Here is a 141127-nt window from a genome sequence, read left to right on the forward strand (position 1 = left end):
TTTCATTGAGATGATTCTAACTAGTTCTTAGAAGACGTCCAAAAGAGATCGTAACTAATCTCAAATTAACCTCAACAAAACTCGTAATCAATTACAATTTTATTTGATGGTCTTTTAATGAGTGGTTAAAACATATTTGTAAAACATATTTAATCATCTGTTTGGGGTTGCTCCTTGCTGCACCTCCTAGAGCTTTTTCTTTGTCTGTGTGCTCATGCAAACAACAATTGTTAATTTTGATTTGGAATCTTTTTTAAAAATTAACACATTGTGGTAAAAATCTTGAATGACACAAGTTGATAAAGTATTTGAGAAATAACATGTTTTAAACATAACCATGTTTCTGAATATAGTTTGTTTAGTCATGTTTCAAAATACATGATCAAAGAATGATCAAAGAAAGAGGAGAAATGAGATTCAAGATCCAATAGCAGTGAAAGAAAGAGGAGATAAAGTGATGTGGTTGATAAGAGAAACGGGAGAAGAAAAAAATGGAAAGAAAGAATGAGTCACTGAAAACTCACCGGAGCTTTGTTTTCAGCACTCCTAGTACCATTAGAAAGATTTTATTGAGATGATTCTAACTAGTTCTTAGAAGACATCCAAACGAGATCGTAACTAATCTCAAATTAACCTCAACAAAACTCGTAATCAATTACAATCTTATTTGATGGTCTTTTAATGAGTGGTTAGTTACATCTCGTTGAGATTTTTTAATGGTATCATGTGTATCGAAAACGGAACCCCAATGTATTCTTGGTGACTTATTCTTTCTTTCCTTCTTTTCCTGTCTCGTTCTCTCTCATGTTACATCAGCTTATCTCCCTTTGTTTTCTTAGCCATTGGACCTTGAATCTCATTTATTGGTCATTGGATCTTTATGAAATTATGGGTCGACTTTTGTATATGTTAATTAATTTGAATGAGACATGGATTTTGAAACAATCATGAGCTATTTTCAATAGAGAAAATACCGGGTTATACGTTAGAAAAGTATTAATGAAATAGTATAATTTAAACACAGTTGTTATAATTTGAACACAATTGTGATAGCAGTTATGTTTAAATTGCACTACTTTTGTAATTTTTCCAAAACTTTATTAAATTGTGTTAGAAAGGTAAATTACGCTTTCGATCTGCTTCAAACTCCCATTGTGTAATGAACACGTTAGGACGTCCACCAGAATTATTACTGCACTCCTCTCCCCCCCATCTCACTCAAACTCACTCATATTCCAAAGTTGATAAAGAGTAGATAGCCTGCGAACATTCATGATGGAATAAAGGTTCTCAGAGATCAATGTACTGGCCACAGGCTGCTGTGTTCCTTGTTTGTTGCACTTTCTTGTAAGCATTTACGTGGATCCTGTTTTTCACTGTGTGCGCAATAACGATGGAGAATTAGTGGCGCCGATGATAACTTCCCCAAAGGATTGATAGGCATCTATTATTTCCTTGATTTGTAATTTTGCACACAGTTCTTGTTCGATGATATGGGTGGTGGAAAAGGCTTTTAGAGAATCCTTGCTCGAAATATATTGCGTTCGACTGTTCATAATTCAGTCAAGCAAGATCTCCATTGCTTGACTCATTAATTGTCAAATGGTTTATATCCCAGTTCTTGCTGGGACTGGCATGGCAGCTCCATCACTTATTGATTAGTGAAGGGAAACTTGTCGTTTAGCCAACAACCAGTATATTGGACTCAAGTCTTCTAAGATCATTTACATGTTCGTCGTCCGTTGTCATTTTCCAAAAATACTTTGGTGATGATGCTAGTAAAATAAATCTAGCGGGGGTTAGCTGAGAAATGCTCAAAATACTTGGGTGGAGCTAGGATAAATAGTGACGAAATGGAGTGGTTATGATTTTGTGTACATGATGGAATAAATATAAAGGGGGGAATGCTTAAATTGTGTATATGAACAACTTTACTTTGATCTTTGCATTTGTGGGCTGAGCTTTGCTGCTCCGGCGAGGCTACCGTTTGTTTTCTATAGATTGTAAGATGGAATCAGATCCACCGTTGAAATAGAAAGGAGAGTCAAGAGTGAACAGCAGGGGAAAGAAAAAGAAAAGAAACACTTGGGGATCCTGTATAACATATGACATCAACTTCTATGATTTTACTTGGTGGTCCTCGAAGAAGCATCAAATGTCCAAATGGCTACAACAATTAATGGATTAACTTCATAAGCGCACATCTTTGCCCATTCACCTCATCCACCACCTAAACAGAGGTGATCATCAGTTTTATCCATCTTTTAAACCTTAGTTTTTCACGTTTAGTAGTGGGCAACTGTTAGCCATGAGATCATTCCATAAGCCCGGCCCATTTGCGTATATAGCAGTTTATCAGCAACAACAGAAACTCTGACTAATTGTGTAGCTAAAGATCATAATCATCACATTTCTCGAATTAATCATTGCCGCTGCTCACAGTTCTAGAGTGCTCTCTAACCATGCAAGGAAAATACGATAATTATGCATAATACCATTATCCTAAACAGGCCTCCTCGTAATCTAAGTAGATTAACAAAGTTAGATAACAAAGTCACTGAGAAACAAACAGTGTATCTGGAGTGAGGAGGCTTTCACTATTCTCCTACTTCACTTCTTCCTCTTCTTTGGGGGCTGGAGGGCTTCCTCATCTTCATCTTCTTCTTCCTCTTCGTTCTCTACCTCCTCAACTTCTTCCTCAGCCTCTTCCCCGCCGTCATCGTCATCATCGTCGTCGTCGTCGTCGTCGTCGTCTTCTTCATCATCGTCATCTTGACCTTCGCCATCATCTTCATCATCTTCTTGTTCCTCTTCTCCATTCTCATCTGCCCCGCCTGCTCCACCACCTGGACCCTTCTTTGAGTTACTCTTGTCGTCGTTGTTGGGGTTGTTGGCCAAGTCCTCTCCATCTTCAGATGACAAATCTTCATCACCTTCTCCGAAGCCACCTTCCCCTTCATCATCATCCCCGTCGTCCTCATCATTATCATCATCTCCTTCTGCATCAACTGGGTTAATATCATGGCCTTGTGACTCATCTCCCTTCATTCTAGGTTTAGCAGTCAGCAGCAACCCGCAGGGATCCTGAAACCATTTTTATGAAATAGCATTTCATAGTGGGTCTAACAGAGACTATATATCTTAGGCAATTGATAATTGCACGGCACAAGGTCTCCAAAATAGTACAATAAATAGCAGAGCTGTACAATACAGTCTTCGATAAACAAAAAGGCAGCATCATGTGTGCTTAAAAAATAAACAGAAAAGCATCAAGAAGATCATAGCTACAGGGTATCTTTCCTTGCAAAACCCATTGCTTTTGACATTATAGACGTTTATTGAATGCAAACGTGTATATATATTCAGGTAAAGGAATTGTCTTCATTCTGTTTAAGTTTCTAACCTCTGAAGTAAAATTTCCAAATCCCACACTACTCTCCCTCTCTTTCCGCCTTAAAGAAACTTTTCAACTTCTAGCTACATCTATTTAGAACACTTGTTGAATTCCATGAAACAATAAGCCTGTGCGAAAAGAGTGTAAATTAAAAGAAATAAGTGAATTAACAAGAATGGAATTCTCAGCTGGTTGATGGGATAGTATCAAAAGTGCTGGAGACCAAATAACTGAGACCATCCAAGGCCATAAACTATTTCCATTTGAAGAGGAATTCAGTAAAGCGTCTTACTAAGGAGCATGAAAGCGAGAACCAGGTTCTTCTCCTTTTTTTTTTTTTTTTCAGAATCTATTTCTTTGTTCCCTATTTTGAAAAGAAAGTGAGATATGGCCATGGTGCCTCTGGAATATATGTGGCAACCACAACCGGAAAGGGAAAGGAGGTTTTCTTTACAGATAAGAGAAACATCCCTTCACTAGTCACACTCAACTCACTGTTTGGGACACTTCTTTTTCTTCAAGAAATTTAAGGCATCCGTACAGAGATTCCATTATGATCAGAAAGCAAATTGTGAAAATAGTGGCTTCGCCTTCTACGAACGTGTTTGCATCTGCTATCGTGTTAGAAAGTATATTTGTTTTTTTTTTTTTAAGTGATTTTTAAAATATAAAAATAAACATTACCGTACCTCACAGGGGCTCAATAAAACTTGTTACCGACCACAACAACTCCACTTGTTAGAAAGTATATTTATTTTTTTTAAGTGATTTTTATTTAAAAATATATTAAAATAATTTTTTTATTTTTAAAAAATTATTTTTAAAATCTGCACTTTAAAATAATAAAAAATAATATTAATTTAAAATAAAAAATAATAATTTTTTTTAAAAAATGTTTTTAAAATATAAAAATAAACATGACCTAACCTCACAGGGGCTCAATAAAACTTGTTACCGACCACAACAACTCCACTTTTTTTTTTTTAATGGGTCTGACTCTACCATCAACTGTTGAATCTTCGTAGGTTTAAAATTTAAATTGATCAATGAAGACCTAAAAAATAAAATAAAGCAAGTTGTTGATGCGAGGGGGCTCGTCAAAACGTACAAGCAAGGGTGGGAAATAAAATATGCCAAAAATTGGAGACCCTTTCATGCATCGGCAGATTTATCGTCTTGAAATAATCAAGATATATCATTAAATGATAACACGTATCAACTAGGAATAGTCTATCTCCTATGACATAAGAAATGACAAACAAGGCATCCTAAGAGAATATTCTAACACGGCCTTAACAACATCAAAAGATGCTTTCCCATTTTACATGACTTTTCCTATTACAACATGACATAAAATAAAAAGTTACCCTTCAGAGATTTTTTTTTATTTTTATATACCCGTCCCCACGGGCCCACGAGGGCAAACAAAACCGGAACTCAAACCGTGTCCTAAACCGTCTATACCCCAAATATTTCTTCAAATCCACGGCGCTTTTTAATCACAAAAAAAGCCCCATGCGCAATTTAGCCTACAGCGCGCTTCTACGGCGACAAAGCAAGATAAGGCCGAATAAAAAAACAAAAAGGTTAGTCGCACGCAAGAGGCCAATCCTAAGAAAATGTCCAAACCCACCACCTAAAGAAAGCCACTATGGCGCATGTTAGCAGCATAGAGAGCATATAACACGACCAGGGTCCATAAAAACTAGCTAGAATCAGCGCAGGTTAGCAGGAAATGAAACGTGAAACACGCTAACCTAAAAGGAACTACAAACACAAACAGAAGCCAAATAAAGGCAGAAACACATCAATTAACAACTTGAAGGACAAGAAGCTTAGCAAAATGAAAGAAAAACACTTACCTGGGCCAAAAGTTGGGCCTTGAAGAAAGCAGAAACTAGTAAAGTAGTCAGAACCTCGCAGGCGCACATTAGCAAGCCGTTAGTAAGGGTAACTGTCACTGATCCGTATCGAGCCTCCATTTGCTGGCGTCAAAAAAAGGAAAAAAAAGAGAAATAAAAAGCACCTGCGCAAACAGGATCCATGACCGTTAGATCTGTTCCAAAACCGTATCAGCTGTCAGATCTCGCACCGCGCAAAAGACAAAAAAATCCAAAAAAATAAAAATAAAAATAAATGAAACTCATAATTATATAAACAAAAACAAATAAAATTCTTGTTTTCAAGAATGTTCGTTTAGCAGTGAAAAAAAAGTTATACAGAGAGATGAGAACGTATTTTAAAGAAAAAGTGTTTTTTTCAACACAGAACTAGACAAAAAACAGCTTTCTGCGAAGATAAACCCTTGCCGGCGACGGTCTTCGACAGAGATATTCAAAATTGAAAAACCAGCACAAAGTCAAGTTAAACTATATCGGAAATCGTAACAGAAGCAGACAAAGTCCTGAAGTTTGAAGCAAAACAAGCAAATTCTCATGGAGAAAGCATTAAAATTCAACGGAAACAGAGAATTTGAAGCAAAAACGAGCAAAGCTTCACAAAAGGGCGAATAAAACACGATGAATTACTCTGTTTTCACTGCAAACAAGAAAATTGGGGCAAAGAGAGCTAAATTTGACTCAAAGCGCTCACAAAAGCTCAAAACGGCAAGTAAACAAGAAATCAACAGAAGAAAACTTTCATTCTCAGAGGAAAAGTACAGAACCGAGCTCAAAAGGAAGCGAACCGAGCAGAGAAGTGACCAAAACAGAGAAATTAAAACACAAGGAAGAGAATTAGAGAGGTGAAGCGTACCAGGAATGAAGATCTGAGCACAGAGAGAGCAGATCTGGAGGTTTCAGGCTCTAAAACCTGAAGAAACAAGCGTTAAGAGCTCCCTGCATTTTGGACCGTTGGATCTTGATCGTAGAGACAGAAGAGAGACTCCAGAAGATATAGAAAAAAATAAATATCATCACAAAAAGAAAGAGAGCAGAGAATACTGGTGTGGCATGGTGACTGATTGACTAACTGCCCGTAGTTTCTCATTCAGGTTTAGGGCAGGTCGGGCAGGGTTCTTCTCGATGTAAATTTTGAAAAGATCGTGAGTTCGGGCTGCCCATGGAGAGTAAGAAAGGACAAGTGTGGGTATTATTAAAAAGATTTTAATAATTGTTAATTATTGTTTTTTCTTTTTACATAATTATCTCTTGCTTCTTTTTATTAAATTTTAATTTATTAAACTATGAGGCTTATTGTTGAAGTCTCTCTGTCGTGTTTTTACTGTATTGGCTTGTCTCTCAGTAATCATGGTTTGGTTAATAAACCAGTTTAAATAAGGTTAACTAACCACTGCTAAGATACAAAGAGTAAGTTTTACTAGATTCTCGGTCACTTTACAGTGGGGATCAGTTCATTGGATTTTAACCGCGAAAAAAAAAGTGTAAAGACGGTGCCCTTGTGTTCCCCACCGGAAAAAATCAACGTATTGTTGAAGAAAAAAATAAAAATAATTTTTTTAAAATATAATAATCTGAATTAATTTATGAGTCAGGTTATAAAATTAAAATAATTTTATAAAAAATATCTAATTTTTTTTTCTAAAAGAAAGATTTTGTTGAAAATAAGATACTTAAAAAAAACCCCTCCAAAACACTCTAAAATTTTAAATAAGCTCATGCAGTAGACAAAAAAAAAAATAAAAAAATAGTTTAAAAAATAAAAACAACTTGAAACCAAAAACCATCTCAAGCTCAATTTTACCATCTCAAATAAGATAAAGGGAAAATGTCAATCTCTTCTCATCAAATGAAACTTTTTAATAGTAAAATTAATTTTTTTATGGTCAAAATTGACACCAATTGAATTTATTTATTTTTTTATTAAAATTTAATGATTTTTTCTCTCATCTTTTAAATCTAGAGACTAAAAAAATAAAAGAAATTTTTTTTCATTGAGAGTGAATTCTAGAAAAAAAAAATAGAGACTAAAAACATATTCATTGTCAAGTAGGTGAATCAAAGCTAATTTTTTGACACCAATGCCAAAAGCACCACATAAATTATTGTTTTTTTTACTTTAATCCCTTTTTTAAAAAATTTATCTTTACATAACAAATCAAATCATAAGAACCTCGCAACTAATTCTACAATAAAAAAATCAAATTAAAGAGAAGAAAAAAGTTTGATGAATAAAATAATAATAAAAAAGACCCGAACTATTATGAATTGTGTAGTAGTCCACATTGTTCTAAAACATCAAGTATTTTAGTTTTTTCGGTAATGTAATGTAATTGTTGGTTTGGTTGGATGTATGCCCCCAGCATGGTCGGGGAGCATTTACAGTCTTGATTCTAAAAGCTTGTTACAGGGGTCCTACAATTATAGTAAACGAGAGGAAATTATATATAAAAAATACTCGATAATTTAATTCACGAGGCAGCCATGTTTTTCAAACAATGAATTTACTAAATTTTGTAATTGATTTTGCCCCTTGTAGTTTAGGGTTTTGTTTGTATTTGATTTGCATGGCCATGATCAATTTGGATATTGTTGATCGGTCCAACTTCAAAACATTCATGTTCGTTGATTTTTTATTTTTTTTTCCTTTTCAGACATTGAAGTAAGGTTGAGCAGATTATGTGGTCCAAACACGCGTGCATTTATGGCCATAAGCGTGCAGTAGCATGGCCATGAGCGTGAGCGCCATTAAACAATTGTTGAAAGAGTTACTTCTGACGAAGGATGGGTTGGTGAGTCTGAGAACTCAGTTAGAGGGCCAAGTTGTCTCACAATAGTTTGATAGGTATAGTTAAATTACGTTGTCATGTCCGAGAGAATCACAATAAGAATTATAAATATAAAAACTAAAGTTACATCTAAATTTTTTTTTGGGAAATTACTATTCACTCAGTCACAAAATTACTGTAATAGTGTCAATTTTTTTTTGTCAATCAAGTTTAGTAGCTCTTCATTTTATCCTTTAAAATTAGATTAAATTAATGTCTATTTTGCTTTAGTTGGCTTCGAGTAGGTTTCTCGTGATGTTAGGGGGGGAAATGACACTTGATTGATATTCAGTTTGGCAAAATTAAATAAAATCGTATTGATTTAAAATAATTGAAGTTAAGGGGATTGAATATGAACAATAAATAAATATTCAATCTTTTTTTCTTGAAAGAACCAGGGAGTAAAGTGCATAAGCAAGGAAGAGATCAAACCCAAAAACAAATTTAGTCACTCCATTTTTATTTTAATTTGATCCTTTTAAAATGTAAAATAAATCTTAGTTTTATTTATCTCAAATAGTTAAGGCTTGAGGGACTAAATTTGAGACTGGAAACAATTGGAGGGACTGAGGTTGACAAACAATGAAAAATATGTTATTGTGTGTGTTGCATATACCAATGTGTAAAGGAAGATGACACACGTGCAATTGCCTCCGGTGTTAGAATGCATTTATCTTTAGTGGTGTTTAATGCATCTCAACAAGACCTTTTTGAATGCACAATGTGTGCGATGGTGGATGCACATTAAGGGTCTCTCTCTCTCTCTTTTACCCTTCTCTTCCCTTTTTTTTTTATCTTCTATCCTCAAGCTTTACGTTATTTTATAACAAAACTCAAAGTATAATTAGTAGGCTTGCAATTTACATTGTAAACCTATAGGCTTGTAGTTTTCATTATAAAAACTCTAGAAAATACTAAAAACATATATCAGTTCACGTTTTTTTGTCAAGGAATTCCCTTGTGTGTTTATAATCAATTGAAGAATCATTTAATGAATGCAAGTTCTTTGATCATGAGTTATTAATTTATTTCTTGCATTCAATACATTCAAGTTATTTGATTACTTTTCAAGTTTAAATTTTCTTTCTACATATATAAAAAGACCATAAAAGCTCAAACTCATATTTGAGAGACATTGTTAGAAGTCTAGAATTGTAGAAACAAAGTTTGGAATTTATATCATTAACATTTAACTTTGAAATTAAAATTAATCTTTATTGAGGTAAGCACAAAAAAACCCAAAACAATAAGGTTATCTTCGAGTTTTTTTTTTTTTTTTTTTCCTTCGATATTAGGTTGCCTGAAAACAGAGCTTTATATTTTTTTTTTTTAGCAAACATTTGTTTTTGTGCAAGTTATCACGATTATTTTTTTAAAATTTGGTTCATTTACTTCATTGTCTTGGTTTTTTATCATATAATTAAATAAAATCAGCTTATTAAAATTAGACAAAGTTTATGGCCAGAATCACGAATTTTTATTTACTTATTTAAATTAAAAATAATACAATAATTACATCTAAATATTTTTTATATTACTGTTTTAGATCACCCAACACAGGCACCAACAACAATACTAATCTATTTCATTGCTAAAAAAAAGTATTGTTAGATTCTTCTATCCTTGCTATCGTATGAAATGGTTTTATGGTGATGAAATTGTTTTTTTTGTTGATGTGTGTGTGTGTGTGTGTGTGTGTGTGTGTGAGAGAGAGAGAGAGAGAGAGAGAGAGAGAGAGAGTTGTTGATCCATGAAGAAGTGTATCATTCCTGTATGATTAAATTTAAGGAGGGAGGGGGCTGTGGTTTTACTAAAGTTTTAAAAATCTTCAAAATACCCCAAAAAATTGCAAGCCGTACAAATAAGTTTTATGAAATAAACCACTTTAACTTAAAAATTACACAATCTTACCCCAAACGCCACATCTTGGATTCGTCACTGTTGCTCCTTGCGGTCTTTCTAAGCATGAGTGTTATTTGTCTTATTGATTCCTTGTTTATATGCTTTTTTTTTTCTCAGAATTCTATAACTTTTCTTTTTCTTAAGATTACTGTAGTATGTATTTTGATTAATTATATAAATTTTAAAGTTAACAATTATATAAATTTTTAATGGCTTTAAAATTTATAAAACTCGAACTAATAATCTCAGGAGAGTAAACTCAAAACCTAATCAATTAAAACTACACCCCTCAAAATTTATAACTTTATATCATGTTTGCCTAATCATTAGTTTGGACTAAGATTTGGAGAGTAAATAGGGAAAGGAAAGATAACATATGGTTTCTCATTTTTTTTATTTCTTATTTTATGAAAATATAAAACAAAGCATTTCTTAAGGTGCCTTTATATATATATATATATATATATATATTCTTACAAAAATAAAAGCGAAAAAAAAAGACAAGTTCAATAACTTCACTTGCTAGTCAATGGTCGGAGCTTAGGCTTGTGATATCAGTTCAGTATGTATTCTGGCCCGCAAGTCTACGTTATTTTTTTGGCCTCGTTATGATAACAAGGCATTCATGGGTCGTTCACTTCTTGATTCCCTAATGCTAGCACTTGAAAATTCACTTTGAAAAACAAATAATGTAAAAAATCTGGGACGATAATATTTCAATTTTCTGAAAAATTAGGATAATAATGGGTCATTACAAACATTCAATTTTAATATATTTATAATTTCTAATCATAATTTATTTCAACAGCAATTTCTTGTGGAAACACTCAAGCATCTTTCCTTTCATCCAATTATTCTCGACTTCTAGCTTAGTAGTTTCTATTTTAACATGCACAAGAGAGTTTGAAATTGAAACTCTGTTTTGACATTACAGTTTAACCGTGTTCTTGAATTTTTTTTTAATTAAATATTTAATAATTTTAGATTATTTTGATGTTTTCATGTTAAAAATAAATTTAAAAAAAACAAAAAAAACATAGTTATAACACATTTTTATCACTAAAACTTAAAGCTGGTGAGGGACTGAGGGCCCACTGTGCTCGTATTCCAGGCCCAGAAAGCGTGATCCCAACCTCACCTGAATTTAATTAATTGATTTTTGAAGGGCAGCAAATACTGGGTAAAAAGAAGAAGCTCATGGATCCAATTCATCATCGCAGCCGTCAAGATCCAGCCATTCAGAGCAGTATATTTATCGGGTTTCGTCTCTCTGTGTGTGTACTGACATTGCATCTGGCAAATGGACAATGCTCAGCAGCAAAGTTAAAAAAACATCGAGAAGAAAGTTGAAGGATGCAAATAATTTATATTTAAATCACTGGAAAGGCATTTTAAGCATCCAAAAAGTTTTCGAAGTGGATAAAGATAAAAAAGGATCTATATCATCAAGGTCTCGAGGCGTGAACTATGAGAAGAAAATTACTTTATTAGATGTTAGCAAAAACCTAAATGTGCTCAGACGTGAGAGAAAACATTGTTTATTCTGATAGTGTTTTCCTCTCTTTTTTACCCCTTGGATTTTTTACATTTTGGTCCCTTCATTCTTGTTACTTATTATTCAGTCCAACTTTATTTTAATTTATTTGAATTTGAAGCTTAAAAAATGTTCAACCCCCCTTTTTTGGTGAGATTTATGGACTCATTTGAATGTTAAGGGGGGATTTCATGCCAATTTTTTTTTTTTTTAATTTTGATTCTTTAACTTTTTTTTCCTAATTTGATTTTTTCATATTGGTTTGATTTGGGATTTGACATGGTTGTTTTTTTTTTCCTTATAAAAGGATTTTGCAATATCAAGAAAAATTTCTAAGGCTTGATTAATGCTCAGTTTTGCAAAGTAAAATAAAATTTGGCTAATTTAAAACAATTAAGAGTTAAGAGATCAAAACTAAAACTTAAACAAATATGGAGATATGGTAAATAGAAAAGTCAAATAAGTTGGCGCTGCAACGTAAGCGCCAATAGGTGGGAGACACCTATTGTGTTTAGACGATGCATGTGGAGTCTCCTGGTAGACAAAAGCCACTTTTTTTCTGTGTTGTTGGAAGCAATATACCGAGAGCTTTTATTTAGTATGATATGTTGCGACAATGACTTTTTGATTTGGTGTTGACGACCATTTTTCTTTCTCACCCCTTTTTCATTTTCATCTCCTTAGAGTTGGCGTTTGGTTATCAAAATCTAAAGGCATCATATCATTTTGTTTTTGTATTAGACTTGGTTCTCAATTATTTGACTGCTATTTGTTTTATTTTGAATTTATTTTTGAATTGATTTTGTTTTTCAATTTTGTCCCTCAGAATTTTAATTTATTTAATTTTTATATTAAATTTGATCCTTATTCTTTTGAATACTATTTGTTTCGTTTCAAATCCTTTTTCTTAATGGAATTTTACTTTTAATTTCATCCATTTGTATTTGATTTTATTTTTTTATGTCCAATTTGATCCTCATTTTTTTAATTTTTATTTGTTTTTTTATCCTTTTTATTGATTTTGTTTCTCAATCTCATCCCTCAATATTTTTTTTATTGAGAATATGGCTTCGTGATTTTTTTGGATTTGCCTTTTATAGGGTAATTTCAATCTTATGAGTCCGGTTGAATTTGGTTTTTTTAGGTCTTCTTTTTACAATTAATTTGTTTCAATTTTATCCTTAAATATTAAGTTTGTTGGGGTTTGAGCTTTGTGATTTTTTTTTTCATTTTCATAGTTCTATATGGTTATCATGATCTCATGTCCTAGGTCACGAGCTTGACGAATTAACCCAAGTTGACTTTGAGTGTTTTTTTTCATTACCTTTTTTTTTTAAAATTGATTTTTTAAAAAAGTTTTACTCTTTAATATTGTATTTGTTTGAGAATTGAGCTTCGTAATTTTATTCAGTTTGTTTTTTGCAAGCTTATCATGGTCTTGCAACCAGGTCACAAATTTGACAAGCTGACTCAGGTGGACCCGAGATGAGTTTTTTTTTTTGTCAATTTATAAAATTAATTTTTTTTAATTTAATCATTTGACATTTTATTTAATGATAATTGAGTTTCAACTTCTTTTTTTTTCATTTTATTTTCTACGGGGTTATGGCATTCTCATTAATTTTACCTTTCTTATCAAATTAATAAGATAATGAAGATCATTTTAAGAATATTAAAAGGGTGCATTTCCATGATATTGACAAGAGTTTAATTTTTTGTAGTTAATCATTGTTGTTTTTTTTTTTTCCTTTTCCAATTGTTGTCTTTTTTATAATATTATGAAATTAATCAAATTTAGTTAACTCGGTCGCTTGAGTCATTAACCTTAATCTAAAAAACTTTGGTTTGGCCTACATTTTTTTTTTTTTTACATTAGGAAAACTTTGATCTGGCCTATAATATAACACGAGTCACCAATCTAGTGCTTATCTAAAAATTAATTAATATTCTAAGGTGATAGAGGTATAAAATTTAAGGAAATAGTTCCCAACTTCAATAATGAAACACTCCATCTATTTGATTTTCCTCTAAGAACAAGTTTTGCTAAAACTATTGCACTCAGTAACTTTTAGCACATTCACGGTCTCACATGAAGAAATCCACAGATGCTAAAAGTACAATTGTATGATATCCATTGAATTTACACAAATTTAATATGTATTTTTGGGTTCCCTCCTAGCTAAGAAGGTCATCATCATTATCTTTTAGGAAAATCATTTGGTCTTGTTTGGTTTTTCTAGCATGTGGAAACCTTCAATTCATTGACATTAGGGCGTCCCTTTAGGACACATGTGTTGGAAAAACCCTAATTTTGACTGATATAATTGTGAGCCTCTTATTTTACCAAGTGTTACGCTATGTCAGCACAAGTTTCGCCTAAAAATAATAATAATAATAATAAAAGACAGCATCCATGCAACTTCCTTCCTTGACAAGTGACTCATCCCAATTCAGTCAAGTTGATTATATGTATTTCAATCTTCAAATTATTTGTTCCGAGTAAAAGCATAGACCAGAAGCGAGGATCGGGACATTCATGGATAAGTATTCTTGAAAATGGTGTGCATGGTGGGGCTTGATTTGTCGATGGGCATAGATTCTTAGCTTGGCAAAGAGTTTGTTATATATTAAAAATGCGAGGCTTAATTAGGGAAATATACTGTTATCCCATAGTTTCAGACCTACGTCCTCCTTTTTCATCAACCTTTTAAGAAGATTCGAAAGGCTAGGATTCTCTGAAATTATGATTCCAAGTTCTAGGATTTACAATTCTAAAAAATACCCCTAATTTTTTTTGTTATTATTATTAATAATATAGATATCCAGACCAATTTATTTATATTTCAATTAATTTTATAAGTTGTAAATTTAACTATCATATAAGTTTTTAATAACTCTGAAATTTGTAGGATATAAATTAATAATTTCTGTTAGAGAATAATATAAATCATATCCTGGGACCTCACCTAACAACTTAAGCTTTTAGGTTGAGATGGTTCTTTAACATGGTATCAGAGATTTGATGATTAAGTGGTCACGAGTTTGAATCTCACCAGCCCTATTTATTTGATAAAAATTAAGCACAAGGTAATGTGGACCTGTGCAAGTTTCAAGTCCAAATGGCTTTCACTTGAGGGGGTGTGTTAGAGAATAATATAAATCATATCCTGGAACCTCACCTAATAGCTTAAGCTTTTAGGTTGAGATAGTTCTTTAACAATTTCTAAAAGATAAATTTAAAATCTGATCAGTTAAACTTCACTCATTGTTAATTAAATGCCCCTAACTCTTGCTTGCTAGGTAAAAATAAATAAATAAATAAAATACAGATAATGTCTAGCTCGACATGATAATAATGGTGGAAAGATTTGCGCCAACAATGCTAAAATAATGAATGATGTTATCATGAGTTGTAGGCAGTGGCCATTAAAGTCAGCATATATATATCATTCAAGATTTTCCATGCTTGAATATATACCACTGAAAACTTTTGAAAAAAACATTGAAGAGAAAATAAAGCTTGATTAATCATTGGATGTCCACTGTATTTTTCTACCACAGTTACAATTGATGATATTATATTGTTTTTGAATTATTTTTTCTAAATGAAAACTGTTTAATTATAACACGGCGTGAATAAATAAAGTGCGTGATTTATAAAAAATCAAAAGTATTATTGGATAGATTTTAAATTTATTTTAGGAGAAACTAATAATATTTACTCCATGAATCCATTTAAGGATAAAAACACGTCTAGTCTCATTAAAGTGATAATAATGTATTCAATTAGATTAAAAAATAAAATTTTTTAGAATATGGGAGAAACTAAGATCGTTAGTACACCTCTCTCTCTCTCTCTCTCTCTCTCTCTCTCTCTCTCTCTCTCTCTCTCTCTCTCTCTCTCTCTCACACACACACTACCCAAGGCAAGCTAATCTTAATTTCAAGTTCAACATGTTTGCCATTTCAAGTAACAGGGAGTGTAGTTATAATTGAAAAATAAAAACCCTAATTAAAAAAGAAGCTATAATTTCTTTCTTATAGTCAAAACATTGTGGCTGGTGATCCAAAAACATTTACATGAGCAAATACGTATGCTCCCCACGTACGAGCATGCATATGCATCCATGCGAAAGAATATAGTTTGGTATCAAATAGCGAAGAATTTAATTTGTGTCAACAAAAGTGAAAGGGCATCCAAATATGTGTGGAAAGAGATTATTCCATGTCGACTGTCCATGATTTATTTTATTTTTGAAGAACTAACAAGATTTGTGACGACACATTAACCATTCTTGGTGGCGAGCCACTTTAGATTGCACTGGAGAGCGAGACCACAAGTGGGGAGAAAGAAGAAGAAGCTAGCCCGCCATGACAAGTGTTTGCGTGACGTTTCTGTTTCTTGATTCAAAACAAATAAATGGAGAATGTGAAAAGGAAAATCACTAAGGAATCATGCATCCAACCAAATATACAGTCGACACCACCACCACGACCGTAGTTGCAGCTTTACACACGTCATTACCACCATGACCTAATTTATATAATTATTATTCTTGAAACTTATCCTTTCTTGGTTTTTCCATTAATTTTCTCTCCTACTAGACAATCCACGCACACTCTATATATATATATTCTGAATTACTTTTCTGTGTGTAGTGATGTGCAATTGCAGCCCTCAAGCTAGCTAGTGTTTCCAATTATAAAGTTAAATCAAATCAGTGGAGCTTCATATAAATATATATTTTAATTAACATGGGACTAGCTTTTATATATTTTGATTAATCTTGCAGACCCTGAAATTAACGACCAAGTAAATCTTTAATAATCTTAAAATTTATAAACTTCAAACTGGTGATCTCTAAAAAAATAAACTCAAAACATAATTAGTTGAGCTACACCTTTTATAATTAATATCTTTATCTCATGGCTTGTTTAGTTTTTCATGATTGAGCGAAAAAAACTAGGCTTAAGTTTTGGATTCCATACTTGTGCTAAGGAGGAGGATTTGTGTTTGAATGCGATGGAATCATATGTCAAGAGGAGAATATCCCCGTGTAAGTGGTAAATAAATATATATTCCATGTTGAAAAGGAATGAGAAAAGTAAGGTGTTTATAAATAAAATAGATAAATAACCCATTAATTTAGGTTTTTTTCGGTTGAAGATGATGTCTACCCATTACATATAAATCCTTGTACATACAATCATGCTAATAACCTAATACAAACATAGAAACTCATGCATCTCTCCTAGCATATGTAGTTGCCTAGCAACTAATAATTTAGCTTTTGTGGAGTCTTCATAATTCCTTCCTTGAATTTATGGCAATCATTTTACTAGTACTTACTGACTCTATTAAATTTAGATGAATTGATAAGGTAACTAGTAACTTAGTTAATTTGACCAAGTCAAATCAACTTTTTTTTAAAAAAAGTAATATAGTTTTAATTTCTTAATTTTTTAGTCCAAATAAATTAAATCATTTCATTTTAAAAAATAAAATAATAATTGTTTTAAGATAAACTTGGATTAACATGTGTGACACATAAGTTTACCCAATTAATTCGTGATCTGAAACTTTTATCAGGTAAGAGACTAGAGATAATTAAATAGAATTGATCTCAAGTTTGTTAACAACAAAAAACAAAAAAATAAAAGAAAGAAAGAAAAGAAGAGTGCCCTGTAAACCCATTGCATGGAAAGCATACCCAATTACAGTTTATTTAGTATTATAGTAATAATTACTTTTAAAAAATATTTTTTATTTAGAAATACAATAAAATTATTATATTTATTTTTAAAACCAATATATCAATCTTAAAAAAAAAATTACTTTTTTTAAAAGTACTTTTACATGGAAAAACAATTGATGCCAAAACATGAAAGAATTAAATAACCAAAAAGGTAAGCTATTTTTTTATGAAAAAAGAAAGTATATATACCACAAGGGTTGAAATTGTGGGTTTTTAAAGAATGGAGGCCTAAATGCTTAAAGTCGTAGATATGGAGAAAAGCAAAGGTGATATGGTGAAGTTTCTAATTCTAAAGTGACTAGATGTGACGCCTCATGAAAACTTGCCTCCTATGGGTCATGTTGATGAGTTCATCGGCAGCCATACCTATCAAACTGGTCACTGGAGGACTATCTCTCACACTTGTTTCCGTTTTGTTTCAACCATCCTTCTTTCCTTTTCGTCCTTTATTTTTTTTAAAAAAATAAAAAATAAAAAATATTAGCATAGTAGATTGAAAATTTTGACATAATAATATTATTTAAAATTCTTTTATGAAATATTATACTTTTGTCTTGTTATGTTTATAAAGTCCGGCTCAGTCGGTTAGCTGATTGAGACAATTATATAAACTAGTGTTTCATACATAAATTATAATTTATTATTTACATGGTAGTTGTTTTTTATTTTTTAATATTAATGATAAGTTAAACTTGTGATAACGAGTGATTCGTTGTGGTTCTAACACAATTAAATAAAGATTTATCTCTAAATAAATAATATAAATGGTCTAACAAATATATTTTATAGACCAATAAAACAGGTCTAGGTACAAAAAAAAAAAATCTAGTCATGGTATGCCATAATAATAGCTAAAATTTTACAAGAATTTCTGAAATATTTTTTTCTTAAATTTATAAAATTGCTAATTTTACTGTAAAATCTTAAGATTTCAAAAATTTAGTCTTGATAACTTGATTTTGATAATTTTATGATTTGTTTTACTAAACAGTTGTCTTATTTAATTAATGTATAACCGCTATATTTAAAAATATATTATATTATCAAAACTTTTTCACAGATGTGCTGATTCGACATCTCTAATCGCCAAATTTATCCCCTCCCTCTCTCTGCACTGCCCTCACAAGGTCAAATTAATGAGAATCACGCCTGCTTTGTCTACGTTATTAACACGCACTTATCTTAGAGTGATGTTTTTCAACGCACCTGTTCAAAATCTACGTTCTTAACACGCATTTATCTCTCAGGTGAACAATTTGTTTTTTTTTAATAGCGAGGATATCACACGGTCATCTTATCTTTTTTGTACTGATTTTTTTTTTATTATTATTATTATATCTTAAATATAATTTATATATGAATTGGTGTATCAAGGGAAAAAAGTTTCTCACATTTTTTTTTGGGAATTTTTGTGATAATAATAATGATTATTTTTTATTTAAAAATATATTAAAATAATATTTTTTTTAATTTTAATAATAATAATATATTTTAATAGTTAATAATTAATCTTAAAAAATTTTAAAACTAAAATAAAATTTATCCTATTTGTTTTTGTGTTTTAAATATTTTTAAAAAAATTTAAAGTTTTTTTTTATTTTTTTTATTTCAAATTAATATATTTTTTAGTATTTTTAGATTATTTTAATGTGCTAATATTAAAAATATTTTTTTAAAAAATAAAAATTATTATTTTAATACTTTTCTAACTAAAAAATTTTTTTTAAAAAAACAACTACATTTTAAATCTTGAATCCAGAAAAATATCATAAAGAACATGTATCAGTGAGATAATGAGTGACATTATATTGGCAAATCTATGTATAAAACAAAATAAACATTAGAAATTTAATGCGTGTGCATCAACTGTCCATGGTATTTATATTATCAAGAAAATGCATGGGATCCAAAGATTATTAAAATTTTGAAGATACGAAGAATCATGCAACAATTTTTTTTCTTTAATATATTTATGCACCAAATCTTAATAACTTAAAATGTGGCTCTCATGTGCAATTAGACAAGAAATTAGTTTACAGGAATACGCTACGACGAACAATTTTTTTAACATAAAAAAATAAAAAAAAATTAGATCATTAAAAATTATTTAATATTTTTATTAAATTCAATCTTGTAAATCAACTTTAAAATCTTTAAAATCTTATTCTTGTATAGTTTGAGTTCAAAATTAAATCATACAAAAATTATTCTAACATGATTTAGTTAATTTGATTAATCAAAAAATAATTTGATTCATTAGTAAAAAGAATATGATGATTAAATTAAAAAAAATAAAAAAAAAGAAAAAAAAATAGAAGTTAAATTAAAAAAATAACGTTGAAAGAACTTTACTGTTTATATTTACATGTTTTTTTTTTTTTTTGGAAGAAATTTCAAAGTTACATAACATTATTTTAAGTACAATCTTCGCTCAAGTAAAGCCAAATGAGCACGATAACCAGAGAAATGAGACAGATAACAGATAACAAAGTTAAAGTGTCAGACTGTCAGTGGGTCGGCCGTGGAGAAAACGAGTGAAAAATAAATCACTTTTATTATTATTATTATTCCACCGCTTTCTTTCCTTCTCATCTTGCTTCCAAATATGGGTGCTGATAATCTTATTTTAGATCCTTGTCAGTGCCATTTAACAGGTGGATCACTTGCTTCGATGTTGACAGGAAAAATTATTTATTGTTTTATTATTTTTGTGTTGTAAAAATATTTTTAAAAATTTTTTTAAAATTTTTAAATATTTTTATTAATTTTAAATTAATATATTTTTAGTATTTTTAAATTATTTTGATGTGCTGATATCAAAAATGATTTTTAAAAAATAAAAAATATAATTAATATGCATTTTAGCACGAAAAATTATTTGAAAAGTAACCATAACCACATTACCGAATAAACTCTTTAATGATAAGAAGTTGAGAGTAAAAGATTTATTTTTCTTGTGATTTTAGGTTTAAGTTTTGTAGTTGTTAATATAATAGCCATTAAAAATTTATATTGTTATTAATTTCAAGCTCATGGAATTTATTGAAATATATACAAACTCGGAAATCTATATTAAAAAAAAAAAGAATAAGAATATCGGAAGAACCAAATTTCCCTCTATTTGAAAACAAAAAAGAAGGTAGAAGGTTAGTAAATATAGTTAAATTCTCAATAGGGTTGTTGAAATTATATTTTCTTTAATTTTAAAATTGCACCAACTACCTTATTGAGAATTTCACTATATTTAAACTTAAGTAATAAAAAAGGGAAAGGCGAAAGGCCGAAGACGAAGACAGTGGTCTCAAGCCTCCTTCTAACACCTAAAACCTTTTCCCTTCTTATATAGTTTACAAAATTAGATAAATGGCTAGCGTTATGTTTTCAGCCAAGTTAATTCTTTACCAGTATAAAAAAAATATTAATGCAATGTCAATGTTTGTTTTAAAAAGAATAAGAGAAATCTAAGAATTTAATAACAAAAAAAGAGTCGCGCTAGCAGAGCATTGGCTAAAAAAAACAAAGCACAATGAATTCAGCATCTTATACTTAGTCCAATGTAATTAATTTAATTTGATTAAAAAATAAATTTTCTTTTTAAAAAAGTTAGATCTAACAAAAATTGAGAAGAAAAAGTCCGAGCTAACTCTTGTTATTTTTAAAACCATAAAAAAATATCATAGAAAACAAATAAAAAAAAACAAAATATTGGTAGATGAAAAAAAAAAAAGCTTAAAAAAAAAAAGAAAAAAATCAAACAAGTTTGGCCAAACTTTGTAAATTCAAGTTAATCTTTCCAAACTCATAATCTATTAAATTATAGACTTTAGTTAAATTAAAAAGCTCAACACTTATAAAATTACATATTAAATTATAAAATGAATAAATTTAATTTGAAAATAGAAAATAAAATTATATCACCAGCTATGTATAACGGATAAAATATCTATCATTGTCTCTGTAATTCGTACCTGTAGTAGCATTCATCTTGCCTTTCGAAAAAGCTATGCCAATTTGGTGGTGTCGATTTAACATCGATTTTCTTAATTATATATAGAGCATCGATCGGCATTCCTCTTTATTAATTTCTATGATTCCTTTCTCTGGTGTGAATGCGATTAGATCTTGAACTGGCCTCTGGCTTGGCTTCCTTGATGGATATATATAATTAAATTATTGGTGCAAATAAGCCAAGAAAATTATGGTTTTCCTATGTACAAAGTGTAATTCATAATATATGATAGTGGACAGCAGGCAGGAAACCTAAGAATATTTTAGGAGCAACTTGTGTATATTATATATATATATATATATATATATATATATATATATATATATGTTGAGGCCACTCTTGTAGACCCTGAAGGGCATGAAGAGCCAGCCATATGGTTGAGATTACCCTCTCGGATGAAATTCCAAGATAGTTTTATTTAAAGATTAAAATATTCTGATATTTGAATTAGTTTCTAGACTTATTTCTCCAAACATTTCCTAACGTCTAACCATGCATAATGCTAGTTTTGCTTTAAAATATTCCCCAAATCATTGTTTTTCCAAAAATCTAACATGATTCAATGGAATTAATTATTTAATAAATGAAAATTCTCAAGAGACAGTTACGTAATAATATTTGGTAAAATTAGCCTGAATGCTACTCAATTGCCCATCGTTATTATTTTTCCTTTTATGCTTTGAATGCGTGATTTTTACGTGCTTTTCACTAGAATTCAGTGTTGGTATTAAATCTTGATTGAAAATATTTTTTATTTTTATACCAGCCTATTAAAAATATAAATAAAATACTAAAAAAATTAATTTAATATTTTTTAAATTAAATCTATTTTTTACATAAAAAAATAAAAATTACTTTACTCCCTAACACTAGCTGACTTTCAGCGACAGAAATATAGCATCGAATCCAATAGTGGCCGTTGGTATGCCGTTCTAGGCAAAAAACTTCCAACTCGCCAGAAATCAATGAGTGATCCCACGCTGTAACAATACAGATACCGTCCGGCTATAGCAATCTCTCTGACATCCCTGGCTCACGCTCCTTATATGCGCGTGTAAAACCGCTTCAAATCAAATCTCAAAATTTAAAGTCCCCGGTACATCATAACTTCTCTTGAAAGATCAATAAATTTGCTGGACTCACTTGAAAGCCTCGCCGGGAAGTGACGTAATGTACAAACTCGGTGGAGGTGCGCAGGTTAAGCATGGAGGGGGAGTGGTGACAGATCATCTGGTGCGCATATTAGCGTTAGTGGAAACGTACGTGTAAACTTTGACTCTCTGTAGCCCATGATGTTATCAAAAGACATAAAATAATGCTAACAGGAAAATAATTAACCACATTCTATTCTTTACTGCTATTCAATATTCAGATTATAAAATTCTCAATAAAACAAAGAATAGCAAGATAAATAAATAAAAAAGTCTATTTAATGGTTTAGAAATTGTCCAAGTTAAAATTATTTAATTTGACCTGTATATATATATATATATATATATTATTGTAATCCCATGGATTGAATAGTATTTTCTTCTTTTCTCAGGATAATAATATTTACTAAATTGAAATTGGATTATCCCATCAGCAAATAGCACAATTATAAAGTAATGGTTAATTTAAGTATTGAATAAATAACTTTGTAAATAGAATAAGTAAAAGTAAAGACACTTAATAATTGTTCATCAATTCAAATTTTATAAACTTTAGGGTCATTAAAAATTTATATAATCATTAATTTTCAAAACATGTTTTAAATTGAATATAAAATCATCATTATATATAATACTTTACTCTTTGTAGCCCATGATGTTATCAAAATTGAACATAAAATCATTATTATACTTTGATTCTCTGTAGCCCATGATGTTATCAAAATACATAAAATAATGCTAACAAGTCAATAATTAACAACATCTATTCTTTACTGTTATTCAATATTCAAATTACAAAATTCTCAATAAAACAAAGAATAGCAAGATAAAAAATAAAAAAAAGTCTATTTAATGGTTTAGAAATTGTCCAAGTTAAAATTATTTAATTTGACCTATATATATAATTATCTAATAATATTATTGTAATCCCATGGATTGAATAGTAGTTCCTTCTTTTCTCATGATAATAATATTTACTAAATTGAAATTGTACTTCAACAAATAGCACAATTATAAAGTAATGGTTAATTTAAGTATTGATTAAATAACTTTGTCCATAGAATAAGTAAAAGTAAAGATATTTAATAATTATTTACTGGTTCGAGTCTCACAAACTTTAAAATCAAAAAGCTTATATGATTGTTAATTTAAAAGCCCGTGGGATTAGTTGAGATACACGCAAGCTAACATAAACACCCATATTAATAATAAAAAAAAAGAGGTACTTGACAATCAACACCAAAAAACTTCACACAAGATTATATTCATTTTTTCTTATAATCGTATGGTAAGAAGTTGAAGGAATTTGAACCAATACTCTAGTCAACTAGCTTGTTCACAATAATAATATAAGGGGGCTATGATTTGACTATTGCGTTACTAGAAGAAAAACATGGACCAATGTTTAACTTCATTAAAAATTTAGGTATTTAGAATAGAATTATGTTAGACCGAAAGTTGGAGAGTATATCTTATCTTTAAAATTTAAATACAATATATTTAATTTCAGACGTATAAAAAATATAAAAAGAAAGAAAATAAACAAATGAATATAGAACAGTATTGAAGAGGAGAGTCTCTTTTAAGATGTCTTGTTGGCATTTCGATTCTTGCTGCAAATGATGATGGGAATAGTGGTTTTGAGAGAATTACTGCAACAAATTATATTACTTCTTCTCTTTGGTTTTCAGTTCAGAAAATTCCCAAAAACTGCCTCTACCTTTACCTCTTGCAGTTTCAGAGGCGGGAAAGTTTCTCTCTTGTTGCTTTGATTTGAAAAAAGGCCTGTTTTTTTTTTTTTGCCTTCTTCTTGTTTGTTTTTGAGAGAGTTTGTTTGGTTGTTGAGAAAGTTGAAAAGGGCTAGAGAAAGATAAGGAAATCAAATCCTTTTCAAGCTGCTCTGCTCTGTTCAAGTCCAAGCTTAGCTAGGAGAACTCAACTGTACTTGTCTAAAGCTGATACTATATTATTATACGTTTGTATGTATGCATGTATTTTTTTATTAATTTATTGTTTTTTCTTTTTGCTGTGTTTTCTTATGGCCAAAAAGTCTTGCTTGTGTGATGATTGTATGTTTGACTTGATATGGTTTTGGATTATTTGTTGCCTACAAGATGTTGGATAGTTGAGTTAAGCTTATGGTGATGAAAGCTAAGAATCATTGATTAATTGGAAGAAGAGTTCTTTTTGATGTCCTAATTTTTTTCGAGTTTTTGAATATGTTCTGCCATTCTTTTTTATTTCAACATGTTTCTTTAGAGTTTCTGGGCTAGCTGGAAGCAAAAATTGATGTATGATTGCTACTCTTTTGAGGCAAACAGGTGTTTTACTTCCAGCCTTCCCTTTAAAGACAGCAGATGTTCTGCTTCGGTCTAGTAACCGAAACTCCAAAATAGTTGTGGAATTAGGATAATTCTCTACTGTTTTTGGCCTTTCGGAGTTGCAATTCTCGTCTGCACCGAAGATTAATCTTGTGCTTTTGTGATAACTCTCAAAGTTGACGGTGGAAAAAGCAACAGGATGTGTTTTGGGTCACCCACTTTCTCTAGTTGCCGAGACTTCCTCTGTTTTCACAGGCCTTGTTGTTGTAACTTCATAAGCATGTTCCATCATTGACTTTCATTTGTGTGTTATCCTTTTCAAAACGCATGATTTTGCCGGTTTGGAGTTGTGCCTTCGACCTAGATCATCATTTGTCTCAAACAATTAGAGAGCTTGGTTGCTCTCAGTTGTGTGCAGTCCATTTATCACTACTGTCAACAATGATACAACAGTCTGGTTGACTTGCTTCTTCATTCTCTACTCTGTTCCCTTTCCATCAGTTTTTATGCATGATGTCTTTTTTCCGAGTATTTTTGGGAAGTTCTGACTTGCTAAAAGTGGTGGTAGTGGTTAAAGATACCACATGTTTGGAGATTTCCTCCCTAAATAGTAAACCATGCATGTAGGACCAGGTCCACCATAAGCATGTCAAGGGAGACAAGTACACGGTAGATCCAAAAATGGTGGGTTAGGAATGGCCGAGACACAACAAAAAATGGAAAGAAAGGGTCCATGCTTGGTAATCTTTTTCTCCGTATGAATGTTATGTGAGTGTTTTGATAGAACACATTCACAGAGACCTTTCCTGGCTGCAGAATGCCAATCAGTGAGCTATTAGTGGTTTTAAACTTCCATGAACCTAAGATTCTTCTTTATCTGCTATAAATCTGCGTTTACTTTTGCCTCCCAAGGTTTCAAAAAGTCATGAATAGTGATGTGCGTTAAGATATCAGTCTCTGATACCAGACTGGTATAGTTGGGATCTCATGTACTTCCTTCGCCATTTTTGCCCTTCTAAGCTTGTCAATTCAGTTTATATTTTGCCAGTCTCTGTCTTACCGTGTTTTTCCTTACTCAGATCTCTTTCACAGGCTTGTGGTGACTTCCCGTCCCAGCTACAGAAACTCTTCTGCCGTCAATTGAACCCCAGCACCTTGTATTATTTTCGCCTCTGCATATATGCCAGAAGCTCATTGATCTGCTTCCATCACAAGTCCAGGGAGAATGAATTCTGCATCCACTCAGTTTGTAACCTCCGGAAGGACGGGCATTTATGACCCTATGCACCAGATTGGTATGTGGGGAGAAAACTTCAAGAGTAATAGAAATACAAGTACTTCAACTATGTTTATAGCAGATAATCCAAATCCGTCTGCATCGATAATTATAGCACCAGACTCAAAGTTAGACGATCAGGTGAAAATTGCTGGAAGCTCGTCCTCAGTTCTTGTATTTGGCTATGCTTTTGGATTTACAAGCTGAAACATATTTGTTATTTACTTGTCTTTAGTCAGAGGATACTTCACACGGTACGCTTGGAGCTTCTAACAAGTATGATCAAGAAGCATCTAAGCCTTCTGATAAGGTAAAGTCTGTGCCGGTGTCCTTGGCTGTGGATCTCTCTCTCTCTCTCTCGTCTCCGACAATAAATACCTTATCATATATAGCCATGGTCTCAAGTTCTACTAAACGTACTTCCTCCCATGATATGAGCTACCACCCCTTGATCGGCAGGTTGTCTTGTATCTTTTGATTTTCGTGTCTTCTTTCTCCAACGAGGTCTTGACTTTAGTTTCAATCACCATTTATTTGAGTTCTTATGTCAAGATTTAAACCCTGAAATAGTTTCATGTTCTTTCTGATGATGATAAAAATCTGATTTGTTTGAACGTTTGAATATTATCCATATTTATACTGTTTTCATTCATAAATTTTGGGATCTGTTGTTTGCTATATATACTGATAGAAATATCCTCATTTTCCAATTCTTTCAGATGTCAAAAAATTAACTCTGAGAGTTCTTTCTGGAATAATATAAATACTTGCTTCATAATTAGCTCACACATGACTTCCTACAGGTACAAAGACGTCTTGCACAAAATCGCGAGGCTGCTCGTAAAAGCCGTTTACGGAAGAAGGTAGGAAGGACCATGAATTAAAAACCACTGGCCTAAAAGCAAAGAGTGGTTTAGTGTTACTAAATTTGATTTTAATTTTTCTTTACAGGCTTATGTTCAGCAGTTAGAATCAAGTCGTACGAAGCTCGTTCAGTTGGAGCAGGAGCTTGACAGAGCTAGACAACAGGGCCTGTATATAGGTGGCGGAGTAGATACCAGTCAGCTAGGCTTTGGTGGAGCTACAAACTCAGGTATATGTTTGCCTAAGTACTTCATTACCGTTTGTTCTGCTGTCTCACTCTCTGTCTAGCTGAAACTTCGTCTCTCTCACTTTGCAGTAGGCATTGTCAAATGTTTTATGTCATAAACCTTTTAAGATATTGTCGATCTTTAATGTTCGGCTTTATTTTTAGCTTCCCTTCTTCTTCTTCTTCTTCTGTAATGCCTACAAGTTGGTATTTTACACTCTTGTTGATTCTTGCTGGACAATAACAATATTATAAAAAGAAGGGACGGGAGATAGTTGTTAGGATGTTTGTAAAATTATTTTGGTTGAAAATTTGTCAGTTTGTTTGACTCACATGAACAAAGGAGACCATTCAAAGTAGAAGTAATTTGCTACATTATTTAATTTATATATTATGTTAAAAGAACGAGTTCAATGGCGAATAAAAAGTAAAATGCTTTCCTATAGTAACAAGATACATGTTGTAAATGTTGTTTTTTAAAGTTTTTTTCACTTAAAAATACATGAAAATATATATATTTTTATTTTTGACATTAAAACGATCAAAAAAAGTTCAAGTTTTTTTTAAAACGTGATATGCCAAACACCCCCTTGATATATTGTCCACAGCTGCTGCTTGCTATCAACGTAAAATCTTTATTGGTGACATGCTCATCATTCACTTATGCCCCAAGTTAGCACTTAAAATATGGTCTTGAGAGGTTGCTGTTGTACACGAATCTGTCCTGAAAAATGTCAGCACTTTCTCTTAGTGCTCAAACTGATTATTTTTGCCCTTAAATTTCTGAAGGACATTTTGTTTCTTGTAGTTCATCTCTAATTTTGTTCTTTCTATCAACCATATGCTGACTCTGAGGATTCTTCAGGGATCCCACCTTTTGAGATGGAGTATGGGCACTGGTTGGAGGAGCAAAATAGACATATTTGTGACATGAAAATAGCTTTAGATGCTCATATCAGTGACGCAGAGCTCCACAGACTTGTAGAAAGCGACATGAGCCACTATTCTGAACTTTTTCGCATAAAAGCAACTGCAGCAGAAGCTGATGTTTTTTATGTGATGTCTGGCTTGTGGAAATCATCGGCAGAAAGGTTTTTATTGTGGATTGGAGGGTTTCGCCCTTCAGAACTTCTTAAGGTGCTGGATTTATTATTTAAAATTATCAATTGAAGGTTTTCATATGTTAATTATACGGGGGTGCTTTTGAGCTTCTCAGTGTGACTTATTGGCAGTCTGGTTAATTAATTTTACAGTTGGTTTTTGGCCACTGCCCCTTTTGCTGCAAGTATTTCATTTATTCCAAGTTAGAGATTATTGGAGCTGAAAATGTTGTGGTTGGAGTAAAAATGGCTGTGGCCCTTGTTACTCCAAAATCCTGCTCTGGATATGCTAAGGCAGAATTCATGCCTGAAGTGCCAGCAAGCTGTGTAATATTTTATATTGCTTTTTTGTTGATTACAGATTCTCTTGCCTCACATTGAGCCCTTGTCAGAACAGCAAGTTATGAACGCTCTTAATCTTAGACAATCATGCCAGCAAGCTGAAGATGCTCTTTCACAAGGAATGGAGAAACTCCAACAAACCCTAGCAGAGACCGTGGCAGCTGGTCACTTGGGTGAAGCCAGTTACTCGCATCACAAGGAAACTGCAATGGCGAAGCTAAAAGATCTGGTCCGCTTTGTCCTGCAGGTCTTCTTTTGCATCTTCTCCTGCACTCACAACACACACGCGCAATCCATGATTTATGTTCTTGCCAATCAACTGGGTTTCATAAAGCGATCACTTCAATTTCAGAGAAAAAGGCATTCTCAAATTTCATCAAGGAATAAATTTGTTATGATAGCATTTAGGTCAAAATTGGCTGTGCTTGAAGTAATGCTTCCCAGCTTTCTGAATGAAGTCAAGCAACTGGGCTTGCTGGCACATCTAACATCAACCATCTGTTTTAACAGGCGGACCATCTACGCCAGGAGACGTTGCAGCAGATGTCTCGGATCTTAACAACACGCCAGGCAGCTCGAGGCCTTCTTGCTTTAGGGGAATACTTCCAACGACTCAGGTATCTGAGTTCACTTTGGGCAACTCGCCCTTGCGAGCCTGCCTAGATTCGTATTAGAAGGACCCTATAGGTGGTCAAGATCTCGAGGAGATAATCATCACCAGAGCCATGCTCGGAAAGGAAAAAGGTGCGCCTTTCGGTAATGTTGTTGTCTTATATATAGAAGATTCAAGCTTCTGGCATTTTTCAAGCAGCATCCCATAATTGGAAAGATGTAGATATAAATAGCCATCCTATCAAAGGTAGTTTGTGGTGAAATCAATTTTCAATGCTGTTACTGTCTTGCCGTCGAATCATATATTACGTTTTGAGTTTGCAGGTGAAACTCCGTCGTGTAAATTGGTCTTTGTATTTTTTGTTTTCATCTGCCTTGTACATAATTGGTGACTATTGCTACTTATTTGTCGTCTCCCATCTCCATTGCTTATGCAAAACCCTACTTGACTTTGAGTTTTAGGTCTGAAAACGAGAATCTTCTGATAATGAGAAGGTGTTCTTGGGTAAAATGCTAAAGAGTGAAACCTTCTTGATTTTGATTTCTTATCAGATAACAGCTAATTTGTCTGAAGCCTAGCTCGCTAATCACTTACAAACTCCAGTCGTTGAAGTTCATCTTTACCAACTCCAAAGAGAATAGTTGAACATGATTGGTCTCTGATTCTTTTATCTGGGGTGATTTTAATTTTCATTTATTTTCTGTATTAGCAACTCTTCCCGTCCCCCTTTTCTGGTATGCTAATTACGAGAAATAGAAAGAAGAGAGTATCGCCGGTTGAGTTCAATCAACATTTTAATCATCGGAGCCAACATTTACAGATAGGTGCTTCCGCCCTGAGTAACCAGAAACTACAGGGCCATTATTGATCCTGCAAAGTTGGGACACAACCGTCACTGGAATACAAGTTTTTTTCTGGGGCATTCCTGCTCCTTAATTACATCACTTACAAAACAAAACAAAAAAAAAATGATGCCTTGCCAACATCGACCTGTTGCACATACTGAAATCGCTGAAGCCTCTCTGGGATATAGTTCCTTGCATGCGTTTTCAAGTAATCGATCAATTGGCTCACGCTATTGACGTCTACATTCTTTGGACATAAGAAAAAAAGTTTGATTTTTTCAGGTTAGGATTGGTTAGATATTTGCTCGTTATTATTGAATGCAACCTATCAGAAGAGATCGATGCCAAAAAAATTGAATAATTACATGTTCATCTCAGCTAATGGCAGGTAGTTCCTCACAACTTCAACATTGAGTATTCCAATGCTCCGACAAGAAAGTCTGCATGTACCAAAACGAAATCCATGACATTAGATCATTCTGTTAAAAAGAGCATATAAGCAAAATCAACAACTAATCATCACGCAGGCAAATTGGATTTTTTTTTTCATGGGTACTGAGTTCTTCAAAGCTCTCAGAATCTCTCCTGAAAGCTATCTTATTGCTCATCTAAAAATCACAAGGCTTTAATTTATCTAAGCACTTGAAGAGACGTTGACATCAAGTGTACCTGCATCGTCTTTGGTGAAACATATTGGCGGTTTGATACGGAACACATTTCAATGGATTCCAGCTTTGCCGACTAGGATGCCAAGCTCTGCACTCAGGAAACAGTGATGATAAATACACATTAGAAATCGATGAAAAAACCAGATGGTAGTCAAAGGCTTATCTTTTCCATGTTTATGGGGTTGGGAGGCTGTCGTTGTTGCCTCTAAGTTTCTCAAATAAGATTGCAGTTTCGGCTTTGGCAGGCGTCTTTTCCTTCCTGTCAGTCACAAGTTCTACCCTCAACATTAAGCTGCTGCCCCTTACATCTCCAATGACTGGAACAACAATTAAAAATTTCTGAGCAACTTAAAATATCATTACTAAAAGCACATTGTATTGCATTAGAACATTAGTAGTGATTCAGAAGTTACATATCATCAGAAACATCTAAATTCATATAATCATTGAATGTCTGCGGAAAAAATCAATAGAATTTGGACTTCTGTTTGGCTTGTTGATTTCTATTATACACAAGGCTACAGAAGCAACAAAACTAATTATTCCTACATGAGGCTGTTAAAGAAACTAGCTTTGCTCATGGCTCGTACAAAAACATTCATATATGATATGTGCACACATTCACAAGCAGCTCAATTTGAGACACTGTGCAAGCACATGCATAAAAAGAAAAATCATCAGCAAACGCTTAAAGGAATGAATAGAGTATTAATACAAATCTGGTTAGATAATTGAGAAGACTTTACCCCAGTAAATGTTGGTAACTTGGTATATGAACAGAAACATACCCAAAAGTATGGCTTAAAATAGCGAGTTAAGAATAGTTAGTTCACTAGGTTTGCTTTCAGAGGGTGCAAACAGACAGCCTATATAACAAGGCTCGAAGCCTAGGCCAATAGAATACTAAATATAGAGACAAATGGAAAATGTCATGTACATCACACAGGCAAAATTCGCAACAAAGTATTTAGAACCAAGTTCAAGAGAAATTACTGTCATGTCTCAAACGTCATGTTTGCAGCTCTCTTGGTCAAACTTCATGTCACACAGGGTTTGCATTGAATTGAATTTTCTGTGCCATTTCTTGTGCTATTTCTGGTGTTGTTACTACAGCTCCCAATGGCAAACCATTGCCAATACCCTCATAAATGCTAATTGTGTTATTTGTGACATGGTCAAACAGGTTTCAAAAGACAGTAAAGGTAACATATGAAGCAAGAACTATATAAAACATAAAACTATCTTTTGTAGCGCTAAGGAACAAATCTGAAGAGGTGTGATTTTAAATACCTTTGCCATGGTAACAATGTCAGGGGTGACACCTTGAGTCTCAAATCCCCAATAGTGGCTTCCTGTGTGGCCAAACCCCGATTGCACTTCGTCAGCTATGCAAACTCCCCCTGCCTTACGCACAATGTCATAAACCATTGTCAAGTATCCAGGGGCTAATTCAACTGCTCCTCCAACTCCCTATATTCACCAAAAATATAAAAGAATGAAGTTCTTTTACAATTTCACATTCCAAGGTTGTCAAAACAGCCATATGCTGCTTATGGAAACAATACTTAAAGTCAAAGTCACCAAACTGAATAGTTTCGGATATAAATCCAACAACTTTTCCAGAAGAACCATAATCGATGTGATCCTGCACACCTTTCGCATAACCAGTAGGGTCAGAGCCAAAGATTCCTCGGTATGGATTTGGATTAATAACATGATGAATTTCGCCCTGCAGTATTCTTCGGTCAGAACCACTGGCATCAATCAAATTACAATAATGTGATCATATTTCCTTTCCATGCAGCAATTGTAGATAAACAAACCTGTGGAATTGAGTGTTTCCATGTGTTCCTATTGTACCAGAACTTTATGCATTTTTAACGAAATCATTTCAAGATTACCAGTGTATAGTCTAGCCATCAGCATCGCTAATTCATTTGCTTCTGACCCAGAATTTACAAAATATACAACCTGCAGACGAAAACAAGTTTAAGATGTAGATAGTGTTTTCTGATCAGTATGAGAAGCAGCAACCCATAATTTACTCCAATAATGTTGTGTACCTTTGAAACAAATAAAGATGAATTAAATAATGATTACCCACAAAACTCATGTTTTAAAATGTTAAATAATTACTTTGAGCAGGAAGCAACAAACCACTTAGACAAACGATCATCATTCCAATACAGAATAAAAGAAAATAACCAAAACCCTAATTACTTCATCATTGTATCCCATTGACAAGAATGATGTTTTACCGAAAGGTATCAAGAATAGCAGAAACCTTGAGGTTTCCAGGCATCTTAGCAGCTAAGGCCTCAGCAAAATCAGCAATAGTGTGGCTCAAGTAAATGGTAGTAGCATGTTGGTGCAGCTTGCTTTGCTCCATAATTGCATTTAAAATTTGAGGATGGCAGTGGCCGCAAGAGACAGTCACTTATGAATATTTATTTATTTATTTTAATAAGTAATAAGTAGAATATAAATATATAAAAAAATCCAAACTTATATCCATTTCTATTTTTAATTGAGTTATCAATATTATTTTTACTAAAATATTATTTTTACTAAAATGATATTATTGTAGATTTAAAAAAATCAAAGATTAATTTTAGATCAATCCCCTAGTTCATGACTCGGTTTTTAAGCTGGATAAATTCCTAACCAAGTTTAATAACTATTAGTTATATGACCTGCGTGATGTTGTGAGTTTTTTTTTTTTTTGCATAAAAAATATCAAAAAAAAATAAGATTTAAAAATATTAGATTTTTCTACAAAGCTCTATCCAAGAATCTTGAGTTTGGCTGTAACGCCTGACTTAAGAGTAATATTTATAATATTAATAATAACATTAAACTTGCATAACCCAAGTTTAAGTAAGTTTGGCTGCAACACCAGACTCAAGAATATTGGATGTGGGTCTGGCTATAAGGTCGTGTCATAAAAGTATAATAATTAAATAGATTAATTAAAAAAAATCAACAAGAAAAAAAAAACTAATGAAGAAAAAAAATTGAATTAATTGGGTTAACCCTTTAAACTAAATTATCCCGTAAAACCTGGGATTCGCGTCATAAAAGTTTGATAACTAAATGGAAAAAAAAAATAACGGGTTTATCCATAATTAACTAGGTTAATTAATCAAACCAAGCTAACCCGTCAAGTCCAGGATACGTGTTATGAAAGTCTGATAATTAAATATAAAGAAAATTAACCTTAACAAAATAAACTAAATAAAAAAAAAGTAAAAAAAAATCAAGGTTAACTCATTAAATCAGGTTAACCCATCAAACCTCAGAATCCGTGTCATGAAAATCTGATGACTAAATAAAAAAAAATTAACATTAACAAACTAAATTAAACAAAAAAAATTATTAAAAAAAGAAAAAAATAGTTATATAATATAATATAATAATAATAATTATAATGATATGGTATAACAGGTTTAATAAGTTAATTCGAATTTTTATTTTAATTAAATTTTTTTTAAGCTGGATAAATTGCTAACCAAGTTTAATAAGTATGCAACAGTTAAAAGATGTGGAGGCATAATATTTATCCGAGTTGGACTTATGAGCCAATCCGATTTGAGGATAGAGGTTGTTTGTGCAATGGATCCGATAAGAATCGGCATCGCATTAGTGAAAAAATCAGGATGTATCGGTTCAAGATCAATCCATCACATCACGTGTCATTTGATTTAAAAAAAAAAAAAAAGAGTTGAAAAAAAGGGCTTGCTGAACTCAGACTTATTAAAACAATGAATAAGTGAATTGACACCTTTTTTTTTCGAATTTCGGTTCAGTATAAAACACATAACTATGTCTTTGACTTTTTTTAGAGGGAATAGATCGGTAGCCCGTGACTTGTCCAGAATAGGACCCCTTTTTTTTTTTAACGCGTTTAAAAAATATTTAGTTAAAGTAGCACTTAAAAAAAACTATTGGTTTGATAATAAAGGAGTTTGATTTTAAATCCATTTTGTTGCGTTATATTTCTTTTTGTGGTGACTGAATTACGCTATTTTCGTTAAAAAAAAATAGTTTTGTTATGATATAGAGTTTTATTTTTAGGAGTTTGTAAAAACTATATAAGATTAGAAAGGTGCTGTGTATTAAATAAAATAAAATAAATTTAATTATCAGGTTTAAATTTACATGGCATATTTCCCTCTCCCCTCCAAAAAAAAAAAAAAATAATTAAAACAACATAAAAAACAAAACAAAATGAGAACACATGCAAATGGATAAATATGAAAACTTAGAGATTATTTAAAAATGCGGGTGAAATTTGTATTTTAAAAAAAATTAATTTTTTTATATTTTAAATTGTTTTGATTTTGTAATCTTAAAAATATTTTTTTTTTAAAAAAAAAATCATGTTAATATATTTTAACATAAAAAATATTTTAAAAAACAATCATAATCACAACTATATTTTTAAACAAAATAATATATATATAAAAGAAGCTTGGACGTAGAAGTGAAAAAAAGAGAGGAAGCTAAAAAAAATATTTGCGTTTTTGCAAGGTTTCAAGCCGTTTGGCTCAACGATTACGGCTATATTTTTCTTTAACAATTATAATATATTGTTTGGTTACAAAATGAACCGTAACTTTCATACATATATATTTATCATTATCTTTATTCAAAATTCAGTTTTGTTGAAACAGAAACTATATGCTTTGCACCATATTTTTTATTTATTGCAATTATTTTTTAAATAACAATTACAATATCTATTACAATGCCAAATATACTCTTAATCAGCCAATGATATTCCTTCGTGAGGTTTTGGCTGATAATTAAATGGTGGAAGCTATGGAGAAGAATCAACAGATGAAGGAACTGTAGAGAGAGAACTGCAGAGAGAGAGAGAGAGAGTTCCCACAAAATTTGGTTTTGGCTTCTCTTACACTGCTTTTCAACATTTGTCTCTAAAAAGCCAGGACCAGACAGCAGATGATTTTTAGAGGTGAAAAAACAGGGGTTGGTGGTGCCTGCCCTGGTGGTCAGTGTCAAGAGTTGACTATGTGGGTGTGATCAATAGTTTTTTATATATTAAACGCGATGCAAACGGTTCTATTGAAATTCACTTTTTTTATTAAAAAATATTTTTTATATATTTTAAATTATTTTAATATACTAATCTCATTAATAATTTTTTAAAAATAAAAAAATATCATTTTAATGTATTTTATCATAAAAATCATTTTAAAAAACAATCATAATTATATTTTTAAACAGACATAAGACAAAACCTAGTTTAAACTAATTAATTTTAATTTAGTTTGATTTAGTTTTTTTAAAAAAAAAAGGGGTTTTTAGTTTTAAGTTTTTATTGGTTTTTCATGATCTGGTTAATTTTTTACAATATAAAAGTAAAGCCAAAATAAATTTATAAAATAGATGAAATAATTGCAAATACTCAAAAACATATATAAATATAGTTATAAAAATAAAATAGAAGATATGAACTTATCCAATCAGAATTTTACTGCAAGTAAAACTTATCCAGATAGTTAGACATGTGTTTTTTATATATTAGGAACAATATAAACTCCATGTTTTAACGAGAGAAAAAAAATACAAATCTCAAGGGTTTGGTGTCATTCTAAACAACAAACTTTTTAAAAAATGGGACATATTTTATATGCATACATATTACAAGCATTATTTTTTATATTTATTCTTAAAAGTCCGGTTCATTTCGGTTAAATAAATTTAAAAATCTTAAACTGAAATCAAACCATACCTAATTTTTTATGGTTTTTAATCTGGTTTTTTTTTTAATGTTTTTTGGTTCTACCTACAATTTTTTTTATTTTTTTCAATTTAATTTTTATTTTTTACTCACTTCTAGATATCACACTATTTTTTTTTTATTCATTTGATAATTAAGATTGAAGCTCCAGTTATTACATGAAAAATAAGATTTTCATGAATCTTGGAAACGTTGAAGTTGATACGAAATTAAAAGGATAAAATTAATATCAATATGCAAAGCTAACTAAAGAAAAAAGAATCTAGAAAATGTATTGAGTTTTTGTTCCAAACAGGATCGACCCGTGTGATATAAGTCAACACGTCATTTCTGTCTATAATACTCCAAATATAACTCTTCTAAAAAGTAGCTAACATCACCGTAATAAAATCCGGTATAGAATTTCTAAAGTGAGTAGACATCTTTGGAGATGCCATTTGTTGATTGAATGACTCAAATGAAATACAACAAGTCCATCCAAACTTTAATTTAAAATTTTAAGATCTGGTAAGATGATTTAGATATTTATATTAATTAAAAAATAAAAAATAATAATTTCAAGGAATAACTTAACTAATTAAATTTTAGGTTTATTTTTTAATAGTCATGAGTTCGAGTCTTTTTAGGGCTACTAGAGACTTACATAGTCATTAATTCTAAAGGCTCGCGAGATTAATCAAAGTGTTTGCAAATTAACTCAAATATCCATATAATAATTATAAAAAAATTAACTTTGAGAGGTGTAGTAGCTAGTCAGGCTTTGAGTTTATTATTCAGAAGTCACTAGTTTGAATGTTACAAATCTTAAGATCACTGAAAACTATAATTATTAACTTCAAAGCCTCAAGAAATCAGTTTAAATACACATAAACTAATCCGAATATTTAAAGTTAAATTTTCCAAACACAACTACCATAAATGCAATGCAATGCAATGCAATAAAATATAAAAACAAATAATATTTTATCTTAAACTAGTGTTTTTAAACCAGCTGTGCCAATGAATTGATAAGGTAACTTGTTGATTTGGGACCTAGACACATATCAATCAAGTAAGTTTATTTATACTATAGCTGGGTTAGATTTTATATTTAATAAAAACAAAAATAATTAACTTAATTAAAACCAGTTAACTTAGCAGTCAAGCATTGATTTAGTCACATCATTTAAAATTTAAGTGATGTCCAGTTTAACCTTTTTATTTTCTTTTAAATACGCTGTTTGAAATTGCTCTATAATTATGATTTAAAATATATATTTTTATTTATTTTTAAATTAATTTTCAAGATCACCATATTAAAATGATTAGAAAATATAAAAAATATTAATTTTTAATAATTAAAAAAAATAAATTATTTAAAAACATGAATTAGTTTCAAACTACACCTAACTCTATTTAAATCAAGCCATCTAATTCTAATTCATGAACAGAGCCTTGAATCGGTTTATTATTGAACACACCAAGTTTTGTAACTATGGTAATAAAAAAACAAATGTAAAAAAAAAATCCCCGCACCAGCCACCAACCGGTACAAATTTTTATCCGTGCGAACCGTACCCTCTTACAGTAGCTACCTAGCTGGTAGAGCCCCACTTTACAGCCTCGATCTCTCTGACAATGACACCTGGATTCTTCTCTCATTATTTTAGTCAGAAACAAAAGCTAGAATCAAATTCTCTCTTCCCTGGTGGCCCCCACCAAAAAAAAAAAAAAAAAAAAAAACAGCAGAGCCAGCCCATCCCTTCTCTTCAATTTCCTCTCCTCTATCCTGCTCTCTTTCCCTTTCCGTTACGGCCTCCCTAGCAACAACCTTCACGGTCAGTTTTCACGGTCTCCTTTCCTTTCTCTTCTTTTCCCTTTCCCTTCCCCTTTACTCTCTTTTCCGGCAGCATTCACAGCCGGAAACATCGGCGTTGTTGCCACCCATCTTTCTCACCAGGCTTCCTCCTCGTCCGATCTCCACCTCTCCACGGTTTTTCTCTCACCAACGAACTCTGCCACAGAAACGCCTGGAAACAACAGGAACCGGCAGCCACGAGTAGCAGCAATGAAAGTCTTCCACGCCGCCTACTCTTCTTCTTCTTCGATCTCTCTTTAGATAGCGGTTGGCTACAACGCCGGCAGAATAAATAAGAAGACAACGCCCTGATCCAGTATCAGCCAGCACGCGCCTACAAGTAGAACGTCGCGTGGTACCCACGCGCCATCGCCACAATCGGAGCAGAATTTTCAACAGGTATCTCCATCTCTTTTTCAGTTTCTGCATTTACAATCAAGAAAAGTAAAAGAAAAATCACATGAAAACTGGCAGATTTGCCGCGGATTGTTTTGATGCTATGCGTAGGCCCGGGGACTGGTTGATAATTTTGGTAGGTCCTGAAAAGAGGCTGAGAGGAAGGCAAACTGAGGAATGGTTGTTTAGGGCCCCTAGAAAGGGTCCTGATTTAGTTTAGTTATGTTTTGTGTTGATTGCTGATGTTTACGGATCCCCGGAAACATTTTGTTGAGTGTCATGTTAAAAACTTGGTTTTTGCTGGGATGGATATTTTCTATTTGCTGGGGTTTGCTTGTGTCATCTCGATTATGCTGCATGGATATGTTTTAGTGTTATTTGCTGCTGTTGTATGTGTTATGATGTGCTTAACTTTGTTTTTATCGCTTCCAGTTCAAGTTTCAGGTGTGTGAGTTCGTGTGCTTCGATTGTTTTGGTTATCATCGTAACTGTGTCCATTCTCATCGTTTTCTCTGCTGCTCGCTCTTCTTTGCTTTAAAATGCTTATAGAATTATTGTTTTTAACATGATGATTTGTTTTTATGGACATGAACACTAGTGTTGTTGTTTTTTTTAATATTTTTTTATTTATATAATAGGTTTTTAAGAAAAAAACACGTTTTTTTTTTCTATTTAATTTAGGAGATTAAATATTATACTTAATAGTTTTATTTTTTCTAGTTTATTTAAAAAATTTTATTGCTTTTTCTTTATTTCCAGTATTCCTAGTTTATTTATGGTTTTTTTTAAAAAAATTTATTTAAAGAGTTATAAACCTTTTACTGAAGTAATGAAATTACTGTTTAAGGTTCTATGTGACAACTTTATTTGCTTTAATTTTGAATTTTTAGCTTGTTGTCTTTGTATTTGTGTTTGATTCTATGTCACTTAGAATTAGAGTTTAACGATTCCTATGTGGTTAGTTGTTGTATGCTATTAAATAATCATAGATGAAAAAAGTGTTCGCAAAATAGGATGTGCTCGTGTAGCACGAGATGATAATGTTTTTTCTTGTAAAAAAGATGTTCAAGAACTGGTGATGGAAGATATGCAGAGATAAGATTAACCCATGAATTGGAGATAAGAAACACACAAAGGCAAGTTGAAAATTACCTTGTCGATTAGCGAAGATGAAGAAAATAAAACTGGAGGCTCTTAAGAAGAGTAATTGCGGATCCATGACTAGTTTTGAAAACTCATTTCAGTGGCATGAAAAGAGAGGCAACCTCTTGATTGAGATGGATATGGTATTGAAACTAGAATATTTGATGATTCTAGTTATTTTGTGGGTTAAAATCAACCACCAATTTATGATGTTTATTTTGATGATGATTATGTTGATATTGATAGAACAATGACAATAATGGTAGTGATGTTATCAATGGTGTTATTATTGATAAGTTAGAAGTTGAGTACAAAGAAACTAAATTCGGTAATAAAATTATGAATTGAGATTCTATGTGATAATTCTATTCGGTTTTAATTGTCTTTCTAGCTTGCTGCTTTTTATGTGTTTTCGTTTGCTTCGGTATTGATGTAGAGCTTTGATACCAGCTAGTGCTGATGAAAACTACACAAGAAAGCCAATAAGTACAAACCATGAATTCTGCTGAAAAGGGTTACCATACAAAATTCTAATTCAAGATTTTATTATTGAATTTCCTTTTTTCAAGTAATCTACATCTCTAAAATACTTACAACTCCTTAAATAAACTAAAACATTAGACTAAACAAACTAATAAACTCGAAAATGAAGTAAAAATAATAGAAGTCCTAAACAAATTAGGAAAAATAAAATTATTAAGCATATTATTTAATTTTCTAAACTAAATAGGAAAAAATAAAAATAATTAAGTAAAAATATATTTATTTTAAATCTCTAGCGTCAGTCTCACCAGGTTGAAAAATATTCATCTTTTAAGTTCAAATTACTCTTATCTCGATCTTGTAGATCTCTAATAAAAAATCCGTAACTTTTTTTTCCTTCGCTTCAGGTGTATAGCAATTTCAAATATCAATTCCAATCCTTTCATCATAAAATTTGTATAAAAAACAACAATTAACAAATTATTTTGCTTTCATTGACTTTTAGAGTAATAAATTAAAAACCTCAAACTTACCTTATCAACATGCCTTTATCCACATAACTCTTAAATACATCTACCTTTGTGATAACAATAAACTTATAATCAAAAGTATCAACATGGTTTAATAATAATAAAAAAAATTTTTTTATTGAGCACCTTCCATGTTTTCTTTACACCCAACCTTTAAATTATCACTGAGGAAACAATTAATCATAGCACCATTATTGTCATTGCATATGATATTATTATCAACATAATCATTATCAAAATAAACATCGTGAATTGATGGAGAATACCAATCCATATTTATCTCATCACAAATAAGATCATCAAAATCTTCACGATGCTCATCCTGATCAAGAAGCTGTCCACCATGCCCATGGCTTTGAAACGAGTTCTCAAAACTGGTTATGGATCTGTGGTCAATCTTTTCATGTTCCTCTAGTTTTCTCTTCTTCATCTCCATTACTTGACGAGACAATTCCTTAACTTGCCTCTGCAGCTTTATATTTGTTAGATAACGAGTTAATTTTGCAATTGCTCTTTGCATGTCTTTTCTCACCAATTTTTGAATTTTTCGAAAGAGAAACACCCCATTCCCTCCTATACGAACATGTCTTGTACCGTGACCACATCTTCCATCCCATGGTTATTTAATAACACACAACAATCAACCACTAGGAATTGGTAGAATCTGATACTAACTTATGTAGACCTTTGATACCAATTGATGCAAATGAAAACTACATAAGAAAAAAAAACAAAACACAAACAACACATAATTCTATTGAATATGGTCATCACAAAAAAATTCTAATTTGAAATTTTATTACTGAATATTTCTTTGCAAGTAGTCTGCCTTTCTAAGAGGCTTAAAACTCCTTAATTAAACTCAAAAACTAACATAAACAAACTAGAAAACTTGAAAATAAAGTAAGTAATAGAAGCCCCGAATAAATTAGAAAAAATAAAATAAAATTATTAAGTGTTTTATTTAATTTTCTAAATGAAAAAAATAAAAATACTTAAGAAAAAGTAATTTTTCTTAAAAACCTCCTGCATCAGTTTGTTTATTTTTCAATCATAATTGAGTGTACTTCGTTTTTTTTGCTACCAATGATTATATTTTTTAAATTATATTTGTTTATTGGGATTTTCCAGGCTTCTACAGTAAGTGCTGTTTGACTTTGAAGCTAAAACAAGAAAGGAAAAAGAGGGTCAGTTGAAGAGGTGAAAGAGGTTTTCTTTTGGTAGTGGATTGTCAAGACTTTGATGGTTAAAGTCTATTTGGCGGGTTTTGGTTATGATACGGATAAGATTGAAGTCTGCATATAACATAGCATATTTCTTGTTCTGTCTTAATGGGTTTGAATGATTTCTTGATTTTAGAGGTTTCAACTATTGGATTGTTGAGATAGAGGAGGAAAAACAAAAAGTAATGGGGGAGGAGGCTAACTCTTGGATAAGGAGGACTAAGTTCTCTCACACAATTTATCACCGTTTCGATCATTCAAGATTGGCCTCTTTTCCTATCAGTATCCAGGCAGAAAGAATTTCGGGCTTGAAATCCAGGCCTGGAACTGGAACTGCTTCTCCCAAGCAGAATTCACAGCAATCCTTGTCCAATCAAAACTTTCAACTGTCCTTTCCCAATCAGAAATCACTTTCCTTTCCCAGTCAGAAATCATTAGTGTCTGATACTTCTCAGACGAGGAGAAATCTGCTCACAAATAAGCAAAGATCTTTATCTCCTCTACCTGACACAAACCTTTCCGATACTTTTAAAGAAGCAAGGTCTGATAAAAAGAGATTCTCAACACCACATCCCCGAAGAAAAAATCAAGACATGGGAGTTATAAGAAAGTTTTTGCATAGAGAGTCACAAGAATCCAAGGAGAAGTCCAATAGAAGCCCACTTAGGCACTTGGCCTCGATGAAGGTTGGTCATGAAAAGTCCAGGATTAAGGAGTCTGCTTGGGCAAAATATTTTGATCATGGTGGAGGAAAGGTTAATGCAGTGGAAGCAGCTGATGAATGCATTGTTGATATGTCTAAACTGTTTCTTGGGCTTAGATTTGCTCATGGGGCGCACAGTAAGCTTTACCATGGTTTATACAAGGATAAGCCTGTTGCAGTTAAAATTATCAGGGTACCAGATGATGATGAAAATGGAAACTTAGCAACTCGATTGGAGAATCAATTCAACAGAGAAGTCATGCTTCTATCTCAGCTTCACCATCCGAATGTCATTAAGGTGATTATTATTGGTGTATCACTCAATTGTGTTGCTTAGAGAAACCATGCAATTTGGAACCTTTTTTTTTTGTTTCTTGTCTTTTTTTTTTGTAAAAAAAGTTTTTTTTTTATGACTTTCAGCTGATACTCGTTAACAATTGATGTGAATTTTCAACCATCACTGGAATTGTCATTACTGGAATGAATATGAGATTGCTAACTTGTCCAATCCTTTCTAAGCTATGTTCTTTGATTTGACAATGTAGTTTGTAGCAGCATGCAGAAAGCCTCCAGTTTATTGTGTCATAACAGAATATTTATCCGAGGGTTCCTTAAGGGCATACCTGCACAAGCTTGAGCACAAAGCCCTCTCCTTAGAGAAATTAATGACAATTGCTCTAGACATTGCTCGTGGAATGGAATACATTCACTCTCAAGGTGTCATTCATCGAGACCTTAAACCAGAGAATGTCCTTATTGATCAAGAGTTCCACTTAAAGATAGCTGATTTTGGTATAGCTTGCGGAGAGGCATATTGTGATTCACTGGCTGATGACCCAGGCACTTATAGATGGATGGCACCTGAGATGATAAAAAAGAGATCCTATGGGCGAAAAGCGGATGTTTACAGCTTTGGACTCATCTTGTGGGAAATGGTGGCAGGAACAATTCCCTATGAAGACATGACTCCCATCCAAGCTGCTTTTGCAGTAGTGAATAAGGTATGCAATTCCCGGCACTCTATTTATTGTCAATATTTTTGTTTGAATTCATAAACCTAATCTGGTACGTTTTATTCTATCTTGTTTAATTTCTCCATGTTTTTATTCATTCGTGTTTCTTTGATTGCATTTATGAATTTCTCCTACTCACCAACTTTCCTTTTATGTCTTCCTCTGTCCTGCAATTTCTTTGGCATCTATCTTGTCGTTTGGGTGGGGATTTTTCCACCAAACCTGTTTTTGTTCACTTTGCTTAAGAAAATCTGAAATCTAGTAATATATTCATCATCCTTGGTTTCTGTATAAATACTCAGATTAATGGTATTTTGTAATCATTTGAATGAGGCAAGTAAGATGGTCTGAGTAAGAGTTGCCATTGCTTCCTTTTGGCTTGGTTGGTTTAGTTTTATATATTTTCTATTCTTTCCCCATCATTTCTTTGTTCTTGATTTATTTTGGAAATCAACCGTGTGTTTTTTATATTCCAAAGTTTTAACATTTGATAACTCTGATGTCTTTCCAGAATTCAAGACCTGTTATCCCGAAGGACTGTCCTCCTGCCATGGGAGCTCTTATTAACCAATGTTGGTCACTGCAACCAGAAAAGAGGCCGGAGTTTAGGCAGATTGTGAAAGTATTAGAGCAATTTGAATCTTCCCTTGCTCATGATGGAACCTTGAATCTAGTACAGAACTTAACTTGCCAAGATCATAAGAAAGGAATGCCCCATTGGATTCAAAAGCTCGGTACCGTGAATCCCAGTAGCACACATATGCCCAAACCTAAATTCACATGAATCTTCTGTATGGCTTGGCTTTTGTAGTGTACCAGGTCATTTGTAATTAAAAAGGTTTGATTTTGAAACTCGTTTATTGGTACTCCTCTACGTCACATTCATGTTAGTGTGAATTTAATAGATTGGTAGGCGTTCCTTGAGGTGAAATGTCTTCTTTTTACAAATATACATATAAAAGAAATGATCATAATTTGGGGTGTTCTAGCCATTTTAAGCGTCTGGTCAAAACAAGAAAAGCTGTTTTTAGAAGGCTATGAACTTGGAGCGGCTCTCCCTTGATAAAGTTTCTCCTGCATGGTAAACTATCTATCACCGACTCTGTTCTTCCTTTTACCTTTCTTAAATCATCCTAGGATGTTTTTCATGCTACCGTTACTCTTCTCTGTTGTTTTGTTTTCATGCATCAGAACTCTCAAATTTTGCTACCAAGAACAAGTTAAGTGGCGTTTTGCCAAGCTCCTCTATATCAGTTTTCAACTTTCTAGATTTAAATGGTCACGTCCATCGCTTAGGTTTTCACAATAGACGGCCATGTATTTTTCTTGGCACATGGTTGAACGTATTGCCATGAGTCCAACATTTCATCTTCATTTGCTTCCCGTCGACATTAAGATGTTTCACTTTAGGGCCGTCGTGTCTCGAATGCCCATGCCCCCCCCTATCATTACCTTATCGTGACTTGATTGATCTTTGACTTGAAACACCGCCATGGGTTCATAGATTTCCAAAATACTCAGCACTGTCTCACTTTTGACATCTCTTCACAAGCATCAATTTCAACATCTTTGCTTTGCAATAATGGTTGTGTGAACAACTGTTTAATTTCATGTGTGGGCAGGAATGCATAGTCTCCACATTTCTCTCGGTTTCTTTTTCATCTTTTTGTTTGTACAAGACAAGAAATGTAGAAACAGGGAAAGAAGGGCTCGCCGTGGTCACCTAATTCTCACATCGTGCTTATGTGCCCCATAATAACAAGGGGGCAGGTGGGAATCATGCAATCATTTTCATAAATAGCTCTGCCTTTTATCATCAAGGGAAAATGACATCTCTGCTTGGATGGGGTTGCATGGAATGGCCTTTTTGGCACTTGCGGGTCAATCTGGTATGCTGCCCTTGCCACCCCTTCATTTTCTGCTGACACAGACATGGAACAACATTTTCAATGGCAAAAGTATCCCAGCTTTTATTGCTTCCACCATGGTTTGGTGGGGATGCCTTTCTAGACTGCATTTATGGCCCTCCCCCACCATGAGGGAGGACCTGTTCAACAATAGTGCGGTGGCGGAAAAAAAATAAACAAAGAAAAAGCTCTGGCACAACCCAATTTACCTTTCACATTTTGGTTCCTGCTTCTAAAACGGTTGTAGGCCACGTGTATTTCCCATGATAAAATCCACGAGAATTGGGATCGTGCAATGATCATTCACATGTAGGCTACTACTGTTATGGCCGCTGCTGCGTGCTTTCCTTTTCTTTATTTGCTCGTATCACTTTCATGGTTAGGTTATCATGCATTGAATGTCCTTTAGAATCAGCGTGATCATCATCTGATTATGATTACTAGACGAGAAAAGAAATTGTATAATAATTTTTTGTATTAGTTGGAGAAGACCTAAACTAGTGCAGATGCAATGAAACTAGTAACAATGTGTGGTCCAATTTTAAGAGGTCTAATTGGATTGTTTATGTGAATTCAGTATCATTGTTGTTATATTTGACCTTTTCTTTGTATTAGATAGGCTTCCAAAGCTTGTATGACAAATTCAATTATGGCAATTGAAAGTCAATCTAGAACTGCACTGACTTGTTTTTTATTTTTTTTTCAAGATAGTTATTAAAAAAATTCAATCAAAAATTGATATAGCAGGTTAACCCGTGATTTTATCGGATAAAATTATATTTGATTTTTTTTTAAATAGTGTTTTTTAGATTTAGCATTGATTAATGGATACAATGAAAGTTTTGATCCATTATCACCTTTTATAAATAGTCTTTCTGCACTAAATTTTCTTATTGCATAATATAAATGCGGGTTTTTTTTTTGGTGGTAAAACTTGATATTTGTAGTGGTAATCCATTAATATGGGGTTTCATTATTTATTTTTCTTGGTTTTAAAATAAAAGAAGGCCCATCTTCTATCTTCTATCTTCTATCTGTAGGCTCATTAGATTTAGGAAGACTGTTGGGCTATTTTTTCTATTGACGTTTGAGGCGCCCATTAAGTTCCAGCAGGCCATCAATCCACGAATTCTGGATAATTTGTCAAGATAGAGGATGAGATGCTCTTTTAAAGAGTTAAATTGATAAAATATATTTTTTAAATAATATAAACTATAGTATTTTTTTATGTACACTTCAATAAAAAAACAATTATATTTTAATATATTTGATATTAATAAAAATATTTATTACTTGTACTGAACTAATACAACTCCAATCAATTTTATTTATTTTTTGCATAAAAATATTTTTTGATTTTTCAATATAACTCTTTCTTTAGAGCTAAAAACAAATAAGAGATGATCAAAGCTAAAGAAAAAAAAAAATTCCTTTTCTTTTGGCTTTCCATTTGGCTCTTACCTAGATACCTTAAGAAATTGTTAATCTTAATTTAGTAATATGCAACGTTGAGATGAAGGATGTTGACCGATTTTTAGAGTTTCTTTCTTTTTTAAAATTAATATATCTGTACAATTTTAAAAAATTTACATTTCTTCATTTTTTTTAAATGAAAAGGCAATAAAGAGCATCATAGATTTGAATAATGCTGTGAAGAATTTGGCTTCAGGAAGCAGCGTTTTGAAAGCTTCATCTTCTGCAGTTACAAGCACAGGAAGTGGTCCTTTTATCTTGAATGGTAGGAGCTCAACTTCAGCTGCTACTAATCAATCTCAGTGCTCAGGTTTCTGCTGCTGGAACTGGTCGGGAACTGCAACGCAGACCATGCGGATGCAATTCAGTTCACCTGCGCGCATGCATCGACTCCTTTTGCTTTGACTGTGAACACAACCTTTTCTTCTGGCAGTCCCACATTTGATTTCTTCTTCCACACAAACACAAGTTCCTCCCTGTTTGGCACAGCTACTTCATCATCAACATCCACTCCATTGCCTCTGTTTGGAACGTCTACCTTTTCTACTCCATCCTCATTCGGTACCACCACCACCTAGCCAGATTAATGCTCAAGCCAATCTCTCTATTGCCCTGATCGAATGCAGCAGCAGCAGAAGAAGAAGAAGCAGCAGCAGAAGCAGCAGAAGCGGAAGCGAAGAAGAAGAAGAAGCAGAAGCAGAAGCAGAAGCAGCTTATGCTGTCAGGCGGGCCGCTTGTTTCAGCCACAATTTGCTTAGTTGCCCTGATCGAATGCTAAGAAAGTCACATGTAGCATTTCATCAGAGAAGCTAGAGCTATGGACTATCACAAGGCAAGTTGAGAGATAATTAGTATGTAACAGTGCATCTCTTGATCGGAAACTAAGATTAGTAGTAAAGATTTTATGGAACTTGAAGAAAAATGTATGCAATATTAGTTTCTTCAAATAATCATTAGCATCATTACATGCCTTCCACCGCATTGAAGCTACAAAGCCTTCCAAGTGGTCCACGTGGAATCATTATGCTTCACCCTCCATCATCTTATTTTTTTCACCTGTGTTTAATTACCAGTGCAAATTTTATTTCTGATGGACAGCAGGACACAAAAACAAGTGAGCAAGAAAACGAGTAAATTTTTTAATTTGATTATATACAATTATTCAATAACGCTTAATAAAAGTGGATCCGTGGCGCAATGGTAGCGCGTCTGACTCCAGATCAGAAGGTTGCGTGTTCGATTCACGTCGGGTTCAATTCCCTGCTTTAACCTTTTTTCTTTTGATTTATTATAACTTTTAAAAGGCCCCCAGATCTTATCTATCTCTAACAATCCAACCCCTACTCTTTCTAAAATTTACCTTTTTTTTCCCAAACATTTAAGAGCCAACTATCAAATCTGACCCCCGTTTTTTGCAACCCCAAACATTTGGCATCACTGCATTTTCTACAAGTCTCAACGTTATATCCTTCTTGATTTACTACACATATTTCTAAATTTATGATACTCATTCAATCGAGATGGAATATGTTCAAACAGGCTATCAATTTTTAATAGAACTTTTTACATTTCAATAGTTAAAATGATATTATCAAATTATATCTAAAAATAAATAATTTAAAGAATCTTTACTAAATCCAAAAAAAAATAAAAAATTTAAATTGGTAGTTATGTTAATAATTGTTTTAGAACAAAATCACAAATATTTATTGTGAACCAAAAAATAAACATAATATAATAATTATAAAAAGCATTAAAAGGCATGAGAGAAATATTGTAGCTTATATGGCACTGTTTACACACAATTCACCTGTATATTGCTACAATTTCTCACTTTGGTTATTGAAGCCTTTTGTCCTTGATTTAGTCCTTCTTGTTGCCAAAATTGATGGATAATTGGACTTTAATTTGTTATTCAGTGACGAGATTGAAAGATGAATGATTGAAATGAGAAATGCAAAAAAATAGGGCATTTACAAAGTTTATATAAAAAGTTCACTTTAATCTTTATACTTTTATTTCTTTTTTCCGGTTCCTTGGTTTTTGAAATTTCAAGTTCTGTTCAAGACTTCATTTTCCTTACTTGTTACATTGTTTGAGAGAGGAGAAAAAGTTATTCATATTAGCAATAGAGAGAGATTCTTGATTTACACTGATTTAATCCATAAAAAATATGATCTTGATATCAATGAATTCTACTCGATAAAGAATCTCACCAATATGTTATTTGGCCTTCCCATCATATATGAGATCGATGATGCTTATAATTTATTTTTTTCAGACATGTTTTGGGTTATTTAGTTATAAGTTTATTAAGATATATAAAATATTGCATAAGTGTTTTTGGTTAAAACAATTGTTTGAAAAGTGAATTTTTAAAGAAAAAAAATCCACCACCCTAGATGTTTTGCTTATCATTGTGGTTGGATTCCAGGAAAAACAAATGACATGTTACCTTTTTATAATTATGTATTTTTTTTTTAAATTAAAAATTTTTTATTATTCATCTCTTTAAAATAAAAAAAAATCAACCTAAACAGGTGGTCCTAGGTTGAAAGGTCCATATGCCTAGGTGCTTAAAAAGCCTAGGCATGCTAAGTCGCCTATGTCTTGTCTATTGTGTTTGAACTTTTTTTTATTTATTTATTGATCTAAATTTTTATTTTTATTTTAGTCTTTAAAATGATATTTATTGAGTTTTTTATTGGGTTTTTTTTTATTCAATTTTAACATATTTTTAATGAAATCTAATAATATTTTTAATGTAATATGATTTAATTTTTATTTAGTTTACAATAAGATTTCAATATTTTTTTTTATGATATCTGGAGATACATTCTTTTTATACAGCCCAACTTAATCTTTTTATTACTTTAATTTTATTCAATTTCTTTCCTATGCTTTTTTTATTATCATCATTTTATTAAATAAAATATTAAGTCTCAAAAAACAAAGTTATTAATATAATCAAGTCCATGACTCATATTTCAAGATAAGATATCTACATTGATATCTATCTCTCAACTTTTCAATTTATTTTTTGGTTAATTATCATATATATTTTACTTGATTTTTACATAAAATTGTAACATTTTTTTTAATATTGCACAATATATTTTTTTATTTTATTCAATTGCTTTCATGTGAATGTCTATTTCTATTATTGTTTAATTAAATAAAAAATTGATTTTAATGAATAAAATTATTAAACATAACTGGATACATGACTTGTTTTATGAGATTAAATATCTTGATTTATATTTATCTCTTGATTTTTTTAGTTTAGTCTTAGTTATCATTAATTATTTTTTGTTTGTATTTATTTAATTAAATACATGCATCAACTTTTCAATTTACAATTAAGATTTTTATTGAATTTTTTTTTTTGAAAATTCTGCATATTTATTATTTTGTACAATATCTGACGATAACTAGTTTTTTTAAAATAAAGCTAAAAACTCTTTATACTTTTGTAAAATAACGTTTCCAATTTTTATTCCATTTTTCGTGATTTATTTTATTTTTTGAACACCCCCCCTCCCCAAATCTTACCATTATTTGTCATGAAAGCCCTTATTCTCTTTTAAATCCTATATGAACCCCTTTTCTATACGAAGCAGATGTAAAAACTGTCATCTGATACTGATATGTTGAGATGAACTTTAAGTGCAAATCCTCAACCCCCACTGTTGCATAACCAAGAAAAATGCTTACACCACACTCTCTGCAACTCTCGACGCTCCATTCTTCTTCTTTTACCCATAACGTTTCTCTAATTTACAATCCCACCCCTTCTCTTCCATGGCATCCAATGAAATATTCTCCAACACAGGTATCCTGTGTTTCCACCCGACCCAAAAAGAGGCCGGTTCCAACCGACGAGAAATCGGAGGCACAAGAGCTAGTTCGGGTCCTTGTGAGGAGTTTCAGTGACAAACAACCTTTGGTCAAGACACTGAATAAGTATGTTAAAGTCATGAGGACTGAGCACTGCTTTATGATGTTTGAAGAGCTTGGCAAGACTGACAAGTGGCTTCAATGCCTTGAGGTTTTTGTACTTTTTGGCTCCTTGTATTGAATCTTTGTGTGTTCTTAGCTTGTGGGTCCTCGATATTAATGGGTTTTTTTTTTTGTTTTGTTTAAATTTCTTTTCCTTGTACATGTATGATCTGGTTTTGGTTCGTTTTTTGATTTAGTTTTTATTGGATGAGTAAAAAATTGGTTTTTAAGTGAAAGTTTTTTTCTTTTCGTAACTCTGTTTTCTTTGTCCTTCGAGCTCTGCATAGACCCAAAGTTTCCAAACCATATAGTATCAAGCTGTAATTAAAGAGTGGAACTTCTTATGTCATATTCTTTATGTAATTAGAAATCATGGGTTATCATTTTAACCTAAGATAGTTCGGAGGTTTGGCAATTCAATTCAATTGTGTTAACTAACAGTAATGCACTTAAGTAGAGGAAAGTTTTGAATTGCAGTGAGTTTGTTGCGAATCCTGTATCATTTCAAATACTTGTTAAACATTAGTCAGACTCCGAGTCATGGTGTTTCTAAGAAGTTAGAATATAACCATCTAGTTGTACACACGACCTGAAATGAGATGAAAGGTTGTTTACTTACAAGGTGCATGCTCAGGTGTTCAGATGGATGCAAAAACAACGGTGGTATGTGGCGGATAATGGTTGTTATTCGAAGTTGATATCAGTTATGGGAAAGAAAGGTCAAACCCGGATGGCAATGTGGCTCTTTTCTGAGATGCGTAACAGTGGATGCAGGCCAGATACTTCAGTCTACAATGCACTCATCACAGCCCACCTTCACTCCAAAGATAAAGCTAAGGCTTTGACTAAAGCTCTTGCATACTTTGAGAAGATGAAAGGTATTGAACGGTGCCAACCCAATGTTGTGACATATAATATTCTTTTGAGAGCGTTTGCCCAAGCTCGAAATGTAAATCAAGTCAATGCGTTATTTAAAGATCTTGAGGAGAGCATTGTTTCACCTGATATCTATACATATAATGGTGTGTTGGATGCATACGGGAAGAATGGGATGATCAGAGAAATGGAATCTGTACTTTCTCGCATGAAAATTGATCAATGTAAGCCTGATATTATTACTTTTAATTTGCTGATTGATTCATACGGGAAGAAGCAAGATTTTGAGAAGATGGAACAAGTGTTTAAGAGTTTGCTAAGGTCCAAGGAGAAACCAACTTTGCCTACATTCAATTCTATGATAGTAAATTATGGGAAGGCACGGCTGAAAGATAAAGCAGAGAGCGTTTTCAAGAAGATGGCTGATATGAGATACACACCAAGCTTCATCACATTCGAAAGTCTCATCATGATGTATGGAATTTGTGACTGTGTTTCTAAGGCCAGAGATATATTTGATGATATGGTTGAATCAGGAAAGGAGGTCAAAGTTTCAACTTTAAATGCCGTGCTTAATGTTTATTGTATGAATGGTTTGCATATGGAAGCGCATATACTACTTGAAAATGCACGTAGTATTGGGGTGCCTCCAAATTCATCCACATATAAACTTCTTTACAGGGCCTACACCAAAGCTAAAATGAAGGAGCTTGTGCAGAAGTTGCTAGAGCATATGGACAAAGATGGTATCATCCCTAATAAGAGGTTCTTTGTGGATGCTTTGGGAGCTTCCAAATCTTCAGGGGCAAGTTCGGATTCTACCATTCCTCTCAAAGTTTCAAACAGTCCACAGAACGTTGCCAAGACTTTGAAATAATGATTGGTAGTTTGCTTTATGGTTTCTTCATATCTTTTCCAGTTCAGAAGGATTTGTAAAGTTTGTATCACAAAGGAACAGTTGGCTAGTTTAGCCCCTGGCAGCTCGACTGCTGAAATGATTTTGCCAGCATGCAGCGCGGTATGTATTTATCACCCTTTAATTAGCCTCCTGATCATATTTTCTATCCTTCATGGCTTCATGCTTTGTTTCTTGAAAAGCAACATCTTTCCGCTATCTTTACTTTTATCTTGAAATTCAGTATGTCCCAAAATATCTTGAATGCAGTACTTGTTGCACCAGCTCTTTTAGTGGAGCTTCTCTGTCAGCACTTCAATCTAGGGTTCACATATTCTGCGAAGGCAATCCCGACAAACCAGGGTTTCAGTACTTTAACTGCTGGTGTTAAAATATCTGTTTTCTTTATGGATAAAGAAATTGTCCTTGTGGCCAAACCTAACTGCTTGTTTCTAGACTCAACTTGCTTTTTTTCTTTGTTTCAGTGATAACATTGCTTGTTGGCTTTAACTTGAAATTTAAGCTAGGAGACCTAGCCAATTTACAGGCTACTAGTGTTTCCTTTTGCTACCCTAAAAACCAACCCAGAAAAAATGAGATCCTGTTTCAGCAAATAACCATGGCTGGAATGGTTTTGGTGTTTTAATTAGTAAACAGGTTAACATTCCAGCGGCCACCATCTCCTTCCCTGTTTCCTTTGTTTTCTTGTTTTGTTTGCGAAATCTACATTAACTCAAATCATTATGGGAAAACCTTAAACATGGGGACTGGTTTTATCGCCCGTTGCCAAGATAGCATTGTTTATTTTTTTGGTGCAAGACAAGATATTATTGTCCAAGCCATTCTTTTTTATCTTAATTTATTGCAACTTACAGCTGACGTATAACTGCAGCGACTATTTTAGCGTTCTCAAAGACCAGGCTGGGATATTCGACTAAATATCTGCAGATTAGGATGACCAATCTGATTGCAGCCACATTACCTTGGCAAAGAAAGGAACCCGTCATTTGAATTTTCTCGCTTCTTGTGCTTCTGATGACACCAGCTTGTGATAGTCCTGCTAATTTATCTACCTCCATGTAACAGCTTGAAATTCTCGGTTCAGATGTTCTTTTTTAAGAATATGAAACTGTCATCTTTTAGATGGATTCTTTTAATTTCATTTGTCATAGAGTCGGGCTACTGTCTGCAACCGCTATTCCAGGTCCAACCTGTGATTTAACATCACAACTAAAAACAAAGTGAGCAATAGCAGTAAATTTGGGTGTTGCATGGTTGGCCAAAAAGCAGTCAGGCACAGTTTAATCCTGAGTATGATAATGAGATATTATTCAGGGTTTTCCTTGCAAAATTGGAGTACACAAGGTGAAAATAAAAGCCACATCTAACTTGAATCTGGCAAATTAATTTGGAATAAACAGGTCAACTTCTCTGTAACTATGAAATCGATTAAAATGAAAATTTACACGGCGTGTACAAATGCACAAGGCTACTTTTCAATTTAAGATATCCATCAGCATACAGAGCAATTAACAATAGAGCACCGTCTCTTGCATTACACTACACGTTTGTACAATCACAAAATGCTTCAAGGTAGGCAAATGCGGCATCTTCTAGGCAATGGCTAATTGGATTATATAAATCCAGTCAATCTTCACCTGATTCTGCAATCAGCGATTTGTCCATTAGAATAAAGACAATACAAGGACGCAAGGACAGTTCGATTATTAAGGGTTTTCAGACTAAAATGAAGGGCATGCTCATCCATGCAGCAAGTAAATCATATCTTCCAGAATATCATGACAGTTGCATTAAAAGCGTACCATTTATGGCTTCCATGTTATCTTCCTTGAAGACACCAAGGGGTGAACCCCGGACAGAGAGAAGTATTTCACCACGTTTAGGCAGCCTTTGAGTTTTTGGTGTCATCCCAATGGACAGCCTCTGACCGGTAACCTGCAACAACAATGAGGCATGTCAGCCACTGTGGACATTGCAGGAACTTAAAATTACTAAGGCAAATAGAATTGCCATCCAGATGCACCATCAGACCACATAGATGCAAGAACTGAGAATGAAACCCTTTAAGCTTCAATGTGATCGCTATCAGAATCTTCCATGAGAGCTCATGAGACAGGCCCTAGATCAGTCAATTTGTAGCAATGGCGCTGCATAGCAGCCACTAAATCTATCATCCAGTGGAAAAGGCTTTTGTGAAAACCTGTGCAGCTGAAACATGTTTTTCTTAATGTTCCAAATCTTTCCACCCAAATAAGGTCGCTGGCTATATTACATGGAAAACTCAATTGCCCATGAGAATTTGATTTACTAAAAGGTTATCTAAACTTCCAACCACCAACGAATAACACGTGCACTGGTCTTGACTGTTCTAAGAGTTCTTCAGCACACAATGCAATAAAACACTCACTTGCAGTTTGCAACCTTAAGGAAATCCACTCGATCATTTATATTTGCTTGCAGAACTTAATAAAGGAAAAAACAAGATGAAAAAAATAAGGTGAAGATCAAGGAGAAGCTACAAACCCCAGGGGTTCGGAGACCATCATGCATCCCAAGCATCTGAGAATCAGATTGACCCTCCAAAACCTATGGAAAAAGAAATGTCAATTGACGTATGATAAAGAATGGGATTTTGCCTTAATCTTTGGTGTTTTGAAGGCCTACTAGTGCATGTTTTTACAAGTTTAAATCATGAAGAAGCTCATTTAGCTAAATCTGAAAAAATGGGACAGTTTTTGTGCTGCCTTTTTTTAAAAAGGAGATAAAAAGGTTAGAAGTATTTAAGTTCTTCGACATTCAAGGAATGCGAAATAAGGTTCAAACTCCAAACTTTTCATCTTCAAACAACAAACTTCAACCAGTAAACTTGTCATAAAGAGAAGAAAACATTCAACCACAGCAAATGCAACAAATATAACAAGCAAAAATAAAACATTTTATTTTTGAAAAAAATGGTTCTTGAAAAAAAATAAATCTGTTTCCATTTTATTTTCATTAAGATAAAAAAGAAAAATCATATAAAACATACAATATCTGTCATCTGCAAATTATCGGCAGCGCCAAAGATGCTTGTTTTCACTGCCACCAACCAAGCAACCATGTCAGATACACAACTAACTTCAATTTAGACAACATCCCATCTCCATTTCTTTACCTGCATCGCTTGATAATCCGAAACGACCAACAGATAAGTTAGCAGAACAACTAGGGTAAGCCAAGGACAAACGGCGTAAGAGAGAAGCATTTATGTTTGCCCCATCTGATAAATCATCAACATTGTCATTCCACTTCACAAGAAACTCTCCATTTTCCTCATTTCTTTCAATAGACAAGTTGGGCAGGTTTTCTTTAAAAAACTGCAAAGCAGGTGTATTCAGCTGTTCCTTACTAAAATAAGAGCGCAGCAATCGCAATTCTGTTAGCAAATGCTCGATTCCCACATCACGCATTGACCTAATTGCCACAATTTGACGTTCCACTGCACAAAACAAATTCAAACCCAATTTTAACCCAAAAAAACCACATTTCTTGTTCTAAAACCTCACTATTCCCTTCATAGATACGAATAATTGCTTGAAGAAACGGAAAAAAAAAAAAGGCTTATAATTCTCAACAAAAACCCCAGTATTAAGTAGTGCTTATTTAACAGAAAAAAATGAAATTCAGAAAAAAACTTGAAAAAGAGTACCTTCTTGGTCGATTAATGGAAAATGTTTGGGTTCTTCAATTTGGGGCCGGTTCTCTTGGTTACTAGGTGCAGATTCTTTAACCGTCTTTTCAACTTTCCGTCTAGCCATTTTGTGCCAAACAGATCTTAAAGAAGAAAAAATTAAGCAATCAAATTGAGAAAGGAAACCTAATTCAAATGAAAATGTGAACAAACAAAATCATGAAGGTTTTCGAAAATTCAATTTTTTTTGTTTTTGTTAAAGGAGGGAGTAGCAGATGAGGAAGAGAAGCATGAGATCAGTACATGCGGCCCATGGGTTCAAAGAGGCATCAAGCCCATTCTTCAATTTTTCTCCGTATAACTATGAGTCGATGATCCGACTAAAAACTTTCCTGTTTGGAAATTTGGAGTTCGATCTAATTATTATACTATTATCTATAAAAACTTATTATGCTAGTATATATTCAAATCATTTCATAATTTTTGTAATTATTACCTTTGGAATAGAATTCCAAATTAATTTTTAATTAAAAAAAAATAGAGTTAGAAGAAATGAAACACGACTATATATGAGATTTAAGGAATCCTTATTAAAATGTGTGATAATTCAGCTAATATTATGAGATGACATCTTGGAAACTCATAAAAATGATGCAAAAGTTAAGAATTTAAGCGGTTAAATAGAGTTGAAACAAGAAACTCATTTCTAACTGTGAGAAAATAAAATTTTGCAATGAAAAAATAGTCTTTACACTTGAAGATAAAGAATTGAAAGATGAAATTTTAAATGAAACTTATGAATCTCAACTTATAGTATATTTAGAAAGCATCAAAATATATAAGAATCTGAATGAATATTATTGGTGGTCAAGGATGAAGGAGAAAATAACAGAATTTATGGTAAAATATGTTATTTGTCAGCAAGTTAAGATAGAATATAAAAGGTCCATATGAGATTTTAGTTTCTTGCAGTATCATAATGGAAATGAGAGAATATTAATATGGACTTTGTTTCTATATTTCTAAAAAGCAATAAAAGAAATGATGAGGTCTTAGTAATTGTAGATAGATTAACAAAGTTTATCCTATTTTTACCAATAAAAATGACAAATCTAGTGGATAAAGTGGCCAAGTTATATGTGGATGAGGTGTTTAGACTTCATAAAGTTTTAGTAATGATAGTTTTTGATGGAGACCCTTAGTTCACTTTAAGGTTGTGGCCCTATTTATAATACACTATAAGAACCAAGCTAAACTTGAGTATAATTTGTTACTTATAAATAGATAGATAATTTAAGAAGATCATTTAATTACCGGTATACTTGTTGAGATCTTGTATCCTAAAATTTAGAGGATAGTAAGAGGATGATCTATCTTTTGTGGAATTTGCTTATAATAATAGTTATCATGCCATAATTGACATGACACCATATGAAGTATTGTATGGAAAAAAGTGTCATTCTCCACTATGTTGGAAAAAGGCAGGAGAAAGAAAATTACTGGGGCTCAAATTAATGTAAATGACTATTAAGAATATGAGGATGATTAAGAATAAAATGAAGAAGGTTCATGATAGACATAAAAGTTAAGTAGATAATAGGATTGAAGTTGAGGACCGAGTGTTCTTGAAAGTTTCCTTATGAAAGATTATAATTTGTTTTAGAATGTAAGGTAAATTAACACCCACATACATTGGCTTTTTTAAAGTTGTGGAAAGAATTGAATTAGTTGCTTATAAATTGACGTTGTCCTCACACTTATCAAAGATATGTGATGTGTTTCATGTTTCTTTGCTTTAGAATGCAAAGATAGATCTTGAAAGACTTTTGACTCAAGTTTCTTTGGAAATTAAAAAGGATCTAACTCTAGAGATAAAAACATGTTAGCATTTTGAATCTAAATGAGAAAGAACTAAGAAATAAGGAGGTTTCTATAGTAAAAATTCTTTAGAGAAGTTCCTAAATAGAAGAAGAGACTTTGGAAAGAGAGGCAAATACGAGAAAGAAAAAACTAGAGTTATTTATAAATGAAAGTAAGAATTTAGAATTTCAAGGACAAAATTTTTACAGGGGGGAGGATGTAAACCTTGGATTAAAAATGAAAATGACAACTTATAATGGAAATAAATTCATGAACCCTAATTTAAATATTAAATAGGAATAAGGAATATAAAAATTTAATAGGAAAAAAAATTGTTAAAATAAAACTTAAGGAATCGATGTTAAAACAAATAAAGAAGTCATTATTGGCAAAGTAAAATACAAAAAGTATCATTAGAGTTATAAGTAAAGGCATTGTTGTCACACACGCACACTCTTATATGTCCTCCTTTATAAGTCAATGGGGTGCCATTGTTTTAGAAAAAAATGAGAGCTTAGTTCTTTCATGTTTTCACTAAACTGATTCAAACTTATAGAGATTTTAGGTGTTTTATGGATGATCTAGGTAGTTAATGAAAGAAAACCAAAGTTTTAGAGGATTTGAGAGACAAAAATTAGGGAGAGAAAGTTTGGTTTTAGAACGAGAAGTTTGAAAATAAGAAAAAAAGAAAAAAGAAGAAGATTTGGAAGCTATTCAAGTCATTTTGATTGTTGATTTAAAATGGTAAGAAGTCCTTTTTATTTCATTCTTGTTGTGATTTATATTGATTTTTATTTTTGTGTACAAAAACCATGGGTTAGTTTTAAATGAATGATGGATGGGATGTAACTTAGAAATGGATGATAAGTCCTGGATTTAAACTTGCTAGGAATAATTTGAAGTATGAAATTGAAAGAAACAACTTTGATTCATTTGGTGAGAGGTTCAACCAAGCATAGGTATAATGTTTTAATTTGGGAAATTATAATAAAATGGATTTTAAGTTAAATTTACAATGAAATGTTAAATTAGATGTTGAAACTCATGAGGTTGGAGATGCTTGGTTCATCTTAAAAAGGGTATCAACTATAGAACAATGTAATTGATTTTATGTATTGAATTAATTATTAAATATTGAAATACAATGCATAAAGATAAATTTAATGAAGAAAAAATAGAGAAAAACTTAAAGGCACATATTGTTAAGTTATGGCTTAAAAGAAGAAAATAAGACTTGATGATGATTTTGATTAATATGTTAAGTGTTCAATGAAGCTTGGAAAATGAATCTGCTTAGAATAAATGGCTAGAAAGATTAACACACAATACATGGAATGATGGTTAATGATGGTTATATATTTTGGAATAATAATAATAATAATATAATGTATGTGATGATTTTGAAATAATCATGAGCACATATGTTTCTTGAATTTGAATGTAGCTAGGAGGAAATGAAAAGGAATTTATAGAAGTTTGATAAGTTAAATTTAGTTAATGATAAAGAAAAATGATTTCAAATGACAATAAAATGGAAGGATTTTGAATTGAGATTTGGGTGCATAATATTTTTAAATAAAATTTCAAGAATATGATGAGTAATATTTATTTGAAAATTATATATGAAATTGGTTAGTGGTGTGTATATTTTGTTTTGTTTTCAAGAAAAAAGAAAAAAAAAAGGTGTTGAGCCTTCTTGAAAACTTTGCATGATACATTGGATTTAATTATAAAAATCTATAGCTTGTAAATATGAAAAATTAATATAAGTTATGTTTTTTAAAAAACCAGGAGAGGTAATAGCGACAAGACTTACACTAATGGCGTACAAATTATTTTACAATAATCTTAAGGCTAATTGAGCCCATCGAAACAAATCAAATAGCAGCCCAAATACACACAACAAGGCCCACCTTAAAAACCCACCAAAAAAACAAAAAAAAAAAAACCCTAGCATTTCACGTCCCTCGTCCTTATATAAATTCCTTCACTATCCCTCTCTAATCTCTTTCCCGCAGCGCCCCCCTCCCAAAAACCCTTAACCCATATAGCGAGCAGCTACAACCGCTACCATGAAGTATAACCCCAGGGTCTCCTCCTCCAGACGCAAGAGCCGGAAGGCCCACTTCTCGGCGCCCTCCTCCTTGCGCAGGATCCTAATGAGCTCTCCTCTCTCCACTGACCTCCGCCAGAAGTACAACGTCCGATCCATGCCTGTCCGTAAGGACGATGAAGTCCAGGTTGTTCGTGGGACCTACAAAGGACGCGAGGGGAAGGTGGTTCAGGTTTATCGTCGAAAGTGGGTCATCCACATCGAGAGGATTACACGTGAGAAGGTGAATGGGTCAACCGTTAATGTCGGTATCAACCCGTCCAAGGTTGTTATCACGAAGTTGAGGCTTGATAAGGATAGGAAGTCTCTATTGGATCGCAAGGCAAAGGGACGTGCTGTTGGAGACAAAGAGAAGGGCACTAAGTTCACTGCCGAGGACATCATGCAGAGTGTGGACTGATTGGTTTGTTTGAAATGAAATATTTTGTCGGCAAGGTTTTGAATTATTTATCTATTTCCATAATGCTGTTTTTGGATATGTTTGGAGACTTAAGGTTATTTAATGTGACCTGGATTTTGTTTCTTCTTGTTCCTCTTGTTTTGTTTCTACTGCTGAAAGTGTACTTGGTTTCCTTTGAAAAGAGGGAAATTGGGTATGTATCTGTGTGGATTCTGTATATTCTTTAGACTGTAGATGGCTCGTTAAGGGTTTTTGGTACATAGTTGGGGTTTAATTGGTTGGATTCTGTAGATTTCCAATTGGTTGAAACTTTAGCAGGAGCTTGGAAATAACTAGTTGAACTGAACGTGTATGCTAAAGTTATGCTCTAAGTCATGTAGAAGCAGGGATAGGACTGGGAATTCGGTTGGGAGTTGAGTCTGTGGTTTGGTTTTTAATTGGGTTTTGTTTTCCTGTTAGGAATTGGTATTTAATTGGGTTTTGAAGAAGTTTGTGTCCAAATAGTGGTATTTACTAAGTGCAGTGCTTAAGTTTAACATAGAAGCGTGAAAATATTTTTGACTATGTAGTAGCTTAGGCTAAAATTAGGATGGTGGTGTTCATTGATTTTTTGGTCATTAGAGGACTTTGCTTTTTTAAGAATGTGGTAGAATTTATGTTAGTCTCAAAATGTTACCCATTGAATTTGAATCAAATGGATACCACAAACTTGATTTTAATTTATGAAATTTACTAGTGAATATTCATTGATTTTCAGTCGTAAGAGGATGTTTTGTTTTTAAGAATGCGGTAGAATTTATGTTAGTCTCAAAAGGTTACCTGTTGAGTTTGAATCAATTGGATACTACGAACTTGAATTCAATTTGTGAAATTTACTAGTGAATATTCATTGATTCATTCATAAGAGGATGTTGTGTTTTTAAGAATGCGGTAGAATTCATGTTAGTATCAAAAAGTTACCTGTTGAGTTTGAATCAATTGGATACTACGAACTTGAATTCAATTTATGAAATTTACTAGTGAATGTTCATTGATTCAGTCAGAAGAGGATGTGTTTTTAAGAACGCAGCAGAATTTATGTTAGTCTGAAAATGTTACCTGTTGAGTTTGAATCTATTGGATACTACAAACTTGATTTCAATTTATGAAATTTACTAGTGCACAATGCTTTTGCGGACTCTACAGTGAGTGCAGGGTTACAGGTGGATTCTCTTATGATTGTGAGATTTAGTGTTTCTTTTACATTGTTAACTTGGTCATCAATGTGGATTTTTCATCTGGTATAGACCATGAACACTTTGGATTTCACATTATATTGAAGCCTATGCATTTGCAGGCTTATCATGTAGATTTAGTAAGTTGTATTTCATCGAATTGCTTGCTATCATGGCAGGGTTAGTAAATCTTTTGAGGTTGTTTTTGAATGAACCTTTATCAGTATACAGATAGGAGGTTTAGGATCGAGCTTACTTTTGTTTAAAGGTTATGGCTGTGGATCTCACTGCAAGTTTGGGTACAGTTGGTGGTATCTCAGTATTGCTCACTATTTGAATTTTCTGAGTTTGAAGAGCGTTTTGCTGACATAAATTACCTTTAGGATTGATTATAATGGTTTCTGCATATATCTGTTTTGACTTGTAATTTAGGACTTTGTTACAGCGGTATTGTTTTGTTTAGAAACGCTGTTCAACTTGTATATTTTAAAAAAATTAATTATTTTTTTTTTTAAAATTAATTTTTTTAATGTTTTTGAATCATTTTAATGTTATAATATTAAAAATAATTTTTTTAAAAAAATAAAAAAAATATGATCTACATTTCTAAATTAAAAAGTATTTTGAACAATGTCACACGGCATGAACAAATGCCTAATCCTCATCTACGATGATTGTGGGATTTTTCTGCATTAAAACTTGAATCCATTTTCTGTTTAACGATGCTCCTACTAGAGAAAATGATACATTTTTTAAGGGGAGAACTATTACAGTGCATACTGTCCTTTGCTATCAATTAAAAAGAAACTAAAGCTGCTCATGATTTTCCTATGCACAGTCAATACAACGTGGATTATAATTGTGCCCCTCAATTTTATTTTATTTTTAGTTTTGATTTTCGTCACCTTGACTATTTTTATTTCTTCCAAATATCGGTTTATTGCTTTTTTGTGGTTAGCCTATACGGTGTTCTTATTTTTTTTTAACTGCCTAGTTAAATGTTTTAGTATGTATTTTTCTCTCAACTTCATAAAGCAATATTTGGTTACCATTAAAGATTTTTAAACATTTTTCAGTATATATAATTTTTAATTTGTTTTATTAAACATTCATATTTTCGCTTTAACTTGAAATTAGTCTTTTTTCTTGAAAACATATTTTTATCCAACCATGAAAATACATGGATTTTATAAAAAAGCTAAGGTGCTCAATAAAATATCATAGATAAAGTTGCCTTTTATTGAGACTTATTTCATTAAGGATTCTAAAGTGTAATGATGATTTTGATATGGGGTGAATTTTATCTTTTTATAATATGGGCGGAGCTTGATACCATTCAAGCTCATGTGAGATTGTGGCTTGCAATACTCTACTCTATATATATATATATATATATATAATGTCAAACAAATATAATTTTAAAAGTTAAAATATTTATAAATAGTTAAAGATTAAATAGATCTTTAACTTAAAGTAATTCAACTTAAACAAAATATAAAAATATTATAAAAGTAAAATGTTTTAACGCAAAAGAAACATAAATCAAATCATCATGTCCATTAATAACATAGAAATAAAGATCTTGATCTTGTGGTGGTATGTAGAGAAAGTCATCAACTAAACATTCCAATAGTTGATTGTTGCCACCAAATTCATTCTCGTCATTAAAACATATATTTTCATCCTCTAAAGTCAAAGTAGATAAAGATGCTTCAATAATTTTCCAACTTATATCCTCTCCAACAAAAAAACTAGGTTCTTCACAAATCCATTCATTCAATAGGTCAATGTTATCAAGGCTAATGAGATCTAAAACATCCTTACTTTGCTTAAATTCTTACAAAGTATAAATATGAAAAAAAACAACATGAATATAAACTATATATACTAGTGATAAATCTAATTTTAAAAAATTAATAATAATTTTTAATATTATTATTAATATCATTGTTATTGAAAATAGTAATGAAAAAGAGTTTTTTATACTTGTGTGGTTTAATTAATTAAATTGAACCTGGTTCAATTTGATTCAATGGCTTTTCAAGACCGAAATGAAACATGTAAAATGAAACCAAAACATTCTGACTAAAATTTAGCCAAGAAATCCAAAACTGACCGAGATTTGAAATGAGATGAAAATTGTTCCATTTTGTTCTGTTTTTTGAATTGGTATGAAATGTTTTGACCATTCCGGACGAAACAAAACGAAATTGACAGCCTATATATATATATATATATATATTAAAAAAAACTAAAAGGATGGTAAAAACACCGTTTCCTTGTATACAATGTACCATAGAACACTGTTTTTACTATATCTCGCCATTAAAAAACAAAAACACATAGACTAACATTTGATGGTAGAATTGTTTTTGCAATAAGACCATTTGGAAGAGAAATGCAAAATCAAGAACCAAACTAAAAAAAAAAGCGTAAAAATAGAGTTCGAATGAATCAAATCAGGAGTTAAATTAAAGAAATTGAAAGTTTATTGGTCAATTGATGGTTTAAATGCATAAATTCAGAACTAGGGATTAAAATGAAAATAGTGGTCAACTTTGGGGCTGACAATTGAGTTTGGCAAGGGCGAAATTTCATGAAATTAAAAGTTTGGAAGCAATTACGAGTATAATTAAAAGTAATTGGAAGAACAAGAATTCAATTGAATTTTTCCAAATCTCAAATTAAGAACCCTAAGTGACGTGCCATTCAAACTTAATGAAGAGAAGGTGAATGACACATCGTTCGTTAGCTTGCACTTTTGTTTTGACAATTTTGGTTGATTGAGTTAGTAACTTTAAATACATAAATGTGGAGTTACAAACCTCCAAATTGAGTAAGGTTAGATCTAAATGACATGTGTGCATCCCCTCTACCAACTTTAGGTGGTCTCAGGCGATATTGACGTTAGAATTGCTTCGATGAGGCCTCAAAAATGGGCAACATAGCCAGTTTTGACAGTTTAACCATCATGCAAAAAATGATTTGCTTTTCATGTGTTCATACACAAAGGCTCTTCAATGGGTTCTTATCAAGGGTTTACAATACTCCCTTTAAGATCAGAGGTTAGAAATGGATTCAAGACCTCCTAAAACCCTAACAAAACCCTATAAATACCCCCTAAGAATCAAGAAAATGGGTGGAAAAAAAAAAGAAAGAAGGAAAGAAAAAAAAGAAAAGGATAAGAAAAATGAGAGAAATATCAATAAGAAATACAAGGGTAGAGGTCTAAAAACCTAAACAAAAGTTTTCTTAAGTTTTGTAAATTAATCAACAGAGAGTAGTTGTTCTAGGTATACATTACAAACCCAAAAGATGGTCCTTTGTGGCCTCCTTTTGTAGTTTTTTTTTTTTTAAAAAAATTTTTTTGGTTAACATTTATTGTTAAAAGCATATAAAAAAAGTTTGGAATGTTTAACAAAGAATATTGCATTCACCTCTTTGTTGCTGTGATTTTTATTTAATGAAGTTATTTTAAAGTTATTTTTATGTTTTAATTTGATGTATTAATGTTGCTGTTTAAGTTTTCTTTTTGATATATAAATGTTGTTTTAGATTCTATTTAGCTTAAGCTATATATGTTAAAGTAATGATGTTTATCCTTAGCTTGTTAAGCTTGTTCATGTACAAAATAAGTTATAAAAACCATTTTTAATCTATATTGTATGAACATGTATGCTGTTTAAGGTTGTTGATTTTAGGATTTGGTATCTCATGCTTGATTTTGATTTTTTTTTGTTAGTTTTAGATTCAAACATGTTTATGTATGATATTGTGACTTGTTGGGATAAAAAAAACACGCTTTAAAAGCAAAAATGCCCATTTCTGGGCTTGGTAGTGGTTGCCTCGTGGCTAGTTTTTTGCTGGGTCTGGGCAATATTCTTCGTGTTCTTGGAAAGAAACATTGTCTTAAATCTTGATTTGGACCAATTTTGATCAATTTCTTTTTACAAAACCCTTTCTTATGAATGATTAACCAATAATCTAGTGTTTATTTGCATTAGTAACACATTTATAATGGTTTTTAATCCTAAGGTTTCAATTTAGAACTGAAACTCATTTTGACAAAATTATGATGTTTAAGAGATAATCAAAATGAATGGATACTAGACTATTGATCTTTGTATGATTTCTAACATGTATGTGCCTTTGTTTTGGCCACATCTAGTCTATTTTGGGTTCCATGTTACAAGATTTGTTTTGGGTGTTCTTTTTTTCTTTTTTTTCTTAATCTGTTTTGTTCAAAATTTTTAAGTTTTTGTGTTGTTTAGGTGTTAATCTATTTTTTTTTTGTTTTAGTTTTTTTTTTGGGTGAAACCAAAATTTTTTGTTCGGTTTATGATTGAACAAAAAATTTCAAGTCAACCAGGTCGGGTCAGGTCAATTTTTTTCCCTTTTTTTTCTTGTATATGGCTAAAAATCCTAAAGTTATTTAAACATTTTTTTTATTAAAAAAAATATCTAAAATACTTTGACATGTTTTTTTCATGTATAAAAATCATTGCATGGATTTTACAATAAGTTTGTAAAATTCCAAAAGATCTTGGCCTACATTCCAAAAATACCAAAAATTTTTTATTTTGTTTATTTTAATATGCGAGATTATGAACTTATATATAAGATATATTCCTGATATTAAATAAAAAAATAGTTTAGTTTTTTATTGGTTATTAGAATGATTAGGTTTTTAATTTGATATGATAAGGACCTCCTTACTTGGGTGAACTTTTCTTAAACTTAAGACAAATCAACGGTTAGAAAACACAGCTTTTTTCTTAATTTATATTAGACGAATAAACAATGTAATTTAACTCATGTAAGGCATACTAAGGGTGCTAATACCTTATTTTTATGCAATGAGTCCTCTTACCTAGACTCTAAGACCAGTCAGGGTTCCTAGTGATCAAAATACTAGGTGACTACTCCCATTCTCTTTTTTTCTACTGATAAAGAACGAGAATTCCTTGTTCTTTCCACCAACATCATTCCCGACTATCCCGATTCATAAGGATGATCTTCACGACCTCGCACACGTGTGACAAAATAGTGATACTACTAGGATTCATAGATTAAACTTTGTTCGTTTGTCTGATTATTATGTTTGATTTTTTTTATACATTTTTATGCTTTAAATTTTAATGCTCTTTTGTTCATGTTTTATTATCAACATGCATTCCTTTTATGCTTTATTGTTTTTATTTATATATTGGATATGGATTACTGCCTCATGCATCATTTGCTTTAATTTTTGAAAGCATACATAAACTTCTAGATTAGGTGGAGGATTAGTGATCTACCTTATGACTATTAGTTAGGGTTCAAATGCATAAAACACCCAACTCATATCTGAATGTCTGCTTGGTAATTATGGACATACGTGCCTTAACCATTCCTCATAACATCCCTATAGTGTTTTTATAAAGATCATCACTGGGTATATCTGATATTCTTTTAAGACCAGGTAAAAAGCTTACCCATGATCAGTTGATAAATAGAACATATCTTTAGTTTGTATATACTACCTATAATCTGCATCAAGGCAAGCCTGATTATGTTAATCCTGTATTGCAGGATTCTAAACTGAAATCATGACTTCCATAAAGTATCCGTCTTTTCAATAATTTAGGAAAAAATCTAAGCTAACATAAGTAGCTAAAGGGAACTGCCCAAGAATCAATGCTAGTGGATTGCCATGCATTACTAAAATAAAACACATGGTAAATGGCCTGAAGAAATTGTTACCCATTATGAGATACTTAATGATGACAAGACTCTTTTTGAAAGGTGATATGAGGGAATTGCATAACTAATGAGGCTTTCAGTACAAGTAGTGATTGTGAAAGCCCTACTAAATTTTTAGGATCCCAATTATATGTGTTTTACCTTCGGGAACCTGATATGACACCTACCTTGAAGGAGTATGAAAGGATCCTAGATTTTTTAAATAATAGTAATAAGATCTACCTTAGATGAAAATTTGAAGACATGGCTTTGAAGGTAGTCAATTAATTATACTTAGAAAGAATTAGCCAGTATAGGGTAGTTGATGGAGGATTTAAGTGGAAAGTAATTGAAACTAGGATGAAGAAAAATGCTAAGAAAGATAAGTTAGGAGATGAACAATACAGATTAATGGTTTTTGCCATATTTGGTTTAGTTTTGTTCCCATATGAGATCAGAGTTCTCAGTTTAGAAGCCATAAATGCCTTTATAGAGTATAAGCATGATTAAATCAACCCTTCTACTATAATTTTAGCCGAAACCATGCTATCAATCAACCATTGTAGAATGCATGGGAAAGGAGCAATGAGATGTTGTGTCTCAAAATTGTATTTATGGATTATCAATCATATCGAAACACCAAGATATATTATTCAATAACTTTTAGTAGTTTAACCTTCGATCGTTAAAGATATTACTATAAATGAAATTTGAAAGATAGTTTTGGATATTTCATTATTCCAACAACGTAATTTTTTTGGGGTAGATCGTCATCTAAATATGCCAGACCCATAGCTGACCGTTTAGAATCTCTTGTTATCACAAGCCCATCGACTGCATCAATAAAAATTTTGATTTTTTTTTTTTAATTATCTTTAACAATCATGATATGTTTTTCTTTTTAAGAGAAGAATTATTCGAGTAAAAAACATTCAGTCAGATGATGTCTTCGTTTTGAACTTGATGTAAAAAAGGTCGACCCATTGGGAATACGAAATTAATCATGTTAGCATGCTTAAACTGATAGTGCCTAGCCTGATATGTAGGCTTGAATTTGTTTTCCACAATTTAAGGGAAGCCATAAACTGAAACTCGGATAAGGCTGCTAGAGTAAAACTGTTTCGAGTTCATACATATACACGTCTATACCCTTCTACTAATACTATGTACTACTACTCTCATTTTTCTTTATACGTACAAATACTAAACCTCAGCTCCGCTTGTCTTGCTCACTTTAGTTGGTCAGTTGCTAGCTTTAACGGACTCTAACTGACTCCTTTAAGGAAAAAAAGGAATTCTGTTAATTTAGTTAACAAAGATTTTGAATTACTAATATAGTAATTTAGTTAACAAAGATTTTAAAAAAGGAATCGCCAGAGTAATTTTTATTTTCATTAATTAAACTAATATAGTAATTTTTCATGTAGTTAATTAAACAAAAAAAATGTATTTTCTTATAATAATTAAGGTTTTTTTAATTCTAAAAATCATTAAATTAATGAAATTTTGTTATATAAGACAATTAATGACAATGCTCAACAGAAGATAGGAACATCAAACATAAAATTCTATACAACAAGTTGTAGCAAAAAAAGAGAGGCTAATGGGGTGTTTGGGATAGTTATAATAATTATTTTTTAATGTATTTTTTGTTTGGAGATAAATCAAAATAATATATATTTTTTAATTTTTAAAATTTATTTTAACATCAATACATCAAAACTATTCAAAAAAACAAAAAAGATTAAACAATTTTTTAATTGTTTTTTTTTTAACAAACTCCAACTAAAATGTTGTCCAATAAAAAATTAAGACCACTAGAACTTTAGTTGTTTGTCCCTGCTAAGATATTGTCAAATCCTCCAAGTAAATCATGTCCAAAACACGTAAAATTTCAATCCATTGATTTCAACTAAAGAGATGACATGTGAAGTACAAGATCAAAATATCATCTCATAGCTCAAGTGGCTAAAGCACACAGGACAATTCGGAGGTCATGGGTTTAAATCGTTAGGGGCGCCCTTCACTTTTTGTTAAACACACACAGATGACATGCCCAAGAAAAAAAAAACCCGAGCCTGGCTCTTTTCTTTGCTTTGCTTTTCTTGTTTTCTTTTTCTTTTTTTACCCCTCTGAAAAAAAAAACATTTAATTATTTTTTTGGTTTTAACATGGTTTTTAAATATTATTTTAATTTTTATTTGAATTTTAATAATTTTTTTCAATCATTACATATCTTATATGAAAATAATAATACTAACAATAGATTATTCATGAAAATCTGGTTCAAATTGTATTTTTATTTTAAAAAAAATTAAATATATTTTTAGCATGGTTTTATTACATTTATGCTTTTTTTAACTTTTATAAAATATAATGATATTTTTTGTTAATTTTCTTTAACAATCATGAAATGTTTTTTGTAATACGTAGTTTCAACTATATAAAAAACAGTATCTGAAAACTTTTGTAAATATTTGAGTATAATTTAATAGTTGGATTAAAATTTATATATAATTTTTTTAAGCCATTATCTAGTTTAATGTTAGCAGGTTTATATTTGATTGTTTAGAATCTCTTATCACAAGCTGGATTACATAAATAAAATATTTTGATTAATTATTTTTGGATAATATTCTTTAACAATCATGATATTTTTTTTTTTCTTAAGAGAAACAATTAGTCGAGTAAAAAACATTCAGATGATGTCTAAGTTTTGAACTTGATGTAAAAAAGGTCAACCAATTTGGAATACAAAATTAATCATATTTGCACGCTTAAACTGATAGTGCTTATCCTGTTATGGTAGCTTGAATTTGTTTTCCACAATTTAAGGAAGTCATAAACTGAAACTCTGATAAGGTTGCCAGAAAAACTGTCTGTTCGAGTTTATACATATACACAGTACTCGTACCCTCCTCCTCCTACTACTACTCTCTTATTTCTTTATACATATACACAGTACTCGTACCCTACTACTACTACTACTCTCTTATTTCTTTATACAAATACGAATACGATACCTCAGCTCCGCCTCTCTTGTTCGGCACCGTGTGCTCACTTTCAGTTCAGTTAACGGACTCTAACCGACTTCTTTAAGGAAACAAAGGAATTCTGTTAATTTAGTTATATTAACAAAGATTTTGAAATACCTTTGGACGAAGCACCACCGCCACAGCAACAAAAAAACCCTAAAAATACATCATAAAATAGACTGGGGAGATAGCATCACCTCATTTATCTCTCAGGGCAGGGTTTCTAAGTCAGCAAGGAACTCTCTCTCTCTGTCTCTTGTCTTCGAGTTTGATCTTCAAGTTGGTTTCTTGTTCATCCATTCTTTAGTTTCTTCTGTATTTTATAACTAAATCACATAAGAATGGATTTCTCTCTACCACAAACCCTATTCCCTGGTCACCGTTTCTCTCCCACTGATCAAGAACTGGTCCAATTCTATCTCTACCCAAAGGTCACCAACCCTCTCTTCATCGCCTCCGCTCCTGTTAGCGATTGTGACATCTACGCCTATCAACCTCTCCAAATCTGGAACGCCTTCCACAGGATCCAAGGAGAAGATGTCTTCTTCTTCACTAACCTCAAAAAGAAAAGCCCCACTTCCCATGTCACCCGCAAAATTGCCGGTGGCCCTGCAACATGGCATAGAGAAGACACTGACCGAGCCATTGGTGTCGCTATTGACGAACATTGCTCTGTCACGGCCATCAGGAAATGCTTTAGTTATCAAAGCACTCAGCCTGGCCAACATGGCTGCGGCTGGACAATGTACGAGTATAGCTTGCCATCCCTTTCTCAAGTCATTGTTTTGTGTCAGTTGAGAAGGAAAGACTACAACAAGAGCCACACACAAACGACGAACAAGACGAGAAAGCAAGCTGACGGTGTTGATGATGCAACAAACACCAAATCTCAGAAGGCCAGGGTTGGTGAAGGCTATCACCAGCAACGGATCACGGGTTTCGAGGCTCCGGTTGAATCCCTTGCAACTGATGCTGACGGTTATCATCTTGATGCTCAAGTTTCTGGTTCCAGCCTTAGCAGCGGTTCTAGAGGGTCGCTTTCGCAACAAGTGCCGCAAGCAAATCCAACATGCCTGGTTCAAGAAAATGAAGTTGAGATGATCTACATTAATCCTTTTCGTATGGAGAACCCGTATGAGGTTTCCTTATTGTAGTGGTCTTTTTTCTGTTTATGATTTAGAATCTGTTAAACGTGTAAACAAGTTTTTATACAAGCTACAATCTGGAAGGAACACTTTGCCAATTTATCAATAAAATCATGTTTGTGGCTATCAAATTCCTATCTTTATTTTCAATTGTTGGCGCTGTTCGTTTTACATGATGTCGTATTGTATTGACAGTGGGTTTATCGCTAAATATATGTTTGCTCCTATTAATATTATTAATTCTGATAGTTATTAATTTTTTTTAATGGTGTTATTTTTTTTTCTATTTAGTATATGTATTTTTATTTTTACAATTTGAATATTTGTATTTTTAAGAATTTATCAATTAATTCTTTTTTTAATTTTAAAGTTTAATAAATCTCCACTTAATTTGCAATTGAATTCTGAACATATAGCTTCGACGACAGCATTGTTGATGGACACATCAAGCTTGCGGTGATTAAAGCATTGTAATTATAATCTTCGAGAGGAGCTTCTGGGGAAGAGAATTATCATTGAATCGGATTCTTCCACTGTGATTAATTGGATGTTGTGTGAGTTGAATAGACCATGGAAACTCCATAAACTCTTCATCATTGCCTCCAGATTTTCTTCTGCTAGCTTTGGTGTATATAAAATTCAACAAATATAATTTAAATTCAAGATAAATTAATTATAAATTATACAATACAAACACAATGCGAAACAAATATAATTTTAAAATTTAAAATATTTCTAAATAGTCAAGATTAAATAGATCTTTAACTTAAAGTAATTCAACTTAAATAAAATATCAAAATATTATGAAAGTAAAATGTTTTAACACAAAAGAAACATAAATCAAACATCATCTTTATCATTAATATAGAAATAAGGATCTTGATCTTGTGATGATATGTAAGGAAAGTCATCAACTAAACATTCCAATAGTTGATCATTTCCACAAAGTTCATTCTCGTCATTAAAATATATCTCTTCATCCTCTAAAATCAAAGTAGACAAAGGTGCTTCAATAGTTTTTCAATTTATATCCCCTCCAACAAAAAGATCAGGTTCTTTCATAAATCCATTCATTCAATAGGTCAATGTTATCCATTCATTCAATAGGTCGATGTTATCAAGACTAATGGGATCTAAAACATCCATTGTTTTGCTCAAATTCCTACAAAGTATAAACATGAAAAAAACAATATGACTATAAATTATATATATTAGTGATAAATCTAATTTTAAAAAATTAATAATAATTTTTATTATTATTATTAATATCATTGTTATTGAAAATAATAATGAAAAAAAGTTTTTTATACTTGGATGGTTTAATTAATTAAATTGAACTGGGTTCAATTTGATTCAATGGCTTTTCAAGACCGGAATGGAACATGTGAAATAAAACTAGAACATTTTAGCTGAAATTTAGTCGAAAAATCTGGAACTGACCGAGATTTGAAATAAGGTGAAAATCGTTCCGTTTTGTTTTATTTTTTGAATTGGTATGAAATGTTTCAGCCATTCTGGACGATACGAAATAGAATTGACAACCTTGATATATATATATATATATATATATATATATATATATATATATATATATTAAAAAAAACTGAAAGGATGGTAAAAATACCATTTCCCTGTACATAATGTACCATGGATGAGAACAATGTTTTTACTATATCTCACCATTAAAAAAAAAAACACATAGACTAACATTTGATGGTAGAATTGTTTTTGCAATAGGACATTGATGTTAGAATCGAGCAAGGTTGGATCCAAATAAAATGTGTGCATCCCATTTACCAACCTTAGGTGGTCTTAGGCAACATTGACGTTAGAATTGCTTCGACGAGGCCTCAAATGTGGGCAACTTAGCCAGTCTTGACAGTCCAACCATCATGCAAAAAACGATTTGGTTTTCATGTGTTCACACACAAAGGCTCTTCAATGGGTTCTTATCAAGGGTTCATAACACTCCCCTTAAGATTAAGAGGTTAGAAATGGATTCAAGACATCCCAAAACCATAATAAAACCCTATAAATACCCCCTAAGAATCAAGAAAATGGGTGAAAAAAAGAAGAAAGAGGGAAAGAAAAAAAGAAAAAGAAAATAAAAATGAGAGAAATATCAATAAGAAATACAAGGGTAGAGGTCTAAAAACATAAACAAAAGTTTTCTTAAGCTTTGTAAATTGATGAGAGGAAAATTTTTCCAAAGGAAAGCCAACAGAGAATAGTTGTTCTAAATATACATTATAAACCCCAAAGCTTGTCCTTTGTGGCTTGCTTTTATTTTTTTTTATTTGTTTTGGTTAACTTTATAGTTAGAAGCATACAAAAAAAGATTGGAATGTTTAACAAAGGATGTTTCATTCACCTCTTTATTGCTATGATTTCTATTTAATGATGTTATGTTAAAGCTATTTTTACGTTTTAATTTGATGTATTAATGTTGTTGTTTTAAGTTTTTTTTTATATATATATATATATATATATATATGTTGTTTTAGATTTTGGTTAGCTTAAGCTAACATGTTAAAGCAATGATGTGTTAGCCTTAGCTTGTTAAGATTGTTCATGTACAAAATAGGTTCTGAAAACCCTTTTTAATCTATGTTGTATAAACATGTAGGCTGTTTAAGGTTGTTAATTTTAGGATTTGGTATCTCATGCTTGATTTTGATTTTTTTTTTATTAGTTTTAGATTCAAACATGTTTATATATGATATTGTGACTTATTGGAATAAAGAAAACATGTTTTAAAGGCTAAAAATGCCCATTTCTAGGCTTGGTAGTGGTTGCCTCATGGCTAGGTTTTTTGCTGGGTTCTGGGCAATGTTCTTCGTGTTCTTGGAAAGAAACATTGTCTTAGATCTTGATTTGGACCAATTTTGATCCATTTCTTTGCACAAAACCCTTTCTTATGCACGATTAACCAATAATTTAGTGTTTATTTGCATTAGTAACACGTTTATAATGGTTTTAATCCTAAGGTTTTAATTTAGAATCAAAACTCATTTTGACAAAATTATAATGTTTAAGAGATAATCAAAATGAATGGATACTAGACTATTGATCTTTGCATGATTTTCAACATGTATGTGCCTTTGTTTTGGCCAAATCTAGTCCATTTTGGGTTCCATGTTACAAGATTTATTTTGGGCGTTCTTTATTTTTTTTGTGTTTGATCTGTTTTGTTCAAAAATTTTTGAGTTTTTGTGTTGTTTGAGTGTTAATCTATTTTTTTTTTGTTTAAGTTTTGTTTTTGGGTGAAACTAAAATTTTTTGTTCGGTTTATGGTCGAACAAAAAATTTCAAGTCAACCAGTTCAGGTCAGGTCAAGTCAATTTTTTTTTCTTTTTTTCTTGTATATGGCTAAAAATCCTAAAATTATATAAGCATTTTTTTTAAATATCTAAAATACTTTGACATGCTTTATATATATATATATATATATATATATATATAAAGTATTGCATGGATTTTACAATAAGTTTTGTAAAATTTCAAAGGATCTTGGCCTACATTCCAAAAATACTAAAAAATTTTATTTTATTTCTTTTAATATGCGAGATTATAAACTTATATATAAGATATATTCCTCATATTAAATAAAAAGACAATTTAGTTTTTTGTTGGTATTAGAATGATTAGGTTTTTAATCTGATATGATAAGGACCTTTTACTGAGGTGGACTTTTCTTAAACTTAAAACAAATCAACGGTTAGAAAACACAACTTTTTTCTTAATTTATATTAGACAAATAAATAATGTAGTTTAACTCAAGTAAGGCGTATTAAGGGTTATAATACATTTTCTTTACGCAATTAGTCATCTTACCTAGACTCTAAGACCAATTAGGGTTCCTGGTAATCAAAATAATAAGTGACGACTCCCATTCTCTTTTTTGTACTGATAAAGGACGATAATTCCTTGTCCTTTCCACCAACATCATTCCCGACTATCTTGATGTAGGAGGATGATCGTCACGACACCGCACACGTGTGACAAAATGGTGACACTACTAGGATTCATAGATTAAACTTTATTTGCTTGTCTGAATATCGAGTTTGATTTTTTTTTTATATACATTTTTATGCTTTAAATCTTTAATGCTTTTTTGTCTAGGTTTCATTATAAACATGCATTCCTTTTATGCTTTATTGTTTTTATATAATACACATGTATTTGTATATTGGATATGGATTACTGCCTCATACATCATTTGCTTTAATTTTTGAAAGCATACATAAACTTCTAGATTAGGTGGAGGATTAGTGATCTACCTTATAACTATTGGTCAGGGTTCAAATGTATAAAACACCAAACTCATATCTGAGTGTCTGCTTGGTAATTGTGAACATACGTACCTTAACCATTCCTCATAACATCCCTATAGTGTCTTTACAAAGATTATCACTAAACAGATTTGAGATCCTTTTAAGACCAGGTAGAAGGCTTACCCATGATCAGTTGATAAATAGAACATGTCCTTAGTTTGTATATACTACCTATAATTTGTATCAAGGCAAGCCTGATCGTGTTAATCCTGTATTGCAGGATTCTGAACTGAAATCATGACTTCCGTAAAGTATCCGTCTTTTCAAGAATTTGGGAAAAAATCTAAGCTAACACAATAGCTAAAGGGAACTGCTCAAGAATCAATGTTAGTGGATTGCCATGCATTATTAAAATAAAACACATGGTAAATGACATGAAGAAATTGCTACCCATTATTAGGTACGATAATAAGACTCTTTTTGAAAGGTGATATGAGAGAATTGCATAACTAATGAGGTTTCCAGTACAAGTAGTGACTGTAAAAGCTCTACTGAATTTTTAGGATCCCAATTATATGCGTTTTACCTTCAGGAACCTGATATGATCACACCTACCTTGGTGGAGTATGAAAGGATCCTAGATTTTCTAAATAATAGTAATAAGATCTACCTTAGATGAAAATTTAAAGACATAGCTTTGAAGGTAGTCAGTTTATTATACTTGGAAAGAATTAGCCAGTGTAGGGTAGCTGATGGAGGATTTAAATGGAAAGTAATTGAAGCCAGGATGAAGAAGAATGCTAAGAAAGGTAAGTTGGGAGATGAACGATACAGATTAGTGGCATTTGCCATATTTGGTTTAGTTTTGTTCCCATCTGAAATCAGAGTCCTCGGTTTAGAAGCCACGAATGCCTTCATGGAGTATAAGAATAATTAAATCAACCCTTCTACTGTAATTTTAACTAAAACCATGCTATCACTCAACCATTGTAGAATGCATAGGAAATGAGCAATGAGATGTTGTGTCCTAATGTTGTATTTATGGATTATTAGTCATATCGAAACACCAAGATATATTATTCAATAAATTTTAGTAGTTTGACCTTCAACCGTTAAAGATTACTATAGATGAAATTTGAAAGATACTTTTGGATATTTCACTATTCCATCAACGTAATTTATCTAGGGCAGATCATCATCTAAATGTGGATGACTCACATCTAATTATCTAGAATTTCTCGTTATTGCAAGCTTGACTGCATCAATAAAACATTTTGATTATTATTTTTTTGTTAATTTTCTTTAACAATCATGATATGTTTTTGTTTTTAAGAGAAGCAATTATTCCAGTAAAAAATCAGTCAGATAATGCCTACGTTCTGAACTTGATGTAAAAAAGGTCAACCACTTTGGAATACGAAATTAATCATGTTTGCACGCTTAAATTGATAGTGCTTAGCCTGATATGTAGGCTTGAATTTGTTTTCCACAATTTAAGGAAGTCATAAACTGAAACTCAGATAAGGCTGCCAGAGTAAAATTAAACTGTTTGTTGAAGTTCATATACATATACACGCTCATACCATACAACTAATACTATGTACAACTACTCTTATTTTTCTTTATACGTATAAATACTACACCTTAGCTCCGCTTCTCTTGCCCGGCACCGTGTGCTCACTTCAATTGATCAGTTGCTAGCTTTAATGGACTCTAACCGACTCCTTTCAAGAAAAAAAGAAGAAGGAATTCTGTTAATTTAGTTAACAAAGATTCTGTTAAACGTGTAAACAAGTTTTCATACAAGCTGCAATCTGTAAGGAACACTATGCCAATTTATCAATAAAATCATGAACGTCAGAGTAATTTTTATTTTTATTAATTCAACTAATAAAGTGATTTTTCATGTTAGTTAATTAAACAAAAAAATTGTCTTTTTTGTAATAATTGATTTTTTTAATTCTAAAAATATTTAAATTAATGAAATTCTGTTATAGAAGACAATGACAATACTTAACAGAAGATATATAGGAACATCAAAGATAATGAAATTCTGTTATAGAGGACAGGAACATCAAAGATAAAATTCTATACAACAAGTTGTAGCAAAAAGAAGAGGCTAATGGGGTGTTTATTATAATTATAATAATTATTGTTTAAAATATTTTTCATTTTGAGATAAATTAAAATAATATTTTTTAATTTTTAAAATTTATTTTTGACTTAACACATCAAAACTATTCAAAAAATACAAAAAAAAAAAAATTTAAAATAATTTTTTTAATATTTTTTTTACAAACTCCAACTAAAATGTTGTCCCAAACAAACATTAAGACCACCAGAACTTTAGTTGTTTGTCCCTGCTAAGATATCGTCAAATCCTCCAAGTAAATCATGTCCAATTTCAATCCATTGATTTCAACTAAAGAGATAACATGTGAAGTACAAGATCAAAATATCATCTCATAGCTCGAGTGGCTAAAGCACATCACTTTTTGTTAAATAAACACAGATGACCTGTCCAAGAAAAAAAAAACCCGAGCCTGGCCCTTTTCTTTGCTTTGCTTTTTCTTGTTTTCTTTTTCTTTTTTTACCCCTCTGAAAAACAATTCACTTAATTATTTTTTTGGTTTTAACATGGTTTTTAAATATTTATTTTAATTTTTATTTGATTTTTAATAATTTGTTTTCAATCATTACATATCTGAAATGAAAATAATAATACTAACAACAGATTATTCATGAAAATCTGATTCAAATTGTATTTTTATTCAAACAAAATTAAATATATTTTAGCATGGTTTTTATCACATTTATGCTTTTTTTTTAACTTTTATAAAATATAATGATATTTTTTTGTTAATTTTTTCAGATGATGCCTACGTTTTGAACTTGATGTAAAATAGGTCAACCAATTTGGAATACAAAATTAATCATGTTTGCACGCTTAAACTGATAGTGCTTAGCCTGATATGTAGGCTTGAATTAATTTGTTTTCCACAATTTAAGGAAGTCATAAACTGAAACTCAGATAAGGCTGCCAGAGTAAAATTAAACTGTTTGTTGGAGTTCATATACATATACACACTCATACCATACAACTAATACTACGTACAACTACGATCTTATTTTTCTTTATACGTACAAATACTACACCTCAGCTCCGCTTCTCTTGCCCGGCACCGTGTGCTCACTTCAGTTGATCAGTTACTAGCTTTAATGGACTCTAACTGACTCCTTTCAGGGAAAAAAAGGAATTCTGTTAATTTAGTTAAAAAAGATTTTGAAATACCTTTGGACGAAGCACCGCCACAGCAACCAAAAACCCTAAAAATACATAATAAAAGAGACTGGGGAGATAGCATCACCTTACTTATCTCTCAGGGCGGGGTTTCTGAGTCAGCAAGTAACTCTCTCTCTCTGTCTCCTGTCTTCGAGTTTCATCTTCAAGTTCGTTTCTTGCTCATCCATTCTTTAGTTTCTTCTGTATTTTATAACTAAATCACATAAGAATGGATTTCTTTCTACCACAAACCCTATTCCCTGGTTACCGTTTCTTTCCCACTGATCAAGAACTGGTCCAATTCTATCTCTACCCAAAGGTCACCAACCCTCTCTTCATCGCCTCCGCTCCTGTTAGCGATTGTGACATCTACGCCTATCAACCTCTCCAAATCTGGAACGCCTTCAACAGGATCCAAGGAGAAGATGTCTTCTTCTTCACTAACCTCAAAAAGAAAAGCCCCACTTCCCATGTCACCCGCAAAATTGCCGGTGGCCCTGCAACATGGCATAGAGAAGACACTGACCGAGCCATCGGTGTCGCTATTGACGAACATTGCTCTGTCACGGCCATCAGGAAATGCTTCAGTTATCAAAGCACTCAGCCTGGCCAACATGGCTGCGGCTGGACAATGTACGAGTATAGCTTGCCATCCCTTTCCCAAGTCATTGTTTTGTGTCAGTTGAGAAGGAAAGGCGACAACAAGAGCCACACACAAACGACGAAAAAGAGGAGAAGGCAAGCTGACGGTGTTGATGATGCAACAAACACCATATCTCAGAAGGCCAGGGTTGATGACGAAGGCTACCACCAGCAACAGATTGTTGGAATATTGCCAATTATGTTGACATTGTCAAAGAAGGAGGCTTGTTGGTGGCAACCACCAACCTTGACTTTGGTAGCCATCATTGTTGAAGAAGAGAAGAAGTTGGCAGCCACCTTTGTTGAAGAAGAGATGAGTTTGGCAGCCACCATTGATGACAAAGGAGCAAGAGGAGCTGCCATTGATGCCTATAAAAGAGGCATGATCTTAGAGAGCAAAGTGTGAGAGTTGTGAGACATGTAGAGAGAAGAAGAAAGAAAGAAAGAGAAGGGCTGCCATCAGCAGCCCTGCTGCCACCAGCAGCTGCTGCCCTATGTAGCAATGAGAGATGGGAGTTGAGTGAATGTGATCCTCCTCCATGTGTTGTATTCTTTCTCTATCTCTAAATAAAATGAACCTCTCCCGTGGATGTAGGCAATTTGCCGAACCACGTTAAATATTGTGTCTCAGTGTGCTTACCCCTCCGATGAGCAATGATCAGTACATCACCGGTCCCGGATTCCGCCCCATCAAATGGTATCAGAGCTTTTTGGTTTAAAGTGGTGTTTGATCTTTGCTCAAAAATGAAAGTTGTCAAAATTGTGTTTTGACCATCCCACCGTGTAGAGGAGGACGATACGAAGCCACTGGTGAAAACGGCGTCAAAATCGGACGTCGGACATGGCCGCACTCTCCATCACTCTCCGGCAAGGCGTCTACCCACGCGCGCCAACGCGCCCCACGCATCTTCTTCACCCGGATGAGTTGACCCGACCCATGTGAACAGTAGACATGAACAGTGACGTATCATGAACAGTGCCATGCAAAGGATGACGTCATCATGATGCAAGGATGACATCACATACACAGTCAGCAAGTCAATTGACTAGTCAACTAACATGTCAGCATAGCGGGACCCACCTGCCATGTCATCAGCCGCGAGCCGAGCTGAGCCGAGTGGAGCCGAGCTGAGTTGGAGCCGAGCCGAGCCGCGAGCCGAGGTATAGGATCCAGTGTAGTTGATCCTATGTGCAACCGGATCTGAGATTGAATCTGAGCCGTTGATCAGGCCAGAATTGTTTTGATCAAATCTTAGCCGTCTGAAGTGCGATTTGGACGATTCAATACATGTTTCTAGCTAATTTGATCATTCCGGATGCAATGATACGGTCCGATCGTTGAGATTGGAGACCGAAAATGACAGTGGTGAATTATTAAAGAGAGATTGCCCGATCAGGAGGCATCTAAAGGTCATCATGGTGGTCGATGGAGATGAAGAAGAAGAAGGTGCACATGTTTACCCAATTATATGTGCCAAACTATGGGCCATGATAGGAGCCCTAGTTTAGACCGTCGCATAACGACAAACGGAGACACCTTAGAGAAGGTGTGAGAGCCATGAAAGGAGCTCATTTCAGAACGCTCCAGAGAGCGTGTGCTGAAGAAGCAAGATGACAATTGCCCACATAAATAGCAAAGGGGGTGATTGTTGGAATATTGCCAATTATGTTGACATTGTCAAAGAAGGAGGCTTGTTGGTGGCAACCACCAACCTTGACTTTGGTAGCCATCATTGTTGAAGAAGAGAAGAAGTTGGCAGCCACCTTTGTTGAAGAAGAGATGAGTTTGGCAGCCACCATTGATGACAAAGGAGCAAGAGGAGCTGCCATTGATGCCTATAAAAGAGGCATGATCTTAGAGAGCAAAGTGTGAGAGTTGTGAGACATGTAGAGAGAAGAAGAAAGAAAGAAAGAGAAGGGCTGCCATCAGCAGCCCTGCTGCCACCAGCAGCTGCTGCCCTATGTAGCAATGAGAGATGGGAGTTGAGTGAATGTGATCCTCCTCCATGTGTTGTATTCTTTCTCTATCTCTAAATAAAATGAACCTCTCCCGTGGATGTAGGCAATTTGCCGAACCACGTTAAATATTGTGTCTCAGTGTGCTTACCCCTCCGATGAGCAATGATCAGTACATCACCGGTCCCGGATTCCGCCCCATCACAGATAACGGGTTTCGAGGCGGCGGCCGAAACTGAATCTGAGATCGTGTATAATGGGGTGAGATCTGACAATTCGGAGTCGTTTTCTCATCACCTTTTTAAGGACCTTGACAATGATCAGATGGCTGTCACTAGTTCCGGTGCATCTACTATCAACGTTGCAGCACCAACTGTATCCACTTCAAGCTGTGCAGAGTGTTGGTGGGAGAAACCACTGGTGGTGGCTTTGAAACACTCAGAGGGGATAAAACACACTGTTTTATTACAAAAAACCGAAGCTTACAAATAAACACAAAAGCTTAAACAAATACACGCCCTCTCTCTCTTTCTCTTACTTGTGTTTCTCTCAATTCTCTCCACACATATAACATAAGCTGAGCACTCTATTTATACACAAAAACAGAATACGAAAATCTACTGTTCCAGGTGTGAAGGCGGCTGTTGACCGGCGGTGTGAAGGCGGCTGGCGGCTGCGGCTGGTGGCTGGCGGCTGGTCGGTGGTCGGTGGCTGGTGGCTGGTTGCCTTCCTTGACTGGAACCTTCTAGATTGAGTTTAATTATTCAACAAATCTCCCCTTTAAACTCAATCGAGGGATATCATGCCAAGCATGAATACTTCTCCCTTCAATGCCTTCTCTCTGCTTGTAGACCCTTTTGACACCTATTGCTTTCTTCTTTTCTGGTGGGTCCTTATCTGCATGGAAACAAAACAGAGTTGTATCTTCCATAACCTGAGTGGTATCGTACAACTCTTCAAGATTCCGCATCTTTCTTGGTCCTTCTGACGAGGATGCTGATGGTGGTGTTGATGATGATGCTCCTGGTGTGTTCCTCCTGTTGAATACAGGAAAACTGTGTACCGGACTTTGTGGTTCAGCTGCTGGTATAAACACTGGACTTTGTGGTTCAGCTGCTGGCACAATCAGTTCTTCTGCAGGTACAATCGGTTCTTCGACAAGTACTGTTGGTACTTCTTCACCTTCAAGGATCAAATCAGTGGTGATCCATTTGACTGCTTCTTGATCACCATTCCATGCCCAAGATTTATCTTCTTCAAAGATAACATCTCTACTTGTAATCACCTTCTTCGTGATGGGATTATACAGCCTGTATCCCATCCTTCTTTCACCATATCCGACAAAGATGCATTTCTCGCTCTTATCATCGAGCTTTCTCCTTCTTGCATCTGGGATCTTTGCATATGCCACACAACCAAAGACTCGTAGATGAGTAACACTTGGTTTGTGACCACTCCATGCTTCTTCTGGAGTAATACCTTGCAAACTTCTGGTTGGGCAGCGATTCAACAGATACACTGCACATGATACAGCTTCTGCCCAGTATTGCTTGGGCAATTTCTTTGCTTTGAGCAGACTTCTTGCCATGTCAAGAATCGTGCGATTCTTCCTTTCTGCTACACCGTTCAACTGTGGTGTATAAGCTGGCGTTGTTTGATGTCTGATGCCTTGTTGTGTACAATAGGCTTCAAAGTCATTGGCTGTATATTCTCCTCCTTGATCAGATCTCACTGTTCTGATCGTATAACCAGTTTGCTTCTCCACAATTGCTTTAAAATCTTTAAAACAATTGAATACTTCTGACTTCCTCTTCAGAAAGTATATCCACGTTTTTCTACTAAAATCATCAGTAAAAGTGAGGAAGTACCTATTTTGTCCAGTTGACATAGGCGTGATTGGGCCACACACATCTGTGTGTACTAACTCCAGTGGCCTCTTTGCTCTCCAGTTGACTTCTTTGGCAAAACTGGATCTGTGATGTTTGCTGAGGACACAACTCTCACAGACTTCATCTGGATGATCAATGTGAGGCAAACCTTTGACCATCTTCTTGCTTGCTAGCATCTTCAAACTCGTGAAATTCAGATGTCCAAGCCTCAGGTGCCAAAGCCATTCTTCACTGTTGGTGATGGCACTCAAACACCTTGCTGCATCATACTGGATGTTCAAAGGAAACATCCTGTTCTTGGACATTTTCACGTAGGCCATTAATCTCCAATTGTTGTCTCTAATTGCTAGATGACAATTCTCCGAGTAAAAAGTATAGCCTCTCTCCAAAAGTTGACCTAAGCTGATTAGGTTCTGTTTTATGGCTGGGACATAATAGACATCGGCGATGTAGCTGGAATCGCCATTCTTCATCTTGACTGGGATGTTGCCTTTACCTTTGAATGGAACCTTTGTGGTATCTCCAAAAGTAACTAGACCTTGCTTGGTCTCATCTAGATTACTAAATAACTCTCGGTAGCCGCACATGTGATTGCTGGCTCCAGTATCTAGATACCATATGTCCTCCTTTTTCTTATCAAGTCCTTGTTGGACAAGAAATGCAGTTTCTTCTCTGTCATCCTTCTCTACATAGTTAGCTTGCTCACGTATCTCCAACGGAGCTTTCCATCGGCATTCAGTGCTATAGTGCCCAAATTGATTGCAGCTATAACATTTGATATTCCTCTTGTCACGGTTATTGTAACCGCCTCCTCTTCCTCTGGGAGTGAATGCTTGTTGTCCTCGGCCTCCTCTGGTGGTGTTTCTGCCACCTCTTCCTCTAAAACTTGTATTCCAAGAACCTCTTCCTTGGAATTGCTGGAATCCACCTCTGGATTGTTGACTTCCTGCTTGAGTGGTGTAGCCACTTGATGAAGTCTCCCCTTGCTCATATCTGTCCTTGAGAGACAGCTTTGCTTGTAAGGCATGCTCAATTGCCTTATCTCCATTTCGCTTTACGATCTTCTGCTCATGAGCTTGCAAAGAACTCATAAGCTCATCCACTGTCAACTTGTCCACATCTTTGGATTCTTCAATTGCGACAACAACAAAATCAAATTTTGGATCTAGGGATCTCAAAATTTTTTCAGTAATTCGAGCATCGATGATGGCTTCTCCATTTCTCCTCATCTGGTTGACTATCACCATAATCCTTGTGTGATAATCAGAAATAGACTCCGAGGACTTCATTTGCAATAACTCAAATTCACCTCGCAAAGATTGAAGACGAATCTTCTTGATTCTGTCAGCACCTTTGTATTTCTGTTGGAGAGCCTCCCATATATCATGTGATGTTTCAGCGGAAGCTATGATCTCGAATGTATCTTCATCAAGACCTTGGTAGATGATGGTCTTGGCTTTGTTGTCCTTCTTTCTGTTGACTTTCAAGGCTTGCTTCTGTGCCTCTTGTAAAGCATCTTCTCTTTCTTTGGACTCTGGTTCATCATAACCAGTTTGTACAATATCCAAACACTCTTGTGACCCAAGAAATGCCTTCAATCTGATGCACCAACTATCATAGTTGTCTTTAGTCAGCTTCGGGATGAGTGTATGTGTACCTTCTGTAGTCATTTTGCTTTTGGAATGACTATATCACCTCTTTGAGAGCCGAATTTGGACAAACGGACACTGTAGATCGATCCGGAATGGTCCAAATAGTAGGGAACCGGTCTGACTTTGTTGAAATCGGGTCCGAAAATGGGTGAACCGGTCAAAAAATCACTTCTGTACGGCGGGCGGTTCGCTGGGTTGAACCGGGAATATTCTGTGGAATATTCTGGGGAATATTCCTTCGGCTCGGCTGAGGCTTGAAAGCGGCTCGGCTCGGCGCGAGGTACGGCTCGGCTTGTGGCTCGGCTGGACTCGGCTTATACGGCTCGGCTAGGACTCGGCGTATACGGCTCGGCTCGGCTTGAATATGGCGCGCGTGCACGTCAGTCGTCTTCAACCTCGGGGCGCGTGGGATGCGCGTGGGCTAACTGGCTGAAACTTCAGGCGGCGCGTGTGAGCTACCACCTCCTCCGATCAGGCTGATTCTTGCGGCAGTGAGTTCGTCTTGATGAGCTCTACACTGTGGAATGATCAAAACTTGTTTTTGACAATTTTGAAAATTCGGATATACCCCAAAACTCTTCTGTTTTCCGATGAACGGGGCTCTGATACCAATTGTTGGTGGGAGAAACCACTGGTGGTGGCTTTGAAACACTCAGAGGGGATAAAACACACTGTTTTATTACAAAAAACCGAAGCTTACAAATAAACACAAAAGCTTAAACAAATACACGCCCTCTCTCTCTTTCTCTTACTTGTGTTTCTCTCAATTCTCTCCACACATATAACATAAGCTGAGCACTCTATTTATACACAAAAACAGAATACGAAAATCTACTGTTCCAGGTGTGAAGGCGGCTGTTGACCGGCGGTGTGAAGGCGGCTGGCGGCTGCGGCTGGTGGCTGGCGGCTGGTCGGTGGTCGGTGGCTGGTGGCTGGTTGCCTTCCTTGACTGGAACCTTCTAGATTGAGTTTAATTATTCAACACAGAGAACTTGCAACCAAATAAGGTTGTGTGCATCGACAATGATGAGGAGCCTTCTGCAACAGAGGAGGATGATGATTACCATCAAGAGCTTCTTCGACTGCTGGGTTTAGATGGTGGCTCTGACTTGGCAGGTGGGGTTCCGTCCATTCAAACACCACCTGAGGCTGCTGAGGTTCATTCTACACCAAAAGGATCGACTCCGGTTGAATCCCTTGCAACTGATGCTGACGGTTATCATCTTGACGCTCAAGTTTCTGGTTCCAGCCTTAGCAGCGGAGGGTCGTTTTCGCAACAGGTGCCGCAAGCAAATCCAACATGCCTGGTTCAAGAAAATGAAGTTGAGATGATCTACAATCCTTTCCGTATGGAGAACCCGTATGGGGTTTCCTTATTGTAGTGGTCTTTTTTCTGTTTATGATTTATAATCTGCTAAACGTGTAAACAATTTTTCAAACAAGCTACAATCTGTAAGGAACACTTTGCCAATTTATCAATAAAATCATGTTTGTGGCTATCAAATTCCTACCTTTATTCTCAACTGTTGGCGCTGTTCGTTCTACAACATGATGTCGTATTGTATTGACAGTGGGTTTATCGTTTATATATGTTTGGTCCTATTAATATTATTAATTCTGATAGTTATCAATAATAGTGCTGCAAGATTTAACCGCACAGTGTTCTTGTCTCTTAGGTTCCTGTTGTTTTATATCAGTTTTGCTTGAACTGTTTCTGACCCCATTAATTATCAATGTAAGAAGTTGTAGCTCTGAGGAGCTTAAGGTTTATTTCCAAGTGAAAGCATTGCCTTGTTCTTCCATTGTAAAGACCCCAAACCCAAGCAACCTTATAAATCTTATTTTAAACAGATACACCAGCTCACAAAAAACTTTGCTAAATTAAGGAGGTAGCTTGAGCTATACAGTTAGGCATTAAAAAGATAGACATATAGTTTAACAAAAGCGAAGAAAGAACAGTTTTAAGAAGACAAACTGATCTTCCAGCCATGCTTAGTAGCATCCTTTTCCACATTTCCAATCTTGCATGAATTTTATTAATCAATGTTACAATGTTCAACAGCCAAAAAATCATTTAGCAGCAACACACTAAAAGAATTCTTAAAGGGGAAATTTCCAGAATAATAACTAAAAATAATGCAGTAAAAATAATAATAACAAGGCAAGGACTTCAATAACATGGAACAGAAAAGAAAAAAATCAGAGTAAAACTAAAATCCAAACGTATTAATTGCAATGTTTAGGTATAGATATCTACAACTGTAACTACAATCCCAAATATAATATAAATAATGTAGGATTTAAAACCGAAAAGTGCTTTTTCTAAAATCTCTCTAATTTTAGGGCCTAACATCAATTTTTTTTTTTTAGTAAAAAACCTTTTCAGATATGAATTTTTGACTAATTATTAAGTTTATGAGTATTATTTTTAGAGAAAGGCACAATATTTAAGAGAATTTTTAAATAAATAAGTCTCTTATTTTCTAGGATTGATATTGAATTAAAATATAAATGACAAATGTAAATTTTGTTTGAATGGAGATGGTAAATGTGACATCATTTTTTTTTTAAGCATAAATAAATCTTTTATCTGAAATTTCTGAGATCGGTACAACCATAGAATTTTTAGTATTCTTTAATATTAGAAGGAGACTCTAATTCTCTTCCCCTTTTTTTGTAGGTGCAACAGCCAGGGGTGAATCTAGAAAGACTAATGCTACCGACACCTGTCTTATTCAAGAAAATGCCAAGACTATGCAGACGGCACCTAGAAAGATGAGAAAACTATGTATATCAAAGAAGTCAAGGACGACGACTATCACAGCTGCAGCCTGCAAGCAATAACCATTTGATTCTCTTTTATACGGCTAAAAACTGTTTCTTTTGTTTTTATTTGTATCATTTTGTGTGGAGATGAAGCCGATGGATAATTATTTTCTGTAGTATTTCATTGCTCAAGCACACCACCGCAGTCCACAGACTAGCGTTTTTTGACCGACAGGTTAGGTAGGGCATCTTCTTTGCAAATTCCTCGGACTCTCTGCTTGACAGGGCATAAATATGTCGACGATGCATTGGATCATCACCTGCAAATACGAAGAAGAACGACAGGAGGGGGAGGAGAAGAAGGATGTCATGTAAGTAACTTAAGCATTCAACTTCTTTCTTAATTCTCCTTCTTATCTAACTAATTTGGGTCTGTGCAAGAACTAAAACTGTTCTTTTTCTCCTTTCGTCTCTCATTTTGTGTGAATAGTGTTTTGTGTGGAGTTGCTTTTCTATTTTTTGTTAATTTGAATTTTTTAACTAATTTATTAAAGATATCATAATAGCCAGACCCTAGTTTTTTTAAGATTTTCTTTCATACCTTTCATTGATTAATATCCTAAAAAAATTCAATAACTTATACAGGGAAAAAAAATGAATTTACGTCCACTCAAAATGCCAAACGTTAAATATCTAAAAGAATCTAGTGGACCGTGAAGGTCAATATAGAGCTACGACTGTTAACGCTCTATTCTGAGCAAATGGACCATCACCACCCCACCTACCATCACATTCAATGCTTCCAATGGCAGAAGAATACATTGTACTATGCGAGACTTGTCATGTGAGTAGTTTTTTGAGACTTGTGAGGTGGAAATCAACTTTGAGTGATCTTCAATTTCTTCTTCTTCTTCTTCTGGTAATGAAATGAGGAATTTTGGATTGTGTGGTTTTATTGACTTAATTAAGATGTTTTTCATCAAAATCAACGCAGCTTTGCCGTCGTTATGGGCAATCCTTCTGTTTTTCCTGTTTCTACTGTGCCCTGCTACATCAAGCCTTCACAGTCGTCAGAGTGGTTCAACCAAATTTAGACACCAAGCAGTAGTGGCACGCCACGGTGCTGTAGCTACTGATGATGGTAGATGTTCCAGAATCGGGATTGATGTTCTTCGTGAAGGAGGTCATGCTGTCGATGCCGCTGTAGCTGCTTCTCTTTGTTTGGGAGTTGTGAGCCCAGCATCAAGCGGCATCGGTGGAGGAGACTTTATGCTTATCAGACTTGCCAGCGGGGAGGTACATGCCTATGACATGAGAGAAACTGCCCCAATGCAAGCTTCTGAGGTACTGAGGATTCTGACAAGTCTTTCCTAGAATATATGTGATGACCATCTTGAGTACAAAATATCGACACCAATAAAGGGAAAACATGTTACAATTTGGCACATCAACAAATGAATAGTAACAGGTTTTTCCTTCATTTTTTTCCATTGATTTGGCAGTATTTTGGAGTATGGCGATTCCTTCCTCTCTCCATCGTTTTCTTCCCAATAGACCAGTAGTGTTTTCAGAACATTCGGAGTCAATATGTATATATATATAGATTACCTCACTTGCATTAGCTGCTGTCCAAGTTATATTGCTGATTGGTAATTGCCACTGTTTTAAGTCTTGTTTTGTTGATAGATGCACATCCACTTTGTGGAGAGCTTCCACTGGAGGCAAACGGAATTTTTCATTTGAAAGATCCAGCAAGGGCTGAATGTCGCCATCTGCCATGCTTTTCAGTCCTTTTATTGAAAATTCAACCATTTATTGTCTGGCATTTCTCGATTTATCCCCCAAGAATACAATTTCTCCATGTGGTTCAAATCTTCTGCATATGCTTTCACATTCAGGCCATGCATCCTGATATGGTGTGTATCGATTTATCACCAAGGAAATTGGGGGTACGACGTAGCCTACTGTCCGTATATTTTTGAATCGCTTCTAATATTGATTTTGCAAATGCAATGTGCCTTGTGCTAAAACCAAGACGCTTCTAGAAACTATATCTAATTACTTTTTTGTTGCGAATATACTTTTCTGCTTTCGTGTTTTCATTTTGTTTTATTTGTTGGGAAAACTGATAGATTCAAGATTGATAGGTTTCTGGACTGTGCTATGTACTAAATAATCTGTTCACCCATTTTTCGCAGAATATGTATGATGGAAATGCTACTCTAAAAGCAAGAGGTGCCCTATCCATAGCTGTCCCAGGGGAACTTGCTGGCCTTTACAAATCGTGGAAACATTATGGAAGGCTCCCATGGGAAAGGCTTGTAAGGCCAGCTGAGAAGCTAGCTCGCAGAGGATTCAAGATTTCACGATACCTCCGCATGCAGATGGAAAAGACAAAACCAGGTATCTTGGCAGATGAAGGGCTTCGCAACGTTTTTACATCAAATGGTGATCTCTTGCAACAAGGTGATATCTGTTACAACAAGAAACTAGCGGACACGTTAAGAACAATTTCGAAAGGAGTGGGGGCCTTTTATAATGGACCAATAGGTTTCAATTTAGTAAGAGATGTTCAGAAACTTGGAGGGATACTGACAATAGAAGACTTGCGGAGGTATAAAGTCAGAGTTAGAGAACCCATCATCACTAACATCCTAGGCTACAAAATAATTGGAATGCCTCCCCCTTCTTCAGGGGGTGCTTCAATGATGCTTGTAAGTGCACCTCTGTGCCTGTTTATCTTCTGGCTTTAGAGAGCAAAAATACAAAAAACACCAATAATCTAGGATCACTGTTCCCTTTGCCACAGATTCTGAACATTCTTGCCCGATACGAAGTGCCGGAAGGCATTTCTGGTCCCCTTGGGTTCCATCGACTAGTTGAATCTTTAAAGCATGCGTTCGCTGTGAGGATGAAGCTTGGCGATCCTGACTTTGCTGATGTTGCTCAAGTCGTATCAGATATGATCTCTCCCAAATTTGCAGAAGAGTTGAAGAAAACCATTTATGACAACATGACTTTTGATCCTGGTCATTATGGTGGAAGGTAAACAGAGTAGCAACTGTAGCATAAAATTTGTTTTTGCACACAAATAACTGAATATTTTCTAATATACATTAATTCCCTTTATGTTCATGTTCAATTGCAAGAACCTGTAAAATTTTATGTTGATTAGGAGTGGATGATCCTGAAAACCATTGTTAGATGATAGGTAGTTCATTGCTTGATTACGTTATTGAATTTTTCCTCAAACTTACACGGTGCATTTCCTAATTCTTCACATGATCCATTCGCTGGGTGGTTTGGAAAAACAGAACATGATGGGCAATTCATTGCTTTATAATGTTACTGAGAGAGGCAAAGTAGTTCCTCCAGATTGTCCGAACTCCCAACATTTTCAGTATCGTGGCACGTGCTGAAAGATGCAGTATAAGTTATTCCGACAATCTATATTCTGTACCTATCATCTTTACCAAGTTCTGCGTTTTGACAGGTGGAACCAGATTAATGATCATGGCACGAGTCATATATCCATCGTAGATAGCGAGCGGAATGCTGTCTCCATGACCAATACTGTGAATGCATACTTTGGGGCACAGATACTTTCTCCAAGTACAGGAATAGTTCTGAATAATGAAATGGATGATTTCTCCATGCCTGGGAATAATACAGGGCATGTTCTACCACCTGCACCTCCTAATCTCATCAGGCCTGGGAAGAGACCATTATCATCCATGACACCTACTATTGTGCTGAAGGTCTGCAGCTTTGTGATTTCTTTTGCTCAAACAGAAACAGATGGCCAATTATGATTTCCAACATTTTAAAGGCTTGGGGGGCAGGGGTTTCCGGTCTCAAATGAACCATAGCGCCGGCCCACAGTCATGCTCAAACAGATACAGACTGTGATACTCGATTATAAATTGTATATGAACTACTGTTATGTTTATATATAATTCCATTTAAACTTTGACCCTGACACCATCCTTGTTTTTCATTATTTCAAGACCTTCTGCACATTTTAACACTGCAATTTTTTTTTGTCTTGTGCATCCCTCCACAGGACGAGCAACTGAAAGGTGTGGTGGGCGCAAGTGGGGGATCCATGATCATTGCCGGGACTACGGAGGTTCTCTTAAATCATTTTGCGAAGGGAATGGATCCACTCTCTTCTGTCTTGGCTCCAAGAGTCTATCATAAGGTTTTATCTAATCCCAAGCTGCTAAATTTTCTCTTTTACTGCTTTTGCAAGCACACCAAGTTTAGTAGCTTTGCATTCTTACCCTTTGTGTGATCTCCTGACATTGGAGGGACTCCTGAAAAACTTTTTCTTGAAAAAATTATGGATGAGATGGGATCTAGGTCTTAGCATTTTGTAGAACAAGCTGATGCAAAAGTTGCATCCACTCTGTCTTCATAAAGAGTTGATGGTCCTAGATAGGTTCATCTTTGTTTGTGAAAAAAGATCCCACGATCGAGTACTAGCTGATTTCCAGCCTTACCTGAAATCTGATAGCTTTTTTTTTTTTTTTCTTGATTGTGATGAACTTAGTGGCTTCATTTCTAACCTTACTAGAAACCTGATAAACTGTCACACGTGTATGCAGCTAACTCCCAACGTAGTACAGTATGAGAATTGGACAACAGTGTACGGCGAACACTTCGAACTCCCGGCGGATGTCAGGGCATTCCTCCAGAAAAGAGGCCATGACCTGGAAGGCATTGCTGGTGGAACCATTTGCCAATTTATTGTTCAGGATTTAGAGGCTGCAGAAGGAAATAAGCTCATGGGAAAGCTGGTAGGAGTTAGTGATCCAAGGAAAGGAGGGTTGCCTGCTGGTTATTAAAGTCGTGAGCTGATTTTAGAATACACATAAAAGGGTTACCTTTTTTTTCTTCCATTTAAATTATAAACAAACTAATTAGTTAAGTAATCCACGGCATTTTCCCTATTTTGCCCCTCTCGACACAAAAATAAAGCCTTGAAATGGGGATATTTTTGTCTTTTCATATCAACACAAATGCCTTTTAAGAAATCATTCGGGCACAAATGTTTTTTTTTTTTATTAGTTTTTTATAGGCCAAAAAAATTGTTGATTAATTTTTTTTTATTTTTATTTATACCCTTTGTCCTTTAGATGACATGTGTTGCAACAAGACAATTAAATACGCTTTTGGCTTGCTTTCATCTTTTTCCTAGAGGGTGTTTTGGGTTGTGGTAGCGGTTGCTTTTCAAATAGATTTTTTCGTGCCTTAAAAGCATGCCAATAATGTTTTTTTTTTTTTTTTTTAACATCAGCACATTCCAAAAAGTACAAATCGTACTCAATTTTAGCAAAAAAAAAAAAATTTTGAATTTTTGAAAACCCTTTGGCCCACCTTATGCCAAAAAGGCACTTAGTGGCTTGCTTGCATCGCTCGAAGAAGGTCTCCTCTTTTTTTATATCCATTTCTTTATTAGAGAGCCAAAGCTTGACTTTACTAAAAAAATAGAGAAATAAAATGATATTCAGTGTATAAAAAAACCTTGAGTTTGGGGTTTAAGAGAAAAAGAGAGTTTTAAGGGTTTTTTTTATGCTGTTATGCATTGAAGAGCAAGACAGTTGCTATGAAAAAAGAGATAAAGAGCAAGATAATGCAAGATAATTGCCAAAAAAATAAAGTCGGGTCTTAGTAAAGTTTATCCAGGTTTACCGAGTTTTATCAAGCCAAATCTCTAGTTTTTTTTTACTTAGACCTTACCTGATCTCGGGTTAACTTAGTCGATCGAGTTTCAAAACTATAAAAATAATTAAAAAAATATATAAAAAGTAATGGTTTAATGGGCTAAATCAAGGTTTTTTTACTAAATTTACTAATACTATGGTGACATGACTATTCAAAGTTTGAAAATCAACATGATGTAATTTAGATGTCACCAAGCTAATCCTATCATATTTTCACCTCTGTAAGACTTAAGTTGGCTTGATAAATTAAGAGTCTGTTATTGTATTTTAATTTTTTTTAAAACATAATTATTTTATTTCAAATTAAATGTTTTGATATTTTAATATTGTTTTAATATATTGATTTTTAAAATAATTTTTTTTTAAATAACCACCACACACTCTATCAAATAAATTCTAAAAAAGTTTTCAAATAGCTTTTCGTGCCGAAATACATGCCAATGATGTTTTTTCATTTTTTAAACATCATTTTTGACATTAACACATCAAAATGATCCAAAAAGTACAAACCAAACTTAATTTTAACAAAAAAAAAAATTTTAATTTAGGCAAAACACCGTTTGAAATGCAATATCAAACGGTGTCTAACTCAATAATTTCCTAACTTGTCAATTTTAAACATGACATAGTAAATCAACACAATATTCTATTGATTTAAGATTTAACCGAGTCAAGTCAAAGAAATATATATATATATATATATATATATATATATAAAATTGATGTTTTAGACTAATTTTTTTAAAATCAAAAGCTGGGTTAATCATCCCAGATCAATCCCCTAATCCGTAAGGATCAACAACCGGATAGGCCTAATTCATATAGTGGAAAACCAACCTTAAGATTAATTAGAAAATAGGCGGGATAACCTTCCGTCCCAAAAATTCGCCCACAGTAATCCTTCCAAGTTCCAAGAGTTACTTTGGCGCCAAAAATTCAAAAAACACTAAATTAATAATTAATTCCTAAACAATTAATTAGCCAATCAATCAAATCAATCGAAAGTCATAATAACCCATGCCCTATTCTCTATTCTTTCCCTACTTTATTCCACACACAAAAACATAAATAAATTAATAAACCCAATTTTTTACAGCACTTTTTAAAACAGACAGTGTCTGAAAACTCTGCCTCTCTTATTAGAATTGTACTGTGACGTAATTAATTTTTAAAGTGTTTTTTTAAAATATATTAGAATAATATTTTTTTATTTTTTTAAAATTTATTTTTAATATTAATATATTAAAATAATTTAAAAATATAAAAAAAATACTTAAAAAAAAATTTAAATTTTTGACATACCGCGGCAGCCGCTTTTACAAACGGGTTCTTTTTTTTTTTTTTTTTTTTTTAATTATAAAAACAACTCAGTGTGCCACTCTCAGTAAAGCTTCACCCTTTCTAAAACAAGAAACTCAAGTCTCTCCTTTTTGTTTCTCTTTTTTTTTTTTTTTGTCCTGCTAAAAGCTTGAATATTTTGTGATGACAAGAGTCGGGAAGCGGCAGAGACCGGCGACATCGACGGAGGGGGTGATGGAGGAAGCTGCGGAGAATGGTGGGCCTGAGGAGGAAGTGAAGGAAAGCGGGGGTTTGTTTGAAAGTAGTGAAAATGAAGGGAAAGTGGAGGAAACTTGTCATTTCGATAAGGAGGGTGTCTCAAATAAGGGAAATAGGGAGTGGAAGGTAAAGGAGAGTGAGAGTAGAGTTAGTGAAGAAGAAAGGGAAGGTAATGGTGTGGAGGAAGGGCGAGAAGGTGATATGAAGGAGAATGTGAATACGGGTAAAAAGAAAAAGAAGGGAAAGAAGAAAGAAAATGAACATGAGGAGTTGGAGGGGGTTTTAAGGGAGGCGAATAGTAAGAAAAAAGCAAAGGAGAGTGAGAGTAAAGTTAATGAAGAGGATAGGGAAGGTAATGGCGTGGAGGAAGGAAAAGAATGTAATTTGAAGGAGAATGCGAAAGAAGGTAGAAAGAAGAGGAAGGGAAAAAAGAAAGAAAGTGATAATGAAAAGGGGGTCTCATCTGTTGTGAAAGAGAAGAAAAGGGTGAAATTTGCTGAGAAAGAGGTGGCGAGTGTGGAAGAAGGCGAATTTGGTGATAAAAGTGAAGTGGGGTTTGTGAAGAAGGAAGATAGAGGGTTAGCTTGGAAGGAAAAACAGGAGGCGGGCACTGAGGAAGAAAAAGAGATAGCCGTAGATAATGGAAAAGAAGGTAAATTTGATGGGAAAAGGGAAGAGAAAGGGAAAATGAAGAGGGAGAAGAAGGGAGGTAAATTCAGGAATCAGGAGGTGGATGACGAGGAAGGGAAAGAGATTGGAGAGCTGGGAGTTGAAGGGAAGGAAAAAGTGAGTTTTGATGAGAATGAAGGAGAGAACGGGGAAGGTGGGGGGGATGAGGAAAGTGAAGGGCTTTCTACAAAGAACAGTGAAAAGGGTGTGAAGAAGGGAGCTGAATTAGGTAATGAGGAGGAGGAGAGCGAGGAGGAGGAGACTGTTGTCGGCGTGGAAGAGAATGGAGGTCCATTAAAGAAGAGGCCTAGGAAAAATGAGAAGAAGGTGAATTATGCTGAGATTGATAGTGCATTAAATGAGGTAGTGCTTGGGGAGAAACATAGGAAGAGCAGGAAGAAGGATGGAGTCTCGGAGAGTAGAAAGAAGAAAGCACTCTTGGAGAATGATGGACTGGAACGTGAGAAAAAGAGTGAAAATGGTGATGTAAACAACGAGGAGAAGGGAACTGTATTGGATAATGAGGAGGTGGAGAGTGAGGAGGGGAAGGAGGCTGTTGTTGGTGTGGAAGAGAATGGAGGTCCCTTAAAGAAGAGGCTGAGGAAAACTGAGAAAAAGGTGAATTATGCTGAGATTGATAATGCATTAGACGAGGTAGTGTTTGGGGAGAAGCATAGGAAGAGCAGGAAGAAGGTGAATTATGCTGAGATTGATAATGCATTAGACGAGGTAGTGTTTGGGGAGAAGCATAGGAAGAGCAGGAAGAAGGTGGGAGTCTCGGAGAGTAGACAGAAGAAAGGGGTCTCGGAGTGTGATGGATTGGAAAGTGAGAAAAAGAGGGAAAACGGTGATGTGAATAGTGGGAAAAAGAGAGTGAGTCAAAAAGGGAAAAAGAAGCAGGAGGTGCGGGAGAAAATTAAAGGAGAAGAAGAAATGGAAGAAAGTGGTGAAGGCAAAGGTGAAGGAGATTCTTTGGTGATTTGCACTGGGACAGGTTATGGGCCCAGGAGTCAGAAAGACCAAGTTGGGCAGAGCAGCAAATCCTGGCGCACTAGTCAGGTAACTAATCTATTTGGTTTATTGTTGATATTGTCTGTTTGATTAACTAATGGCTGTTTACGTCCTGGAATTTGGATTTGCAGTTCACTGAGGAAGCGTGTTTAATGTGCCACCAATGCCAGAGAAGTGATAAAGGCCGTGTCATTCGATGCCTGAAATGTAAAAGGAAGCGCTATTGTATCCCCTGCTTAACAAAATGGTATTGTTTACGATTATTTGCATTATCTCTTGTAATCTTTTGTTCTCTCATTGTACGTGTATTCAAATATATTTGTAAAGGGTGGTATTTTTTAATCTAAATTAACTCTCAATTATGCATTTAATGTAAGATATTGATTTGTAGTTCATCCTATTGTTTGCTGTGAATTTCATGAATTTGTATGTTATTACCTAGCTTGTGCTTTCCTTTTCTCATGCATGCTTATGCTTGCGAAATGTTATAATGGGGCGAGCTTCTCGTGCTTTGGTTCTTTTCTTCTATCCGAGATTTATTTTGTTTTTCAACGAAAATTATATGGAGGAAATAGTTTACTGTTAGAACACGTGATAACATGCATGATCTGTGTGTACTGATAGATCTAATCCAATTTCAATCCAACTCATTCGCAACATGACATTCTGGATACAAGTAAATAAGCATATGATGTACTGTTTTGAAATTTTAGCACCTGCTTGGACAATCAACAAGAAAACGACATGGCTTAGACATGTTTTAGTGAGTTTCAATCATCTTGAAAATGTCTATGGTTTAATCCCTCTAACATTGATTTCGTTGCTTAAGGAACTCTTGGTTTATGTTGTAGGTATCCTAAGATGACAGAGGATGATATCGCTAGTGCTTGTCCAGTTTGTCTTGGAAATTGCAACTGTAAATCTTGTTTGCGTCTAGATGCGCCCGTAAAAGTATGTTATCTAATTTTGCAGATCAATCTTCTTTATGTATTTGTTAATGATTTTAATTGTAAGTGTGAGATGTAACAACTTTACCTCTTGTCTGCAGGACCTGAAAAATTTAAACCTGGAAGTAAGCGAAGAAGAAGAAGTGCAGCACTCTAAGTTTTTACTTTGTTCACTTCTTCCATTTCTGAAGCGGTTAGATGCAGAGCAAATGACGGAGAGAGAAATTGAGGCTAGGATAAGGGGTATTCTTTCGTTTCAAATATTTGGAATTGATTTCATAAGCAATAAATATTTTTCAATGATTCAGTTTAAATTTCAAAATGGTATTCGTTTAAGTATGTCTGAAATTGATAAAAAATAAATTTTGCATAAAAAAGTGTTGCTCTTATGGGATGAAATGATTGTCTGTTGTTTTGATGGTCATATTCCCAAATCTTGTGATTATTTTTTCTTTATTTGTCATGATTTGTGTTTTAAGAATAAATCTTTTCATTATATATTATGTTCTGTGTTTTTCTTTTTGATTGGATGTAGAAGACCTTTCTTTTAGTTATACTTGCAGTTACTCCAAACTAAAAGTTGCATTAACAAATGATTGGTTATAGACTTCTAAGAAATTAATCATGAGCATGCACTCTATGCATGTGCTTGTGCCGCTTGTTGGTGCAGAGATGTCTGTCTATCTATGTTTTATGATGAGCATGCTTTATGAATGAGTGGGTAGCTGAAGGGTGCTTGTCCTTCTATTTATAGAGAGTTGGCCTTCTTGCTTGTCAGATCACTAATAGTTTATTTCTTCAGGTGTGCCACCTGCAGACTTGCAGATAGAAAATGCTAGCTGCCCTGCAGATGAACGCATGTTCTGGTAAGTTCTTTTTGAGATATCGAAGTTTCTCACCATTTCTTTTTCTAGGTAAGATTTGATACAAACCCACCTTTTGTGTTTTTTTTTTTTTCAGTGATAATTGCCGAACTTCTATTTTTGATTATCACAGAAGTTGCTCAAATTGCTCTTCTGATCTTTGTCTTCTCTGTTGCCGTGAGATCCGTGCTGGATGCTTGCAAGGTGGTGGGCCGGATGTGGTTATGGAGTATATTGACAGGGGATTTAAGTATATGCATGGTGAACATGAGGAAATAAAAGATGAATTGCTGGCTGGTTCGCCTAAAAAGACTGTCTCTGAGAATTTTATAGGGCCAAAGTCTGGATGGAAAGCGAATGAAGATGGAAGCATTCATTGTGCTTGTGGTAGTGGCAATTTACAACTGAAATGTTTGTTCCCAAACACAGAAGTTAATTTCTCAGTTTCAGTTTCAGAGTTGGTAAAGAAAGTCGAAGATGTGTTAAAAAACTGTGAAATTGACTCTGCTAATGCTCCTGTTGAACTATGCATGTGTTTTAATTCGAATGGCAATCCTGATAGCTGTAATGGTAACGAGTTGTTAAAAGCAGCATGTCGAGAGGATTCTGATGGTAACTATTTGTTCAATCCAAAAGCCAAAGATATCAAGGAGGATGACTTGAAACATTTTCAGTTCCATTGGAAGAGAGCGGAGCCTGTGATTGTTAGCAATGTGCTTGAGACTGCTTCTGGGTTAAGTTGGGAGCCGATGGTCATGTGGCGAGCCTTCCGCCAGATCAAACATGAAAAACATGGTACACTTTTGGATGTTAAGGCAATTGAGTGCCTGAGTTGCTGTGAGGTCAGTGTATTTACCTCTTCTTTTTTGTGTTTCTGCGGTGCATTGAAGGCAAAATTTTGCCACCTTTTATTGCTTGATTTTGATGCTATTTTCTGATAATCATGGGAGGGTCTAAATCCACGATCATATAATTCAAATCCACAACAAAAGACTTTCTTTTAACCGAAACTGATTACATGTTACAAAGAGCTCGCATAACATTGTATTATAGCATTTCTTGCCCCATATTGTCTCTCACCAAGCTCGAACCACAGTAGACCTTCCTCATCCTTTCTTCTCCATAACATTCTCTTTGTGAAGCCTAAAACCCCTTGCTAGTTGCTGCATTACCTTTCAACCAAGAACCCATTTCTCATAAAACCTAGCTTTGCCATGGCTGCGCCACTACCATCTGAGCCGTCACCAAACAATCACTGCTCCTAATGCATCTGAGCTATTTCAACCACTAACAACCCAAATAATTATCACCGCCATAAGAAAAACTCAGCTACAACTTTGCTAATTGAAATTGGATGAGTTTTTCAAATAGTTCTGGCAAATTTTTGGTAGACTTCATTATCTCAATTGATCTCTTTCCTGTTGAGCACAAATATTTTGATGCTATTTTCTGATAACTATGGCTGTGAATCATTCTCCATTTATCTTGATAACTATGCGTGCAATCTGTATTGAAATGTCATCACTTGTTATGATCTTTAGCATGAAGCTCAATTCTTGATGAACGCAGGTAGAAATTAATGTCCATAAATTCTTTACTGGTTACACGGAGGGAAGGTTTGATGGTAAAAATTGGCCTCAGATACTGAAGCTGAAAGACTGGCCCCCATATAAAACATTTGGTGAAAGTTTGCCACGACATGATGTTGAATTCACCTGTTGTTTGCCCTTCAAGGAGTATAGTGATCGCCGCAGTGGACCTTTAAACCTTGCTATCAGGTTGCCTCAGAATTCTTTGAAGCCAGACATGGGGCCGAAGACATATATTGCTTATGGATTTCCTATAGAGCTTGGGCGTGGAGATTCTGTTACCAAGCTTCATTGTGACATGTCTGATGCGGTATGTTTGTTTCCTTTATTCTTGTTCAGATAAAAGAAGATATAGTAGTGACAGAAAGAGAATGAAAGGTTAGAAATCAATAAGAATGACACATCCTTCTGAAAAAGGCTGAAAGGTGAATTCCATAACAAAAGTTATGACAACTTAAAATTTCCTTAGTGTGCCATGTTCAGTTTTTCTTGGAGGCCACATTTTAATTGCTGACTTACAAAGCCATGCTTTAATTACTTTTATTCTGTAGATATCACAGGCTTAGATTTGGGAGCTTTGAAAACTATAGTCAGGGATCAGCATCGTGTCTTGTTCCAAATATTGCATAAAAAATCAAGAAAGTGACTTTAAGCAGCATAGGGTATTTTCAGTAGTGATACTCAACTAACTGTTGTATGATACTCTTTGTATGAGTTGTGTTTGAATTTTTTTCCAACCTGCTTAGAGAAAAGGTAATATTTTTTGGTCTGCAAACATGAGGTTGCAAACTTGATGCTTGAACGCAAGCTCTCAGTGAGAAAACGTTCAAGAACTGTCAGATTTCTCTCACTAGGATTCTGCTGGGATGGGGCAATGACAAATGGTCTTTTTGTTAATGATAGATTTTCATATATTCTGACATAGAAAAATTTAAGACTTGAAATGTGGAATTTTTCCTTTTTCCCGCCAGCAGTGAATCTTGATATTATAGTATCTACATGTGCATGGGCTATCAAGATTGGGATCTGAAATAATTATTTAACCTCATGATTGGTCTTTTATTCATGATTATTTTGTGCACAACAAATTTGCCTGCTTTAGGTGAATGTTTTAACGCATACTGCTGAGGTATCCTATAGCGATGGACAACTTGCTGAGATTCAAAATTTGAAGCTTCTTCACTTCAAACAAGACCAGAGAGAACTTTTTGGATATGATCAGAATGTGGATAAAGTTGATGTTAACGAGAATGGTGGTGTTTCTGGTAGGTCACTTAATGATTATGTGTTCATTATCTGGCGAAGTTGATGACCTGACTTCCAATTTTCTGTTTAATGGTTCTGCCTTTTCAAATTAATTAGGGAAATCTACTGAGAAGGAAGAAGTGGTTCAAGGCAAAATCTATGAGAGTGGACATTTAAATTGTGCAAATGAGTTGGAATGGCCTGACGCTTTAGATGGAGGTGCTGTTTGGGATATTTTCCGGAGAGAAGATGTTCCTAAATTGCAGGAATATCTCGATAAGCACTTCAAAGAATTTAGGCATATCCATTGTTGCCCTTTACAAAAGGTAATCGTGTGTTGGCTGTCTTGTTTACCTTTGGCCCATGGTCGTGTTAGAACTTTCAGATTTGCTTAATTCAAGGGTTTGGTAGAAACAGTCTATATTCCATGCTCAACTCTGTTGTGTATCCTAAATTCATGGTCAAGAAAATGAATTTTGTGGTAAAACTTTAGGTAACAAGGGCACCAGTTATGCACTAATGCTTTAGAAAAAAAATCTTGAATTTGTTAAAGAAATATTCTAGGGTGGGCGTGGAAAGGCACCATGAATGTTATGAATTGGTTGGGGAAAGTTGGGATGAGCATGGTAGCTGATCGAAAAGAGAGACTGTTTTGTCAAAACTGAATTAAATGGGCCAGCTAAATCGGATTACTGCTGGTTGTTTGAATTTGTAGCATATATTGCTTGCATCCTTGAAGTAACTACATGAACTACTGTTCTTTTGGTGTTGTAGGTTGTTCACTCCATACACGACCAGACATTTTATTTGACTCTAGAGCACAAGAGGAAGCTAAAAGAGGAATATGGTTAGTCCTGTAATGTATATAATGGGTTCAGTCAGTTTCTTTTTTCCTCTTGATTTCGAGGTTTATAATTATGTTACTGACACTGATGTGCAGGCATTGAACCGTGGACATTTGTCCAGAAACTTGGAGATGCTGTCTTTATTCCTGCAGGCTGTCCTCATCAAGTTAGAAACTTGAAGGTAAAATTTGCTCTGTTTTATATTTACCTGGAAATTTTGTGTGGCAATTCCTGCTGGTCAATTTTTGAGCAATGAAATTGATGGCAATGCTTTGATCCTGATCATGGAATTAGGCAACGTAGGAGGTTCAGAAATTAACAATGTCCTATTCATGGTCTCCACAACTTTGTTGCTATTTTTGTTTTGGTGTGCGCTTCTTGGTCTAATAGTGTTCCTGGTGTGCTATGGTCCGGTTCCTAAAATTTTAGGATGAGGTGGTTCCACTGAATTATTCAGTAGTTTAGATTTCTTTACATCTGATGTGGATGTAGTACTTTGATGACTTGGTGGAAGTATAATTCTCAAGGTTTCTACTGTAATGTGCTTATGTTTTTAGGTCTTGTTTTAAAAAATTGAACATTAAATCTGGGAGTTTAATTGCCATTAAGTAGTGAGCTTCCTTGTTCATGTGTTGGTTTATACCAGTGGAACATGCACACAATCAGAAATGCAGACTGATTTTCCATGAAAACTAATTTATACATTTACAGTCTTGCATTAAGGTAGCTCTGGACTTTGTCTCGCCTGAAAATGTTGGTGAGTGCATACGTTTGACAGAGGAATTCCGTCTTCTCCCCCCAAATCATCAGGCCAAGGAAGACAAGCTGGAGGTATTTGTAATCTTCCTTTTATGTCTATATAATAATGAAAAGTGCTGAAACCCATTTGTCAATCTGAAGGGTATGAATCTTTGGTCATTGAGATGCTTTCCTTGAAAGTGTTGTGAATTAGAGAATGGAGTCTTTCATGTACAAGTTGGCCAATTGTATCTGTTGTGAATGTCTCTTTTTGATACTCTCTTCTTATCCATCCAAAGAGTTGGATCAATTTCTTCATTTAATCATTCTATAACACATTTAATGTAGGACCTCTGAAATCTATAATTTAGAGTTATTCTATGATGATATCCTGGTTATTGCTGAAAAGTTATAGGATCTTGTAATAAGAGAAATTGCATTGGAGTGAAAAGAGTTGATCTGGGGATGAAGTGGGGGCACTACTCTGGGTTTTTTGAGGAGTCCTGTCGTATGTATACCATGGAGAGTTTCATTTCTCCCTGGCCACCACATGTTTCACAATAGAATAATCTCTGGTGTGCTAGTAAAATCTTGCGATATGATAAACACAAGAAGAATGAAGACCAAGGACTTTCATTGCAAAATAATGAGATACTATAGAATAGCCAAGCCTGTCTGTCCAAATCATCGTTTGAACTGTAAGCGCTGCATCATTGCTCAGTATTGCCGTCTCTGGTCACAACTGTGATTTTCAACTGCTCTTGATTATTTTTATCATAACTGACACGATCTTTACCTTATGGCACCATAAAAACCCACAACCAGTGCCCATACATTCTTTTTTTTTGGTTGCACTGCATTTTACTCTTGGTCACTTGTTGATCATGCACTGACTAAACCTGGCTGGGTTTCTGATGCAGATAAAGAAAATGTTACTTCATGCTGCGAGACGCGCTGTAGATTTTCTGATGAAGGATGGAAGGTGAGTCACTAACCATTCATGCTTGATTTTTAAATTAGTACTCAGCATATTCGTATTTCAGTTCTTTCTTTCCCTTTTTTATTAAATCATTGCCAAAAGGTTTTTTAAAAAATATGCTCATGTCATTAGTTTGGAATGACGCGGCCATGTACTTATGTAGCATTTTGATCTGTCTATGACAGGGTATGGTGTGTAATAAGTGAAAAAATGTATTCATTCTGTCCATAAAAGAATTGCTCATTAAATGCAAGTGATTCCACTGAAGGAAAACAGTGAAGTGAAATGTTTGATTATACTAATTGCTCAGTGGAACACTCATGAAATTAAATTGAGGAGCAAAAAGGAAAAAGATCAAATTTTTTTGTTGTTGAACGTTATTAAGGTATGCTATAATCTCTTCTTGTTAGATTTTCATGCTGCTGCTGTCGGTAAAGCAACCTTAAAGTTTGTAGCCTCTCGGTGCAAATGTGAAATGCAGATGTTTTTCTTTCTGGTCATGTGTCAAGGAAAACTGTTCACTTGGATTATTGGTTCTGAACAATCATTTGCCATGCATTTCATTGTTATTTTCTTTTGTTAAAGCAACCGAGTGTTTGAATTGTTTTATTTCAGAGTGGAGAAAACCGAGAAGGTTTGAGAGAAAGAAGGCTGGGAGGAAGAAGGGGTGACTTGCAGTGTCATCATATCCTTAGGTAGGATTTCTTTTTGTTTCAGGTGCTAGTTTTATGTTCTAGGTTCATATAGCAGTCACCGTGAAAAATCGCCTCTGTTCTCATCGGCAGTCGAGTAGATTCTCTTCTGGGATTGTTACCTGCTACAGGTTGAACATATAATTTTTGTTGAACGAGATAGAAACAGAGGAAGATGCTTTCTGTACAAGGATTGATTGGCACTGCACTAATGCTGGATGTTTCTAACTAATACTCCGTAAATGCTTGCTTTATATTTACATATCCCAGGTCATGAGTTTTATTACCCAAAAATTTCAAACTCACTTTACTAATTCTTGTGTCTGAATCTGGATGCAAGTGTCTGAGTAGTCTGCATGGCTGAAACAAGAACCGGGACGGCTGAAAATCACGGTTTGTGCCTCTAGTTTTTTCAAGCGGTGTTTTTGAGAATGTTAGCGGATGTATGTTTTTTAAATTGTTTTTTTGTTTAAAAATATATGAAAGTAATGTTTTTGATATTAGCATAAATACAAAAACATATTAATTTTAAGAACGACCTAATTAATACAAGCAATATACATCATGAGCAATTTGATTTATTACTCTTTTGTTCACTTGAGAGCTGCCCATGGCTCTATGGCTATAAACAAATCTTAATATTTAGATGGAGTTAAAAGGATCGCTACCCTGCAATGAACTAAAGAATTCTGCCCATGTTAGGACAAGGGGATCCATGATCCATGCTTCATGACAAGTACGGCAAAACATCTTGATTTGATTTTCTGCTGCTGTTCCATCTGGACTTTTTTCGTTATCAAAGTAAGATGGCAATGTCAACAAGCGTTTGCGCACATACAGTTCTTCCCTTGCTACCCTTAAACACTGAGAAAAATTGTAAGTGATGGGCACTGACTTCTATACAGGGGTGATAATTAAGATATGGGAATTTTCGAAATTTAAAACTAGGATATCTGGAGATGTCCGTTTCTGCTGTTACAAGCATCAGTTAATTAAATAGCAGTCATAAATTGCCGCCTCAGATGAGTTTCTTTGGCTTAACCTGTCCAAAATATAGCATCAATAACTTGTTTTGAGATGAAGAATCAAGACTGACTATTCATCCAGCAGAAAAGATAGGGTTTATTTCATTTCCTGTCTGTTTTTGATGCATTGTATAGCAAAAGATAATTTTTTTTTCTTGTTCCTCATGTAATATGGATTCTAATGAAGCTGAGATCTTGCTAATTAGAAAGATTATGCTTTTGAGTACTAATTGCTGCCATACTTCTATAAATAATAAATGAGTTTTGAAGTGAGATTCTTTCAATGTAATTACTTGAATTATTAAAAGAAAACGCTGTGCAACCTTCAAATAGAATTCAATGATATTTTCATTGCATGAAATAGCCTCGATTCTGCGTGCTTTGATCATGTTCATAGAAAAAAAAAATGTTGTAAATTATTTGATCAAGTAGAGAATATTTTCTTTTTATACAAGTGTTTTTTTGCTTGATTCATTAGTAAATTTAATTTTGTTGGGTAATTTTCTGATTGATTTTATAAATCTCTCGTATTTCATAAAAAAAAGAAAAAAAAAGTCATTAAACTCCCCCTTCCCCTTTCTTCTCCAACCCTTGCAACCCACCTTACCAGATCCAATCCTCCCTTACCACCAAATTTTAACCTTTCCCCTTGTCTCCCGTCCCTCTCTCGTTTTACTTTGAGAGCTTTCCTCCTAACTGGAAGGCTTCTGACCTAAAAAGAGTCTTCTTCTCTAGGGTTGGTAAGGTTTTAGACGTGTATGTCCCTAACAAGCTCAATCATATGAACTGAAAATTTAGTTTTGTTTGGTTTGAAGGTAATAACAACAAGGATCAACTTCTCAAGGAGCTCAATATAATTTGGATTGACACGTATAAACTAAGGGCAAATCTTGCTCGTTACAACAAGCATGATGGAGTTATGAAGGGTCGAAAGATATCACATAATATAGAAAAATAGAGGGATTTAGAAAATGTTTCTCTTCTACTAAATCACTTAGGGACCATCGTTCTTTCACTGATGTGGTTAGGATGGGCCATGTTCGTGGAAGGAAAATACTCTAAGCAATAATAAACCACTCTTAAGTCCTGAAGGTGCGAATCAGAACCTGGTTTTTTTACGTTGAAGATGGAGATATGGAGTGGTTTTCAAGTACAGTTGCCTGCGCCAGATCCCCCAAGGTTATTCCTCCTCTACGGTGGATAATGCTACTTTCAAGAAACTGAAGTTCAACACATGAAGAATCCTTAATTAATGTCACCTCTCTTAGATGCTTTATTGCCAAAACCATTCGGGTGGAGATAGATGGTTATATTTCTTACATCAAAGTAACTTGAGAGCTTTTCCTTGAAGTTAATACAAGAGTTATAGACAAGAAGGAAGCTATTGATGTTTGGGCTAGTAATGTGAGTCAATCCTCCTGCTCCAAGGACTCTGTTTTTTCTAATAACTCTTATAGCCAGAGGATGGAGGTCAGTACTGCCAAGGCATCTGGAGATGAAAATTTCTATACCAAGAATGATCTGGTGGATAATTATGATTTCAATGGTCTTGATGAATGATTTTTAGGACCATGATGGAGATGGTTATGCTCTTAAGACAAATTATGTTAATTAGGAATAAAGAGTCGACGGAATCTGCACTTGAAATTACTGATCTTTCCATATCTGATGGGAGTATTTGGAATAAGAACAGAGTTATCTATCCTCTTCCTGTAATGGATTGTGATGATGATTCTTCTGCTCCTTGCCAACCATGCATGGAGAAATCATCAAATAATAGGAGACAGGAGGCTATAATTTGTTAGGGAGATTGGAAGAGGAATCTTTAAAACTATCGAAGAAGTAAACCAGGTAGCGAATAACCTAAGCAAGTTCATCGTCGAATTTCCCAGTAGCATTTTCTCCACCCTGTTCTCGACTACATCACAGAAGATGAACATAGTTTAGAAAAACATCCCATACAAAAACAGGTTCTAAGGAAAGATGGCTTATGCTCAATCAATTTACGTTCACAGTAATGGAAAATTGAGTTATTTTTGCCTCTGTAAATCTGGCCATCCATTAATCTAATGGACTTTTCCATTGCCAATTCGTATTAAAATCTGTCAGCAAATGTTGTGTCCAGTCCATCTTCTTCACTTTCCAATCAACCTTTTGTTTCCATGACAACTGAACTCCAAGTTATGTAATCAGCTACTACTCTCTTTATTTATAGAATGAATTATGCAACAATAATACAATCAGCTACCACTATTCCCTTTGCTACACCCCAACCTTTTTTCTAATCCTACAAATAAAATAAATATATTACATTGCTATAAATGTATGTTTTGTTTGGTTGAAATGAATTAATTATTGAGGTTGAATTTAAAATTTATAGTGAATTTAAGATTTGGTGAATTAATGTGAAACTAGTTAAGAATATCATTATTTAGAGTTGATTTAATATAGTTGAATATAAAAATAAGTTAAATTAATTATGAAATAATATTTTTAATTAATTATGTGTTGTATTTAATTGATGTTAACTTTTCAAATTAGAGATTTTATTTGTATTGTTAGAATAAGATAATAATATAATTAACTATGCTTAATGATTTAATGCAAGAGAGCATGAATGTGATATTTGCGTGATAAATTACATGTTTCATTGAATTTTTATAAGTTCATGAATTTGATATTTCTTTTTAATTATATTAATTTGCTAATGAGGAGATCAGAAAAGGTACAAAATCAATTAGAAATCTAATGTGTTGATTATTTGTTAAGTTTGCTTGAATTATTTTGATAATTTTAATATTTTATGAAGGTATGCCAGAGCATATATATATATATATGTTTGGTAGTGTATTATTTATTGATCTAAGAAGGAGAAATGTGCCCTTAATTTATTTGACTCCCTTGGATGATTTTGATGTTATCTCCATATATTGCTGAGAATTTGTTGTTTTGGCATGCTTATATATACATCTATGTCTTGCATGCATGGAGAGGGTCAAACAAGTTAGGGAATGTTTGTTGCTTTTATAGATATAAAGTGAAAAATACTATTGTTACTTTAAATTTTTGTTGTCCCGTTGATTTTTTTAGATGATCGAGCTACATTGCTCAGACTAGATAATGCGACATTTTAGTTATAAATAACACATTTCAGTCAACATCAACACGAGTAATGCATCACACATCATAACTTGTCAGGGTAAAAATAATGATTATGACTGATTAAGCTGACATGGAGCATATGTTTCATGGTGGGATGCACAAAGGAATTAGATTTTTACAGAGATGCATCATATGATTACAGATGAGTATATGAAAGTACATGAATATCACATGTTGGGTCATTACTCTGGATCCTATCCAGGCTCTTTCACCTAGATACATGCAGTACGTGCAACATGTCCAGCGGATTCAAAATCTTATAAGTAATCAATTCTTTTCATAATAATGAGATGTTAAACATTGAGTTTTATGTATTGATCTTTTAATTTAATATTATTATTTTATTAATATTAGGTTGGTTTCATGCTAGGGGGGGTCGAGAGGTTGCATTTTATCTTCACAATACTAATAAAGAAAACGAAGTTTACACCGTTACATCTCGGTGATTAAATGTTTGTTTCACAAAGGACTTGGTACCTTTAGAGAGAGGTTTAGTCCTGATGATGTCATTGCAAAAAATGAAGCCACTCATGCAGGTGCAGGAGCTAGATCCAATCATGCTATTGATGAGCCTAGATCATCCAGTAGATGATGTAGATGTAGATAAATGAGTTATGTTTATATAGTTTTGGATTACTTGAACATTGCATTATTGAATTATTTTTATTTATTTATTTAAAATGTGTGTGTGTGTATTATTCCTGGAGCTACTTTGTGATTATAAAATGAAAGAATTTATTGAGTTTAGTTATAATTTGTTAATTGTGGTTTTTTACAGCTTTTTAAGCGTGATAAAATTTTGGATATATTTATTGTATAGGAGAAACTTTATCCAAATTTTATTAAAATTATAAAAATTTTAACTCTCTAAGAATCATAAAGTTGATTAAATTTTAAAAGAACAAAAATTATGATTTCATGAACTTTTTCAGTCTTAAAACACCAAAATTTTCCAAAACTAGATGGTAGCAAAAACAGTTCAATTATTTTGGTTATTGTCTTATCATTTTTTTAAATGTATAATTGTTTCTCAAAATAGTCTACTAATTAATGTCACGGTTTAAAATCACAACATTTGATTAAATAGTGGTTCAGAACCACGATAAAATTATAATTGATGTCGCGGTTCATAACCATGATATTTAGTCAAATGTTGCATTTTGAATCATAATATCCTCAAAGTGTATTATTTCACCATAACCTTTTCATCTTGTGTTACTTCCTCATGTTTTTTTGTACTAATTACTCAATTTATCCAACCCAAACCCATATTATTTAAAATCCATATTATTTAAAATTATGATAGATAACACTTTTCAAAATATTTTTTACTCTAAATATATATATATAATATATATATATATATATATATATATATATTCCCTTTTAATATCATCATCATTCCTCATCAGAACTACTAGACCACATCCCACATTATGAAAAACAGCTTCTGCATAAACCTCATTAGCACTCTTGTTATAATTGGTAAAGTGACATAAAAGAGGATAACGATAAGCTTTACTGCCACAACAAAGCTCGATTTCCATTTAATGAGAACACAAGAATTGAAATTGTTTTCAATTGAAGATCAAACTCAAAACACTGTCAAATAATCAATAGATTGGCTGTTCCTTTACAAGAAAATTTCCAGACAAAAAAAAAAAGTGATGATTAGCCCCAAAATCAGAAGGCTTAAAACCAATTAATGAAAAAAAATGGGGGAAATGGACAATTGGGGGTCGAGGAATGACAAAAATTAATTCCAGGACACATGTACAAAATTTCAAACAGATATAGAACATAGTTCATCAAAGACTTGTCTGATGTTAGGCCTCTCATTTACAGGAAGAATACACTTAAGCGATATGGCAAGCAAATCATCCATTGCCTTCGTTGGTTCTTCCCCACCTGCAATATCTCTGTCAATGCAGTCCATTCGTCTTCCTTCTTGATCGCACAACTGAACCCAATCTGTAAGGTCAACAGCTCCCGATTGACCTGATATTATGTCACCAGCACTTCTTCTGGTTAACAATTCCATCAGGATCACTCCAAATGCATACACGTCAGCCTTGAATGAAGGCGCAGGTTTAGATGCATTATCAAGCTCGTGAGCTCGATATCCTAGTGCTCCCAGATTTAGTATCTGCTCTGCAATGCCAGCAGGTGTCATCAAACGGTGAAGTCCATAATCAGTAAGGCGAGTATTGTAATCAGGACCTTCCAGAAGTATATTTGCTGGCTTTAGATTTCCATGGAGCATGCCTCTATCATGAAGATACAATAGACACCGAGCAACATCAACAGCAACTTTTAGTCTTTGGCTGAATGACAACAAGGAGTACCTCCGAGGTGTTGTTTCTGTGCAACGTGTGTTCCAGAAAAAAATAAGAAAGAATAGCGGCAGCAGCTAAAAAAATGCAGACATCCAAATGAAAATGACCACAGAAACAACTGGATTGTTGAAACAACTCTCAATCTTTAACGTTCAGGGAAAAAAAAACAGGGGTGGGGAGAGCACACCATTCCATTTAAGTATAATCCATAGCTCCTCAGTCTACCAGGTTAACTACCTACATAATAAACTGAACGAGAACAAATTCCCTAATATATCAGGACATGGAAACAAGAAAGCAGTAAAATCCCGGATAATCATATTCCAGATTAAATTCTTTTTTTTCCAATGACAAACCAGGCCTAATGCAGGACAACTGGTACAACACAGATCCAATTTTATAGCACCATTGTCTACCTGATGTTCATTGAATTCAAGAACCTTATTCTTGCAATATTTGATGGTTCCCTTGTCTACTTGATGTTCATTGTAGTAAAGAACCTTATTTTTCCAAACCTCAATGATGGGGCAATGGGCTGTGTTTTATCCTTTTTTTATTTTTATTGTGCCCGTTGTCTACCTCTACAAAGTGAAGCTATGTATCACCATATTCAAAGCAACTGAAGGAAATATTCTTATTGTTTGTAACAGAATATTTTTTAACATACAAAAAGCAATTACGTATCATGTTTGAAAACAACATTTAAGTTCAGAAACCAGGATCTGCACCAGTCTTGACATGAGTATTAAAATTCCCCATAATGACTAGGTTGAAATCAAAGAATCAACATGCGGCAGTAATGTAGCATGTTTTTCAAAAACCTATCAAAGTTGGACAATATACAGCAAAATAAAAACATGACAAGAGAAATACACAAAATTAGACATAATAAAACGCTTACCATATAGATGTAGGGCCAAGCTATCACCCTGGATATAGTCAGCTAAAAGAAGTCTTTCTTGCTCTCTAGGCCCCCAATAATATGCCCGCAGTGGAACAATATTTGGGTGTCGTATAGAGCCAATTTTTTTAACTTCCTTAGCAAATTCTTTCTTATGTTTGACTAGTCCAACCCGCAACCACTTCACAGTCAGCATATGTCCACTGTCTAGAGTAGCCTTATATAGAGTTCCATGGCTGCTTCTGCCAAGAACTTCAGCTGGAGCTCGAGATAACTCTTCTGCTGTAAATGCAAGTGAACTATCAAGGAAGGACAGTTCCCCAGCCAACCTGTCTGGTGAATAGACATCCAATTTTGCAGGTTCAACAAAACGAGGTGAGGAAGATAATGGGGAACCTGGGGATGACTTCCTTCCTGATGTTGTGGGATGGTCATCTAGCAAATTAGGAATTGATGAACTCGCCATCATTCCTTCATACAAACTATGCTCAACAATTTCAGTTGCAGATTCTGTCTGCCCTGATAATGACCTTGAATTTGCAGTAAGCAGGTGATTGTTCGAAAAACTCAATGATGTTGGAGGGTGGTGAGCATTCAATTGGAATTTGAAAAGGGAAGTTCGGGAAGATTTTCCTAGCTTAGCATCCTCCATTGCTGTTTGACCACTAAAATCACTTCTCCCATGAAATTCTTTCCGCTGTGCCCGCTGATAGGCCAATAAAACAAAAGCAACCATTGCAGCGGCCCCGACTGTAGCAACAATTATTGCAATTGTAATATTACGCTTTGACCCATGTTTCCCTCCTCCAGCAATGTGATTTTGAACAGAATTTGGTGATTGTCCACCGGCCTTTGGGATGATTAATGAGGGATTCCCAGGAAGGAATGAAGTAATATCAAATTTATTTCTCAAATTTTGTGGAATATTTCCAGAGAGATCATTATCGGACATGTTCAATCCAATCAGACTGGATGGAAGCTTGTCAGGGATTTTACCCTGAAAATTGTTGGCAGATAAATCAAGGTACTGCAAGTAGGTTAGCTTGCTCAGTTCAACTGGCAGCTGTCCTGTTAAGTTATTACCTGAAAGATTCAGTGATTTGAGATTGGCAAAGTTGCCTATGCCAGAAGGCAATGGACCAGATAATGAATTTTGAGAGACATCAAGAGACTCCATCAATGGATAAGAAGGTAGAACTAATAATTCGCCTGCACCTGACCCTTGAACTGGAATTGGCCCTGAAAACTGATTTCCTGAAAGATTCAGGTTCGTCAAGGTCAGTGAAGTAAAGAAACTACCCGGAATAGGCCCATTGAGTTGATTTAAGCTGAGGTCAACTGAAGACAATGTGGAAATGTCCCACAACTGAGGCAAATTGCCTTTTAGGGAATTATTCCTAAGATTAAGTTTTCTTAACCTCACAAACTGAGGAGTCAAGTTTGGCAAGCTTCTGGATAACTGGTTTGAACTCAAATCAAGAACCTCCAAAGTGGCTCCCCAATTTTGCATGACAGACATGTCACCAGTGATCATATTTCCACTCAAATCCAGAACTGAACATCTTTGAAGATAAGTGGGCAAGTGACCTTTTAAACCATTTGAAGAAACATTCAAAACATTCAAAGTTGTGGAGTGAATTCCATTAATATAACCTGCAGAGATATAAAATGAGAAATTCAGACACAGAGAACTCAGCGTTGAGTGGTTATGGAAGCAGAAAACAATGGTATACAGCAATCTATCTTAAAACACAATGCAAAACCAAACTTCTAGAAATCTTTTATTTTCAATTGCTTTATGTGTATTCACTGTTCAACTCTCTCAACAGAAAACATCCAAAATATTCAGTTTGTGTATGAAACGCGAAAGGCCATTGTAAGGGCACATATACTTGTTCCTGCTCATTTTCCTGCTACTCATCTACATGACCAGACCCAAACATTTCCAGTGTCAACTCCAATTCGACAGGTTGCACTTCATTTAACAAGAAACAACATTTTAGCTATGCTTCTAGAGTCCAAATCAAGAAAGCCACGTTTTGACTATACCTCTAGCGCCCAAATCTAGAAATTCACCACTGGCACCTTGGAATACGATCCCTGTGTGTGGGTTTACTATTTGTAGAAACCCATATTTAGAAAATTCGGGTTAAACAATCACAAATAAATGTGAATTCCACAAAATAAAGTCAAAATCCAGGTTTTAAGTACTACAATTGGATAAAATTCACCAGAAATATCACTTCATTTGACTATACAGTACACCCCAATCAAAATTTTAACATAAAGTAGAAAAAATCCAAAAACACATCAAATAAAAATTAAAAACAAAAAATAATCGCAAAAGGAAAAGTCAAGAATCACTAAACCTGTAAATCCATTGCCACTAAGATCCAGTTCTTCAATCGGTATCGACCCGTTCAACAATTCCTCGGGTATACCTCCAAAAAGCTGATTATTCCCCAACCTCAAAACCTTCAAATTCGTCAAAGACCCAAATGAAGGCAATTCTCCATTAACCTCATTATTCCCCAAATCCAAAACCTCCAAATTCCTAAACAGCCCAATTACGTCTGCTTTCAAAAACCCACCATTCAATTTATTCTTTCTCAAATTCAAAAGATGCAATGTATTAGCCAAACCTGACACATTCTCTCCACTTGTGTCACTAAACCCGCCAGAAAACTCATTATCACTCAAATCCACTATTTCTAAATTAATCAATTCACTTAAGACCGCACTAATATCACCCCAAAACCTATTAGAACTCAAATCCAAAACCCTCAATTGCTGCAAATTCCTAAACCCAACTGGTAAACCGACGGGAAACCCGCCTTCGAAACCATTCGTTGACAAGTTCAAATACTTCAAATTCCATAACTCCGCGATCCGACCCGGGATCGGACCTGAAAAGTTGTTATTAGACAGATCCAAGTACTGTAACGTGCTCATTGATCCCAATGCGGGTACAAGGCGACCCGTAAACTGATTACCCGAAAGTGAAATATTCTGCAGGGAGTTGAGGCTTAGTAAGGTGGAGAACTTCAAGTCACCGGCGAGACCAAGGTGGTCTAGGGTAATAGAAATGACAGAATTGGAGTCGCAGGAGATACCGGGCCAGGAATGGGGGCAAGAATTAGGGTCGGGTAAAGCAGAGGGGTCCCATTTAGAGATGAAATGGAGCGGGTCGGACTGGATACCTTTCTTGAATTCGAGTAAGGATCGGAGGTCGGAGCCGGAAGTGAAGAAAAAGAGTAGAGAGAGAGTGAAAAGGAAAGTGGAAAGAGTCATTTGAAGAGTGTAGGAAAGAGAGCGACTCTGTGCTAGTGGTTCGTTAGAGAGAACATTTGATTTTATTTTACTAGAGAGGTTGAAACCCTAGCTGGAATGTGAAAAGGTATCTTGAGACAGAGAGACAGAGAGACAGAGAGAGAGAGCAGAGGGTTAGGGTTTTTTTTTTTTTTTGTTAAAGAGGGAGAAGAAGTGAGAGTGTTGTGTTTTTTTAAAATGGCGGTTTTAGGAGAAGGGGGTGAGGTGGAGAGTGTTGGTTGGTTGGGGTGGGGGGGAGTAACTACAGACTGTAAAGGACAAGCCTTTGTTCTCTTTCTTTGCTGTCCCACTGCTCTGCACCTGCACTGCTTGCTACATGCATGTATGTATAGTGAATGTATGTATATATGTTTTTATACATTAAAATCAAGTAATTCACCAATTAAATTTAAATAAACCAGGTATATTTGGACTTGCATATCATTTTATTTCAGACAGTATTTAAGATAGTGTTTTAATCGGGGTTTTTAAAAATATTTTCTTGCCTCAAAAAAATAATTATATTTTTAAATTTTTTGACTTATCAATATAAAAAATAAATCTTAAAAAAAATAAAAACTTTAAAAATAACAACACCAGAAGTACCATCACACCCCCTTAATTTAATTTGACTACGTGTGTTTACATTGTGCATCACGCAAATAAACGAGAGAGGAGAGGACCCCACTCACATGCTCTCAAAGGATTTTTCTTGTTTTGACGTGTTAATTGGTTTTTGGCGTTTTGGGTCGGACACATGGTGTAATTGGAGGAGAGATTGAAGGGGCATCTGCCATTAGTCATAGCTCAAGAAATTTCTTCTTCTTCATCTTCTTCCTCTTCCCTCGCTGAAATATATTTAAAAAAAAAAAAAAAAAAAAAAAAACTGGTGTTGGAAAGGGAAGTCAACGGTGCATAGAAGCAAGAAGATCTTTCGTGAGCCGGCAAATAAAAGATTTGTCGTAAAATGGAAATGAGGAAGGGAGTGCAAATTGCTTCACCAATGGGATCAGATGCGGGGTCTCTTTCAAATTAATTTGTGTGTTTGTCTCGTCTTTCATTTGGAAAGTAATTGATGCGATTAGGGCATCCGCTGGGAACCATCCCCTTCTCTGCTTAAGATTTTACCATTTTGAAAAAAAATCTACCGAAACAGCTTAAATTCAGGTCAAACATGCCACACAGAATAGATGCCACACCATTTTTTTATTTATTTATTAACGCATATAATGGCTGATTAGTTTGATTTAATACAAATTTGTACTTATTATTTCAAAAATCACATGCATAAAATAATAGCAACGATCACTTTTTTTTAATGAAATGATTGTATTTTGATTTGACCCACAACTAAGCGTAAATCTTGAGCCTAATCTTACATATGTAGCTAAGATTTTAGTGTTTCAATAACATTAACTAACATATACTAAAAAGCTTTGGTATTCATTGTAATAATAAACAGTGAGATGTCAAGGTTTTTTTTACTCTGGTCCTCAAGTTTTTTTAGGATTTTTTTAATTTTAAAATTATTTTTTTTAATTTATATTTTAATATTTAATTTACTAGGCTATTGAAAATTATGCCATTTTTTAATTAATCTTTAAGAACTCAATAAGAATTATTCAAGGTTTAATTGAATTTATTAAGGGCTTAATTGCAAGAAAAATTGATTTTTGAAGTTAATTTAGGCTTTAATTAGAAGAAATTAAAATTTGGTGTCGAAGTGCAATTTTTAAGAGTTAATTTGGTAAAATAAGAAGCTTAATTTCATAAATATTGAAGCTTGATGGACAATTAAGGAACTTGATTGAAGAAATCCAATACTAAAAACCAAACTAGAAAAAGATGCATGAATGTAAGGGCTATAATTGACCTAACCAGGGGTCAAATTGAAAAAAAAAATTGAAAGTTTATTGGTCAATTAAGAGTTAAAATACATAAATTCGGAACCAATGACTAAAATGAAAAACATGGTCAACTTTGAGGTTGATAATTGAGTTTAACAAAGGTAAAAAAAATTACATGAAATTAAAAATTTGAATGTAATTATAAGTGCAATTAAAAGGAATTGGAAGAACAACGACTCAATTGATACTTTTCAATCATAAATTAAAAACCCTAAACGATGTAACGTCTTTCATATTTAATGAAAAGAAGGTAAATGACATGTCATTCGTCACCTGGGCATCCTTGTTTCGATAGTTTTGGTTGATTGAGTTAACAACTTTAAACAATGAATGTAAAACTACAAACCTTCAAATTGGGCAAGGTTGGGTCCAAATAAAAAATGTGCATCCCCTTTACCAACTTATGGTGGTGTGAGGTGATGATGACATCATAATTGCTACAACGAAGCCTTGAAAATTGACAACTTAGTCATCCCTGATAGTGAAACCACCATACAAAAATTGAATTGTTTTTCGTGTGTTCACACACAAAGACTCCTCAATGGGTTCTTATCAAAGGTTTACAACACTTTTCTCAAGATCAAGAGGTCACAAATGAATTCTTAACCTCTTAAAACCCTAGTAAAATCTTATAAATAATGTTGTATTCACCTCTTTGTTGCTGTGATTTTTATTTAATGAAGTTATTTTGAAGTCTTTTTATGTTTTTGATATATTAAAATTGACGTTTAAGTTTGTTTTTTTATATATTATGTATGTTAAAGCAACTGTGTTTATCCTAGATTTATTAGGCCTGTTTATGTACAAAATACGTTCAGAAAACTAATCTTGAATACATGTTGCATGAATATACAGGGTGTTTTAGGTTGATAGTTTTTAAATTTAATACCTCATGCTTGATTTTGATGTTTTTTGTAAGTTTTTTAGATTTAAACATATTTGTATATAGTATTGTGACTTGTTGGGATAAAAAAAGTGTTTTAGAAACCAAAAACATCCATTTATAGGCTTGCATGGTTGGGCATAGCTAGGTTTTTTCTAGGTTCTATGAGCAATATTTTTTGTACTCTTAGAAAGAACATTGTCTTAGAGGCCTTAATTTGAATCAATTTTGGATCCATTTCTTTGTACAAAACCCTTTCTTTATGCACGATTAACCAATAATCTAGTGTTTATTGCATTAATAACATGCTTTTAATGTTTTTTAATCATAGGGTTTTGGTTTAGAACCAAAAACTATTTTGACAAAATCGTGATGTTTTAAGTAATAATCAAAGTGAATGGATGTTAGATTATTGATCATTGCATGATTTCCAACATGTATGTGCCTTCATTTCAACCAAATTTGATTTGTTTTGGGTTCCTTGTTGTTGGGGTTCGAGTTAAAATATCCTTGATGTTCTTCATTTTTTTTTTGGTATTTGGTTCGTTTTGTTTAAGTTATTTTTTGAGTTTTTGTGCTTTTTTAGTGTTCTAATATGTATTTTTTGTTGTTTTCGAGTTAAATCAGGATTTTTTGTTTCGGTTTTAGTCATACCAAAAATTCAGATCAGCCCAATCGCATCGACCTAGTCGGATCATTCTGGGTCAAAGACTTAACACACTGTTTGATTTTCCATTTTTTTGTTAAAAGGTATTTTTTTTGTTTAAGGGTGTGTATTTGGCAAACACCCCTTAAATCTATTTTGGAGTGGTTTTATTTAAGAAAAAATGGAATTTTTGCCAAACAAAACCTAAAAAAGTAAAAAAAAAATATATTTTTTTCTTGCATGTGGACAAAAATCCTAAAATTTTTGAACATCTTTTTCAAAGAAAATTGAATATACTCTTGCATGTTTTAAAAAATATTGCATGGATTTTACAAGAAGCTTGTAAAATTCCAAAGGTTTTTTTTATTTATATTTTTAAAAATATTTAAAAATTATTTTTGACAAGAAAAATATTATTCAAAATATTATTAGAGATTAATAATTATATTATTCACTCTTAATACAAGGATATAAAAACTTAAAAGTGAGTTAATATCCAAAATATTATTAGGGATAATAATTTTATTACTCACTTTAATACAAGGTATAAAAAATATCCAAAATATTATTATAAATAATACAACTCATTCACTTCTAATATAAAGATAAAACTCCGTAAGGAATTTTATCTAAAATATTATTTAGAATGTCACGGTAGTAAAAATTATAATTTTACCATGAAAAAAACCTTAATGATAATTGAAGATGTTTCACATTTTTAGACCAAGTTTTTAACTTAGAAAAAATTTATTCATTTTAGCAAAACCATCATAGCAAGTCGATAGATATTGACATCATCAGACCATAGCAAATAATAATAAAAAAAAACAATACAATTTATTTCATGTAAGAGCGTATTAGAGATATTAATATTTTTTTTTTAAAACAATTATTAGAATTTTTAGTAAGTATAATACTAGATAATGACTCACCAACTAATTAAAATACAATTCTAGATCTTATTTGAGAAGGGTTATAGTCACACTATCATGACAAGGTATGACATAATTAATAGTATGTAAGTTTACTCTCTTATTATTTTTTTTTTGTTTTCCACGATGCTACGAATAAGAATAGTAATAATTGATAGCACAGGTTGTATAAAGATATAAATTAGACTCATACTATAATTATTAGACGAACAACTTTTTTAACAAACGGTGTTTTGGTTGTATTGCCAAACGTCCCTCAGTGTTATTATTTGTAAGCTTTTTCCAGTAAAGAAAATGGTTTTGGACGGCTCAGATTGGCTGTCACAGAGAAGTCAAACATTAGAGATTAAGTCAAATAGTGGGTGTCCACGAAGTGTCCTGATACTGATGATGTGGGCTCTATACTTTTATTGGATTTGGCAATGACACAACTTTTTAATCTTCTTTTTTTTCAGAATAAACGATCGAGATATCCTGCAGATTCATGTCTTGTCCTTGTCGCTTCCTCTGTTAAATAAGCTAAAATAAAATAAAAATTAAAACCAAAAGAAAGCTAATTTTTGTTTGGCTTTACTTTTTAGAAATTTTTTAAAAAAAAAAAATTTTTTAATTTTTTTTTAAATTAATATTTTTAAAAAAATTTTAAATTATTTTGATGTGCTGATATCAAAATAATTTTTTTAAAAAAATATTATTTAATATATTTTAAAATAAAAAAATACTTTAAAAAACAACTATTACCCTATCCCAAACATATTCTTTATAAAATAAAATAGTTAAAAATTATTACTAATTTTATATATATATATATATATATATATATATATATATATTTGTTAATTACTGCATTTACCCCACGATCTCTCATCAAGCTAGCTTCTCTTTCTCCTCATCAATTTCAAGGTGAAAAAACATTCCATTTTATTAAAAAAATTTTAAGCTATATAGAAAAATATTTGAGAATGTAATTAAAATTATTTTTTAAAATATTATATATATTTATTTATTTAATAATGAAAAAATAATTTTAATAAATCTTTATTTAAACCGCATTTTTAATAAGATTAAGAATAATTTTTCTATTAAATATCTAATAAGAGGTTTAAAATTATTCTACATGAACTCTTTATTCATATTTCTTGAACTAATAAACCATTACTTTGCATGTAATTTTTTAATCAAGAGCAAGAGGAAGTGACAATTTCGAACTATAGCCACATGATCAAATAACTTTGATATTATATTAAATAATTATTACTTAATCTATATCTCAAGTTAACATAACTCTCAAGAACGGTTTTATGTCAACTTTTTTAACACGAGTGTCGCCTCATTAATTTTTCTTTTAATTATTATTGTGGATTCAATTTGAAAAAGAAAAATTGGAAGAATGTTTGTGTGGATACATTAGTCTCGGTATGGATGACATGCACGTAAATATTAAGCTAGAATATTAATTATTTAACTTATTCTTGATTAAAACAAAAAAGAAAACCCAACTCAAGTACCATGAAACAAAATTATGATTAAAGACAAACAAACACGGTAATGATTTATATGCATTGCTTTTGAAAATGCTGTCTTTGATAAAAATTTAAAAATATATAAAAATAATAATATTTTAATAAATTACTAAACAAAAAATATTTTGAAAAATAATTTTTACCACAATATCATAACTAAATAATTATGTTTAATTACCCTTTAATTTAAATAGTAGGTGATCATCATGTAGGATATATGGAATAATATTATTTTTTTTTGGAATAATTTGTTTGAAATTGTGATAATGATGATAGTTTAAAGTTTTTTTTGTTTAAAAATGCATTAAAATAATTCAAAAACATAAAAAAAATTCATTTTAAATCAAAAAAATTAAAATTTTAAAAAACATGATTTTCAAAATCTTATACTTACACACTCTCACTCACACATGAGACGAGAATGTGCCGAGTTGCCTCAATGGGAGACATAACGAGCAAAGGAGAGAAACAACGAATACGTTAATCTGCCAGGAGGGTAGTCCACAGTGCTGAAGATTCACATTTTAGAAAATGCAGCGAGCTAGCTTCCATCATCATCATTATTATTATTATTATTCCAATTTTTCAATTACGGGATTACGTCGTTGGAAACAATGGAACCTATAAATTGTGTTGTTTTCACCAACACAATCTAGAAATTATACTATTTTGCTAAATTATTTTTTTGGCATATGTAAATAAAAAAAAAACCCTCCCAACTTTTGAAGAACTGAGTTCTTGGGTGCTAGTAAAAGGGTGTTTGAATAGGACGTAACTTGTATTTTTTTGAGTAAAAAACATGTTTTTATAGCTTTTAAATATGTATTTTGTGCTTAAAAGGTATTGTACCTTTAACAAAAAACCACCACACCTCTAAACCAAACACACTTTTAAACACACTTTTAAAGCAGGTTGGGCAGCCTAGGACAAAGCTTGACTTGGAAGGCTTCAGAGTAAATGATCTATAAATCCATTTCTAAAATCGGAAGCAACAAAAGTGTGATGCCTTTGTCCCACTCGGAGGGGGAATCAATGGGATATGGATCCCCTTAGCCAGCAGCATTAGCTGATTCAGCTTATATAAGCAATTGTGCCTCAAAAGCAAGATTAAAACAAATAAAGTCTTCCATCTTTTGAAAAAATATATTCTAAAGTCTGTTAACCTACAAGTCAGCTATGAATATCCACCATTTTCGCCAAGATTAAGCTTTAATAATTACAGCTTGCAAGGGCCTTTGAATTCCAATTTATCGCGTATACGCAACATTCTCTAAGAGTTTTATCAAGCGAGTCCCAAACAGTTGATAAACTTCTTCACTGTATTCCTTTATCAATGTCTGCTGATGTATTCCCACTTAATCTGCTTTGATTTTGCTACATTAAAATTGTCGGCTACAAGACAACAAGTTATTGTGGAATCAAAACAGAAAATTTTATGTTATTTTACCTTCTATGTTTAATTAGAGCTAGAAAGGGAAATTTATTTCATTGTTCCTTCCTTTGTCATTAAATATTATGAAATCAGATCAGAAAATCATGCCCTCTCTGGAGGCATCTTTACATCCATAAAAGTTTTGACGGTCTCATTTTGTAGGCAAGAATGCCGGCACCAAGCATAGAGTGTCTTTGTCGGCCTCTTGGAAGATGGGAAGAGTAACGGACAGAGACACTTTGGTAGCTGGGGCCTGAGTAATTAACAGGGAGGAAAAGAAAAGGAAACAAAGACCTGTTTGAGTCTGAGTGCTTACCTCTTCCTATTACAAGTTTCAACAACACAAAAAGATCAAGTACGTAATCTGAAGCATTGAAATAAAACATACCGTTAACACCAACAGGGTTTTCAGGCATGAAGACAATCCTACCTTCAAACCTTTTACATGCTATTCAACATTTCCCCCCGCTTTTGCAGGACAAATGTGGCGGTTTGATATGAGCACAAGAATGAAGAGTTCTCAAACCTCTTCTAAACAAGTTCTTTCACAAAACTACGACCAAAATCCATTGACAGGTTTTCGGTCTTATAGACAATTTTATCTTCAAACATTTTACATTCTAAAATATATTCTCGCTCGCTTTTGAAAGTAAAATGAAGGAGTTTGGTTTGATATATACCACGCAGGGAAGATGAGTTCAAATGCTTCTTCAAGCAGACACGGGAGTTCTTTCTGTAGAAACCCTTTTCGTGGATGGCTGCTGTTTAAAAGATAACATCTTATTTAATGCACCAACATAGGCCTTGACACTAGAAACAACAATATCCATTCCTGCCCCAGATCCACTGCATAAAAGAAAACAAATAAAGATTTTTTCATTAGTCAATAAAGTCACAAAACAGACACATCAACTCAAAATAATGCAACACTAAGATGTACTACTGTACCTAAATGTCCGTTGAAAGGGTTCATCTGTTAAAGCATGGGTTGGTTCATGTTGGTTCTCCCCACGAATTACAACACGGGTAGTGGCTATCGCATCAATGCCTTCTGTAACAGCATTCATGGAGTACTCAAGAAGTGTTACTGGTTCCTGCATATACAGAAAATTGGACACGGGGGTGCCAATTTTAGTAAATAATCATCACACCTTGCGAAAGCAAATACATGCATTTGGAATGGGAAGGTTGTCAGACAACACAAAGTCCATGGCCTTCATAAAAAAAAAAAAAAAACAAAAGGATCCACAGCCCCTAAGAATATCAAGCACATAAAAAACTGAGGCACCAGTCTAAAGCATGCCATAAAGTCTTTACAGCATATTAAAACTAAAAAAATTCCAATAACAATCAGCTGTAAATAATTCCACTGTGACATTACCCCTTACCAAACAAAAAGGCAACCGGGGTAGGAAACTGGTGAGCAAACAAGAAAAAATCAAGGAAAAGAAAACTTAAAGATGAATCAAGTTTAGAACCCTGTTCTAAAATTTGATAAAGGCATAATTTTTCAACATGAAATGGAAAATCTGGCAATGTAGAGATGTAATTTTGTGTATATCCAACCTTCACAATGAGGTCAACAGCCTTGTAAGCTGAATCTACAGGCCCAGTTCCAAGAGAACATGCAACATGTTCTTCCCCATCAGCACTTAAGAGTTTAACAGTTGCAGTTGAAAGACCAAGGGTTCCACAAGTAACCTGTGTGTCAAGTTCATTCAGATTGGTTAGAATGCAGTTGAAACATCATAATAAATGAAAAGATGAACCAGCTGAAATTAAATTTCAAACTCACCTGCAAATCATGCAGCTTCCAAACATTTTCTGGTTGAAATACTTCGTCTGACACCAATGCTATCAGATCAGCATCCGTAACTCTCTAGAGCATCAGCAATTTAAATTAAGCCAACAAATAAAGAATATATTCCCACAAAAAGCCTCCCATGCATGGTTTACTTCTTTTTTCAAGAAAGCGAGATTAAAAGACCTCACTTTAATAAATGTTTCTAACACTAACATCCATTAAACAAGACAACCATGCCAGATTGTCAAGGCAATCTGCTGAATATAAGGCGAGGAATCTTCAATTTCTCTACTTTAATGCCACTATCTTTCATCATAAAGTACTCATCAATCTAACCATCATTGTTTTACCTAAGCCTTTTAACAACAAAAAGCTTGGGATGTGTTTGCTTGGGGGCGGGGGAAGACAAAATGAAAAAAGGAAAATTGTTAGAATATCATGGTTTTCTACGAGTCTCACTCCCACCAGGAGTGTTTTATGATCAAACATAAATGCAACTCATGTTATTATATATTTTTCACAAACAGGGTATACCTAGCTCCAAAAGTTTTCTCCTGATGTATTGTCTCAAGTCTCAACATTTTGAGCAGAGAAAGCTATAACCAGCACAAGATCTTCCACTTTTCCAAGATCATAGTGATAATCGAAAAGGCAGTTTAAGAAAGGAAAATATGACAAGACATCACTAGAAAAGCAATCCTCAACTTTTATTTAAAGATGCACTTTGTAAAAGTAATATATAACCTTGATGGCATTGCAAAAGGATGCTAAAAATCATCACTAGTTCACCTTTTTCGTTTCAGCTACAGCCTTGAAACGCCAAAATATATTGCCAAGTTGTGCATCATCCAGCTCATAACCAAGCTGATAGAAGCAAAAAGGAAAAACTGTTATTGCACAACACAGAGAGTCAGGAAATCCAATGAACTCTTAACATCTGCAAATCTTTGCATACCTCATTTAGTCGATCTTTCAAAGCATGTCGCCCACTTCAGCATTAAAAGGACAAAGAAAATGCCATGATTTGATAAAGAGCATATGAAAGCAAAAGCAAATAACAAATCACTTATAGAGTCCATCTTAACTAAACCACATAAATATAAGAACAGCAAACTATCACGAAGGATGCCTATCTCTACTATGAAGTGGTGGATAAACATGGATTATTGGTTTGCTCATTTACATGGGCAACAAATTAGAATCTATTAAGCCCAATCAAAATTACTTGTATGAAATTTTCAAGCATTTGTAGAAATAATGAAACTACAAAGAAAAAGTAGTTTTCCATTCATAGGTAATAATGCATCAATGGCAATATAGGAAGACTAAATATAGACAGTAGACTTAGAAGATTTTGAAGAATGGTACCTAAGTTTTCCAAGGACAATTCCAGCATCATTGGAACGTTCGAGCCCAATATCTTCAGGTGAGATAATCTCATATGTACCTTTGTGTTTCAGCATCCCATCCTTGAAAACACAAATTATATTTAGAATATATCACAGTAAACCAAATAAATTTCCAAAAAGCATCACTCTAATATTGATTAATGAGTATTCAAGGAAACACATAATATAAACAAACAGATCAAGACACCCAGGGCCAGTCTCGTGTAGCTTCAAAGAAAATAACTAAAAATCAATAGATAATAGAGAAGACATGTAAAACCAAAAGGTGTTTTAACGAGAAGCTAAAAAAATGTGAGAGAACCAATGACAAGTTTAAGCCTCTTATTTAGACACTTCCGAAATTTGATAACTTGCACATTGATTTGCATGTCTCATCTTAATTAATCCATATTGAGAAGAAAATTCTAAAGTAGATCCAATTGTAACTACACTCAGATTGCGTAAGTGAACAAGCACCTAAATAACATGTATTGGCAACATAATACAGGTAAGTTAAAAGTGAATTGATAAACACAGCACCCATGCTCAATGAAAGTGCAATAATACCAACCTGATGTATGCCACTTTCATGAGCAAAAGCATTAGCTCCAACAATAGCCTTGTGTGGCTGCACATGCAACCCTGTGTACTCTTCTACCTAAAGAATAATGTCAAGCATCATGAAAATCATATTTTATAAACAACAGAATGCATACCAGGAAAATGCAAAGCAGAGCACACAAAGAATACCATCTTGCTCGCCATAGTGATGTGTCGAGTATTGATCCCAGTATACAGACCACCTAAAACATGCTCTCCACGACATTTAATTACCATTACAACCTACATATTTGCAACTAGCATAAGTATACGAAAGAAAAATGAAGGGAAAGAAATATATCCATAGGTGAGAAGCAAGGGTAGGAGAACAGAATTTAAAAGCAAATGCTTCAATAATTAATACAAAAGCAGAATCTCTTAAATTTCAATGCTGCTTCAGAAAGCCACTTAAAAAAGAAAAGAAAGGAATATCTAGTTATACAACAATCAAATGATAACGTAAAGACCATTCATATAAAACCAAGACCAAGGAAAAAAGTGAAAGGAAGATGGTACAAATTGAGCCACAACAAATGGCTTTATCTGTCTCTACAGACGATATGTATTCTTTAAAACATTAAGATGGAACATGTCATATAAACAGTCCAAATAAAAAAAATCTAAGAAAGCATCCCCTCATGTTGATCATCCCTAGGTCTGTTCTCAGGCTATCCATGAGAAAACATTAAAGGTGAAAACTTTATTTTCGCACAGGCAATTTGAAAATTCCTTTCTCAAGAATTGGGAAAACTGTTTTCAGGGAAAGTGTAGTGAGATTTTCATCAACTAAATCAGTGAGGAAAGCCTTTTTAATCATGCAGGAAAAGGATATAAAAGAAAAGCTTTTACCTCCTCCAATGAAGCATTTCCAGCTCTTTCACCAATGCCATTGATTGTCACTTCCACTTGTCTTGCGCCTGCGCATGCCCCCTGGATTTATTAAAAGTTATGGTGTGAGTGCGATTCCATTTTAAATCAACAGGGGATTAAATAGAATAGAAAATGGCATTGACATACCGATAAAGTGTTGGCAGTAGAAAGCCCAAGATCATTTTGACAATGCGTTGAAATGATAACATTTTCAATGCCAGGAGTGTTTGCTTTTATATCGGCAATCAATTGTCCAAACTCACTAGGAGTAGTTATTCCGACTGTATCAGGTATATTCAAAGTTGTTGCCCCAGCTTTGATAACCTCACCCAATATATGATATAAAAACTCTCTCTCTGATCTGGTTTAGGATCAAAATAATGCGGTCATGTAAACATAAAATTCAACTCAAAACAATAAAAATACTAGCATTCAATTCAAACAGTCATACAAGAAATAAGGAAACCAGCTCTATAACAAAATATAGATTCATTGAAATTTCAACACGAGCAGGTACAAGTATAATCGCATTCTCACTTTCACATCCATTTTCTAACAGCAGGATCTCAAATCTAACAATAAACACACACACACACACAGACACACAATTCGACCCTGAATTCGTAGCCATTAGATAATCCAATGACCAAAAAAACAATTCCGCGTGCAACAAAATGTTGTTCACAAAAATAAAACCCCAAAACCATTTACAGCCTTCGAAACTAAAGAAATAAGATTAAAAAAACAGTGGCTATGCCTCATTTACACTCATCAATAACATAAAAATGTTCTGTAGCTTCTCTGTATCCATAAACCCCAAAGAATCATAACAGAAACTGAGCAAACAAAATTGAAAACAGAAACAAAAAACTCAAAACCCAAAAGTTCAAACCTGCCAGCGTCTTCAGGGCTAAACTCAACATCATCACAACCCAAACTCCTAGCAAATCTAACCATACTTGATGCAATTTCCACAACCTCTTCTTTACTCTTCCTCAACTTATACTCCATATGAATCCCACTGGTGGCAATAAAAGTATGAATCCTCGGTCTTTTTGCATTCTTAACAGCCTCCCAGGCAGCCCTAATATCCTTCTCGTTACACCTAGACAACCCACAAATAACAGGAACATAGCCTTCACTGTCAACTTGATTCCCAACTTCATTAGCAATCATTCTAACAGCTTCAAAATCATCTTTTGAAGCAGCAGGGAATCCAGCCTCGATTATATCAACCCCGAGTTTAGCCAGCTGGCGAGCAATGTCAAGCTTTTCTTTGGAAGTGAGTGTTGCGCCAGGGGATTGTTCTCCATCACGAAGAGTGGTATCGAAAATGCGGACGTAATTGGGGTCTGGGATTTTGTTGGGGACGTAGACAGGGCGGGTGAGAGAGGGGGAGGGGGAGGGGGAGGAAGAGGGGGGTAGTGAGGAGGTGATTGTTTTGGTTTTGAGGAGGGAAGGGGAAGTGGAACTGGAAGGGAAGGCAATGGAAGGAGGAAACGAGAGTTTTGTTGTGTTCGGAGAGAAAAGAAATCTGTTGAGGGAGATTTGAGAGACGGAGAATTTCGGGGTGGTGGAAATGGAAGCCATGGGAGGAAAAGTAAAGTAAAACCCTAAACTGAGAAATGCAAGGGAGGAGGAGAAGGAGGGTGTAGTTTTTCAAAGGAAGCCGGCGCAGTCAAAGCGGTAAAAAGGATTTTGTGTGGTCCACAGTTGAGATGACTACATGTATATTCCACAAACATGCAGCTTGTGCTACAGAGGTTGCCGCCCGCCACTGGGATAATTTTTATTTTGGCACAAAAAAATATTAAAAAAATATATAATATTTAAGTTGTGTGTTGAGTTTAATGAACTCTATTAATTTAATAATATTATTAAAAAATCAAATGTTATTAATAAAAAATAATAATTCAATGCAAAAGATGAACACTTGTTAAATATTATAAAAATATATTTTCACAATATTCCACAAACATCTCAATAACCTTATCTATTGACAAAATAAAAATTAAATGAGAATAGGATAATAGAAAAAAATATATATAAATATAAAAAATTAAGACAAAAAATTAATTATTATGTTAATTTTTTATTATAAGACTGAAAGCATTATATATAAAAAAAACAACAAGGGTTAAAAAAAAAAAAACAACACAAAAAAATGCAAAATAAAAAAAAAGAATAAAAATAATGAGTGTTAAAATTGCAAAAAAAAAATAAATCATGCAACAACAAATTTTAAATTTAAGAGTTAAATTGAAAAGAATAAAAACATTAATAAAAAACAAAAATCAAAAGAACAAATACAAAAAAAAAAAAAAAAACTATAAACTTGGATTGAAAGGTGAAACTAAAAATAATGAAATTTTCATAAAAGATTCAAGGGGAAAAAAATAAAATATCATAAAAATAAGCATTAAATCTTAAACATCAAAATATAATTAAAAAAATGAATATTAAGAATTTTTCAATGTATTTTTTTACATTAAAAAAAACTTATAGATATAAATAAAAAAAAAATTATGTACTAATTTAATTAAACAACCCAGCAACCATTATGTAAAGCAATGAAAAAAAAATCATCAACAATAAAAAAAAAATTGAGAAAAATATGTGAGAAATAAAGATTAAAATATCTAACATCACAATACGGGTAATTTGCTTAGTTATATTTAATGAATTCCTTTATTAAAATAAATTTGTAATAGAAAAACATATAAAACTTCTAATAGAAACTGACACACATAAATTTTATTGAACAATAATTAAAAAATAATAATGTAAGGCTGCACATTAGAAAATCTTATAAAAAAATAATATTTAAAAAAACAAATTTAATTGTATAAAATTGAGAAAAAATCATAGATGAATCATATTTATCTCTCTAAAAATTAAACACACAGGCCTAGTAGACAAGGCGTTGTCCAATATCATTTAAAAATAATCACAGTCTAATTATAACAGAAGCCCAAAACTTATATAAAAAATATTAGCAAATAATGCATTATTTTTTAAAAAACTAAAAATAATAATAATAATTAGACAAAGCATTGTCAAATAAGGTAAATCAAGCCTGGTAGGGTCTGGCCTAATAAAGCACACAGGCCTTTATTTTTAAAAAAATTTAATTGGACATACGATATATTTCAGAAAAAAGGGATGCGTTGCTTGCGAAATGTAGAATCTGATCACTGTGGTGACCGGAAAAATAAAGTTCTTTGTTTTTTATCTAAAATTCTATTTTCAATCTATTTTTGACCAACAACACCTAGAAAAACATCATAGAGACTTTGTTAAACCAATCCATGGCCACCGAAAAGCCAATAAACCGCCTCAAAACCTGAAATCCACCTGAAACAAATTCTTCTCAAGCTCAGATTTGTTGTTTTACATGTTTTCAAAGTAAACAAACACCTAACTGTAACCCATTTTATCATATAAAACCTTTTGACATAAAAATTTATTTGTGTTTGGTGGACGAAATCTTTTTCAGTAACCATTTTCTCTTTTTAAGTTGAAATTTGGTGACTCCTTCTCAAGCTCAAATTTGTTGTTTTACCTGTTTTCAAGGTAAACAAACATCTAATTATAATTTATTTTATCATATGAAACCTTTTCACATAAACATTTATTATTTTGATGGTTGGAATCTTTCTCAGTAATTATATATTTTTTTTAAGCTAAGATCTAGTGACTTTTTCTCTCTCTCTTTCCAATAAAAAAAAATTGAAAAAAAAGAAAAATAAAATTAGGTATCAAAATGAATTTGTCTTGACACTTAATAAGCCTAGCGTATATTAGTTGTCAGCTAGGGAAGAACTAACAAAGAATTGGAAGTTTTAGAGAAAAAGATGGAGAAGTTGGGTTGACTTTTGGCTTACTTTCCTTAAACACAACGTAACTAACAATGGTATAAATCCTCGAAGATAGATAAGTTTCCACCTTAGAGATGAAATAGAGAGATATATATTCGTGATGAGGTTGTAAACCTACAAAACAAGTCCTCTATGTAGGTTATGGAGACCCTATGGCTAAATAAAAGAAAAAAGAGTTCATTTATGATGGTTGATCAGAATCTCATTAAACCTAGCAGCAAATCCAAACAAAACTATAAAGTTGACATTGGTGTATGGTGTTGTAAGGATCTTATTATTATTATAAATTTATACAGCCATGTAGAATCCTGAAGACCAAACAGGCCAGCAACTCCCTTGCCCTCTTACCTGTCTCTCTCTCAAGATTTATATTTTAGTGAGAAGACACCAAAATAGCCAGCCCATTGGTCTTGAATGTCGAGCTTGTGTTGAGGAATCAGGAGACAGGTCAAGGAAGATGAAAACCGTGACTCAATATACAGATTAGATCAGTGCTAAATGGCTGGTTTTATACAGACGCCATTCAAGATCTCTTGGTCGGTGCTGTCTTTTTCTTTCTTTTCTAATGAGGTTTTCTTCTTCGTGGACGTAGTGCATATGTAATATTGATTGAAGTCCTCTTGTATAGCTAGAATGCACATCTCTTATGCCCTTCTGCGTTTCTCAGCTTTTCTTCTTCCATTTGGTGTTTTTTGTTCTTGGGAAAACTGAAACCAGTCAACTGCTGGTGGGAAATGGAAATTCTGCTAATATGGCCTGTTCTTGATATTTCTTTATTATGTTCTTCCACCAAGTTCAACCCTTCTTTTGATTTTAATACAAGGATAGCCCCCAAGTTAATATTCAGTGCTTTTCTACCCCGATTCGATCCATCACTCATTACTCTTTCTGTTGCTTATTTCTTGTTTGAATCAATAGTGAAAACTAAAATTCCAGATTTGCGTGCTTTGCTGTATTTGATTTGAGAATTGAGATGATGATACAGGGGAGAGCTGATCATGAGTGTGTAGTAGCGGCAAGGACAGGGGAGATTGCAAGAAATTAGGAGATGGAGGGTCAGAGGAGACTCTTTCTGAGAATGAGGACTCCATACACACTCAGTCTAGTCCTTAGACCATAGGTATTAGTTGGGTAGGGTATGGTCTCAGCCATTGAACATTCGAATCTGCAGAATTAGCAAGTCTATTTCACTGTACCCTTTTTGTTAATCCATCAGCAAATCTCTTTCCATTATGAATGATTTTCCAAATTGGTTGACCTGTTGTTTTTTGGAATTGAGGTGAGGGTAATAATGGTCTACCAGGATATCTATCATTCTCTTAGCTATCACTCCTAGAGAAGATATCATTTAGAACAAGTTTACGTGATAGCTGCCAGCTTCCCCAGCAACTCAAGTCATTGAGCACGGCCAGCATCCAAATTTACATTCTCAAGTCTTTGTCTGCCAGCTTTTATTGGCAATTTCTATCATATAATAAGAATTAATTATCACGTTCCACCACCTACATTGAGTGTGATATTAAATTTCCAAGAATAACTGTGGATATATGTACATACCTGGAGAACTACAAACAGAGAGAGGTGAATGAAATTGAGATTAAGAACGATGTACACCTAGTATTTGGTGTAATCTATAGACAATCTTCCTGTCCTCCGCTCAGCTCTATTGCAGCTGAATGTTTGTGCGGAACATCATATAAGAAAACACACTGCTCACTGCAGATAATCCCTTGCAGGTCACTTTGACCATCTCTGTTTTATGGTAATTCCACATGGTGTTCGATGCTTTATTACGGAACAGTTTGCTCAAAAAGCAGATTTCACTTGTTATAGCACTTGGGTAAGTACCATAACGATCTGTTCAGGCTGTTTCACTAGAAAATGACAAGAGAGGGATGGATGAAGGACGCAATTGAATTGATGAAAAAAAGGTCTTAGTTGAGGAAGAAAGAAAATCAGTCAGCAACCCATGTTTCGTATTTATGCAAGTCCTTCTCTATGTCATCTGATCTAGTCTCGTTCATTTTACAATTTTGTATCAAAGTAAGAACACCTAGAGAAGGATGCATAATACAAGAAAGTATACTTACTTAGGCTAAGCAGTTCCTGTTATCAACCTTTCCTGTTGATCTAACCTTTTCACCTTTATAATGCCAAAGAGAACTTGGAAACTGAAAAATGCACAAAGGATGGATGCTGCAGTGGCTGGTACCTAGGAAAGATGACACATTTACACAAATGATTATTCAAGATCAAGAAGAAAGATGCAAAATAATGCCATAGCAAACACAAATTACTGCCTATGGCTTACTCGAATGGAGTGGAGAAATAAAATCGTTGCGAGGTTAATTAGACTTCCAGCAGCTACAGCCTGATGATTGGTTAAAAAGGATGTTACCAACAATTACATATTCAGATCCAGACACATCGCAACATATTAAGTAAAATATTTATGTTGCAGTATAAACTCCATGAAATATTTATTTTTCTGTACAAACTAATAAAACAAATACATATTTTGTATACAAGCATGGTTCTTGTGTTTCAACTTAACCAATGAAGGGGCAGGCAAGTCAACTATAATTCTAGACATGCTAAAATGCCATAAATGCACGAGTTCACTGATTTAATTTTTTTTGCTATACATGCAAATTCAGTATTTTCTAAATGCAGAAACAGCATTGATGGTGAAAATGTTAAAGATAACGATCTTGTTCAAGCTTCTTGACAAAAAATCACAACCAGGGTAAATTCCTCTATCACTATTTATACAAGTTCTCGGCAAAACATGTGTCATGTCCTGAAGCAACTAACATGCAAATTTTCAACAGAAGCATAGTTCAAATATGTCAAACCATGAATAGTGCATTCAGTGATAAAAGAGGAAATATTAACATTGCGTTCAATGAAACTTAAATGAAAGATAAACAAGAATAAGATGGGCATGATTTCCCCAAAGTCATAAGACAGATTAACTAACACTCCCTATTGTCTTCTGAACAGCTGCAACACGCTGGAATGCCCTCTCAGCCTCCAGAGTTCGAACTCGAAGCTTCAAATCACCTTGCTCCTGCAAATGTAGGGTTGATTGCTAAGCAACAAGTATGGAAGAGTAGAATCCACAGGCTTGCTATGAAGCAGTAGAGTCATTAAAATACTCAAATTAAAAATACACAAGGGACTCCTGAATCCTACCAATCGTTGGATAGTTTCAGCAAGTTTTTGAACTCTATCAGCCTGTCTAAATAAGTTGTGGAATGCACGAGACTGCCTGTCCCACCTCTTTCTGAAGTCCTGAAACATTTACTGGATTGGTTATGAAAATAAGACCACATATTATGTTCAATGCACAGGGTTAGACTACAGTAAGATGGTCCTACTTCTAGAGAACTAAACAGAAAAATAAAATCTCTACCTTCAAGAGAACTTCAACTCCAGCTTCACGAAATCTTAGCAGCTCAAGTGCATAGCTGAAAGATAACGCACGCAGGATATGTTAGGCATATAATTTACATACCCGACCTAATTTTAGAAATCTCCTAAGAACATTTAGAAAATTGCAGCAGTAGCTGCATCACTCACGGTTTGGCAATCTCTGTAATATCAAACCGAGGGTCGAGGCCTTTCCCAATGCCATCCAATACTGCAGAGAAAATAATTTCTTGTCTACTGTTAATGTTGCGCATAGCATTGCATAACAATGATCCCACCAAATTACAGTACTTCACCTGAAAATGCTCTCACAACAAATGTGAAAGTGGCAGGAAAACGGAAAGGTTGATCTGCTGCAATGGATAATAAATCTTCCCCTGTTAAGAGAATGTAACATTATGAGCTGCAGTTTTCTAAATGTTCGTGGAAATGAGTTGAAAGCTACGAAATGCAATATCTTATCCAAACTAGATAATTTGCACAATCAATGGGACAACGAAGTTCAATGGAAGAGCAGGTGTAACCTCTACTAAGACTTGACTTTAAGTATCCCAGATTGAGAAACAATTTCAACTCATCTAAACCTTTATCCAAAACTAGTTGGGGATCCATATCCTAAGATTGAGAACAAAGAAAGGAAATTAAAACAAAGAAAACTTGAATGATAAGTGTTAAACTAATAGACGCCTATTAATTTTATTTATATATTAACAACAGTTGCTTTTGTGCAGATGCCAACATAAAGTGAGAAGCTCTCACCACGTTCCTATTTGGAAATATATTTTACTAAATTAGATACCAATATATGTAAGGGGCATTTCCATGACTTCAGTCAAAGAATTTGGAAACTCAAATATAGAACACCACTATAGAAATTACCTATTGCAGCCAGACGTTGCTTCCTTTTCTCCATCTTTTCCTCCTTGGTCAATTGTTTTTTAAATCCAAGTTCTGTTGTTGCCATTTCTCTCTCTCTTCTTTGAGCAGCAAGACGCTCTTCAAAACTGCCAAACTTTGAGATTAGAATTTTGTGTTTATAGGCTGAACAAAGAAACATCAATACATCACTTATTAGATTATCCTAAGGTAGTTTCCACGTTCCCACTTTGCTTCATTGTGCAACCTATCAAAGTGTCAGTAAATCGACTAGCTTTTTGGCATCACAGTATGTGTGATTCCAAATGAATGCCCAGCTTCTCTTCTTGGTCTCTTGTAATGACTGTCCCCAGTTCCACTTCATCAGAGAATGCCACAATCTTAAGAACCTCCCTCTCAATTTTTCAATTCATTATCAACCTTGGGACCTTGAAAAAAGGGCATGATGGAAAGGTTATGCCTTCTTTCACCAAATGAGCAATCATCTGTCATTTACGCTTGATCTCTGATATATCTCATACCAGCTGAGCAGCTAAACCTTAATAAAAGTAAAGACAGGAGCAATACTTCAGTCAAGATCCTCTCTCCTTGTTCAATCTGGGCTAGAGACTTAACCCTTGATCTATCTAAGCCATCAGCCTAGGTTGCTTCTTCTGTTGATCAGCTGAGCCTCTAAGCTATCCTTGAACTTCCCACCTTGGAAGAGTTTGTAAATTCGTTGGAGTTAAATTATTATTCATTATTATAGGAATAGAATGGCACAGACAACTTTGAGCAGAATTTTCTTCCTATCAGAAAAAATTTTAGATGATCCCTATGAGTGTTCTAATTTAGCATCCAAAAGTGTCTACAATTACAAATAGCCTTATCCTTCCCTCACAATATTTATTTTTGTCTTTGAGATTGTTCCAAATGCTACCCAAATCAGCAGATGAGGAATTAGTCAAAATTATGCAATGTGGTGTTTTGAATAAATAATAAAGATAGTGATAACAATAAATGAAAGATAACCTAACCAGTTATCCTTTTCTTTCAAAGCACCTGTTGAGGAAGAATTGTGCAGTTCTTCTGACAGCTGTCATGTCTCCAGTAGGCACAAGGACACCCATTTGTACCATTGCCTCAAGGACCTGCACTAGCATAGAAATCCATCAGACAATGCGAACCGTGGCATGCTAAGTCTGTCAAATAAGAAAAGGGAAACCTGGCCCCATGGACCACCATACTTAAGACACACAATCACCTTATCTGGATCCTTTTCATAAACTCCGTAGAATGTTTCCAGCAACCCTTCTCGAATGTTTGGACTGATACTGCAATATGCAAAGGCAAAGGACAGTCATCATTTGAAACTTGATAATGGACTTGGTTGGTATACTAATTGAAGGTAGCCAGAAGAGGACCAAACAGTACCTTCCCATCATTCCAAAATCATAAAAGATCAACCTTCCCCCATTGACATCATCAACAGCTATATTTCCTGGATGCTGCAGGGAAATAAATGAGATCTGGTCACATACTCAACGAACTTCAGATGCCTTTAAGGAATCATGAAATAGAAGGATCACATATCCCTCATCTTTAAAATGAGAAATAATCATAGAACAATTTTTGGAAGGCTTTGAGGACTCTGACTATCAACGCATGTCAAAGCTGTTAGATTGTATCCAAACTTTCCTTTATTGCTCAAAAGGACAACAACTTCTTTTTCCATTTGATTGGACCAGAAATTTATTGGCGCAGCCACCAAGGAATGTAGCTTCGACGTGATTAGGATGCACGTGTCAAATACAGTGACTACATCTGCTTTTGGTCTAATTTACCTCTCTTCTATTAGGTTTTAGATGAAGTTCAATGACCTCTCCATGTCCCACTTTCTCTGTGATGAGTGTGAAATCAATTTCTAATTCTAGATGTCTCTGATATCCCTCCATATTTCAAATGCAGAATCATCTTCACATAGCAAGCACTAAATTAAAATCATATCTGTTTCATGATTCAACTCAAGACACTATCCATATTCATGCAACATCATTTTAAAAATTAATGATGCTATTATTTTGAATTAAGGGAAACAAAAGCATGTCAAAGAAACTCTAAATCCTATCAGCATCAAGTAAGGTAACCTATGATACACTGCAGTCAGAAAATTAAAAACTGCTCTTCAGATGACTATCAAGCATCACCTGCTGAAATTTTGAAACAACAATAAATAAGACTTCTAAGAACATTTTCCCATGAAAATTGAGATTTCAGGTCAATGCATATCGATCACACCTCAAGATGCAAGGCATACGATTAATCAAGCTTTTCATCCAAGGAATCTAAAAACCTTACACCTTCAGCATCTCCAGCAGAATTTTCTAGATCTCTGTTTTTTTTTTTACTTAGGAGGTAAGCCTTTCAATAAAAACCTTACATGCCCTTGAAATAATTTGTGTGTATCCTCGTATGAAAGTACAGTAAGCTCAGAATTCAGGTTCACTTTCTCAAACAATTTTGACATACTGAGAATCTTAAATAGCAAATATTTCAATTACCAATAAAAACTGAAAATGGCAGCAAACTCACAGGGTCAGCATGGAAGAATCCATGAGATAGAATTTGTTCCAAATAAGATTCAACTGCATATCGTCCCAATCTGCAGAGCATGATAAAGATAAAGATTTTTAGCAGACAATAAAGTAATTTTTTGACTATACTAAATCACACGATTACAAGCACTGAAAGGACAAGAGTTAAAGGTAGAATGTTATATGATTTCACCAAGCTTAATAGAAGCAGATTATCTTAACCTTTTGCGATCAACACCCAATTGATCTAAAGCTTGAATTTTGTTTATTTTGATCCCTGGGACATACTCCATTGTCAGAACCTACATTCAGATGAATAAATAAAGGAGCAAGAGGTTACAAATAACTTTAGAAATGGTGTTTTATAAGAAAAAAATAGTGCTTAAGTTCATAATTAGAACCTGTGGAGTGGTGTATTCCCAATATATTGTCGGGACTTTTACATATTCCATCTTTTTGAAATTACTTGCAAACAGTTCTGCATTAGCAGCTTCCTTAGTATAGTCAATCTCCTGAAAATGTCAAATACTATTAGCCGTTGCAATCAGAAAACTGAACTGTAATGCAGCTCCATAATAAATTATGTTAATGACCCCTAGGCACAAGACCTGCGAGTTAAACCATAATTAAATTTAAAAACTTAAATTTACAATTTTATTGAATTTCTTTAAAGTAGAGAAAATTAATCTCAAAAGGCATTACTAGTCATTTTGTACTTGGTTGCATGCTGTTAGAGCTCATTTATGTGGTTAAATCATAGGCTGCATGTATTTGATCACTCATTTCTTGAGGTGTTCCCTTTTATCTCCCTGCTCATCCATGTCACTTATCCTGACTTAAAGTAGACTAAAGATTGTGAAAATCTTGTATCTTAAAGCATGGCCATCCTAATGTTCATTTAATTTGCAACTCTATCCCAGGCATGTGTTTGATTGCAACAACAACCAACATTTAATGAGGGGCTTCCCTTCTGTCCTCCTACTCATCTATGTCCCACATCCTGATTTCAATTTGTCTAAGATGGTGAGAATGTTGTTTCAAGAAACATGACCATCCTAGTGCTCAATTCATTTCAAATTTATCAAAAACCTCAATGCTTAACTTACAACACCAACTTAAGGAAAAAACATTAATTATTGCAAACAGCAAAACTTTAACTTGGGAAATTGGAGTAAAAGAATAGATGCCACTTGTTTTTTTCTGAGCAATCAGGAAGATGAGGTCATAAATGGAACACTGCTACCTGATACAAGACACTTGCACATTCATCATATATTGCAACCCAGTCCCTCTTTGCACCATCTGACTTTGGGTCAATCTTTTGAAGATATTCAGCTATTACCTGGAAACAATCAGCAACTAGGCGATGCTTCATATATCTCAGACTTTTAAACCCTCATGGCCCCAGCAAAAGTGATGCAAGGAATTTCTAAAGTATAAAGGAAACTAACCCTCAGGTTTTTTAGGTCAATATCGAAAAGATCCTTGAGACCAGGTCTTTGGACTTTAATCACGACTTCCTGTCCTTTCAATCTTGCACGGTGAACTTGACCTACATTAAGAAACAGAGGGGGGGGAAGGAAGAACAAGAAAGAAATTGCAACGTTAGATATCTCTTTCTTATCATCAATTGCATCACAGAAAACAAATGTCAAACAGCAAATTGCAAAAGTTTCCCCATCAAAAAACAACCAAAATGAAATAAAAATTACCAAGACTTGCGGCAGCTATGGGTTCGTAGTCAAACCGATCAAAGATATCATCCACTGGAGCTCCAAGCTCTTCCTCAACAATAGAAACAGCAGTCTCTGATGGAAATGGAGGAACTTGATCCTGAAAGAATACATCAATTTAGACCATCCCAAATAAATCACGAACTCCAAAAAAATGGACTATAGAAGAAAATTGAACCAACTGAAAAATACATACAATGAGAAGCCTTTTTTGCTAAGAAGGTTTTTGGGAGTGTGGTAACGGTTGTTTTTCAAAGTGCTTTTCGCTCAAAAATACATCAAAATAATGTTTTCTCATTTTTTAAAATTCATTTTTGACATCAGCACATCAAAACAATCCAAAAACACTAAAAAATATTAATTTGAAGCAAAAATAAAATCAAATTTTGATGAAAAGCAAGTTGAAACATAATGTCAAACTCCCAATAGCGAAAGAAAAGTCTTGA

General features: G+C 33.7%; 12 protein-coding genes, 1 long non-coding RNA gene and 1 other non-coding gene across 29 annotated transcripts in view; 7 read left to right on the forward strand and 7 right to left on the reverse strand.

Moving 5' to 3' along the window:
* Positions 1 to 2381: 2381 nt before the first annotated feature.
* On the reverse strand, positions 2382 to 6321 carry LOC118039552 (uncharacterized). Of its 2 annotated transcripts, none has more exons than XM_035046289.1 (3): positions 6149 to 6321; positions 5257 to 5450; positions 2382 to 3084 (listed from the first exon to the last, which is right to left on the reverse strand). In XM_035046289.1, the coding sequence occupies exons 2-3, from the start codon at positions 5374 to 5376 to the stop codon at positions 2611 to 2613; spliced, it is 594 nt and encodes a 197-aa protein (XP_034902180.1). In that variant the 5' UTR covers positions 5377 to 5450; positions 6149 to 6321; the 3' UTR covers positions 2382 to 2610. The 2 variants fall into 2 exon arrangements, with proteins under 2 accessions (XP_034902180.1, XP_034902171.1); XM_035046280.2 differs by having other exon boundaries at positions 5257 to 5420; positions 6149 to 6320.
* Positions 6322 to 24079: 17758 nt separating this feature from the next.
* On the forward strand, positions 24080 to 29627 carry LOC118039491 (transcription factor TGA1). 8 transcript variants are annotated; one of them, XM_035046231.2, is made up of 8 exons: positions 24080 to 24451; positions 25873 to 26210; positions 26305 to 26379; positions 26873 to 26932; positions 27021 to 27162; positions 28025 to 28296; positions 28621 to 28848; positions 29112 to 29627. In XM_035046231.2, the coding sequence occupies exons 2-8, from the start codon at positions 26019 to 26021 to the stop codon at positions 29262 to 29264; spliced, it is 1122 nt and encodes a 373-aa protein (XP_034902122.1). In that variant the 5' UTR covers positions 24080 to 24451; positions 25873 to 26018; the 3' UTR covers positions 29265 to 29627. The 8 variants fall into 8 exon arrangements, with proteins under 8 accessions (XP_034902122.1, XP_034902128.1, XP_034902102.1 ...); XM_035046237.2 differs by having other exon boundaries at positions 25886 to 26210; XM_035046211.2 differs by having other exon boundaries at positions 24080 to 24413.
* A 363-nt stretch (positions 29628 to 29990) lies between these two features.
* On the reverse strand, positions 29991 to 31724 carry LOC118039542 (uncharacterized). The gene is made up of 4 exons (XR_012169950.1): positions 30931 to 31724; positions 30729 to 30815; positions 30425 to 30499; positions 29991 to 30306 (listed from the first exon to the last, which is right to left on the reverse strand). It is a non-coding gene; the product is annotated as an uncharacterized lncRNA (long non-coding RNA).
* Positions 31725 to 31769: 45 nt separating this feature from the next.
* On the reverse strand, positions 31770 to 33166 carry LOC118039546 (alanine--glyoxylate aminotransferase 2 homolog 1, mitochondrial-like). The gene is made up of 5 exons (XM_073409271.1): positions 33012 to 33166; positions 32629 to 32698; positions 32357 to 32481; positions 32018 to 32197; positions 31770 to 31868 (listed from the first exon to the last, which is right to left on the reverse strand). The coding sequence occupies exons 1-5, from the start codon at positions 33114 to 33116 to the stop codon at positions 31770 to 31772; spliced, it is 579 nt and encodes a 192-aa protein (XP_073265372.1). The 5' UTR covers positions 33117 to 33166.
* A 5029-nt stretch (positions 33167 to 38195) lies between these two features.
* On the forward strand, positions 38196 to 44811 carry LOC118039481 (serine/threonine/tyrosine-protein kinase HT1). Its single transcript, XM_035046189.2, has 4 exons — positions 38196 to 38727; positions 42012 to 43104; positions 43352 to 43807; positions 44331 to 44811. Exons 2-4 carry the CDS (start codon positions 42289 to 42291, stop codon positions 44601 to 44603), a joined length of 1545 nt encoding a protein of 514 aa, XP_034902080.1. The 5' UTR covers positions 38196 to 38727; positions 42012 to 42288; the 3' UTR covers positions 44604 to 44811.
* A 3571-nt stretch (positions 44812 to 48382) lies between these two features.
* On the forward strand, positions 48383 to 48454 carry TRNAW-CCA (transfer RNA tryptophan (anticodon CCA)). Its single transcript has one exon. It is a non-coding gene; the product is annotated as a tRNA-Trp (tRNA).
* A 2352-nt stretch (positions 48455 to 50806) lies between these two features.
* LOC118039459 (uncharacterized) lies at positions 50807 to 54126 on the forward strand. 4 transcript variants are annotated; one of them, XR_004685925.2, is made up of 3 exons: positions 50807 to 51247; positions 51833 to 53092; positions 53845 to 54126. XR_004685925.2 is itself a non-coding variant. In XM_035046171.2 (2 exons), exons 1-2 carry the CDS (start codon positions 50906 to 50908, stop codon positions 52949 to 52951), a joined length of 1461 nt encoding a protein of 486 aa, XP_034902062.1. In that variant the 5' UTR covers positions 50807 to 50905; the 3' UTR covers positions 52952 to 53171. The 4 variants fall into 4 exon arrangements, 1 of the variants encoding a protein (XP_034902062.1); XR_004685923.2 differs by having other exon boundaries at positions 53862 to 54126; XR_012169974.1 differs by lacking the exon at positions 53845 to 54126 and adding an exon at positions 53240 to 53838.
* Positions 54127 to 54376: 250 nt separating this feature from the next.
* LOC118039473 (uncharacterized) lies at positions 54377 to 56992 on the reverse strand. The gene is made up of 6 exons (XM_035046181.2): positions 56679 to 56992; positions 56145 to 56468; positions 56019 to 56068; positions 55514 to 55576; positions 54793 to 54925; positions 54377 to 54633 (listed from the first exon to the last, which is right to left on the reverse strand). Exons 1-6 carry the CDS (start codon positions 56785 to 56787, stop codon positions 54617 to 54619), a joined length of 696 nt encoding a protein of 231 aa, XP_034902072.1. The 5' UTR covers positions 56788 to 56992; the 3' UTR covers positions 54377 to 54616.
* Positions 56993 to 60513: 3521 nt separating this feature from the next.
* On the forward strand, positions 60514 to 61160 carry LOC118039452 (large ribosomal subunit protein uL24z). Its single transcript, XM_035046155.2, has one exon. The coding sequence runs from the start codon at positions 60593 to 60595 to the stop codon at positions 61031 to 61033; it is 441 nt and encodes a 146-aa protein (XP_034902046.1). The 5' UTR covers positions 60514 to 60592; the 3' UTR covers positions 61034 to 61160.
* A 27374-nt stretch (positions 61161 to 88534) lies between these two features.
* Positions 88535 to 93562, forward strand: LOC118039431 (glutathione hydrolase 1). Of its 3 annotated transcripts, none has more exons than XM_073409018.1 (8): positions 88535 to 88981; positions 89605 to 89954; positions 90509 to 90559; positions 90809 to 91324; positions 91420 to 91655; positions 92104 to 92368; positions 92674 to 92811; positions 93218 to 93562. In XM_073409018.1, the coding sequence occupies exons 1-8, from the start codon at positions 88975 to 88977 to the stop codon at positions 93455 to 93457; spliced, it is 1803 nt and encodes a 600-aa protein (XP_073265119.1). In that variant the 5' UTR covers positions 88535 to 88974; the 3' UTR covers positions 93458 to 93562. The 3 variants fall into 3 exon arrangements, with proteins under 3 accessions (XP_073265119.1, XP_073265118.1, XP_073265117.1); XM_073409017.1 differs by lacking the exon at positions 88535 to 88981 and adding an exon at positions 89086 to 89454; XM_073409016.1 differs by lacking the exon at positions 88535 to 88981 and having other exon boundaries at positions 89461 to 89954.
* A 2170-nt stretch (positions 93563 to 95732) lies between these two features.
* On the forward strand, positions 95733 to 105733 carry LOC118039404 (lysine-specific demethylase JMJ29). The gene is made up of 14 exons (XM_035046095.2): positions 95733 to 97621; positions 97705 to 97820; positions 98425 to 98524; positions 98622 to 98763; positions 99323 to 99386; positions 99481 to 100225; positions 100953 to 101282; positions 102075 to 102237; positions 102335 to 102543; positions 102992 to 103064; positions 103158 to 103243; positions 103774 to 103893; positions 104721 to 104782; positions 105395 to 105733. The coding sequence occupies exons 1-14, from the start codon at positions 95819 to 95821 to the stop codon at positions 105417 to 105419; spliced, it is 4038 nt and encodes a 1345-aa protein (XP_034901986.1). The 5' UTR covers positions 95733 to 95818; the 3' UTR covers positions 105420 to 105733.
* A 5488-nt stretch (positions 105734 to 111221) lies between these two features.
* LOC118039394 (probable inactive receptor kinase At5g10020) lies at positions 111222 to 116378 on the reverse strand. The gene is made up of 3 exons (XM_035046087.2): positions 115265 to 116378; positions 112896 to 114548; positions 111222 to 112019 (listed from the first exon to the last, which is right to left on the reverse strand). Exons 1-3 carry the CDS (start codon positions 116184 to 116186, stop codon positions 111442 to 111444), a joined length of 3153 nt encoding a protein of 1050 aa, XP_034901978.1. The 5' UTR covers positions 116187 to 116378; the 3' UTR covers positions 111222 to 111441.
* A 7497-nt stretch (positions 116379 to 123875) lies between these two features.
* On the reverse strand, positions 123876 to 129888 carry LOC118039386 (2-isopropylmalate synthase 1, chloroplastic). The gene is made up of 12 exons (XM_035046076.2): positions 129082 to 129888; positions 128337 to 128550; positions 128169 to 128249; positions 127470 to 127562; positions 127291 to 127377; positions 126700 to 126800; positions 126287 to 126320; positions 126121 to 126195; positions 125323 to 125406; positions 125094 to 125228; positions 124476 to 124621; positions 123876 to 124373 (listed from the first exon to the last, which is right to left on the reverse strand). Exons 1-12 carry the CDS (start codon positions 129777 to 129779, stop codon positions 124238 to 124240), a joined length of 1884 nt encoding a protein of 627 aa, XP_034901967.1. The 5' UTR covers positions 129780 to 129888; the 3' UTR covers positions 123876 to 124237.
* A 3617-nt stretch (positions 129889 to 133505) lies between these two features.
* The window catches only part of LOC118039345 (protein ACTIVITY OF BC1 COMPLEX KINASE 8, chloroplastic), a 9620-nt gene continuing 1998 nt past the window's right edge, over positions 133506 to 141127 (reverse strand). For 2 of the 3 annotated variants that reach the window (XM_035046052.2, XM_035046035.2), the window contains exons 4-21: positions 140661 to 140781; positions 140400 to 140500; positions 140192 to 140290; positions 139350 to 139460; positions 139171 to 139250; positions 138947 to 139016; positions 137789 to 137862; positions 137619 to 137688; positions 137417 to 137505; positions 136379 to 136503; positions 135796 to 135876; positions 135650 to 135710; positions 135483 to 135537; positions 135263 to 135361; positions 135048 to 135137; positions 134379 to 134438; positions 134158 to 134279; positions 133506 to 133941 (exon numbers count right to left, since the gene is read on the reverse strand). In XM_035046052.2, coding sequence (XP_034901943.1) covers positions 134163 to 134279; positions 134379 to 134438; positions 135048 to 135137; positions 135263 to 135361; positions 135483 to 135537; positions 135650 to 135710; positions 135796 to 135876; positions 136379 to 136503; positions 137417 to 137505; positions 137619 to 137688; positions 137789 to 137862; positions 138947 to 139016; positions 139171 to 139250; positions 139350 to 139460; positions 140192 to 140290; positions 140400 to 140500; positions 140661 to 140781 — 1503 coding nt within the window. In that variant the 3' untranslated portion in view covers positions 133506 to 133941; positions 134158 to 134162. Of the gene's footprint in view, positions 133942 to 134157; positions 134280 to 134378; positions 134439 to 135047; positions 135138 to 135262; positions 135374 to 135482; positions 135538 to 135649; positions 135711 to 135795; positions 135877 to 136378; positions 136504 to 137416; positions 137506 to 137618; positions 137689 to 137788; positions 137863 to 138946; positions 139017 to 139170; positions 139251 to 139349; positions 139461 to 140191; positions 140291 to 140399; positions 140501 to 140660; positions 140782 to 141127 lie in introns of those variants that run through there. The other variant, XR_004685913.2, reaches the window with a different exon arrangement.

Source organism: Populus alba, chromosome 5 (assembly GCF_005239225.2).
Source record: "Populus alba chromosome 5, ASM523922v2, whole genome shotgun sequence".
NCBI classification, from domain to species: domain Eukaryota; kingdom Viridiplantae; phylum Streptophyta; class Magnoliopsida; order Malpighiales; family Salicaceae; genus Populus; species Populus alba.

Excerpts from the sequence above, each read along its gene's own strand:
- LOC118039431 (XM_073409016.1), top strand. The coding sequence starts at position 89,538 with ATGAGGAATTTTGGATTGTGTGGTTTTATTGACTTAATTAAGATGTTT. Across the intron at positions 91,325-91,419 it reads GGGGTGCTTCAATGATGCTT|ATTCTGAACATTCTTGCCCG; the intron begins GTAAGTGCACCT and ends CCTTTGCCACAG. Across the intron at positions 92,812-93,217 it reads CTCCAAGAGTCTATCATAAG|CTAACTCCCAACGTAGTACA; the intron begins GTTTTATCTAAT and ends ACGTGTATGCAG.
- LOC118039452 (XM_035046155.2), top strand. The coding sequence starts at position 60,593 with ATGAAGTATAACCCCAGGGTCTCCTCCTCCAGACGCAAGAGCCGGAAG.
- LOC118039546 (XM_073409271.1), bottom strand. The coding sequence starts at position 33,116 with ATGGAGCAAAGCAAGCTGCACCAACATGCTACTACCATTTACTTGAGC. Across the intron at positions 32,482-32,628 it reads GATGGCTAGACTATACACTG|TGGTTCTGACCGAAGAATAC; the intron begins GTAATCTTGAAA and ends GATTGATGCCAG. Across the intron at positions 32,198-32,356 it reads GCAGGATCACATCGATTATG|GGAGTTGGAGGAGCAGTTGA; the intron begins GTTCTTCTGGAA and ends TGGTGAATATAG.
- LOC118039491 (XM_035046231.2), top strand. The coding sequence starts at position 26,019 with ATGAATTCTGCATCCACTCAGTTTGTAACCTCCGGAAGGACGGGCATT. Across the intron at positions 26,933-27,020 it reads AAAGCCGTTTACGGAAGAAG|GCTTATGTTCAGCAGTTAGA; the intron begins GTAGGAAGGACC and ends TTTTCTTTACAG. Across the intron at positions 28,849-29,111 it reads TGGTCCGCTTTGTCCTGCAG|GCGGACCATCTACGCCAGGA; the intron begins GTCTTCTTTTGC and ends CTGTTTTAACAG.
- LOC118039394 (XM_035046087.2), bottom strand. The coding sequence starts at position 116,186 with ATGACTCTTTCCACTTTCCTTTTCACTCTCTCTCTACTCTTTTTCTTC. Across the intron at positions 114,549-115,264 it reads TAGTGGCAATGGATTTACAG|GTTATATTAATGGAATTCAC; the intron begins GTTTAGTGATTC and ends ATATCTCTGCAG. Across the intron at positions 112,020-112,895 it reads CTTGGCCCTACATCTATATG|AAACAACACCTCGGAGGTAC; the intron begins GTAAGCGTTTTA and ends CACGTTGCACAG.
- LOC118039473 (XM_035046181.2), bottom strand. The coding sequence starts at position 56,787 with ATGGCTAGACGGAAAGTTGAAAAGACGGTTAAAGAATCTGCACCTAGT. Across the intron at positions 56,469-56,678 it reads TCCATTAATCGACCAAGAAG|TGGAACGTCAAATTGTGGCA; the intron begins GTACTCTTTTTC and ends TGTTTTGTGCAG. Across the intron at positions 54,926-55,513 it reads ATGGTCTCCGAACCCCTGGG|GTTACCGGTCAGAGGCTGTC; the intron begins GTTTGTAGCTTC and ends TTGTTGTTGCAG.
- LOC118039552 (XM_035046289.1), bottom strand. The coding sequence starts at position 5,376 with ATGGAGGCTCGATACGGATCAGTGACAGTTACCCTTACTAACGGCTTG. Across the intron at positions 3,085-5,256 it reads AGGCCCAACTTTTGGCCCAG|GATCCCTGCGGGTTGCTGCT; the intron begins GTAAGTGTTTTT and ends AAATGGTTTCAG.
- LOC118039386 (XM_035046076.2), bottom strand. The coding sequence starts at position 129,779 with ATGGCTTCCATTTCCACCACCCCGAAATTCTCCGTCTCTCAAATCTCC. Across the intron at positions 128,250-128,336 it reads CTACTGCCAACACTTTATCG|GGGGCATGCGCAGGCGCAAG; the intron begins GTATGTCAATGC and ends TAATAAATCCAG. Across the intron at positions 124,622-125,093 it reads CTGTTGACCTCATTGTGAAG|GAACCAGTAACACTTCTTGA; the intron begins GTTGGATATACA and ends CTGTATATGCAG.
- LOC118039481 (XM_035046189.2), top strand. The coding sequence starts at position 42,289 with ATGGGGGAGGAGGCTAACTCTTGGATAAGGAGGACTAAGTTCTCTCAC. Across the intron at positions 43,105-43,351 it reads ACCATCCGAATGTCATTAAG|TTTGTAGCAGCATGCAGAAA; the intron begins GTGATTATTATT and ends TTGACAATGTAG. Across the intron at positions 43,808-44,330 it reads CTTTTGCAGTAGTGAATAAG|AATTCAAGACCTGTTATCCC; the intron begins GTATGCAATTCC and ends ATGTCTTTCCAG.
- LOC118039459 (XM_035046171.2), top strand. The coding sequence starts at position 50,906 with ATGCTTACACCACACTCTCTGCAACTCTCGACGCTCCATTCTTCTTCT. Across the intron at positions 51,248-51,832 it reads AGTGGCTTCAATGCCTTGAG|GTGTTCAGATGGATGCAAAA; the intron begins GTTTTTGTACTT and ends GTGCATGCTCAG.
- LOC118039404 (XM_035046095.2), top strand. The coding sequence starts at position 95,819 with ATGACAAGAGTCGGGAAGCGGCAGAGACCGGCGACATCGACGGAGGGG. Across the intron at positions 103,065-103,157 it reads GAAGCTAAAAGAGGAATATG|GCATTGAACCGTGGACATTT; the intron begins GTTAGTCCTGTA and ends ACTGATGTGCAG. Across the intron at positions 104,783-105,394 it reads TTTCTGATGAAGGATGGAAG|AGTGGAGAAAACCGAGAAGG; the intron begins GTGAGTCACTAA and ends GTTTTATTTCAG.